This window comes from Trachurus trachurus (genome assembly GCF_905171665.1).
Source record: "Trachurus trachurus genome assembly, chromosome: 10".
Classification (NCBI taxonomy): Eukaryota; Metazoa; Chordata; class Actinopteri; order Carangiformes; family Carangidae; genus Trachurus; species Trachurus trachurus.
Genome location: NC_139894.1, coordinates 12,395,111 through 12,517,338, shown reverse-complemented (window position 1 = coordinate 12,517,338; position 122,228 = coordinate 12,395,111). Strand labels below are relative to the sequence as shown.

General features: G+C 41.2%; 1 protein-coding gene across 5 annotated transcripts; it reads right to left on the bottom strand.

The window, feature by feature from the left end:
• Positions 1-1,980: 1,980 nt before the first annotated feature.
• On the bottom strand, positions 1,981-116,104 carry atp8a1 (ATPase phospholipid transporting 8A1). 5 transcript variants are annotated; one of them, XM_083980857.1, is made up of 38 exons: positions 115,713-116,104; positions 112,866-112,946; positions 96,705-96,822; positions 88,525-88,624; positions 85,950-86,048; positions 81,893-81,938; positions 81,609-81,649; positions 78,999-79,072; positions 77,460-77,529; positions 77,225-77,352; positions 76,783-76,894; positions 75,618-75,789; positions 72,451-72,578; positions 70,802-70,879; positions 70,590-70,678; positions 66,022-66,066; positions 62,296-62,368; positions 57,394-57,499; positions 55,764-55,846; positions 53,918-53,967; positions 53,441-53,510; positions 52,494-52,578; positions 51,238-51,377; positions 49,324-49,462; positions 45,983-46,047; positions 41,409-41,581; positions 38,171-38,354; positions 35,919-36,029; positions 29,068-29,142; positions 27,476-27,598; positions 21,826-21,904; positions 20,513-20,574; positions 20,172-20,228; positions 19,677-19,784; positions 10,608-10,696; positions 10,214-10,306; positions 8,953-9,044; positions 1,981-4,704 (listed from the first exon to the last, which is right to left on the bottom strand). In XM_083980857.1, exons 1-38 carry the CDS (start codon positions 115,759-115,761, stop codon positions 4,607-4,609), a joined length of 3,585 nt encoding a protein of 1,194 aa, XP_083836983.1. In that variant the 5' UTR covers positions 115,762-116,104; the 3' UTR covers positions 1,981-4,606. The 5 variants fall into 5 exon arrangements, with proteins under 5 accessions (XP_083836983.1, XP_083836984.1, XP_083836985.1 ...); XM_083980858.1 differs by having other exon boundaries at positions 75,624-75,789; XM_083980859.1 differs by lacking the exon at positions 66,022-66,066.
• Positions 116,105-122,228: the final 6,124 nt, after the last annotated feature.

Below are 122,228 nucleotides of genomic sequence, written 5' to 3'. Positions count from 1 at the left end.
CACTGCTAATGAAAACCAAATAGTTCACAGTGATGCTGCTTCACAGACAGGAGGGTGGCCTCTATTGTGAGTGAAGCAATCACAGGAAACACTGTGTAATTATCAACACTGACCATGATATCCATCAAAAATACATCTAGAGATATGAAACAAGAAAGAGTGAACAGATGCACCAGCTGCTCTTTGCTTTAAATCATTTTTAACTGACTTCTTTATTAAACCGATGAGTTTGTTTGGCTTCGCTAGAGACAGACGCAGCAGCTGCTCTTTAGTTCGCTGCGGTATTAAACTGCACTCTCTGAACCCGCAGGTGTCACCAGGTCAACCGGGACTGAAATCCTTTAGTTTGTGATTTATCTGATGATTCTTGTTGTTTGGTCAAAAAAATATCTGAATAGTCACAGCAAAGATACTCTACTTCTGCAAGTTGGCTCCTTACAAGCAACACCAATGAAGGAAATGGTATAGTCTACACTTCCTGTCTCCTGAGTGGGCGTGGTCACCTGTACCCCCACCTCGTGTTGTGGACGTGTGTGTGGAGATTTATAAAAGTTGTCGGTAGAGGAAAATGAGCAATTTATATTTTCTTTTTATATTACCCATTAAATATTTACACAGCTGACAGTCGTATTTAGCATTACGAAAATTAGTCAGCACGGGTGTTGGTGCAAATGTTAGTTGACGTTACATAGGACATCTGTGCCAAATCTCGCAAGAGTACGTTGTTGAGACAGAGACAGGTCTTGAACAAAGTTCAAAGTTCATTTTCTGCTGATTTTTCTGTCTGAAACTTGACATTTTCATGTAAAAATCTTCAGAAGAGATGTAGCTTGTGAAAAATTAGTCCAATATTTACTTAAGTGACAATTGTCTGTGCAAATTCTCATTTGTCCAGGTCAAAGGCATCTCTAAGACGTTTCGCCCCTGGCTTCATCAGCTCGTGTAGATGAGCCAGTCTAGTCTACACAAACTGCACAAACTGATGAAGCCACTTGAATAAGGGGCGAAACGTCTTCAAGACAAAACCTAAGTCCAGTTGACTTGATTCTTGCCAAGAGATTCAGTGACTATGGGGCTAAAGAATCGACCAAGTTGTTTTCAAGGCAAATGCAGAGACTGCTTGCCGAAAAACTGCCTCCGACAGGAACACGCGTCAGCGTTTTTGCATGAATTTCCCTCTAAAACAACTCTGTCTCGTAATGTTCCGTTATTATCTCATAGCGTGGTGAATGTGCAGGTTACAAATTGTCCACGAGAGTGTTTTGGAGTTGTTGGATTGTGTATTTGATGAGGGAAACCAAGAAATCTATTAGCCTCCGTAGTGTAGCTCTGTAGCTCATGGCTCTGCTCCGCCGTTCCAAAAATAGCTTGCACCGATAATTAAAGGTAACGAACCTACTCCTAAAACTATAGGGATTATGGCAATGGACCAATTTTCCAAAATGTTGAACTATTCCTTTAACCTTCTTTGGTCACAGTTTCCTTAAACCTCGAGATGTTGTCTTTGAAGTCAACCAACAATCCAAAACCTAAAGATATTCTCTTTATGATGAACAAAGAAGCAGAAAGGCCTGACTTTCTTTATGAATGATCTCAACAGTTGCCAGCAGATTTTCTCAATTCAATTCATAAAAACTGATTGCAAATGCTTAACACAACAACAACGCCCTGCAGTCAAAGTGGACCTGGGTCGCTTTTAATGTATCTGGACAGTGGACACCCATCAGTACCAGGAACAGATTACTGTGTGTTTGGGATCGGAGACACAAATAGGTCGACTAAACACCGTCACAATAACAAATAAGGACTCTTATTCTATAATTTGTTTGTCCTGCATGCAGCCTGGTGCTTCTCCCTGCCTTTTCCTGTTTAGGTTCCCTGTCCTGTCTGTCGCCACACACAGGCAGAAGAAGACACAGTGATTACAAATCCTAAAGCAGACAAGAATCAGAAAGGATGGTCACATTGTTTCTCCATCATTGTAAAGTTTATTTCAGTAGTCCTTCATGGCAGTAAAAGACAACACTTATAAGTTTGCAGTCCCAACATGCAGAACAATCATTGAACAAAATGACAAAAAAAAGAAATGAATACTGAAAACAAAAGTTAAAAGGTGCATTTTTTCTCTTTTGTAAAGTGATCAACACTCGAGGGAGAATCAAAGTAGTACAGTTAACACTTCAGAGAACAGTTTGTGTTATCCATTCATGCAGCCCACGACTTTCACAGACAACAACGTGTTTTATGTTTTCTGGAAAAAAGAAAGCAACAGTCCAAGCCTTCCACAACGACGACATCCACATTCAGCAGTTTGGAAATTTTTAGACAAGATGACAACCCATTAAAGTTTTAACACTAAAAGACCAGCAGAGAGAAAACAAAGAAAAGAAAAGAATCATTAACCTGCACTGAACTGAGAAACACAAAAAAGAGCTTTTTTCCCCCTGTAAAGCAGAGATACAACTGCATGAAAGAAGAAAAAACAAGTTACAACCATGTACACTCAAGAGAAATCATTTTACCGAAACCAGATTATACCAGATATCCACTAACTGGAAAGGTACATCGAGTGCATTGTGCAACATCTCCTGTCGAAGCGAGCTGAGCATCAAGAACTCCCACAGTCGAGGCTGAGAGTTTGACCACACATACACACTCACACAGTCATACCACACACATCGACACTCACACACGCTTCCCCATACGGGCCATGCATCAGCACACAGTAGTAACATCATAGCTATACCTGGAGTCGTGCAGACGGACAACTGGAGCAAGCGTCTCACACTCACACGCACGTTGAAGAACACACACCAGGAGAAGCTCCCAGTCTCTCACAGAGGACACACACATGCAATGCATACATAGAAGTTATCCTCTGTAGACGCGACATACACACACATACATACTACACACACACACACACACACAGCCTCACACACACGTACAGAACATGCACATGCAGGCAATAAACCGACACACACGCACGCACACACACACACCATCAGAAATCTGATCTCCCATAGGGAGAAGAAAGCAATCACACAGACATTAAGTAGTCAATCATAAATAAATCAAGCTATAACAATATTAATATCAATAATAACAAGACATTTAAGAAAGCTTCGGTTTCCTCATTCGATCTATTCTATCCTGCCAGTTTATCAGAGGAAGAGAAACAAAAAAAAAGTTACGGACGAGTCATTACAAAGCCAGTCAATGCAAAATTCATACATCTCCAATATAAAAATACAAATCCACAAAATAACTATAGAGACAAAGTAGTTTTGATAATGTTGTGGAGTTTTCCTGGCTAATATTTCTCTCTCTCCCTTAAGCTAATGGCACTTATGTTAGAAGGATAAAATCTCCATTTGAAGGGAAACACTATATCACCACCTGAAGCTTCAACAAGACCATCAGACGGCCTCCCGTTCACCTCTGCACCAACAAACCTTCACTTCTCAGCAGTTTTCACGCTGTACGACTGCAGCACTGTGGCGGCGGCGGGGGCAGGGAGGGGGAGACAGTGGTTTTGTCTTCAGTAGGTGTGTGTGTGAAGCACTGGTCTAAGCTAGCTGGTTAAACTATTCTTGGCTATCGTTTTCTTCTAAGAGGGAAAAGATCTACGTAGGCACCGTCGTGATTGTTGAGACAGGAGTGATGTGTGGAATGCAATTATCAGTCGAGAGCAATGCTTCTGCTGTAAAAACGGTGGAAACAGGACTACTGTGTGTTGCAGGAGGCAACTTCTTAAAAACAAATAAACAATAAAAAGGTGAAAATAAAGAAAACCAGGCACAATATCTACATACGTTAAAAACAAAACTAAAAAAAAGAAAGAAAGAAAAACAATGTAATCTAAAAGAAACAAGGATGAAGGCATGAGCAAATGTAAGGCCTTACACAAGAGACGCATCCTTAAGTGCAAAAAAGAAGATTTAAATATTACAAATCTGCTCTGAAGTGGTCCATTCAGTGCTGGAATACACTCAGGAGTGTGATTAACATTTGGTTTTTAATTTTTCCGAATTCACTAGTATTTTGTAGATTGTATATACGACTGCTCTTTGGCAATCACTCACAGGTTCAAATCCTCTACGACTAATCCTCATCCAGTGTTTTAACTTTAATAATAATGATAATAATAATAACAATAATAACAGTGTTTAGGAGTTTGATTTCAATTCAATATAATGATTTTTGGCTCAGTGCTAAAACTGTCCTTCCTTAGATCGTTTAGTTAGGAGACGTCCACTCCGACAAACTGAGCGAGAACAGTGAAGAACTTCAGACCACAGACTGCTAATAAAAGCACAGTGCTCATCATGTCTGCTGGACACACAACTACGGCTGAAATGAACACGGTTTGTTTTGTTCCTTGTTTTTTTTTTTTGTTTTTTTCCCTTTTCAAAGATTAAACAATGTCACTCTCCTCTGTTCCTTTTATATTCTGTCCAAAAAAAAACCTCCTTCAATCATCGCTGGAGGCACATGCTCACACCTCTCGGCCTCTCTCTCCTCCCCGTTAGGCTTCAAATGTTGCCATTAGAAACGGCCGTCGTGGCTCCGGATTGGCCGGCCTGGAACAAGTAGGCCGGCGGGCTCACCACTCGTTGGTCCTCTGTTTGGTGGTGTCGTACGCTCTGATGACCTCAGACTGGGACACCACTCCGTTCTCGTCTTGAGAGAAGGCGTAACCATCTGGAAGAAGGTCAGAGCGAGTTAAACCTGAGCTGCTGCAGATCAGTGATGACTTGAATGTGTAAAAACAACTGAAAAAACAGAATAAACAAAAAATATTACATAAAGTAATAATAGTTTAACAGTTTGGAAAATGCCCTTTGCTTTCTACAACCAATAATGGTTGTTTTCACAGTTGGGTTTGGTATCAGTGAAATAAAATATCGTGTGATGATTGAGACTGAGATTTGCTGGTGACATGACGGAGACAGGTTTGTCGTTTACCTTTGTTTCTATTCTTTATGCTGAGATAAACTAACTGGATTCTGTGGCCTGCTCCAGCTAAAGTAGACATTATGTCCAGGTCACAGAGCTGAGCAAACGTTTCTGTTCAAGATAAATACTCAGCAATAAATAAAAACCTCAGATGTTTAACAGCAAAATCCTCAAAAAAAAAAGGGTTTTATAATGAAGCACAGTGTGCTTTGTGTGACATTATTGTTCAAGTGCAATAAATGCAAGAAAGCAAATAAGCAAATTTCCCAAAATGTCAATCTGCTCCTTTAAAATAAACTAAATTAAATAATAATACAAAACAATATGTGAAACAAAACACAATCACAGCTTGGTCAAAAGTTTTATCTGTAGCAGAAAAGCTGCAGCCCTATGAGCTACCACCTAAACTTGCCTACAGGGTTTCTCTCTGGCCTTTGACCCCTGACTCACCTTCAGGTGTCAAATGACCTGGTCAGTACCTGGAGGCCAGCGGGCAAGTTCAAAGGACACCGCTGAGACGGGTGCATTGTGGGGGAATAACAGCGCAACATTTCATCATTTCATCGTAATCTCACTCTACTTGAACTCAACTCAGGACACACGAGTGGAAGGACGGGAAGTCGACAGCAAAAAGAGACGGGGAAGAGAGTGAGAGTGAGAGAGGCGTCTATGGGGTGGCTACAGGGGGGCGGGCGGGGGATTCAAACAGGGTGGAGGTTTGAATAATGAAATTAAAAAAAGTATCACACAACAACGGTCTCATCCCCACCTATGAGACAAACAAAAAACAAACTGATCAGACAAAAGACAGAACAGAGAAAAAAGAAACAGAAAAACAAACCCATGCTGTGATTATTATTATCATCGCTGACTTCCAATGTGACACCTGAGCTTTAAGGCGTTTTCACACCGGGAACGTACGTTAGTTCACTGGCACGGTCCGGACCAAATGCATTGTTTTATCTTTTGTTTTGTTTTGTTTGGTGCGATTCGTTTTCACAGTGCGATTTTTGCAGGTGGAGGAGAATTAGTAAACAAAGCCACATGTCTGCTGGGGTCGACGGAAACGCAGGGAGCGTGAAGTAGAAGTAAACGATCACTGAGAGCTCGTACATCTCACTCGTTGTGATATTGATCTGGCTCAAACACCTTCAGACATTCACAGAAACCTTTGAGCATTAAGAGCATTTTAAACGTCTGTTTTACATCTGTTTTGCTGTTCGAACGAAGATGACGTGCTGCAAGACGGCTGTGAGGGAGAGTGCGCCTCCTCATGTGTATCTACCATGGCATAATTACATTATACAGGTGCATCTCAATAAGTTAATCATAGAAAAGTTTATTTATGTCAGTAATTCAATTCAAAAAGTGAAGTAAATACATGATATAGATCAATTACAAACAGAATGAAACATTTCATGTCTTTATTTACTACATTTCGTTTAATTGTTATGATTATGGCTTACATTCATGAAGACCTAAAATTCAGTATCTCAAACTATTTGAATATTACAAAAGACCAATTTTTTTTAATATGGAAATGTTGGTCTTCTGAAAAGTATGTCCATCAATATGCACTCAATATCTGGTTGGGGCTATTTGACTTGAACTACTGGAAATTGTCTTTTACATGGTATTCTAATTCATTGAGATGCACCTGTATAATAATATACAGGGGTGGAAAGAGTACCAAAAAAATCTACTCAAGTAAAAGTACAGTTACCTTGATGAAATTTTACTCAAGTAAAAGTAAAAGTACTGGTGTAAAAATCTACTCAAGTAAAAGTAAAAAGTAGTTCATTTAAAATTTACTCAGAGTACAAGTTACTTAGTTACTTTTTTTTTTTTTTTTTTTTGGGGGGGGGGGGGGGTATAATGGCCAGAGATTGGCCTAACATTCTCTGTGCATGTCTCTGTTCCAAATCCGTCCCTTCTCCATCGATACACTGGTCTCCATCATCTTTTAGCTCCTGTGGCACCAACTTGATTCTGACCTTCTGACACTGCAGTTGTCCAGAGCCAATCAGATGAACAGTTACAGTTACTGGCACTAAGGTTGTCACGATCATGATCATGATACTAACATTTTCAACTCAATATCGATATTAAGGAAAATATTCGATACTCAATACCATTTTCAATACGGATAAAAAAAGAAAAGAAAAATCTCTCTCTCCCTCTTTCACTCACACACACCTGTTTTTTTTTTACTGTCTTTCCTGTCTGCTCTCAAGGAGGAGGAGGAGGGGGGGGGTTACTGTAGGTTCTCTCTCTCTTGCCTCTTTACTGTAACTGCTCTGAAGCAGTGGGCTGCTTGTCTGTTCCTTTGAGCATGGCCATGGATCTGACTGGGCTCCTACATTTAACTCAACGGACCGCAGGTCCGGCCTTCAGCCCCGGTGTGTCTGGCACGGTCACCATAAACGTAGCCGAATAGATGGACATGCCTGATAACGTTGTCTTTAATCATTAACATCAGCTTTTAACCGCTAGCTGTGGCTAATGGCTAATATTAAGACGACAACATATGGCGACGAGCCCTGTTATGCACAAACTCACGTAGCGGTGAGGGGGAAAGAGGTGTGTAGCTACCTGCTGCTGCTGTGTGCGTCTGTGCAGGGAGAGAGAGAGAGAGAGGCGGCAGCAGCGTAGCTACTTTTGACAACCCACACAGAGTTATATATTTTTTACTTTGTAACTTAAGCTATTTAAAATGTAACTAAGTAAATTTCTTCCAACAATATGTACTCAAGTAAAAGTAAAAGTACTGATTTTAAAAATTACTCAAAAAAGTACAAGTACACAAAAAAGCTACTTAATTACAGTAACTTGAGTAAATGTAACTCGTTACTTTCCACCCCTGATAATATAGCAATAATTATGATTATTTCCCACAATACTCGAGTACAAGAACCTGTTACCTGTAACTACAAAAAAGCGTGTGGCTTTTTGCAACTGGTTCGGATCGAGGTCTGGCCGCTTTCAGACCTCAAACAAACCGTACCAGATGTTTGTTTGGTCACCTCTTCAGCTGGGCGTCGGTCCGCAGCTGAGTCCGATTGCTGTATTTATTCACATCTGCACAAAAGGTCGGCACCCAACGAATTTGAGTTCCTTTAAAGCGAACTACTGTATACCAGGCAGGTGTGAAAACGCCTTTAGTCACCGAGGTTGTCCTTCTCCAGTTTTAAGTCTGGAGAGACACTTTGCTTTTTAAAAGTGAGTTTATGTGAGCTGCTTTACTTGTGTTTGACCATCACAGCACACAGCATGACAACAGAGGATGAAGAAAAGGATTTTAATGATCCGAAAGGTCGCTTATTAACGTCAGGAACTTTGGACAAAGTCGCTGAGCTGGTTTTCTGTGTACGTATGTATACCCACATGAATTAAACACTGTTGTGGATATCTGTCTCTTTCCTTCTGTAGAAGCAGCTTCCAGAAAGAGACACTGAAGTTATCTGCAGCTAAATACCTACAGGTAATTAATACTAACAAACCTATACTGTATTATACATATCCCTACTTTTATACTGTTTATATTAAAGCCTTAAAATGTACATACATGTTTATACAGTATATCAGATGATTTAAAAACAGTCTAGTTGAAGCTGTGTATCCTCTCCAAATCTCCATGAACATACTTCATCTGACCGTGCACACAGGCAGTTTGTCAGGTAGATATTCTGTATGTTAGGACACATGGCGCTGTGTAGATCACTATGTGAATGTCCCGCATCTGGCCAACGCAAAGTATTTATGAAGAGAAAACGGAGGAGTTGAGTGTTAGTGTCTCCTCAGGACGAAGGGCTGAGCTACTCTGGAGACACAGTGTGTGTCAGAGGTGGTATAATGACGCATGATCTGCCTCCCCTGACGAAGGAACCAAATGTAACGTGGATAAAAAAAACTAACAGCCTCCTCCTTCAGGCGAGTTCAGAGAGGAAGGAAGCGAAGAGAACAAAAGAAGAAAAGACATTTTGTGCAACTTACGGAGCAGGTTCTGCTGCATGGACTCAGACCGGTACAAACTGACTGTGCTCTTCTTGAACACGTTCTTCAGGAGCTGGGCCCTCTCCGTCAAACTACACACACACACACACACACACACAGAGAGAAACAGGCAGTGTGTTAGCAGCATGCTGAGCTCCACAGGCAGATTTAATGACCCATACATCAAGATTCAGTCCAAGCGCCTCCTGAGCCGGAGGAGCTGCCAACTGCTTTACCTGCTGGTACAAACACCACGAAGAGAGACAAAACTCTGGAGAGGCACGGAGGGGAGAAAACAAAGTGTGTGTGTGTTGGGAGGAAATATCTGAAACAGCAAAGTTGGCCAGGAGGCCGTCACGTATAGTAAAGCTAACATGTGTACAAGAGTCCTCTGTGCACACCTACATGCAAAAACCATCTACTACAGCTGTGTATTTCTACATGTTAGCGTCTGAATCTGTGTGTGTGTGTGTGTGTGCGTGTGTGTGCGTGTGTGTAGCTGTGTGTGTGCCTGCCAGCCTGCTGGGTCCGGGACAGTGGCCAGGCAGCAGGATCACTTTCAGGCAGCAGGAGATCTCACACTGATCTGCTCCGTGTTGATGCCTGCTGCAGGCCTCAGACCCCAGAGAGCAGAGCCGAGCTGCTATACAGCTAATACAGTTTTATAATGTATGGCTTTAATATAGGAGGTCTGGTGCTCCAAAATGAGACGTTCAGTATTTAGGAGGGAAAAACTTTATTTAAAAAAAGGTGGACATCTACTCTTATGACATGATTACTGACATTATAGTGAAACTCCTGCAATTTAGCAACAATCTAAAGATTTCTCTCTTCCACATAGGAATATTGTTGGCAGAAAAATTGAGTATTTCTGAAATTTTACAGTCTTGGGGGAGGCTATTGATGATTCAACTTGATCTTGTGTGAGATCAGGGGGAAAAATCCTTTATAATTGGTGCAAGTCAGAATATTAGCCAAGGCATCAAGTATGTAACCCAGATACAGCGAGGAAATTTGATATACACAATGAGATAATACCAATTTGTCATTTTGTCATATTGTTTAGCGCAGTGACAGCTCTCCCTTTAATATCTCTGGGCATCAGGCCATTGTGGGCTACGTTGTGAGTAGTATTTGATTTTCATAGGATTTTTTGCATCGATGTTGAACCATTCAGAGGGAAAACACCGGGTCAATAAACTTGTATGAATGTAAAGTCATGGCGTGAAGACGTGGGTGGTGAACTGGTGTGTAACTGTACCTCTTTCCATGCACTACTGCTCCAGGGTCTTTGGATAAAGCCTCAAGCTCCTGAACCTCATCCACCAAAGTCTTGAAACACACCTTCTTCACCCTGTAAATCAAACATTAACGATTAAAGAAAGCATGTCTGACATCAAAATACCCAATGAACTGATTCCAGCTACTTTGAATATATCAGGAAATCTAACTTGTAGTTTTAAAAAAAATTGCTCCTGACAGCCTGAGTGAAAGAAACACGTCCAAAGGGTAGAAATGCTAGACTTGTCGGGGAGCGAAAAAAAAAAGCTCAGGGCAGGAATTTCGTCAGGAGATAGGAGAGATCCTGGAGGAATTTCCTGTATCGGATGTGTATTGGAGCGATGATGAGCGAGGAGAGCAGAGAGAAGACTCACACTTTGTAGGCCACGTCAAAGACCAGCGAGGTGATTGGGATGAAGACCAGGCCCGTCCAGAAGACGCCCGAACTGAACATCATGCTCGCCTGTGGCAAACACACACACACACAGACACACACACACACTTAAACTCAGATCACTGTAACAATTCAGAGCTCAACAGCAGGCCAGATAAAGAGAAGAGCCCCTGAGAAGAAGAAAACACCTGATAAAGAGCCGCCATTATCATCCACGGCAGAAACAACATACATGACAAAGGCAGCCCAACACAAACAGTTATGTTGTGGAAATAAGAGGAGATGGATCCAAATAACTTCCTCACAGTGGGTTAATCCTCCGTGACTAAATGATACCATGTTTTTGTTTGGATCCCCCTCCGCCTCTCTGGCCCTCGAGGCGGAGGAAGTACCTGTGAAGTACTTAGACAGTGATATCTCTGTGACGGGAAAACAGCTCCACTGTGTGTGCTGCGTTGAGAGCTCCTGTCAATACATCACAGGAGACACGGGGCAGTGATCTGAGGTGTTTTTAATGATACGTTCAGTACAACAGACACTTGATATAAGAGGGTGTCATTGACGCACCAGGGCTGTAATTATCGGTTCGGATTTAATACTTGGAGGCAGCAAATGGTGCATGAGCTGTTTGCTTTAAAAGCCTTTAGATGGTTTAGAGGGAAGTAAAAAACAAACAATTCCTCTAATATACACCTGATCAATGTGTTAAAATGAAATTCTCTTGTGTTTGCAACATACTAACACACTGAATCAAAAGTTTCAGCGACTAGTTGTGAAGCTAAGGCTATTTCCCTTTCAATATTGTTGGCCAGAAAGCTAATTTTACAGTCTTGGAAATCTGAAAGGGCTCCTACATTTGATATGTGGTTGAGAGAACTTGGAAATGTATTACACTTGGAGAAAATCAGGTACATTATATCTGGTAAAGAGGATATCTTTTTTTAAAATCTGGCAACCTCTTCTCGATTTAATCTCTAAAAACTGAATTTGTGCTATTCTGTTGCTGTGCCATTTATTTTATACATACAGTATGTCCTGTTTGTCAAAAACTCTGTCAAAAAAAACCTGTACTGTTCTGTTTCGCACCACCAACTTTCGCTAATATGCATCTATTTTTCAGTTAAAAAAAACACACAATAAAAATAAATACACAAAAAGTTTCAGCGATAGTGGAACAAAGAGCTAAGACACAGTAACAAATGTTCACGCTGAGTTCACGCGTTAAATAAATCTAAAAATCAGACAGATGTGAACCTCAGTCAGACTCATTCATCATCACGCTGAAGGAAAAACACATTTGGACGCGAGCCAATGCAGATTTAAATCACATCAGGCATCTCCAAGAAAACACTTCTTCTCAGCTGGAAAAATACGATTCATTAAGAGCAGACGCTCGTCCGAGGCTTTAAATTAAAAATCACAAAGCGGCGGTTGTGTCAGGACGCTGCTCTGAGTAGCGGAGTAGCGGGGAGACGGTGGATCGCCCTGCTGGGGGTGAAACCTTTCAGCTTCTCAGTGTGAGCAGCGTTGTTTGCTTTGGCTTGGTGCACTGAAACTATCTGTCATTACATGTCAAAGTGCAAAACTCACGCTCCTTGCATTGTAATGTGCCCCTTGTTTAAACTGCTGGGGCCTCATGACAGTGTTCTTCCTGTAACGTGACACAGGCAGGACCCTTAGGATGCACACGCACATGCACACATACACACACAGATCAGTGTCAAAACTATCAAAGAGCTCAGGTTTTGCTCAAATTAGCTAATCTGTTCGCCATTACCTGCAAAATTGACTTTGATGTCTGACAAAACATTGGGAGAAGAGGAAATCCCAAATGACAGGAAATCAAAAATGGCTTTTTTTCCCCCCTACAGTTTGAGTTGGGACGCAGATGAATAGGGCTTTTCTGTGTCGTCTGGAGGAGGCTGAAAATGCACGAGATGAGGGAAAATTGCACACAAGCACAGGATATTTTCACGTCAATTTGGGAAATTATGCAGCCCTTGGTGGAAACATTTGCTGTTTTCTTTTGTCCGAGTCCGTTTAATTATTTTAGTTTTCATACATGTGTATCGTGCATTTAATGGGAGCATTTAAGCTGTCTTGAGAGTCTTATGAAAATAAACCAGGGATGTATACTCAGCGTATTAAATCAAAGTAAAAAAGCTCAAAAAATAAACCATCTTACTCTTTCACAAGTTCAGCCTATGAACAATATTTATATGTCACCATACATAATACTGAGCCACGACTTATATACATACAGCCCCAGGTTTATCATAAAATTCAGTAATGATGGTAATTACATTAAGTACAATGACTATAATAACCACTTTAGATACATCTGTGAAAGGTCTAAAGAGGCTGCAAGACACTAATCAAGAAAAACTAGACTTAAATAAACCTCATTAATTCACCGTCAGTTCTTCATTTTGACGTCAAAGTTTCGAAATCCAAACAAATCTGACCTGCTACAATCAACAAATGTTTGTCTTCAGGCATCTGGACAGGCTCCGGGACTACAAGCGGGGGCCAGCGAGCAAGCAGTGTTGGTGGATGCGAGCAGTCAGTGTCTCATACCAGGGGCCCCATGGGAGCCGGACAGGGTGAGAGAGGTCCAGGGAAGCTCGGCTGTATTTTCTAGGACAAACTAATAAACTTGTCTGGCTGGACAGACAGTAGTGTCCGCTGGCATGGAGGGGTGTGTTTGGACAGACACACACACAGACACGGGCGCAAGACGACATGTATACAACGCTATATGACCGTCAAAGCACACACATATATGTTTCTATACATTTCTTAATAGGGAACAGTAAGCATTTTGGAAATAGGAGGTGAGAGAGGTGTGATTCCACCGCTATCCATTGGTTAATGTGCCAACTGTACAGCATGACCGTACCTAGTTGGACTGTAGCAGTGGGCCTTTTGTTCATCTTTCTCTCCACCTTTTCTGTCTATTTCAATTCTGTCAAATTAATAATAACACTGCTAAATATGCCAATAAATAATCTTTAAAATTAGAAGAGAAAGGTGGGTGGAAAAAAAGCTGCTTTAACAAGAGACAATAGACAAAAGCAATAACATTATATGTAGCAGGGAAAAGATACAGCAGGCATTGATTCGGGGTAAAGATGAACTACAACTCAACTTTCACCCCTTAATTCAGCATCTCAGGACTCAGGATGTAGCTGAGGGAGCAGCAGGACAGTCTCAGACCTCTGTCCAAAATCAAGTTAATAGGGAAGTTGTTTCAGACTTTTTGGACCACACTTTATGATTACGCAAAATCCGTTATCAACTTGTCACTTCAAATTACATCAACAACAAGTGGGAGCTGACTGAGAGAGAGCGCGTTCTGCACATCTGAATGGGACGATATGTTGTGCAAATTTGCCAGATAACCCCGGAGCAGTCAGCTCTAGGACTTCAGCCAATCTGCTGTTTGGATAAAGGTCTAAAAATATTGAACATCAAAGATGCAGCTTTATTAAAACACATAAATCCTTTACTTTTGGAAGAGAATTTCAGTACCACTCGTACAAACTTTGGTGTTTTATGTTTCCTCTTCCAGGAAGACCTGATCAGGTGGAATCCGCCGGCACCTGGCTGATCGTGGCGAACAAAACTCAGTCTCAGCAATATGATTTATATTAATGACTGCAACCGCAACGGTAAATGTGAGTAATCGACTACTTCACAATTCACCCCACAGGCCGACAGTTTGCTCAACAGCAAACAAGACTAAAAAAAAAAAAAGAAAAAAAAAGCCGACTTCATACCACTGTAGCAGCTGTACAACATCCCAGAGATGCTAATATTCAGACACTAGCTTCCTGAATGCACAGAGCTCCTTTGTATAAAACCGTTTTATTACGTAGACTGAGAGGAGAAGTTAGACCAAGTCAAATCCTGTCTCCGACTTTACTTTGGTCTGCATCAATCCAAGTTAAGTCTCCAATTGCCTGAATTCACGTGGCTTAACCAGACAACACTGTACATGTTAGCTTCAAGGGGAAAGGGGGAAATTGAAGGTGAAACTATAGATTTGGCCAAATGGGGCCCGCAGCCCTCCACAGCATTTCTTATGGTTACAAAGTGGAAGCTTTCTAAGGATAAATAGGTGACAAACATAGTAAAGAATAGAAGAAACCAGATGACACAGGAAGCCATAAAGGAGCACACTCAGCCAAAGAGAGAACGTGAGAAACAAAAATTACCAAGAAGGCATCTAAAAAAGAACAAAAAGACAGGCGTCTTGGAAAAGGCAACTCCGCAAATTCCCATGAAAAACAAACCATGACTTTCTCAGCTGGGTCTTTCTTCAACTCTATGCTCTCTGTGTGTTGCCTAACAGAGACAGCAAGACATGGACTATGAAAACAGAGGAAAAAACCCTCTTTACATAAACACTTACAGTCTCACAGCCCCTGACTACTACATGCATGTGATTTACATTGTGTTTACAGCAGATTTAACCTGATCCCCTCACCCATACTATACTGTACACCGTGATCAATTATTACATGAACCACGTGGTGGTTGTCAGTCATCAGCACAGAGAGGGAAAAAGAGTCTGAATACAAAAGTAAAAAAACTGTCTCACAGACTCTTGAGTCTTGAAGAAGGATAAAAGAGATTCAAATATACCATTAAAGAACAAAGTCAACAACAAAAATGAACAAAGGATACATGATTCATGACCTAGATCTCTCACAAAGTGCAATAATCAGGGTCAAAACGCTTAGGAGGAATCAAACTTGTATTTCCTTATCTGCAAAATGATTGGAGAGGAATTGCTCTGCCCAGAAAAGGCCAAACATTTGATAATATATGATTCTTGGGTTATTATATTTTTTTACAGATTACACATTAAAGGAGAAGGCATCAATCAGCCAGAAACCTCTGGTGTGTTGTGGGACACTGGCAGCTAACTCTCAAATCTCCATCCACTGCTTTCACACCACTCTAACCTTTTCAGATATGCTGCAAACAACAATAATCAAATTAAAGCAAGGACGAAAGATTTTTCGTTCACTTTGATTAATTACTTGTCTGAAGCAAGTTTTATGTTTCACTTGAAGTTGGTTTCCTAATCCTAATGAAATGAGTGGAAACCACCAACTGCCTGGAGGGTAAAAAAAAAGAAAAGGAAAAAAAAAGAAAAACCCTTGTAAAACCACACAAAAAATAACAATGGTGTACTCTGGAAAATAGTCAACAGTGATGGAGTAAAACACACAAAGTCCCTGGTGTGATCCTTTATGAAGAGCCGTGTCGAGGCAGTAAAAGCATATGTAATATCAACTTTTTTTTTTTTAAATGTTTGCTGTAAAGATCACAGAGCTTCAGTCCACATATGGTTTGGAAACGTAGCCTATATGTTTGTGTTGTTTTTTTTGCAGCGCTCTGTTTGGATAAATGATCTGTGTTTCACTCAGATTTACTGACCTAACTGATATATATCATATAAATCTCTGTGCCGAGTAGCTCCTTTATTTTCCTCCATAATAGACTAAGACCTCTATGACCTGTAGGGTTAGACTTATGGTAGGTAATTCTTAAAAATACATGTCATTTTTTTTGTTTTTGTTTTTTACAGAAACAGTTCACTAATACAGAAAACTTGTGCCAAAAAAATGTGAAGCTCTATGCTAAAAAAATAGCTGCAAATAAAAATAAGACAATGGGTTAGCAGACCTCAAGTAAGTGAGTAATGAAGGACTGAAAAGAGGAGAAATATATTTTCAAACAAGACTCAATATGACGAACAGAGAGTTTCTTACAACAAGCTTTGGAGCAGCCAAACGTATGGATTATATAACTCGTAAATAACGCTTTGATGTGTTTTTTCTGCGAGATTGTTTTCATTCCTGTACTTAATGTCATTAATATCTCACAGGCGAGCAGAGATATCCCTGAGTAATATTCCTGGCGCACTACACATCAACAATCTTCTTGGTAAAATGATTCCTCTCTGAGAAAATGTTTCTTATCACCGAGCTGAAACTGTGGACGAATCTTACACACACACACACACACACACACACACACACACACACACTTGACGGGTGAAAAAATCCTTGTGCTGATGACATGCACTTGAGTCGAGGGAGAGAGCGAGAGCGAGAAGCCTGCAGCAGAAAAACGGGAAAACAGCAAAGGTGTTTGTGAAAAGCAAAGAGAGAGAGAGAGAGAGAGAGAGAGAGAGAGAGAGAGAGAGGAGGATATATAAAGTGTATTGGAGACAGCTGTGTTGGTAGCAGAGGTGAGTCAGCAGACGGCAGGTCAGTGTGACAGAGTCAGTCTACACGAGACACCTCCCGAGGTGAAGCTAAGCTGCTTACGGTGGCAGATTACAATGCCTGAACAGAATAATCTGACATTTTCTTTTGATATCTGTGTCAGACGTGTGTGAGGTGAAAACAGGATGAGTGGTGGTGGTGGTTTTGGGACGGTGGCCAGTTCGAGGGAGTATACCTGAGAGGAGAGGAGCGTACTGTACTGTACTGTGTATACTCGCCCGTTTTGCAGCGTGTTTTATAGATGGATCCTGCACCTGCACCTGTCTTGTCAATCGTCCAAAGAACATTTTGCCTGACAGTGATGAATGTGTTCACGTGAAGCCGAGCTCTGCTTGACGTCTCTTGTTAAAGGCTGCGTAATGAGTGAGAGCAGAAACAGGAGGAGAAGAGAGTTCTGGTGTCTGTTATGTTGTTGGCCCTCGGGCACTTTTTCTACTGGCAGAGTGAGGGGGCAAGAGGGGGGTGGGGGGAGAGTGTTGGTTGGGGGGCCGAGGGGGGGGGGGGGGGGGGGGGGTGAACAAAAAGAGAACAAAGAGGGAAAAAAAGCTGATGCAACAAGTAAAAAGAGAAGGAGTAAAAGAAAAAATAAATGGAGGGGTAGACACAGCACAAAAAAAGTATCTGAAGATTTAAGTAAACATGGAGACGGCTGCAGTGAAGCATGTGGGGCGGCAGCAGCAGCAGCAGCAGCAGCAGCAGCAGCAGCAGCAGCAGCAGCAGCAGCAGCAGCAGCAGCAGCAGCAGCAGCAGCAGCAGCAGCAGCAGCAGCAGCGGGGTTGACAATAACCCCGCTCTTCAGAGGCTACAAGGTCTTGGAAGTGGAGATTGTGTCTCTGATGCGCTCTCAGGTTTCACAGAGATCCCTGTCCCTGTTTGATGATGTACTGGCATCCCTGAGTCGGGGCAGGGGCATAGGGTTACCAGCTACCCACAGGACACCATTACTGTCTTCAGTCAAGTGCTGCAGGGCGTGGATGAAAGCAGCAGGCTTTACAGACAAAGGATAGAATGAAGCTAATATACCCATCGCCTGTGTGTGTGTGTGTGTGTGTGTGTGTGTGTGTGTTTGATCGAGTGAGCGAGGGGGAAAAACAGTCAGGATTTCTGCGCTTGCATAGTTAGTTGGTTATGTTACTTCTGTGCCGTGCCCATACGAGCTTCCAGGCCGCATGAAGAAGCCAAAAACGCTGTTGCGGTTGTGATATATTAGTCAGAAAAGAACATAACTTCCAAAACCTTAACTTTAAATCATCATATAATAAGCAATAAAACACGTAATGGATGATCAAACCCACCTAAATCACAACAAACAGCGTCTCTTCTCCTCGGGGTGGGCACATAACGCTATCTTTGATATTCTGTGAAATCCTGCGTTGCATGCAGCCCTACATTGTTCTGTAGTTGTTTATCATGAGACAATGTGTTCTTAATTTAGGTTGGTGCCAAACATCAACAAACCATCTTTCCTTTCACATAAGGAACGGTTGTTTTTTTGTGGGTTTCCCCCCTGTGAAAAGTCCCAGTTAAAAGATCTTTGTAGCGAGCCGCTCTGTTCAGGCGTAATCACTGGGTCGGCTCCAAAGTGGAATCATATCACAATTATGTCGTTTGGTGTTTCCCATCCAATATCATCAGCGATGGCCAAAGCTGGTGTAGACTTAAGAACCGCAAACAATCGAAAAGCTTGGTAATGAGCTGTGTTATAATTTACATGTTTACCAGGTCCCCAAATGCCAGAAGCGTAATTTGAAACAGGACGCAAACAAATGGTGTACAGTTGTGTTTCGGTATCTGAGATCCCAGATCCTCCATCAATCAAACATAACTTGGAACTTGTGAGACAACTTTGAGGTAATCTTTATGCGTCTCGCTCTTTTTTTCAGGGGGGACAAATGGTACACTGTCAAATGATGTGTTTGCAATACACACACACACACACACACACACACACACACACACACACACACACACACACACACACACACACACACACACACACACACACACACACACACAGTGACAGTACTAACTGTGTGTAGAAGCTCTTTTCTCTTCTCCTGCTGGCTGTATGGTCTCTTTAAGTAGCCTCCTGCTGTGTTCTTGTTTTCTAATGAAAAGCTGCCTCATTTTTATTCCCAGAATGCACTGGGAGGTATCACCTGTAAGAGGCTCCCATTGACCACCTGCGGTGATTCCTAGGAACAGCAGTCGCATTCATGTGTAAATAGCAACCCAAAAAGAGAAAGACAGTCCAATCTTGAGCCTTGCTTTTCATTTTCTTTCACATCGTATGAACTTTAAAGGGCGTGTTTACACAAATAAGTCCGTTTCTAATTCTGGTGCATCAGTGTGTACACAAGATTTATTCGCTTTGTTTAGCTTCCTGACTGCTTCACTGTTTCCATGTCACCTGTGGATACTCAGAGCCGAGGGAGGGCAATGTAACACAAACATTGGGCTAATTGGCCCAATTAAGTCATTATGCAACACAAGCCAGAGGTCTGACAGTTTACACTCCGCTGGCTCTCCTTACAGAGACTGGTGTCAGGTTGAACTCTGAATTTTCCCACAGCATCTCTGTAGAAAATAAATAAGAGACACTGCAGGTCTGTCCGTGACAAACAATTATATCTGCAGTTTTTTCAGCACTAGAAGAAGAAGGAGTTGTTGCTGTGAGAGATGCCGCCTGCTGTGTGTGTGTGTGTAAAAGCATGTGTATAAGAATATGCTATCGTGCATGTGTTTACCTCGCCTGACATGTCAGGAGCCAGAGGGATGAGGGGCCACAGGGAGGAGTAGATAATGAAAAACACCACCCAGAGGCCGATGCTTCCCCAGATGGCGATGTGACTGAACTGTTGGTTAGAAATCAGACGACAGTAAGGAAACGTAGAGTCTTTTCATTCTTAAAGTTGTTCGTTCACTGTATATTTAAGCTTGACTACAATCTACCTGCTGAAATTGTATTTACAGCAGCATTTTCTTACTTTTTTTGTTACGACTTTTATAATTTGGGCTTAAAACTTTACTTTAGGTGACTTCTTATTCCTTGAAGGAGTTGCCGTAAATTAAATTTCACTGGGTTTTCAGTTACAAGCCCAGTGGAACGAACCATAAAGAGACTTGGAGATAAGAAGAAGATGTAAAAAAATCTGTCATAAGTGTCAGTGGTCACATAAAATGGAGGAACTGGAAAAAGATAACAAAGGCCTTAGTGAGAATGGAGAGAGCCATCAACTTACCATCGTCCAGGATGAAGTCTCGAGGCCGGCTTTAAGACAAACTGTGATGACCACAAACTGTAAAGACACAAATCACACTGACGTTAAACCAGGACTGTCCCCCTTCGACACTAAAAACTGTTCATGGGAAGTGGATCACATAGAACTGAATTTTCCTTAAGGTCATATTTTTCTTTTACATACATTTTAAAATAGGGAAATATCAGCAGGCGAAATGAAAGGTAAAAGGAAAGGAAGTATAACTGATGTTTATACACAGAAATTCGATAACGCTTGGCTCAGACACCTGAACTGTTTAACACAGCAGAAATACTGTCTGTCAAGAAGATTGGTGCACTTACTGTGTAAACCATGTTGCCTAAGAGGAGATAGTCTGGAGTTCTTCCGTTGCCAAAAACAGTATCTGTGGAGGGAATCAACAACAGGAGCTTTTAAGGCGAAAGCTGTCTCTTCTCAGCTCTTGGGTTTCACACAGACTTCCATTAGGTGATCCAGAGAGTAAACAACTGGACAGCACATAGGAAATTACTTAAAGTATATCAGAGAGTGAACTTTGGTGTAAAACCCTGAGGCTTGGATATAAGAGTGGACATGGGACCATAGAGCGAAAGCCGCGGTCCAATGCTGCTTCCATTACCGGCCTTTGAGACTGGAATGTTAATTTTGTTTTTCACAAAACAACAAGAAAAGTGTGTTTCTATGAGAATTTATCCGTGAGAGAGAAAGTTTAATTGGTGTGCATTAATCATGGTCAGAAATGAAAAAGTTCTGGCTAATTCACTATTCTAACAGAGCACGATTGTTTCTCTGACAAAATGGTTATTTATTCTACCATTAAACCATAATCCAACCCCTGGAGAACACTTTACCTACAACAGAGGTTAGAGGAACTTCCTAAATTAATAAAATAGAAATTACGTGCAAATTACACACACATATTGCTCCATACGGCCCACGTGGGTTTGGGCAGGGTTTCAAACTAAAATATCCGCAGTGTGCGACCGCCAGTAAAGAAAGAAAGAAAGAGAGGCTCCTTTCCCCTTTACTTCCGGCTGGTCACATGTCTTGTGTGCACTGAGGCCTCACTGACAGCCTGTCAGTCAGAGTGAAGGGGCTTGGCGCCTTTGTTTGGAGAGCAGGCCCAAGCTTGTGTGGTCCTCAGCTCTGGCCGGCCAAGACTTACAGGCTCAAAGATCCCTATTCTCTCTTCTCACACACACTGAAACCCTGCATCTTAATGTGCACAACATGCAAAATTGACCTTATATGGAAAAATAAAGTTATTGTGTATTTGATTTTAAATACCTTGTGCACACTAAGATGCTGATATTTGTTCATTAGGATACAATCTTCACCATGTAAACTAGTTAATATCCTGGAAGGTTTTTGTTATCTGAGCGATGTGTTTATGAAAAATCAAGTTAAGTGCAAAGAAGAACTGCATTTAAAAGCTTCTCAGCGGTTCACTGTGGACTGGTGCAAACACGCTAGTTAGTGCGTATCGCTCTCGCTGGAGCGCCACACATGTTTGCAATTCATGACTGGACGGTTGAAGAGAGAACTAATTAAGACAAAGTATGTGTGTTTGACTGTCCTCCCTCTTCATCCACTGAGTCCACCGAGAGCCGCGGCGTGGTCTCTGGGAGCTACTTACCATGCTGGAAAGCTTTAAGAGGGAACCAGAAGAGGATGACGGAGTGGAAGAGGCCGTTCAGACAATGGGCCCAAAAGACCTGCAAAAAAAAAGGAGGGGAGAGGGATGGAGGGGGGGGAAAGGAGACATGAGGAGGAGGAGGAGGAGGAGGAGGTGGGAGGGAGGAAGATTCCAAGAGGAAAAAGAGAGAGGGAGAGATGGAGAGGAGAAAAAAAAAGAAAAAGCATGAGAAAAGGGTGTGGGGAGCTCCAGCCTTCCTACTGACCCCTGACCTGGGCCCTTTGTGCCAGCCCAGTGCTGGGCTAAGTGGCGGTTTTGTCGGGGCCTCCTCACTGAATGGCCACCCCGCTGACAGACACGTTGTATATCCTCTGTGTGTGTTATGGGGGGAGAGAGAAGCTGCTGAGTGTGTGTACGAGCAGTGAAAAGCAAGTGGACAATGTCAGCCTGCAGGTTTTAACTTTTTTTTCTTTTCTTTTTAAGATAACACCACATTTAACAGATAAAAAAAACATCGGCTGCAAGCTACACGTCCTCACTTTAAGAACATTATACAGTATTAAAATATGTGCTGCCAGTGTGAGGGTTTCCTCTCATTACATTTCATTAGGCTTCGGCCCTTTCATGTAAGAATTTTAACTGGTGTAGAAATAAATGACAGGAGGGTTTAAACAAGCAGAAATCAGTCTAGAAACACACACACAGAGACTGACAGGTCTGACAGAGATTAAACTGTTTTCATGGTAATTATTAAGGGCCTGGAAAATTGTAGTGTGGACCGCAGTCTGTGTGTGTGTCTGTGTATGCAAGCATGCAGACTTTGGATGAGTCCTTTAAATCAATACTCCCACTCCAAAACCACCTTGTTTCAAATTTACATTATGCAACGGCAGAGCCAAACAAAACACTAATGGGGGATGTAGCATGAAACAGCCGTGAAATCTATTCTGCCAAAAAGCTGCTCCACATTTGTGCCCCCTTTTCCTCTGTGCTGACCCAGACGTTGGTGTTAATTCTGCGAGCTGAAAATTTGTCAAACCCAGAGAAGTAAACGGGCTGACGGAGGGAAAAATAAAAACAGAAAAAAATATCACATTTTAATCTCTGGCCTCTTTTTAATCATTGAATCTTGGCAGACGACCAGTCAGAGGCTTGTTTTCTTAAAAACACTCCTTTCAACAACTTCAGCAAATCTGTCAGTAAAACATAAAACATGACTTATTCGAGACAAACTGGACGCTGAAGAGTGAAAACGCTTTGGGGTTTAGTCAAGTTTGAGCCGTATTAGAATAAATACTAGTGTGGCTTTATATTGTAACGTTGTATTCTGCCCGAAAGGGACGTGAAAAAAAAAGGAGGGAAAGGAGCGCAGAGCAGCGGAGGACAGAGTACAGTCAAAGACAAAGTCTCGTTCTAGACTACGACCCTTCACAATACACCTTGGCCTCAGTGGCGCGACCTCCTCACCTTTTCTATCAACCAAACAAAGTCCCATAGCAGCCTCCCCCCACCCAGGATTACCTCACCCTCCCCACTGTGTACACAAAACCCAATACACTGAGTGAGGGGTGGCCGAAAGCCCCTTCTCACTCAAATGTGTGCTAAATTATCACTGATGTTACAGTCGCATGTTTATCCCAATTAGCCTCCCACTGACAGGCTCAGTTCTGGGATCAGCCACCTCCTCAACTATTCCATCCCAAACAACACGGGGGTGCAAACTAGCCCCACTTCCCCTCCGCAATAATGAATGCTAATGAAATCAATAAATGTTCATAATCATTTGTCACAGTGGGATCCTCCCTTTCACCCCTCAAGCTACCCTACTCTTTCTTCCCCCTTGTATCCTGGCAAGTTGCTAGGGATCCCCTTCGAATGAATGCTTAGTCTGTCCTGTAAAGATTCAGCCCTTTGTGGAGCTCCTAATTGCCCCCCAAAAGGGGGGAAAAAGCATGCATGAAAGCCAGTAATTAATATTGAGCCAAATATTTCCAGGACTTCCCACCCGCTCCTGTTTTTTTGGAACGGGTGAGGTAAGAACAGAAAGAGGGAGAAAGAAATAAGAGTTTAAGAGGTGATTGCTGGTAAACAGCTGTAATTGCTGCTACCACATGAAGGGGAGGGTGGTTTATTGGAGTGACTTAAGTGTCAGGAATACGTAATTAAAAGCGAACCAGCGACACAGTCGAAGCCACGCCTCGAGTTTCTAACACCCCTCGGTCACTCCCTTCTCTCACCTCAACACAAACAGCTTTAATTCACAAAGACAGTATCTGTTGTGTACAAAAGAGCCAGGCGTGCAGAAAGACAGGCTTCGAGGGGCCAAATTCCTGCTGGATTTTCTCGCCTCGCCTCGGGCCAGCTGCAAGGAAAATATCTCGGGAAAAGAGTGGACAAGCCAGCAAAAACAACCTGCTGACCTGGCCGAGTCATCATTTATGGGTCTTGGAAAATGTGGTCAAACAAAAATCGAGGTTCATTTGCTTGTGACTATCAGAAACATACTTTCGTGAACCTTTTTTGGCATGAAAATGTTAATGAAAAAAAAAAACTAATGAAGGGAACAACTGAACTCTGGCAACAATTCTGGAACGATTAAATCAGCATTTGCGAATATAAATGTCTCTAATCGATTATTCAATTAAAGGGATAAAGACAATGTCTGATACTGTCAATGCTTATGAGAATTACATTTATCCAGAGACAAGAAAAAGCACTAATGTTGTGTTTAGGACGTCTGTTTTTCTTTATCTTCATTTCCTTCATTTTTTTTTTCATGGATTTACACACGGCCTCGAACTTATTAATCAACTGTGGTTTCAGTTTCCAGTTTTTTTATTCTTAGCTCTGCAAGGGATTTTCTCATATAAATTCTTTTTACAGTTAATAGAACAGGTGGGATATTAGTAAGGCCGTGATTATATTTTATTACTGATTAATCTGCCAAGTTGCTTTCTCTATAAAGTGATTTCTACTTCTATAAAGCGTCAAAAACGGTCAAAATGCCTGCCATTATTTCCCACAGCCCAGGTGATGTGTTCAAACTACTTGTTTGATTCCAAACAGTCAAAAAAAGCCATTGAAATTTATTTTACTATCACATATGATAAAGAAAAGCATCAAATCCTTATATTTGAGAAGCTGGAACCACAAAATGTTGAGGACTGGCAATGACAAAAGTTATCAATTGGTTATTCAAATAACTGACACATAATGGCCGCGTTTCCCAGATTCGATCTTTCTTAAGGACTTAAGAAGGCTCTTAAGAAGGGTTCGGCTAAGAAGGAGCGCTAAGATACGGGTGTTTCCCAGATGCGTTCTTAACTGCCTTCTTAAGATCACGCCAAAGAAGCTTCTTAAGAAGCTCTTAACGGGAGCTGTCCACCACCACAGTACTGAAACTGAATCAATCGATGCCAGGCAAATCGATTATTATATCACACGCCACCTAATACACACATAGATCACACACAGTGACCAGCGCAGCTGCACCGACGGGCGATGAATAAACCGAAGACGGGATTTCCAAACATGGGGTTAACACAGGTCCCGGTGTCCGCGGGCCTGATTAGAAACTTCTCCGCTGTTGTTGCTGCGTTGGTCACGGGCAGTGACGGACTGGCCATAGATGACACGGCACAGCCGCGTAAAGATGCGGCCGAGACGGCTGCGTGACCATGTGATTGATGTGTGTGAAAATAAAAAATAAAAACTTGCGCAGGGGCTGGCTGGTTTACAGCCAGACAACTCTGGAAAAGAAAGCATTGCCGTGGTCTGGGTTCGAATCCACCCACTAAAATATTATTTTGGTGATCAACACGTTTTTCTTTTCTCATCATCATTAAATGATCAATGCAAGGCTACATATGTATATAGGCTACATATATATTTAGGCAGTGGAGTGTTAATGCGTGACAGTCTTTTTGGTGCCAGTATAACATGGCACAGGAGGATCAGTGTCACGGCTGCCACACTCCGTGACACTGACCCTTGCTTGCGATGCCCCCACCACACCAAGAAGCTGCCCACTGTGTAAAAACACGATGAAACAGCGACACTAGGGGTTGATTTAAGAACGGTTGTTTTTGATGTTCATGCCGATAATGGGACGTGGATGTGTGCGTAAAAAGTTATGATGAATGATGATGATTAATTTTATTTGTGTGCCTGATGTGCAGAGCACATGTTATTCCTCATATTTAGTTTATTATTGTTCTTATTTTATTTTTTTATCTCTTTATTTTTTATTTCGGCACATAATTTAATGTTTTAAACATACGATGTGCACTGTTTAATATCTTGCTTAGTGTGATATTGATTTGCCTTGAAAACGTGAGCGTTGGTCGCTAAGAAGACTCGTAAGAGTGGGTCCGCTCGATCTTACATTTCCTTCTTAGTGAAAGATCTTCTTAGGCTAAGAGCGACTCTGGGAAACACGTTCTTCTTTCACAGCGCTCTTAAGAGCGCTCCAAAGAAGATCTTAGCGCTAAGAGCTTCTTAACAAATCTGGGAAACGCGGCCAATATCAGTCTGTCAAATAATCAGAACTTTATAAACACTCAACATTTTTACACTAATCTGAAAACTGACTTCTGTCACTTTTAAAAGAGGCGACTTTTCCCGGTTCAGTCACGCAAGAAACATTCTGGCAGTCTGGTGCCGTGTGGGTTCAACTGGATCTGACAGCCCTGCTCTTAGAACAAACAACTCTCCCACTTAAACAAATTGCATAATTTCCTGCAACAAACGCTGTCAAACAATGAGAGCACACGCTCTCTATTGCATCCTCTCCATCCAATTTTCTCTGCTGCATCCCCCCAACTCATCTGACCTTCTCTGCCCCTGACCGTCATGGCCAATCTGTCTTTAATCCACCTCCATGCCGTGCTAACCAGGTCACCACGCCTATGAGGAGGGTCCAGGAGTCTCTGGCTCAGCATAGAGAAACAAGGAGACATCTTTATTATTAGTGGGGGGAAAGCTAACGGACAGCCCCCCAACACCAGACGGAATAGGTCAAACCAGGCCAAGCCAGGCTGCAACTGGAGACCTGCTGACTTCCTGAGTACAGCTGTGAGGTCACTGTGACGCTAGAGGCATTGGCCGATCACAGCAACATGACAGGAACATCTGATGTCATCAATGTGATGTTAATTGGTTGTAATAGCTGTAAGATTTTACATTTTTATTTGTCTTCTGGAGGACAAAATCATTTCTCAATTCTATGATAGGAAATTACCAAATTTTGGTAATTAAGCTGTATGAAATTACCAAAATGGCTGGTAATGAAATTTCCCTTTTAGAAGTTGATCATGAAATCAACCTCTAGAGGTATAGTATATAAACATCTAATTAGGCCATGGCTACAGACCTGCTACAAAAATAGTTTTGGAAAACGGTCAAATATAAATATAGTACTCACTCAATTACTAGCTCCCTACAACACAAGAGACATTTGCCTGAGATATTACACTGCATATAAGAAACTTGAGAGCCCACTATCAAGAACGTATGTTATTGTTGCTGCAAAGACCTAAACACACACTGAAAAATGGTCAAAGAGTCAGCCGTTTCACAGTATTGGAATCTAATTGTGTGCAAATTAAACAGTAAACATTCACATACAACATGTAATAGAGACTGGTGTTACCTTAGTATTAAAACCCATGGCATTCTGGGAGGTTTTGTAGAGTTCTGGGTATTTCAGCATGTTTTCTTTCCTGCAGGAGCGCTCAAATATTCCCAGAGTGAGAGGAGGCAGAGCAGTGAAGATCTACATCAGAGAGAAACAGAGACACATCCGTGAAAAATATGGAGTGAATTAAGATGATTGGATTCAAATATTTTCATTTCCAATCAACTAAAACAATGCTAACAATACTTTCTTGTAAAGTTCCTATCTTACTAAGTAACAACATTCAAATGACTATCTTTTAGAAGCCAAAATACCAAAGTTTAATGGTCAAACATCACCACTCTATATGCAAAATAATAGTTGAATCTAATGTCTAATTATTTCAAGCTTCTGGTCCCTATTGTTACAATTTCCATCTATTCAAATTTATAGCAGAACCTATTTCATTCTGTTCTACACTTGCTTGTTTTTTTTTTTTACATCAATGAAGACCACTGACCTTAAAACCCTTCAGGGTTTCTTATTTTGATTTGTCATGCTTCATGTCCGTTCATATGCAAAACCCATCTCCAGTGAACATCTGCGATACTCTTGACTAACAAGCAGGTATTTAAGCCTGGCTAAAGTGTAATTTCTAAGTGGTGCTGTAATGTTGTTTGGTATAGCAGCTGCTGAGAGAGCGGCGTGGGTATTGTGTGGCTGGGGGGCTCAGTGGGTCAGTTGGTGTGAGTTCTTTGCAGGCCCATCTGGAGTGGGAGTCTGTAGGACCAGTGGGCCACAGGACATGCTCTACTGAGCTCCTTCCTCATTCACAGCCCGGCTAAGGAAGATCTCCACTAAGGGGTGGATTCAGCCCACTGCCTTCAACAGACTCCCACTGAGTCACAGGAATTCCCCCCGTTCTGAAAGACTGAAACCCTCTTTCCACCCCCAATACACCACTAACTCTCTAAGGTGGTGGTTTATTATGAGACGAATGCAGGAGGCAGGGCTGTGAAAATGTCCTTGTCACTTAACAGTTCGTCCCTCCCATAAATTATTTCCATTTGAGGCCGATCAGGAATGTGGAGAAATTTCACTTCGCACTTCTCTCATTCGTTTTTTGTTTATTGAATTGAGTTGATTTTAATAAACAGTTTAAAGTTACATATCAACTCTGTGCGGCCGTAAGAGCACAGTATTAAAGATCAGACTTGCAGATGCACATTTTTCTCTTCTATTAAATTCATGACAGACATGAAATATGGGTTCATTAGCGGTGGTCCCATTATAGAGCCCTGTGGGACTCCTTGTATCAGCAGCCAGCTCCGTTGCTGCTCCAGTCTTTCTATTCTTTTTATCATTCAAACGTAGCTGCCCTCGCTAACTACACTCTTTGGGGCAAGTGAAGCTGTTGTTCTTTCACATTCAGTACATAGTTCAGGGCACAGAGGGAATAGGGACTTGACAACAGGTCATAAATAAAGGAGAAATTTTTCAGGATGTTGATGACATAGTTGTGCAAAAAGGGGATCAGTTTTGGGGCACCGTGGCAAATCAGTGCTGTGTGAGGAGAGTGACAGAGGGGAAAGTGGGCTCTTTAGAGAGACCATTTTATTAACACTCACCACGTTGTACAAGCCGATGCACCAGCGTTCGAAAAGAATCTGACCCGAGAAGCCATTGACGAACGCGAACCAGATCTGAGGGAGACAAAAACAAATGAAAAACTTCAAAAAAGGAAAACTTAATAACATGTTCATCAGACTTTCTATAAATAAGTATTAATCAACCTAAATGGTAGATGAAGAAGGCCACTTTGAGTTTGAATTTCACACTTTAATCTTCACTCGAATTAGATGATGAAAACTCTTTCTCACTGCCCTTTATGTGTATGTGCGTATGCTTTGTGTTAGTGACAGAGAGGGTGAGTACTGGTAACTACTCTCTGATTTGAGACAGCCTCACTGTGTCTACAGGCTAACTATCCATTTCTCAGTCACACTACATCCTTCACCGTCAAACGGCGACAGACACCTCAGATAGAGACTGCAGGATCTAACAGTCTTATATTATGAGCAGTGAGAACAGTTCCTGCTGATATAGCTATCCTTAAAGTCACTGCAACAGAAACAAATCTTGGTGAAATGATTGTGAACATCAAAATCAAATAAAACTCATATGTTTGTTTGAGGTGCTGACCTGAGATCAGCATGCCATTAGAGTAACTTAGATAAATGTCAAACTCAGGAAAGACTGAGGGGCCTAAATACAAGAACTTGGGAGAAAAAAAAAAGAGTGACGGTGGGAAAGACCCCCAGATGCCACCTCTGCGATGCAAATTGTCTCCTGGATTCATTACAGGATTAACCAACAAACATATATCAAGCCCACTGTTTCCCTTCATGGTCTACCTGAAGACAAGTGGGTGACAGACGAGGTTAGTTATAGGGGCAGAGTCGGGCCTGTGGGACTTTGAATAATGGAAACTTTGATATATCATGTCAGGAAAGCGAGACAGAGGTAATGTAAACCATATGCTGGGTGGAGATGAGGCTTATCACCATATCTTGATTAGTCATACTTATCTGAACAAAACAATGCCTCTGTGACCAGGACAGAAGCCAGGACTGACAGAGTTATTTTTACATGCTAGTAGAGCAACATATATACATAAAAAAAATGACACATGATTGAATTATTGATTGTTGTAAAGTAGATTTATGTGACATATCGTGTAGAAAAAATTGCATGAAAATTGATGGTATACTAACAAGGCATCAGCATTTGCGTCTCACATTGTTTCCATTTGACACTTTGTGGTCCAGAACTGGCTCTTGCTCATGCCAAAATCTGTCAGGGGAACATCAGGGGTGCTGTGTTTTTGGCCATGGCCTACCAAGCATTTCTTCGCTTCATTTAACTTCATTATGAAGGCATGAACTGCTACAAATTCTCAGATAGGGGACAAAGCCTGTTCGAGGGCCCCACCCGCCACTGCCACTGTCTACACGTCCAACACCAATCTGCCACTGGCCTTTCCCATTTAATCGTGCAAGCATATGCATGAAAACAAATGTCTGTAACCCCCCCCACCCCCCACCCCTCCTCCCTTCATTCCCTCAGTCGCAGAGGAGAGGCTGGGTGCCTATAGATGAGTTCAGTGTTTATGAATGTGGCCCCCTCGTCTCCCCTCCCTGCCACACCCACCCATCACAGATCCCACCCTCCACTCCATCAGGTGCACTCTACCATGATGTTGAATCTTTTTTATGAAGGGGTAAGGGGTAGTGGGGGGGGTGGGGGCTGTTTTTTAAATTCACATGGCTAACCCTCTGACCATGAGAATCAGAAGGTGGACAGTACATCTGCTGGCAGTGCGATAATGGTTTCTAGGTGTTTTTTGGGGGTCTTGGCTTGCCGAGAAATACATTCAGATGCCGTTGCTATGGGTTATGCGTATAAGAAGAAGAGGAACCGAAGCCATGAGGCAGGTTCAACCATTAGTTTGGCTTAAGCAATGGTAACGAGAGGATAGCGGGTAGGTCAAACTGCTGAATTAATTACAGCTCTGCTCAATGAGAGGCTCTGGGCTGATATATTGTTGTGCTAAGTTAAAAAAGGCTCCTATTCATAGCATGTGGTAACTGCTTCTGTGTGAGTGTTTTGGCCTGGTCCTTCAGGGTCCCAATAGCTTCTCTCTCTTTCTCACTCTCCCATCTCTTGAGGGACAGATGCATTGATTTGCTCATTAGGGGAAGTACCAGGCAGGATTTTTCTTCCCCTTTTCTTCTCCTCATTGAGTGCCACTCAGCGAAGGGGTGTGGCTGGCCTCTCTCCCCGACTGCACATCATGAAAAACAGTAATGGTGGAGGGGAGGGAGAGAGCGGGAGCTGAGAAAAGGGGGATTGGGCAAGGGGGCTCTAGCCGATCAGAGGCCTTCTTGCATATTCATCAGTGAATCAAAAATCATTGATTCCAGGGCTCTGCAGGCCTCGTCTCGATGTGGTGGGGTGGAGGGAGTACGACATTTGTCCCCCCCAACAATGTGAGCCCTGATACTCTTAAGCTTAGCGCTGCAGAGTTGCTAAAGGAATTCATACACAAAGAAGGCAAAAGGATAAAGAGGAGGCGACGTAAAGAAGAAGGAGCTGATATGCTGCAAATATGTGGCGCTAAAAAAACACAAGCTGCCTCACAATGCCAGGCACGGCCCTCTTTGTTTTTAATTCAGAGCGATACCGGTCGGCAACCTTCTCTAACTACACCCAGCCGCACTGAATGAGCTTTCATGTAATTGCCTCATAAATGCCACTTGTCCATCAGCCCCCCCGCCCCCCTCCCCCTTCTTTACCACGCTGCAATGTGTCAATCAAACAAGAGTGGCCAGCTGGATCGTTCATTTGAATTGAGTTGCTATGGCTTCTTTTGGGTCTTTTAGTCTGAATGAAGCTGAACTCAATCCTTTTCACTCCTCTTCCTTTGTTAGCAACGCTGTTTGTAACTAAGTCAAAACTATGAATTCTGCTTCTGCTTCACCTTTGCTAAAAACAAACGCTATCTTTCTAAATCACACTGAATTTCATGTTCAATGTGAGATCATCACGATCTGTTCTGATTGGATTGTGAAAACGCCCCATCATTGTGATCAGTATCTGGGGGGGGGGGAAAGGGAAAAGCGAAGCAGCTCCAGCTCTCACATAGGAGCGACAACATTAGTGTCTGAATCAAAAATTAACTCTGAGTGACTCACAGGAAATCCTAAATTATCACACAACTGTTCCCTGCTGGATTGTGCTCACATTCACATCCTCCGAAATAGCTGCAGCAGAATCCTTCACCCTCCTACTCCGTGTCTCTTAAAATGAACCAAAGACCCAGTGGAAACAGAGGCAGATGAAAAGAGGCTTTAACACAGATTCCCAGTCCCTGGCATTCAAATTGTAACACAAACTGTTCAGGACAATGGTGCTGCGAACAAAAAAGTTAAAATTCCTGTCGACATCCTTGTTCCTCCCAATGCAAGGTAGCCTGGGAGTCGAGGAGAAAAACACGGGAGCACAAAAGTAAACCTATTAGTGTAACAAATGCAGCTTTTTTACCCATACCCCGGGGTTGCTGCTGTGTTAGATGTCAGGGTCTTGCAAAAAAAAGAGGGGCATTTGAAATATTGAAGCAGCCAAACAGTGAAGAAATGTCCTTTTGAATCCCTTGAATCCCCTGAAGGAGCGTAGCATGGGGGGTGGTGGTGGTGGGGGCTTTATGTTTTTAGAGAGCAACAAAAGGTGTGCTATAAAGACGCTCGCCCTGCAGACAGAACTATAGATGTTATGTTCCACTTGTAGGAAAAGATCTGCTTTGAAAAGGGCCCCGGTATGTTTCAAAGAGGAGCTGCAGCAGAAAGAAACGGAGCAACAATGCTGAGAGGAACTCTGAGCAGGTTTTGATGTGATTGTAGCAAACAGGTAAAAGGCGGGGAGAGAAAATGTGGATAAAAGACGAAAGAGATTTGCATAGTCGTGACTTTATGTCATATAAACAGTTCATTAGAAGTTGCGCCACCTCTTTTCCAGACTTCTAAGTGAAACACTGAAAAAAATGGTTAAAAGCAGGAATGAAAATGAAAGAATCCGTACATCTAGGCCAGAATGAAATGTTATATGCAATGTTTTTGCCGACAGTAAATTCAATTTACAGCAAATTGAATTTCATTTTGAATACGTGACTGGTATTTTTTTTTTTACCTTATCTGGAAAAGGGCAGCATGATCAAACAGCTGCGGTGCCTACAACTGCAGTTATAGCTTGGAAAGAGACTGACTGCCCTCTTTCACTTGGGGTCACAATAAGCCAGAAGCAGACGCGCAGGAATGTAAAAGGTAGTCTACTGATTCTCCATGGCATATAAAGCAGAATGGGGATGGAAAAGGGGATCAGAGGTTAAGTGTCGCAGAAAGAAGATGAACAAAAGAGAACTTTAAAGTGCTCATATTTCCATGACAGGTTATGTGGTGATGATATTTTAAAAACATGTGGCTGATCCTTTCCTGCCACTGCATAGCATGGCCAGGGAGCACCCGCCAAATTGTCCCCTCGCAGATAAAGGAAGAGTGTAAATCATTTGCTCTCTGTGGGTTTTGGAGTCCCCCCCCCCCAGGCAACACAAGTGTTAGGTTAGGTAGAGGGTGCTTGCTGTATTATTTGTTCTCTTCATGTCTGTCCTTTCTTGACTAGTTTTTTTTGTTTTTAATTAAAGCAGAAGTAAGCGATCCGGTCGTTTTGGCTAATGCTGCGTTCCAGGCAGGCTTTTGAAACCGTAAATTACAGCTTCAAGTCACGGCTTACGACTTTGTAGCGTTCCAGGCAACCCGCTCGTGTTTTTCCGACCTGTTTTACCTGTGAAAGTCACTATAACGGCCACTCGTAACTTCCGACCCGTGAACTCGTACCAGATTGAACTGGTACGACTTCACAGGTCGGAAAAACACGAGTTACGGGCTGCCTTGAACGCACCACAACGTCTTGTCAGCCGATGGAGTTAGCAGCCCCCGCCCTCGTCATGGATCTATTGGTCCTCGTCCCTACGTCACCACATTCAGGCGCATCCCTTGGCTGCACACACAGCCCTTCATGCCGTTCTCTCTCCTCATTGGATAAAACTTGTAGGATACGAGAAAAGTTTTATCCTCGGCTCAGAGCAGAGCAGAGTGACTGAGAGACCCGTGTTTCGGTCCAAACACTCTATGTAAGTGATTGCTGTCGGAAGATATAACTATTTAAGACTTATATTAACACAAAAATATCGCTTACTTCTGCTTTAAGTATAACAAATATTTTTTATAAAAGTGGACAATGAATGTTTGTAAATCAACATACAAAGAGCCGAAGTAAGATACTGGCATTTAACTTACAGAGTATGACTGTTTCTTATGTCCATTAGCTCCAAATCTTCAAAGTAAGACAGCACTGCATCTCCGTCAAAGCTTACTGATATGTTTCGAGGGACAAAGTGTCATTCAACACTCAGTGGCGACTTCTGATGTGGAGATTTTGAGGAGATGCAAAGCTAAAAGTTTCTTCTTCCGTCAGACGAGTGCCTGGCCTGTAAGATCAAAACATCTGAGCACTCTCAATGATAAAGCTGCTGCTGATAGGAAGCACTTAACCTGCCTGGTCATTCCTGGTTATACCTCTGAACCTGCAATCACCAACGGGTCTGGTATCTGTCACATGCCATCGAACCCACCCACACTAACAGGCCGCTGATATAACAGGGAGAGTGGGGCTTGATGCTAGATACAAACAGTATTCATTACCTGATATTAGGGCTGCAACTAACGATTATTTTCATTATCGATTAATCTGTTGATTATTTAAACGATAAATCGATTCGTTGTTTGGTCAATAAAATGTTAAAAAATGTTGAAAAATGTCAATCAGTGTTTCCCAAACCACAAGATGACGCCCTCAAATGTCTTGTTTTGTCCACAAACCAAAGAGATAATCAGTTTATTGTCATAAAGGAACAAAGAAACCAGAAATATTCACATTTAAGAAGCTGAAATCAGAGAATTTGGACTTTGTTTTCTTAAAAAACTACTCAAACCAATTATTTGACCGATTAATTTAATAAAGAACTATTGTTATTTTCCATACCAGACACATCAATACAAAAAATTGCTGTGCTGGTTCCCAGTTTCCACATAAGATTATGACAGATTTTAAGAGAAACTGAATATTGTTCATTTTTAACACTTTGTAATTGTATCTTTTACTTATTTTGATCCAACAAAACACAAGAAAACAACTAAATCAAATGGAAAAAATGTGAAATAACTTGATGATTTGTTTAGAAACTGAACTGTCAGTATGTCTGTAACTATATCGCTTACTGATACTCAGATCTAATGTCATTATATTAATAAATGTTGCCTCTTGTAAATAACACATGCTAAAAATTTAACTGCAAAATGCTCATGTGCAGCCCAAAAGACCAAATTCCATTTTCATTTAAAACTGTACTGTGTCTGTATCTGCTGTCTAAACAGTGGAGAAACAAAACAAAACATCTCGTAATCCTGGGGCACCAAAAGAAACAGGTAGTGTAGCCGGTGAGTTGGTCGTACATCACAATTAGTCATGGGCTGTGTGGGTTAATATTCCTTGGGCTTCAATAACTGGTGAGGATTTCCTACGGCAGATTTCAAGTTAAATAGGTATAGTTTTCCTTTCATTACTGTGTGTGTGTGTGTGTGTGTGTGTGTGTGTTTGTTTGTGCTTTTTCTTTCCAGACATGTCAAACTCAGACCATTCACCCAGGAGCTGCACAAACTGGCAGGTAATGTGAGGGGCCAGTCAAGAGAAACACAAACATGGAAACTTTTCATAATCATGTTACGCAGAGAAATCTCAAAGCTCTGCATTCAGATCTGCTTCATTACATGATGCTCAGCCTCGAGAACTAATGAGAGAGAGTTACCTCGATGATGTAGAGGACAATATTCTTGTAGAAGCAGTACAGGATACACTTGGCTACACGGTTGTAATTCCAGGCTCCATGGACGAGCAGCAGATTCTTCAAGTATTTGAACTGTGTGGGAGGGAAGTAATAAGACAAGATGAATGAATAGTCGCAGTCTGTGTACAGTCCACTGTCTAATGGTTCCTCATAATCAGAGATCAGTGCTGGAACACTAAAGCGGTTACAGGAACTTCCAAGATTAAAGCCAGCAGAGGGTTAACGGACTGATGAAGCATTGTGGCCAAAGCGCTCACTAACACATTCCACAGATTTCTAGTCGGAGATTGTAAGACCAAGCTCTGAGTTCCTGCAAATGGAGGAGTTCATATGGGGGTACTTGTCTCCTAAGGCTCAGAATAATAGTTTAATGCCTTCATAATTATACCACCATTTACTGTCTGTGGTGAACCTCGAAATTTTAGCGCAATTTCAGGATGATAAGTGTGATTACACTGAAGCAGCACTCCGAAGCATGTGCTTCATCTTAGTTGTCAGTAAATAACCAAAACAAAGCTCACAATCTATGCCACATTTTGCCATCTGATGAGGAAAAGGTTTTTTAAAAATATCTCTGAAACTGGAGCAGAAGATAAAAAGAGAAGACCTAAATTTGGAGAAATATCGTTTTTGTTTATTTGAATGTCTGCTTGTCTTTCAGTGGCAGTGCAGTATTCCTTGGTGAAATGAAAGCACTGTGGCGGCCCCCAGTTAGTCTGACCCCGCGAATGGTCGGCTTAAACATCAGTTAACACTGATCTGAGCTGATGACAGACGGGCAGCAGAGGTGCCTCGACCCGAAGCCTCTTCAATGTTCTTTTTGCTTTACCAGATTATTCTGAGCTTTCAAGTATTAAATCTTAGAAACTGTCTCCCTAATAATCTACAACAGCGAGGATCCCATCTGGTTCTTTACAGCATTAATATAAATCATACACAGGAACAGAAAAAAGTAAGTTACACAACTTCTCAGGATTGATTTCAGTTTGCCGTCTGCAAATTACAGTTAATGTACCGTTACGCCAATACAGGGAAAACACCACTGGAAGTCTGGAGGTGTAATTTAATTTGATGCTGGGACACAAACTAAATCGATTATAAGAGGCCACCTGTCTTTGAAAGACATACATATTCTACATGCCATGTGGATTGAAGGGGGCACTTAAGACAAACCAAAGTCTCTTGAATGGTAATTGCATACTGCAGCACAGAGAGTGCACTGTGCTGCAGTCACCTACTGGTTTCCCAGACTCTCAAACCCTGTGGCTGTAACAGAAACATGATGGACTGAGTGGCAAGCGGTGTAGAAACAGAGCCATGATACAGGAGACACAGATTTTTTGTTGCTCACCGGTATCATATGACGATACTGAGTTTCAGACAAACTGGTTACTAGGACATAGACGTCTATTTGAACAGCTTTTTGCCGGGATCTGTTTCTGTATAGTTATGTTGGGAGTTGGGTGTCAGCAGATGCCTCTTTTACAGGTGTCGCTCCTTCATTCTATAAGCGAATGTCCTGGTTTGACATGAGATCTTTTGTTGCTCAGTACAATGTGCCGAGCTATCACTAATGCATGTTACACTTGAGAAGACAATGACAGGACTGACAGTTTGTAAAATCAGATTTTTTTTAGAAGACAGAAACTTGAATGGGCATCAGAGAAACTCGCATCTACAGCTTCAAACAAAACATATTCTTGTCAAGTAAATCACATTTGAATATTTAAGCTTAGCGTCAGCATATGAATACTGTATTCTTATTCTTGCATGAATAGTTCACAAAGGGTTTTACATTTTTAGTTTAATAAGTCATGAGGGCAGTCTCAAGTTAATGTTGTCTGAATATTATTAAGCAGCTAATAAATCAAACTGTGACACTTTGCGTTGTCAAAACTTTTACAGTCTCTTTCAAATGGGATCAGTTACTTAACAAATGTTAAGTTGTGCATGTTAACTATAAAATAATAACTGGCTAAGTTCCCCACCTTTGAAGGAAGACATCATATTTAAACATGAATCAACACTTGTATTCATTTATTGACTGCTCATTTGCACAATTTGCTTCTGTATGCAACAGTTTCCCTTTTGCCACAGTAATTTCTTCCACTAGGAGACAAATAAAATTGACTTTTACTGAGAATGTGAACGCAACAGACTTTGATTATTACTTGTTGTTTCCTCTCTTGGTGTCAGCGTGTACTGTAGCTCACCTGGGCAATAGAGTAGTCAGAGGAGTTTGCTGCCTGCAGGCCCTCGTTTCCTGAAATTCCCACTCCGACATGGGCCGTCTGGATCATTCCCACATCGTTAGCACCGTCGCCGATGGCCAGCGTGATCACCTTCACCTGTTTCTTGACCATTTCCACCACCTCTGACTTCTGAAGAGGAGATACTCTGAAAGGAAGGCAGGGGCACAGGAAATATGGCAATTAATCTAAAGAAGATGAATCTCCACTGTTAGCCCCTGAAGCTTGTTCTTTTTGCTCTCTTTATGTCCTCAGTGTCCTCTTGTCTGCATGGTCGATGACAGGGTTCCCACTCTTTTCTTGAAATAGTTTTCAGCTGATACAGTCTGACAGACATGTAATTACGCCATCCCATTCATGCTTTGGAGAAGTCTTTTTGACAGTTGTAGCTTCTTTTGTACATTTAACCAGTTTGTTTCTATATTTATTCTTTTCTCTCACCCCCAAAAGTCTGATTTAAAGATGTGTGGTCTATGGCTCTAACTTATGTATGAAATAATATCTTACATGCTTAGAAATTAAGAAAGATTTATCATAGAACAACGCAAAAACATGTTGTTTTTGCTTTTAACCCACACCCCAAACAGCTCTCTGTCACTATCTATCTGTCACTCAGCAGAGGAGACAATAGGTCCAATACTGGAAACACTCATCAACTCAAAGTCACTAGTTTTTCTCGCTAGGCATTTCTTTGGAAAAGAAATCCTTGGTGGGGTCTGAAAAAGTCAAATAGAGCTCTGGTAGCTGATTTCACGATGTGATAAATAATTTTCCAGGACAACTCGAGCTTTTCCAGGACATTTGACTTTTTTTTTCTCAATTTCTATGTGTTTTCCATGACTGGAAAATTGGTCAAACATTTTCCAGGTTTTCCAGGACATGTGGGAACCCTGAATGACTTTTTGTGGACACCCAGTTTAAGGTAAATTGACAGTTGTACCAATTGTTTTTTCATGACTGATCTAAATGTACTACAAGGGATATCCAGTGACTTGCATCCATCACTGTTGAGGTATAATGTAGGATTTTAAATTGTTTTCTATCTATAAACCCATACATAATGAATTCCTCCCAAATCAGAAATTACAATCTGCAGATCTGTCATTTTGTTGTGTATGGGATTTTCTGTGCTGCAGCCTTTGGCCAGTGGGTGTGTAGCCATCAGCCAATAACAGCATGCAGGACTTTATAAAAACACAGTGACCAAGTCTTATCACCGTCTCTGTCTCCTCTGCTCTCACTCTCACTGTGTTGTGGATGATGATCCAACACGGCAGCTCCATCCTGCAGAGCTGTGTGGAAGTGTGTGTGTGTGCTTATTTGTACAGTAGTTAACAACCCAACGTCTGCGAAACAATCACAAAATAAAGTTTTATTTCTATGACTCACTAAAGTTGCTCCTTCTCTTCATTCACTCTGTAGCTGCCACTGGTCTCTCTCTCTCTCTCTCTGAGCTGGGGAGGAGGAGTCAAGTTCTGCATAATATACTTTTACCTCAACCATAACCATCTGCAGATTTACTTGGAGTGTCCCTTTGTCCTTGCCCACAATACTAATTCACCAAAAGTTTATGCACTTTTACTACAATCAAATGAAACGACGTGACTAGGCACATGCTGTTCCCATTTATGTGACTCCTAAACTCCAATATTTGTGATGATTTAGGAGTGTCCTGTTAAAGGGGATGAATGTTTATGTGCAAATGCATTTTGTGTAGAGCTGACGGTGACAAGGACTGAACTGAATGAACTGGGAGGAAAATACCACCGCGAAGATTACTGGTCATATCCTTGGTAGACGACCTTCTCATGTCTTACTGCTGTTTATCCGAAATGTTTGGACACCCTGTAAGACTTCTTGTAGTGGGTCCATAAATCAGAGCCAACCATTAGTTTGATGTCTGTGACACATCTTATAACCTTTCTTTTACAAGACTTCAAACTTGACTTTATACCCTGAGCAAAAGGCTGAAGCCTCCCACACACGGGAGCTTGCTCTTTGTCCACTAAAATGGGGGCAGTGTACAGTAAAACAGTCTCCAGAGATGATGTTGTAAACCGAACGTCTGTCTCTAGCTGTGAAACTGTTAATGTTTATCTTCTCTGTGGTTTAAGAGGTCTCATTCATCTCGCAGTGTCTCTCGGTGCCCACTGAGTGCACACGAGGCAAAGGCAGAGGTAAGAGGTGGGGGGAAAAAATAAATAAAAAAATTGATGTAATGCACTGAGTCATAGTGTGGCACCTGAAGGTTTGCTGCTCTTCTGAAAATATGGTGCTGACTTTTGGCCCCAGACCCCGTCACGGTTGCTTGAGTATTTAAGTACTTCCTATTACTTATGTAGCCTGGGCAAGTCAACAGTGTACCTACATAATGTTGAAAGTTTCCATTTGAATTCATAACACACTTCTTGAACTATTGCCATAAAAAACCTTGCTGACCTTTAAGGCTAAGACGTTGTACTTTATACTTCAACCGTAGAGCTTTTGATTTAATTGCAGCCATTTTTTAAGCAAAGATGCAGAATATTACTCACGACCAGCTCGTCAGTTGAGACGATTTGCTGCTATTCTGTTTTATATCACTGTGAAATGGGTTTCAGGCTTTTGGTCGACCAAAACAAGCAAACTCATGACATCTGCTTGGACTCTGAGGTTGTGTGATGGGCAATTATTTACTATTTGCTGACATTTTGGAAGCAAAACTATTTGATGAAGACTACCCTTGATATTTGACATTTGCCAATGGACAGAACAGATTTTTTTCTGAATTTGAAGGTCCATGTGTATACAGTTTAGAAAGAAAATGTTCACAAAGCAACCGAGTTCTCAGAAATAATCAGTGACGTCAGTAAAAAGTAGAAAATAGATACCTAATTTGCGGCTTTAACTTGTGTGTGTGGTCTATTTCTAAATGTAGTCATCTAGTTTAAATAGTTTACTAGTTTCAATCTACTCAAAATGTATCTCTAAACTTCCCACAGGATCAATATCCTATCTATCTATTGATTGTACTGTATGCAAGTATTTAAACCAAAATTTACTGAAGACTACTTAGTTTGTGTAGAGCATTTCAAACATACACAAGTATTAAAGAAGGAAAGTCTTTGCAACAAGAACAATGTTTTCATTCTCTCGTGTTTGTGAGTGGGATAATTGTTGTGTGACGTTTACAGTATTTTGTTGTTCCAGGGGTAAATCTCACCTGCAGCATATGACAGCTTTACAGGAGAGGGCGAGGTCCAGGAAGTACTGTCGCACCCCGAATGTAAGGGCGTATTTGAGAGTCTTCCCGTCAATAATGAGAGCAAAGTCGTTTTCCTTGTAGAGGGCATCTCCCAGCATGCCACAGTGGTGGCTGAGTAGTTCCCTTGTTCCCTGTGTGAGAAAAAAAAAACATTTCATGCATTTTTGGTTAATTAGTGTAATTAGTCATTATAATTTGAAGTCTATGGAATTGTATTTGCTAGAGGTGATATCCACTGATGTTTGCTATTTTGGACACAGTGGATTGGTTTTCAAGGATCATCTGTGATTATAATTAATTTACATTCAAGTCAGTTTGTAATTATCTTACTCTAAAATCATTTGTCAATTAAATTTTAATAGCAGCTAAAAGATATTCGACAGTTTCCCAGATAAAATTAATTCAGTGCTCATGGACATACACGAGTCAAAAGTTTGGACACACCTCCTCATTCAATGGTCTTTCTTTCTTTTCATTACTTTCTACATTGTAGATTCATACTGAAGACATCAAAATTATTGTTACGGCCGAAAGGGTCGAAAGGGCCTTTCGGCTGTAACAACTATATTAAAATTAATTAAAACAAAAGTGTTATCTGTCACCCGACCTAAACCCAACTGAGATGGTTTGGGATGGGTTGTTTATGTGCTCCTTCATAGTTTGGATGTCTTCAGTTTGAATCTACAATATAGAAAGTAATTTAAAAAAAGAAAAAGAAAAAACAGGGAGGTGTGTCCAAACTTTTGATTGGTAGTGTAAATAGGAGAGTAAATAGTTAATAAAAACATGTGAAAATAAAGTAAATTCAGTACGTCATTATTCATTTGTGCAACTTTAGTCTCAGCCCAAACAAATTTTGACATTAAGACTTTCAATTCTAACAATAAAACAATTATACATAGGTCAGATAAACTTGCTTCATTGGTTGTGTCACTACATTTTGTGCTAAGGACTCCACTAAAACCCATTAGTCCACTCAGACACTACATGTTGTAGCTTGTTTCCAAATAACATTCGCTTTACATAGTTGAGGCAAGTCTGTCCACTCTTGCTGCTAATCCCCAAATACTGCAGAGCAGCTGCTGTTGATATTTTAAATATTTATTATGCTTCTCATGCTTATTACCATCAGACCTTGGCCATAAGGTGATAACACGGAGGAGCTCTGCAAATGGATCCTGTTTGCTCATATAGTATACAGCTATGATGACGATGATGGATGATGGAAACCTACAAATATGAGGATATAGTGTCCTATTGTACAGTCATATGGACGGGATGGATGGAGTGGTGAGATCATCATTGTATTCATCATTCAGTCATCTTCCCCACAGATGGGGAAGTCATTAGGAGATTAAAGAAAATCTCTATGGAACTATATTCTGAGGGACCAGTAGATGTACCACATGTATATTTCTATTAAAAGGGTAAAAGTATTTTATTTAAATATTTTTAAATGTCACCTGGGCTAAAAAGGACATTAGTATTTGAGAAGCACTTCTTGCAATAGTATCTATGTGGTAGTATTCAGAAAATGTACTGATACACATGGGTACAGTTCATACTAATATACTGTACATGTGATAGTGTGGTAGAAAAGAATGGTTTACCCAACCTTGGAAATATCTAAATTAATATAATAGAGGGGAAAGTGGATGTTAAGTTACATGTGTTAAGAAGGAGAAAGACAGACTTAAATGAGCAGATATAATGCAGGGTATCAAACATAATGTGCCAAGCAGATGCTCAAACAGCTGTAATCATTAAAAAAAAAATGGTGGTCATTAACAGGACTGTGGGAGGGAGGGGTCTGGCCTGGTGTTGAGGTCAAATATGTCAGAGCAGTCAGACTGTACCAAGGGAACCATGCAACATTCGCTTGGCATAACAAAACTTTGAAACCCCAGCTTAAAGGAAATATTTGGAGAAAGGGGCTTTACGTTTCACAAAGCGAGAGAAGGAGAGTGAGAGACACGCAAAGACAGAGATGATGGATTAACAGAGGAGAGAAATCGAGCAAGAGGATACAAGCAGAAAGCAGCTGTGAGGACTTAGCCATCCCTGATGGGGTGCGTAAAACAGCACGAGATGGTGAGCAGTGGACAGGCGGTATGGATGTGTGTGTGTGTGTGTGTGTGTGTGTGTGTGTGTGTGTAGGCCAGAGTAGGTACAGTATAGGTTATCAGATTTGTATTCAACCACAAGATGAAAATTAAAGTCTCTCCATCTCGGTTAACGGCCTGATTTTAGATGACATCTCAGTGTGAGTGTGTGTCTCTGTGTGCGCTTTGTATAAGCTGGTGTAACATATGTATGAGGAGGAATTCACTCTGTTTGGGGCTAAACCTATTAATCACATACTGTGATAAGCTAAGTTTACCATTTCCTCAAGTAGAGCAGCCATTTCCCCCCTAATTTACACTGAGGAATTTTAGCACTAATGCTACATGTCTCCTCCTAAAGCCTCTTTGTTATGGCTATAATGACCAGTTTAGCCTATGTGACTAGCTAGTGTTTGGTTTTGGAGTGGGTATGTGGCCTCCATTCAGAAATCCACAAGAGCTGCCCATAAAGACTGAGCTCCATTGTTGATATAGGCCGAGTGATGCAGCCAACAGGACACGACACTCATGATGTGGAATCTGGACATTTGTATAGATGTAATGTCATCATCTGTCTTAGACTGAGAGGCACCCACCCAACAGGGGGATGCTCCACCTTAGTCACAACTGTGTGGACGTGTGTTTAAACTTTCTGCTACAAATTATTATTACTTTTTTTCTATCATTGATCTTTTTTTAAATCTTCTTTTGATCTTGGTTTTGTTATTAATAACCAAATAAAGACAAATAACCTTTTTTTGTTAAAACAATGAAAATAATTAGCTCAATTTATCTGTAACTGGACTTTATAGTGATTAATATACTAATGATGAATACGTTCTGTTAGTTCTCTAAATGATTAAACACACCGACTGGAAGACAAAGCTTTTCAAAATGACCTAATCCTACCTTGGAGACCGAAGTTCACTTTGGGAATTTCAGTTCGAGTAAGATTTAGTACAGGGGATGTCAAAAACTTTGTCCTCCCTTTGATAACCATTTCTAAACACAGCAAAGGGGGACGCCACGCTCCAATTACTCTCTTTCGCAGCACGAGAGCTCTCTGAATTACCAGCGCTGCTGCCTGGTCCCCTCTTCGCCGTGCCTCCTTCGTCTTGGTGGAGAGTTTTAACAAACTGCCTTATGTAAGCATCTGCTCAACCACAGGAGAATGGGAGCTGACATTTCAAAGTGCCGGTCCGTGTACTTTATGAATGCACCGACCCCGAATTTCTACCTCTACTCTATTTATCACGCTTAACGACTGGCTGACAGAGTGAAGGCCGTCCGTCATCACCCCCGAACACCCCCCTGCTGCTTTCCCCTCCTTTATCCACTTCTTCTCACTACACCCCCTTTTCTTCTCCGACACACTAAACCCAGGCGAGTTTCTCCTCCATCTGCGGCTGCTCTGCTTTGCTTTCTCCTGATGGAAGTGCAGGGACTTGCCCTTTTCAATCTCAGAAACAACAGACAAGGCTCTCCTGCCGGGGGGTCAACAGACTTCTCTGCTGGGTGTCTTAAAGATGTTGAAGGCAGATTTGGGATGTGTGCCGCCTGTATGTGTGTATGGAAAAGCTCCCTGTGGGGAAATCTTTTCAGTTTCAAGACAGGGGCCAGGGTGCTAAAATGAAGAGATTACTACACTCATGTCAAAGTTTTAACTTCAAGAAGCACTTACAAATATTTCTGAGGAAGTGTTTCAACTTGTGTACAGTTAAAGGTGGACAGAAACTTCAATGTACACAGGGATCTGTACAGTATATAATGGTGGCCAGAGTTGTTAAACAGTTCACAACATCAGCATAAATCAATCTAGTCTGTTATAACAGTCACTAAAAGAAATGTTACTAAATGTTGTGAGTCATTACTAATCTTCTTCAACCTAAACTAACAGCTGACAATGCAAATTCTTTGCTATTAAAGTAGTGAACGTGCCCCGAGTATATATGGATTAGAGGTAACACTTTATAATAAGTACACACTATTAAGCATTAAATACTGAATTCATCATTTATATCACATGAATACTCATTAATATGTAGTTTATAAACACAGTTAAAAATGTTTTACTCATCATTGATAAGCACTAACTGTATTCATGTGTTATAAATGAAGAATTCAGTATTTATTAATGCTTAACTAATGCTTAATAGTGTGTACTTATACATTGTTACAGTATTAGATTATCAATGCGTTACATATTTGTGTTGGCAGTTTAGTGTTTTGAAGAAACTTCAGGATGTACATCAGCCACATCACATTTAGTTACTTGTATAATTGTATAAATAATCAGATTCAGTCATGGAGGAAAGGAAACTATCGTCTTATTAAACGATTTTGTGAAACAATGGTCAGTTTCATGTCATTTATTTGTTTTTTGAGTAACAAAGTAAGCTTACTGAAAAAATAAAAATGCTTAATACTCACATCAAGAGTATCTTCATTGATCACGAGCATTCCCATGTTTTTGGTCAGCAGCTTGCAAGAGTGTCCTGCAATAACAAAAAACACACAAAAGATCGAACACCATGTAAAGAGCTAATTTATACAACATTTTAAATGCACTAAATCACTACTCAGTTACTTCAACAACTGTCATTTACACCAGGCTCAATAACACCCTTCAGCTCAAAAACCTAGCTGTGTGTTGCCCAAACATACATGTACACACACAGTAACCCAGATGAAAAAAAAAAAAAAAAAAGCATGATCAAACAAATAAGGGACACTACGGGATGCAGTAATACTTTTTAAAGGATACCAATTAAAATGTTACAGCTCAGAGCCAGTGTCTTGGGACATGACTAATGAGTTTGGTTTACAAGGGTTTGTCAGTTTCCTGTTTTAATAGGCAGTTACAACTCTGAGTTACCCAACATGGCTCTCTGGGGAGTATTCCCCCTCAGCTCTTGGCCGGGACAGATGCTCAGGGTCACCAGCAAGGTGGTAGAGCGCGCCTCCCATTGGGGAAAACAAAAATGTTTCTTGAATCAAGACTGAAGCCTTCAGTTTTGAGCTGTGGCTGTTTGAAAAGGCTGCCATCTGTGGCATAACCACATGAATATTTGTGGGCTTCAACACTTTGCTTCTGTCTGGAAGGGGATTTTCGTTTCTTTAAGGCGGTTACCACAAATCCCATGTTTTGTTAATACATGGGTGGCATTTTCTGTGAGTGAAACTGAGATAAGATTATGCATAAAACACACAAGAACACAGTCGCACTCAAACACAACTGTGCACACACGGTACACAAACATAGAGAGGGGGCCTTGCATGCGGAAATGAGTAGGTTTCACCCCCAGAGTCAAAACCAAACAGGGCCGGGGTCTGGGGGTCTGGCAGATTGTTTTCTTAAGTGCAAAGGTGCAAACGTCCAAAAATTTGCCAATGTGTGGAAAATGTCTCCCCATCTCAACACTGTCTCTACCCCCTCCCCCCTTGTCAATTCTTGCCACAGCCCTTCCGCTTAATGTGTTTACCTTAAGTTCATTTGACTGCAGCCAAACTGGCCTTTTTCTTTTGTGTGTGTATTTCACCACAGAAAGTTGAATTCCTGGCCTTTCTCCATCTCAGGCGGAACTAAACACTGTTCCCACGGGAATTGAAGAATGTGTAGCAGCGACACTCATGTCACAGTTATCTAGATTATCGGGAGCAACAATTATAGATAGGAATTTTAGCCAAAGAGGACACCTGAGAAACTGTGACTAGGATTTCGGGAGGCAAGAGGACTGGTAACTTGACATTATTTTCTGGTAGAAGTGTAGGCCTGTATGGGGGCTCATAATTGCATACGTAGGTTGATAGGAGCTTGTGTTTGCTCTTTTAATTGTCTTTGCTTGAGGGGATGATGCATCCTCTGACCCAAATTAACACAGCATTTTGTGTGTTTCACGTCTGTGATACCTCCGGTAAAGCCAGCAGTCTTTCCTTACAAGTAAAAACCAGCAGACACTGTCCTTTCATTGAATTCTGGCTCATACCTGTTCTAAGCACTACGTAGGTACAACTCCCCTCAACAAACAGCTCACAGCACTGGGAGCGTGTCCCAGAGCAAACATTGCTCTTTCCTCGGGCAGCCAGACATGCAGCGTCAGAGAAGGTACTGTACATTATGTCATGATGGTTCCTGGGTTTCAGGGAACACACTGAAACAATAACAGTCTTTACAGTTTCAGATCAAACAGACTTTCCATGCTTTGATGTCATGGATATGTGAAAATAAGTCACCTCACTTGTATTTATGCCCCACATTTTGTGCCAAATGAGGCATTTGGGTGGTTCAGGCCACCTTGAAATGTAGAAAAATCTAAATATGAAGGGCTAAATTCACCCGTCCAATGTGTCAAAAAGGTGCACCATTAACCTGTGCGATGGAGATCGTCTTTCAGTGAGGAAAATAGTAAAAAACAAAGTCAATATTGAACGCAGATTTTACAGAGCAACTCAGTCAAACACGCGGACCTGTAAAAATACTTCCAGTGCAGCCTGTGCTTCTGCAGAGCCTCCTCACATCTGGGCACAGTGGGCACAAAGGGCTGATTCAGTCAGGCCACAGTGGTAGGTACAGCCACAACTGGAGCTACTTCTCATATCTTATTTTTCTGAACTCTGTGTTACCGAGTTGGCTGCATTCAAGGTTGATCTGTTTGTGGAAAATTAGCCACATCTAAAAGCAATAACACCAGACTCATTTATGCAAGAGTAGTATAAAGCTGTGGTGGCAGACCAGAGTTGGCCATTCACCTTTCTGATAACATCTGCAAAGCTGAAAACCTCTGGGGGAACCAGATATGTGAGAGGTTCCTGCTTTGTGTACATATGCATGTTATTTACTTCATGTCAGCGCAGCGTGCTCATACATCATCTTGTGTTCTGCGACAGATGTTCTTGCTTGACATGTGTGACAGAAAAGCATTTAGTTTGTCAGTAGTTTGTCTTGCTGGGTGAAGAATGGCCACAGGTCTGACTTGAATACCTGTAAGAGGCTGGTGTACGATTTCTCACAGCACAGATGACTTTCATTTGGTTTGAGACCACGTGCACACACAGACTTTAAAGTATGTCACAATGCACAAAATTTAATGAAGAGAGTGAGTTCAATAGTTTAATTTACTGACTATTGTGAATCCAGAAGTAATATGGCAGCGTAACGCTCCATCAGTGGAGTATTGCGACAGTTTTACAAGTTAAAGGCTTGAAACTTTATGACACTGTGGCAGGACAGGTCTAAGAATGAGTCTTTCTTTCTTTCTTTCTTTTTTTTTACAAAGGGAAATGTAACATCCACCAGACAGAAAGTTAGAACACACCACTTCTTTAATTCTCTTGTGAGTTATATAACTTAATGGTAATGTCATATTAAATCACAGAATTCTTCTTTTAAATCCTGCAGATTTTATTGATTCAAGTTCACTGTGTGATTTTACGGAAGCCGCTCTGTCAGTCCCAGCACTACAGGTTAGTCTGCTTTCCTAGTATCAGCCTGCTATTTGAGAACTGGAAGCAGAACTGAGCTTATCATCAAGCTTTAACAACACTGTATTCATTTCTTAAACATAACGCAAAACACTGAGGAAAACATAAATTGGTGGAAACAGATTCAAGGCTCCAAGTGTGGTGACTTTTGACCTCTCCATGTATGTGGAGGGGAGCATATTAAAAGCAAATTTCCCTTTACTGGCTGGTCAAGATAGAATTGCACCATTGTTGTTGCTGTTGAGACACATCACAGCAGGGTCTATGGTCGTCTCACAGTTCCTGCTCACCGATATTGATGGCCGTCTCCTGTTTGTCCCCGGTCAGGATCCAGATCTTGATGTCAGCTTTCATCAGAGTCTCTATGGTCTCAGGCACCTTATCCTGCAGCTTGTCCTCGATGGCTGTGGCCCCCAAGAGCTGCAGGTTCTACATCAGAGAGGAAAAAAAGTCAGTAAGTGGTGATCATAACAGAGGAAGGCCTTTGAAACATCATGTGTCAGAGAAACATGTGAACCCGGGTTGTGTCACTCAGTCAGTCATGTTTTTTTTTTTCCTCATCAGCTGCTCTTGTTTATCACCCGACGGGGGTTTCTGGATCAGTTACTGTGCCCCTGCATGCATGTGTGTGTGTGTGTGAATCTGTGGATACAATCTGTCCCACATGGGCACACCCACAAAATACTGACGGTGTTTTCTCCCAGGAAACACGGCGGTTCAACCGGGGTTGGTTGCAGGCTCACATTGACCCATCACAGGGCCAAAGGTTTGACAACATCCAGGGGTAGAGGGGAGACAGAAGCCAGCAGCAGAGGAAAAAGCAGGGGAAGTTCTTTAAGCTGTGACCTGAGCCATGCTGCCCTGAACCTGACTACATCTGCAGAGTGTTCATTTACTGTTTTGGGTGTGAATTGTTCTATTGTTCCTGCTGTTGTTAAAGGCACTTTTTGTGGATTATGATACAAAAAACCACTTGGATCAGGATTTCAACCCTGAAGCAAGGGTGGAATGAAAACATCACTGACTCGCCTAATGAAGGTAGATGTCTGGTGTTGGCAGGTTAACTAGAATTTAAGAGGTTTGCACTTTGAGCTCAGGGTCCACGTAGCACTGAGAGGGAGACCGCTACGACTCTGAGGTCAACTCGACTCTGTTTCAAATGAGTAAGAAGAGATTATGCTATAATAATATTACGTTACAATATATTCCAAACTGTGGCTGCAGTGTAGGATTGTTGTTGGCTGAGCTTTAGTTCTGTTGTAATCCATTTAAGCTTATTCCAATCATTAGAGCTGATGAGAAACCTTTTAAAGACTAGAGCAGTTTACTTTACATGTTCACTTTCTAAATAAAAGTTTATAATAAGAGTCACTCCTTTGACAATCAAGACAATACTGTATGATGTTGTTGTTTTTACTTTAAATCAAAAGTAGTGGAAATCATCAGTAAATACTGAGAAGAAATAATCCGTTGAAAGCTTGAGTACATAGTAACAAAAGGTATGAAATTAGATCTATATGATTGACTGAAATGTATATTTAAACATGTTCTTATATAATAACTAATAATATAATAAACACCTGAACATTTTATGAGAGATATGATGTAAAGGAGTGACTTCGGTCTTCATCTTTTAAATTTCACTGCAACTCCATTGTGCCCTCATGTGGCGTTACTGTGCACTTAAAAAAAAAAAAGAGTTGCCCCAAAGAGCAATGAACCCCGAACCCTGGCAGCATCAGTGCCAAACTTTGCCCATTAAGCATTTTCCTCTCTGAGAGCTTTTATGTTGATTTCATGATTGATTGCCTCCATTTGTTCTGGGCAGCCAGGAGCAGCCATGAAGAACATGCCAAGTGGTTGATTTACGACCGTGGCTTCCTGTGTTTGACTAGCGCTTCCACATAGACCCACCTCACAGAAAAGCAAACCTACCTGCTGGTCAGACCTTGAATCTCTCATACAAATATGCACACATAATTGTGTACCCTTTCACAGGTTTCCAGGTGTGATTACAGTACCGATTTGTTGCAAAGCCTTCAGTTTAACCTTATTTTACTGCAGATGCACATAAAGGTTTACAATGTGCAGCATGTTGTGCAGACACATAAAATATTCCACTAAAGTTTGTCTGTCTACTGTGCGCACCTAGATAATTTTATAGACATGCAAAACATTTCACAGTGTAATTTGACTTGACAAACCTTCTCTATCAGTTCGTAGCTCTCTTCAAGTTTGAGGGCTCTGTTCTGCAGGGCGGTGCAGGCTCTGTGGTGGATCTCCAGCCAATGCTGATAGGACGACTCACTGACGTCTGCCACTGCAAAGCACAGTGTTCGCAGCCCTGGAGGAGGAAAACAGCATAATAATACTTGGGTCAAATTGTATGACTTTTTTTTTTTTACCATTCTCTATTTCCTGACCTTGAGTTTTGACTAGACTGAGCTCTGTGATGCTGAGCATGTGAGTCAGACAGATCTGTGTAGTCTGTGTATACATAGGCCATAAAAAACATAATGAATTATTTCTTAAGCTTTTTCAAAGGACTAGGTGGGTGGTTCCCATGTAGAACATAACACAGCATGGACGTCAGCTAACTACCACGTGTCTTATTATGTTATTTGTCAGGAACACATACAGAACCATATTTATGTCATTATGTCATTCATATATACTTATCTTAAAGGCACTGTCATTTTACCCTATTTTAAGGATATCTTTCATCATGACAGGACTGACATATGGTAATTAAACACATGTATCAAGTCATAATATGCTGATACTATGCTAATTCAGCTACTCCAAGTCAAGTAGGCATTTATTTTACACATGTTTAGGAGCCTATATAGAAATTCTGACACTGCTCATCTTGATACAACATGCTCATAATGATTGAATACATCTGTACCAAGTCCAAATATCTGAGTGGAACTAAGACTTTGAGATTTTCTGTCTAATACAAGTAACATTTAAGGTAAATAGCATTACTGTACATAACATTCAAAAATACAAGCTTGAAGTCATTCTTCTTGTCAAAAAACTAAAATAAATGATAACATATTACTGAGGCCTCTCCAAGTTGTTATGATAAGGATCTTCTCAATCTGTCCTGGATGCTATATTTAGCCTCCATCACATATTCCCAATTACATCATTTTGCTTGTGTCTCACAAGGGGGCAGTATGAACACAGAACAAAAAAGGAGTCTGATGCAGTTTCTTTCAGCTCCACTGCTTTACATTCCTTCAGTGTATTCATATTTTATATATTGACTGTTTATTAAATATCGACATATGAGGTTCAATTCATAGGAAACCAAAACTGCTTCTTCTGCTGCAACTGACGATCTAGTGGTGATACATTTGAGAAGTGGAGAGAGAATAAGGAAGCACAGGCACCAGAAAGCATCATGGAGGATGTTTTACTTTTGTCAGACAGGGGGCGATGTTAGTCCACTCACCCTCGGTGGCAAACTGTTCCAGGTGCTTCAACGTGATCTCTTTGTACCTCGAGCTGTCTGCCAGACGGTCATAGATCACCGTGTCCTGAAGGGAAACAAACACTCGTTGGCCACTGCCAGAGGAGAGGGGGGAAATGAACCTCCTGCAATCGGACTACTTGGCAAACAGAGGTCTCAGGTTGGATCCATCTCTTGTGAGTTGCACTGTCTGCACTAATGTATCTGCATCCTACTTGCATCCCAATTCTGTAACTAATAACTACAGTATTAAATTACTCTCCTTATCGATATGATAACAAATTAATATTGTGTTGAACTACAGTAAAACAAAAGCAGCTGAAACAAAACATAAGCCTTAAACCTTTTCAGTGAAAATGACAAAAACTAGGAAACTAGGAAAACCTTACCAGAGTAACTATACATATACATGTATTGTCTGTGTCTTTGTATTGTCTTCTCTTATCTATAATGGACCCAAGTCCGTAATAAAGAATATCTATACACAGACACATCCCTTCAAACTACCGAATTTCATTAGCTCCTCAAAAAACAGAATATAGAGCGATATGTTCATGATTAATACAATTGCACGTAAAATATTTATACATACGATGATGAAATGTGTGTAAATGTACTAATGTACTGTGTACACCCAGCACGGTTCTCAGTGCTCCTTTAACTGTGGATTGAGGGTAGTCAAGTACTTTGTAGCGGCGGAGTGCCTTCCTGTGAAACATTATGTTTGTGTATCCATTGTGTGGAGATACCCATGTGTGAAACGCTGTATGGTCTTCTTGCTTTATGCTGCTGCTTATTGAAAAGATTCCCTGACAAGAAAGCGAGGGGCAATAAGGGGAGGAGAGAGTCGACACTTGTGTGTGTGTGTGTATGCGGCGATGATGGTGATAGGCTGTCATGCGTTGCCATGGAGAGAGACAGACACTCACAGCTCCTTTGCAGTAGAGGCGGATCTTCCCAGATGGGGTGCGCATGATGACTGACATCCTCTTCCTCGCACTGAAAGAGAGAGAGAGAGAGAGAGAGAGAGAAAAAGGCAAAAAAAAAGAGTCAGATAAAGAGAAGAGGGTGAGATCAGGAGAGAAAGCAAGCGAGAGAAATCACATCACAAGGTGTTAGAGCAAATTGTCACGTACTGTTTGAGTTAAAATATGTCTGATGAAATTAGAAATCGCAGAGGTGGGTAACACGATATCACACCTCTGTCGCACAATTAATTAGTGCAAATCACAAGTACTAAAGGCAGATGATGAACTCTGACAGAACGTGACTCTTTTGAGGATTTCACAGTGAAGAAGAAATATTTACCTCCATCTATGGCCTGTATGAACAGTGTACTGTGTATACTGAAGATGTAAACAATGATCACTATCATTAATATTAAAAAGCTGTTATTGAAGTCATACCTTGTGAACTCCAGCACGTGGAGCAGCTCGTACTTCTCCTCCCTTCCAACCTAAATCCAAAGAGACAGACAAGTTAATAATATACTTGACGAAGAGAAATCTCAGCCTCACCCTCCTTCTGAGACAACTTATCTTAAGTAGCACGAGTCAGACCTGCCACCCTTCTCCAATCAGCCTTGATTGCACTTTTAATGTGTTTATCAGTTGCCTGCACTGAGCTGACGGAGGGAGAATAATAAGGTACAATTCAATTAACTTCTTTAATTGTAGAGACCGCCAGGTACAAGACAGGTTAAGAAATTGGACAAACGTCTTAGAGACAAGATGTTCTCAGCAGAGGGGGAAAATGTTTTAAATGGTTCTGGGCTTTTCTTGCCTGGGTCTCCTTGAGTGCAATTATCAGGTTAACCAATTAAGAGAATAACAGGATGAGTGGCCCTTGCTTTGGAAAGGACATACATCAGCTCAGGATACAATCAAAGTGAATGTGGTATTTTTCATCGCTGTTGCACATGTGAATACAAAAGACTGACTTTTTCTTGGTGTTATGCTTATTCGTTTAAGTTCAAGGTCTGTTATGGAACATTTGAGTACATAGTGAATTCATTACAAAAGTTCAATTCAATTCAATTCAACAACTTTATTTGTCCCCAATGGGGCAATTCATTTGCAAGTTAGGGGCTAAAGATACTCTGCAGATTGTATAGATGCTATAACTTGGAGGTTAAAGAACAACTTTGCATGCTTTTTTGTCGAAAGTCAGATGAAAAGTTTGTCACAACTCTTAAAGGGATAGTTCACCCTAGAATGATATTTCGCTCATTATCTACTCACCCTCATGTTGACTAAGGGCTGGAAGAATTTTCAGAGTCCACCGTCCCTTCTCTGAGTTACAGGGGGTCTTGGCGTAGCAGTGCATTTCAATGCAACGGTTGCAAAGGGACACCGGAGCTCTTCATAAAAAAACACACACAAAAAAACATCCAAATACCTCCATGCTGCTCGTATGTAATGTCCGTCTTGTGCTGAAGCCCCAAATTGCGTAATTGTCCCGAAAAAAATTAAATAAGTCTATATTTTAAGCTTGTTTGTAGCGGAAGCTTCTCGTCTTCTTCTTCTTCTTCTCCTCTTCCTGGTCCGTCCAAATATCGCGTGATTTGCGCCGGCGTCAGTGCGGTTACTGCGAATCACGCGATATTTGGACGGACCAGGAAGAGGAGAAGAAGAAGAAGACGAGAAGCTTCCGCTACAAACAAGCTTAAAATATAGACTTATTTAATTTTTTTCGGGACAATTACGCAATTTGGGGCTTCAGCACAAGACGGACATTACATACGAGCATCATGGAGGTATTTGGATGTTTTTTTGTGTGTGTTTTTTTACGAAGAGCTCCGGTGTCCCTTGGCAACCGTTGCATTGAAATTCACTGCTACGCCGAGACCCCCTGTAACTAAGAGAAGGGACGGTGGACTCTGATAATTCTTCCAGCCCTTAGTCAACATGAGGGTGAGTAGATAATGAGCGAAATATCATTCTAGGGTGAACTATCCCTTTAAGCATGTACAGTAAATAAGTATAAGGCACCACTAGTTGGTTTGCTTAGCTTAGCATAAAGACTGGAAGTGGGGGGAACAGCTAGCATGTCTCAGTCTAAAAGTTACAAAATCTGCTAATGAATCCAAAGTGTTGAATCAACACATGAATGTAAGTAAAAAAAACAATTCAATGGTTTTATTGGGGATTATGCACTGGACTGCTTTTTGTCCATTTCCATGTTGTAGTGTTTCCCCCTTTTTCTAGTCAATAACTTGCATGACTTTCACCAGACTTGTCTCATCAAACTCACAATTTCCACAATGACGCTGTCGGGGGTTCGACCAGAAAACACAAAGCCGAGGTTTCCTGCCGCCCTCACCAAAGCACCTTCATCTGGGAAGCAAACAGAAAAACTCATAATGTTACAGGTAAACACACAGACGTCAGTACAAGCAGAGACACTGTGCTGGCAGACACAGGGTTGTGGTGTTGTGATAACTTGAAATTTGATGCTGACAGTTCCGATAAAAACCACATTCCTTTTGGTACATGAAACTAGTTCATGTCGACACATTCTCACAATGAGGGCAGCAAACTGAAAGCTGTGGACCAGGTAACTTATGCTGCAGCTTGCATGAGGATGCTGCAGGGCGAGAAAAAGCTCTCTGCTCGTTTTTTACAGTTCACTTGACTAGCTTTCTCTTTGCGGCCACTGTTCACTCGGCTTCAAACCCCTAAGCTCCATGAGACCATGATTGTTCTGCGCAATCAGGCAAAAAAGTCATTTCTCTTAACAAAAGCAAAATGTAAGAGATGAAAAGCAGCGGCCTTTCTTTGGAGAATTGCACGACCTGTTTAGTCAGTCAATGTGTGTTCATTAAAAGCTTAAACACTATTTTTTTTAATCGGGAAAGAAAATCCCTGTTTACTAATTTCTGATGTTATCAAACACACAAAGAAACATTAACACCTCTGATTTAGTTTCCGTCTAACATTTGTCCATTAACTGATAATGTGACAATAACAAAAAGCAGGGTTTTAATTTTTTCCCCCATGAGAGCTACCTCTTTGTTTACAGTTGAATCGGGAGTCGTGCCTTTAAGCACGGTGACATTTTCAACCTTCATTAGGATGGTGCTTTATTTGTAGGAAATTTACATACTGCTACAAGGGGACACCACAGAGTCTGAATGGTAGAAACCAACGTGGACATGCCTCAAGCTCTAATCACACTTGGAAAAACAAAAAAAAGAAACATTCTTCAGGTCTCAGTAGTTAATTTCACCTCCTCAAATACGTTTTAGGGCATGTTTTCTTGACTGACAAGTGTTTCAGTCTATCACATTCAGCTGTGAACATGATAGACTGAAGGATCACAACGAGGCTCAGAGACTCAAACTGACATATACCATGCATTTTGCAAACAGGATATTCCTTTTTATTCATTCATTTTTTGCTCTCTTATGCACTGATGGTTATATAAAAGTCTTATATAAATGAAATACTGCTGCCTGGAGGCTGCGGTAGCATGTTCCATTCACTAAGTGACAGAGGTCACTAGATGGAAAATTAAATATCTCAACCAAGGGAAATACCAAAGGGCACACAGCGGCATCATGGAAGCAAAGCACCTGGACTCGGCTGCTGAGATCTACCACCGACATGTTAAGACCTGCAGTTTCAGAGCTGCAGCACTTTTCCAACTTGTGCCACCTAACAGTGAGAAAAGTCACAGCTCAGGCAGTTTGGACTGAAGTAAACCTTGCGTTGAGCTTCATCAATAGGCAAAGAAAGTTTAGCTGAAACCAGGGTGTGTTTATGATGTTTGAGTTTTAACATATTCCATGTGCACTCATCACAATACACTGGAAATGGGTAGCATACAACTAGAAGCTTCAATACACATATTCTTGCTGTACGTTCACAGAGGTGTGATTTACCTGGAGATGCAGCCTGGTAGGCGATCTTTCCATCCGTCCGCTCGGGGACTGCGGTGTGACAGATGGCCATCATGGTCATGAAATCCAGGATGACAGCAGCTGTAGGCTACAGCAAGTGGAGAGAGCATGGTGACTTTTCATGTTCTCTAATAAAATATGTCACAACAAAACACAAACACAACAACCAGGAAGGCCCTGGTGATACTGTAAGAGGAGAGAGAGCAGGAACAGAATCCGCACTGATGTCCTGCACAGACAGAAGACACACACACACACACAACCTGATACTAGACTCATGCTTCATAGTCATAATAAACATATTAACAGACGCACTCTTATGAATCTCTGCAGTTTCACTTCAGCCTGGAATTTGGTCAATCTTTCATAATTTATTAAAATAGTTTTCAAATAGTGCAAACAGTACTGCAAACTGAACCCCCAATTCAACCCACCCAGTTCAATAAGTTGACAGAATAATACATTGAGAATGATTTGTTTCAGTTTAATTCACTTTACTTCAGTCTCCATTTAGATATACAGAGAGAAGTAAACAACAATGTTTGCAATGAGTGCACTTAGCTGAAAGGAGCAAGAGCAGCAACACAGAGACAACTGAGTGTTTTACAGTTCCTTTTTACTAGACACGGCTGGTTTGAAAAAATAATTTAAATTAAGTCTAGGGCCACATATAAATTATGATCATTTAGTTTTTTGCCACTCCAGACACTTAACAAAACTCACACAAAACTCAAATGAGTGGCTTAAAAAAACTCACTCCATCTACAGTACTGTATGTAACTATGAAACGCACTGTTTCCTTGTGGAGCAATTTATACATTATATTCTCAAATACTTTTTATTTTTTCATTTAGGTTTAAAAATTAAATATTATCAACAAACTACACAACAAAATCACATGTGGCTTCAGTATCCACCAGTGATGTTCAGCCAGACTAATGACTGCTGGTAACTGGCCAGAAGGATCCCACACAACTTGCCAGCTGCTGACAGACATTTACTCAAGCATGTTCATGCAATATAAACCTGATCCTGTTAATGAAAAAAAAGGCCTAACCTATATACTGAGGGCATTTAACATTAATGAGGGGAAACGTATGACTAACTAGCCATGGGGTACTCTTGGACAGGCATCTGCTGAAGCTCCTGTCTGAGGCTGCAGGACCAGCAGCTCCTAGTCAGCAAACTGCAGCTGAGGCCGACAGATCAACAGCCTACAGGGCCACGACGGGGCTGAATCATACAGCAACAGTATGTATGGACGGTAATCCAGATGCTAATGGTTGTTAACAGTAAGGTCAATGGTAGAGGAGGCTCACATTCCTTGTTTACCAACATTAAACACAATAACAAATGCAACTGTCATAGGAAAAAGTATAGCAACAAACATGATGACAGTATAAATCAGATGTTACAACCATGGTAGAAAAACATGACTAATGCCATGCTATGAAATGGAAAAACAATTTACGCCGCTCCTTCAACAAAAGAGGTGCACGCACGCACACACAGACACACACAGCGTTATTAAATTTGCTCCTTCTGTTGGGCCATGGACACACTGATGAAAGATCTCTAACAGGGAACAAAGGAGCAAATGAATGAGGCAGGGAGGCAAATCAAAGAGCCTGTTGTAAATGAAAGTACACAGAGCTGATCTATTACAGTCCAGGTGGCTGAGAGAGCCCCCTCTGCTTCCTAGCAGCCTGCTTATCTGGCCTGGGTTGACAGGTATCCTCTGAAGGACATGTCTGTGTGTGTGTGTGTGTGTGTGTGTGTGTGTGTGTGTGTGTGTGTGTGTGTGTGTGTGTGTGTGTGTGTGTGTGTGTGTGTGTGTGTGTGTGTGTACCATAGGGTGTGTGTACTCCTTACTCAGTTGAGTTTTAAACCCTCAAGTCAGGAGGACAAATTTAGAAGGTGGTAACATTTTTTGCCGCTGCCTGTCTTCAAGGGTTTGCAGTTTGTTAAAATTAGTTTTAAGTGTATGATACCGACACCCAGTGGGCTGTAGCCGACGCCACTGTACGTAGTTGACGCACCTAATGCCTGCCTCATCCAAAAATAGGCCCATAGGTGGAGGTGTATGGAGCAGAGACACTAATTAACAAGATTAACAATTAATAGGAGCAAGCATGCATCCCTGTTAGCATCGTTAGCACAGCTCGGAGGCTAACCCGAGGTTTCATCTCTAATTAGCTGGTTAGCTAGTGAGACCGGTTTAGTAAGGACAGACACCAGAGACGTTCTATATTCACCTCAAGGAGTGAGAGCATGCACTTCCTCACCCTCTCATAATCGATGATTAGTTGTCTGACATTTAACTAAACTGGATTAATTAATCAAATAATTAACAAAATCATAGCCCATAGTCGCAAACGTCACACAACACAACCTAGAGTTATTGTTTAATGACTAGCATTAGTAGTATTTTTTAGTAGTAGTAGTATTAGTATTAATATTAAGTGATGTTAGCACACAACTACCCGGCTACACACCGACAGAAGTCAACTGTATCCACCCGCCACCTACAATGGCCACGCCCACAATTATGCATATTTCTAAACTTCCACTTTGTTTTGATTTTTAGCCTCAGGGCTCATCATGTTCACAATATAAGAAATCTGATGCGTCTCTCTCCTCACCATATATTTCCCACAACTCAACATGACATGTGCATTTGGTGGCGTACACAAAGACATCATGGCCCTGAAGTCACTGAGGGTTGAGATGAGTGAGAACTGTGTGAATCATATGCTAGGGCCCTCTCAGTCACCAAATCCTGAAGCAACTAAAACACCTACAGGAGATTTTGGACATGTTAGACAGTGCCCTACACCACCACTATCACCAAAACACAAAATGAGGGAATATACATACATAATATACATTTGTTTTGGACAAATGGTGTTAATCCCACCACCAGTAGAGTCCAGAGACCTGGAGCTATTCTGGTGGCACACAGTGGTCCAAATCCTCATTAAAAACACTTTATTATGTTGATTTTCCTTCAAGTTGTCACACAACTGTGGCCACTTTCCATGTGTTTCCTTCATGCTAAGGAGGACCAACATATGTGTGTGCTATCCAGGGTGGAGGTAACCTAGGCTGTGTTGCGAGCTCTACTCTGACGGCACAATTAAATGTGACAGCTAATACTGCGCTGCCAGCTATCACTCCCACTGACTCTTGGGTAATCAGTGTCACGACAACAGTGACGGACACTCATCACTTCAGACGTGGCCAGTGTGGAAAAAGTTGAAGGGTCAAGAAAAAAAGAAAGAAAAAAAGAAGCAAGAGACCCCGGGTGAGGGAGCAAGCGAGCAAAACAAACACCCACCAAGGCTGCTGAAACTCTGCAGGCGGAGAACATGTCCACTGACTCAAGAGAATATGAAAAGCACCAGAGGGGATGTTTATTTTTGTCAGCACTGTTAATTCCCCTCTCCTCTAGTCTGCCATCCTCCTCAACACTGTATCAACAGTACTCCTACAAAAAGCCTGCGGCCATGCAAAACTGTTGTTAATGATAAGGATTAGTAATGTTTAAGTAAGAAGCATCCTGGTGGCCTGAAAGACTAAGTGAAAGTGTTTGTACTGTGAGAACATAAGGTGTTAAAATGAAATGCATCGCTTCATTTAGCATCTATAGCGGTAGTAGATTTAAAGGACTCGTTCAACACTTTGGAAAATATGCTCATTAACTGTCGTATTCGGTAACCACCTGGTGGGTGGATTTGGGCACCTTTGGTAGAGAGAGAGAAACTATTTCCGGTCTTTATGTTACATATTTACCAAACAGAGATGAGAGTGCTGCTGGTCTTGTCTCATAACCCACTGGCAAGAAAGTAAATACGCAGATGTAACAGTTTCTTTCAACGGCTTTTACATTTCAAAATACATCACAACATCACGTAGGAAGGAATAAAAGATGAATATGACTCATGAGTGCTACAATATTAAGACTTCCACCATCAACAAAGCATTAGTACAACTACAACACAGCAAATTAATCATACGAGAAATCATTACCGGAGATGTAGAGAGGCTGTGGTTTTCTAAACAGCAGTTTGGCTGTGCACCATAATTAGCAGTGGGCGTGGGGCTATCAATATGAAAGTAAAGCAGATCCTAGACAAACTCAATGTGTGGAGAGATTCTGCTGTCATAACAAAGCAAACATCACAGTGGGATTACTACTTTCCCTGGGCGGTGCTATTGTACATAATCAGATGTGACATTCTTCCTCCCCCACACTGTTCTGCAGCTGAGTGACTCAACCAGCCAATCAATCATAGTTTTCACCAATTTCATTACTACAGGTGACCTGTTATGCTCCCAACAAAGTCTTTGGACAGACACAAAATGCATGTTCTCAGACAGAGGCACACATTTCTAATACACAAAATCTTAAATGTAATTTTTTGTGGTGGTATATTCATATTCATGAGTTAACACTAGTATAGTTCCCCACAGTTGATAAGCAAATATGCAAATTTTCATCTTGTCAGAATAAGTTAATTAGCTTGTTTGTTTGATGCCTATGTTGACAGTGCCTTGTGAGGAAACAGTAATCCAGCCTTCAGCCTGATTTTAATCAAAAATGATATTAAAGCTCACTTGTCTGTGAAAACATGCCATCTTGATCCAAACAAAATGACCATAAAACATGATGCACGCCATGAAATATCACAGCCTTTCCACTATTTTTTTTAAAAGACACCAACATACAAGTCGACACGAGTCCACCGCATTACTGAGATCTACTCCAAATGGCAGGAAGACATTACGCAACCACACACAATTAGATTCAAAATCCTTCTTAATTTTGTCCTTAACAGCAGCCGTCACTGCAGGCGAGCGGCGGGGAACCCTGACATTACTTACGTGATTACTTTGGAGGTTTTCCAGTAAGCTCGGGTCATTAAATCCGGCCTCCTCTGATGAGTGTGTGCTGTGCCTGGAAAGAGGAGACGGAGGAGTCAAAACAACAGAACACCATGGAATACTTGATAGTACCACTGAACGCACCGACAGCCGACTACAATGTGCTGTCGTTGACGGTACGCCACACAAGTACGGAATAAATCATTCGCATCATAATCAGGGCATATTTTGACAACAACAACAACATTCATGACAACAACAGGGGTTTACAACAAAGTCCAACTTTACAGCAGCTCCAGATATAATATTGAGCACGATTAAAGTGTCTCTTAGGCACCAGCAGCAAAAAAAAACCTGTTGGAGCCTACAATACATTTGATATGGGTTAAAAATAAAGTAGTGCAGAGCATTCTTCCGACAACCTGGAGATAGAGGCCATCATCATGTAATCAGATTACTTGTTTTACCCATCCAACACGTCACACCTCAAAGCTTACTTTCATACATGACAAAAAATGTACAAATTATTACATTCAATTAATTATCAAACTAGTTTAATGAATAAACCGACTACCGTAAAACACCAAATAAGGGCCCGGGCGTTTATTTGCTTAAATCGCTCAAATCAACCGGCGTTTATTAGGGACCTGCGTTTATTTGGGACCTGCGTTTATTAATAGTGTTCAACCTGGACCTCCTTCTGGGGAAAGAGGCTTCACTCCGTGGCGGCAGGCGGCGGTGGAATGATACGTGCGTTTCTCAAGGCATTACTGTAAATACGGCCGGGGCGGACTTGTTCTCTCTCTCGCTGACCTCCGCGGTCCTGGCCCGCACAGGTACCAGGAGACCGAGACCCCCCGTCATGTCGGTCCTCCGCCCTTCTTGATCCGCCGCAAGTTGCAAAAACCCTGCGGACGCCCAGTCTCTCCACTCCTCTCCCTCACTTCAGCACCTGTGTTGGCTCGCACCACCGTCCTTTTTTTTATTATTATTATTTAAAACGAGGAGCGAGCCGAGCCGACACTGTGCAGCCCAGGACAGGTGCTGAAGTGCGGCTGAGAGGAGTGGACAGACCGGGCAGGAGCAACCAGCTGACGTCTCGTCGGTCCTCGGCCGTCTTTAACGTCACGAGACACCCGCTATATTTGCATAGAATATTTTTTGACAACCAGAAAAACAATGTTTGACCCGGCGTTTATTTGGGATGGGCGTTTAATATAAAAAATATTTTGCTACACCCGGCGGTTAATTGGGACCGGCGGCAATTTGGGACTCGGCCCTTATTTGAAGTTTTACGGTAAGTGACTTAATTTCAGCTCAAGATAAATCTACTTTGAAGTGGGACTGGCACCACAACACAGGTCTAAGACAGAGAAACGCTGTGTGCCAACAGTATTGATATTTGTTGAGAAAAGTATCAACCGCAATGCAGACTGAATGCAAATGCAGGACCCCCCTCCCACCCCCCACCCCCTCAGCTGTAGTAATGTGATGTACAGTGTGACTGTTTGGGATTCTGTCCATGCTGGCAGAGGCTGATCATCCTTAGAGAGAACGATGTCCTGAAACAGGACATTATTATTTCATCCTGCACAAAAGAATCCACACTCATTCATTTATTCATTTCCTCCTTTTTACACCATATTCACTTCAAGCATTATTCTAAATAAGAGGTGTTTCCCCTTTGCTTTAGAAATTAGACAATGCAAGAACTGCTTACAGTGACACAGCGGGCAGGTGGAGTCTCTGACCGTTAAAACAGACCACATTACTCATACTGTACAGCAATCAAAGCCAAACCCTAATAAATTACTGGAAAAACAATTAGTCTCTCATACCCGCACCAGAAATGTTTTATTGTTACTGGCAAGATGCAAAATGATCTTAAAGTCCATTAGGAACATGGCAAAAGAAAAACATGATACAATCTTTCATCGACAACAGAGATTCATGCTGAACTGCAACAACAACGACAACAACAATAAAAAGTCATTTTGGATTGCAAACGAGGCCTTTAAACTGATATAAAGAAAGGATCTCTGTAGCAGTGGCTTAGGGCAGTGATTTTGTAAGTAGCCACCAGCCGCTCACTGGCTGTCCAGTGGCGATCGATTCATGATTCTGTGATAAATAGAGTCCTATAGATCAGGTAGACAGCAGCTTTGTCCCTGGCACTGGGGCTTGATAGAAATGTTACAGGGGCTGCCATTAGCAAGCATAAGTCTTTCTAATCCCGCAGGATACACTGCTCAGAGCCCCGAGAGCCAACCAGCCAGCGGGCTGGTAATACTTCCATCTACTGCACAGCAAATCAAGGTTTGGGAAGAATGAAATATAGGAAAAGGACAGCGGTGGGATTAAAAAAAGCAGGGCTTGAGTCGATATTGTGTTGCAATGACGCAGATGCACTGGAGGTTAGAGAAATTTATCACACTGGCGGGCTTTATTAAAATATGTCAGGGTGAAATTGGAAAACAAAGTCTGCGCGTTTCTGAATGCTCCATGAACGTAAACACAGAGGAGGGAAGATGGGAACGATATAGCTTCAAGTTTTCCATCATACACTGATGAATAATATATAACATGCTCTGATTGACTGTAAAAGTGCAACTTGTATAACCTCACACTGCTTCTACATACAGTGAATGTACAGGATCTAAGCTATTTTTCAGTCGCATTAATGAGCCAAATACAAAAATACCCTAATTCTTACAGTTTTTTGGAAGCAGATCTATGGAGTCATTATTAGTGTCTAACCCCTGCACAGCGAGGGAAGCCCTGAGCTGTTTCTCTCCTGCAGTAGCAGCGAAGATCAGCCTGTCGATTGTTTAGATGAGATTTCTGAGGCACGAGGCCGGCTGGGTGTGGAGCACGGTCAGTTATTGATTATCTGCCAACACACAGAGGTCCTGTCACTATGGGAACAAGGGTGCTGGCTGTTCACAGTCAATAGCCAGGGACCGGCTCCAGATCAAACATATAACACACCATGCCGTCCATTAAGGAGAAGAATATCATTTATTTTACGACTCACCTGCGTCTAGATAGGAGGACATTTTTACAGTGTTTGATCCGTAACTCTGATTGAAATTTACCCTCAATTAAAATAAAATCACAGGATTGAGACTGATTTTGCTTCATAAACTTTCATTGTTCCTGTATCTGAGGCTCAGACTTTCAGTGTGAGAAAACAGCAGTGGGAAGAGACATGCTTTTATAGAGGTTGGCGACTTCCTTTAAAGCAGCAATATTCAACATTTTGGCATCATAGGCATTAATAAACAAGGCCCCAATCCCCCATGCAGGATGGAGGAGACACGCCCATGTGAAAAGAAGAAAGAAGTGGGTGTGTCGCTACCGTCTCCAAAGTTAGTGTGTTCAATACAACACACAGCCAACGCTCAAAGGCTGTTAAATGTACGCGTGCCTGTTAGGAAGTCAAGATTCAATAATTCTAATGAAAACAAATGGAGGAACATTTGTTCAAGGCCCTTTGTGTTCACAACAGCGGGTATATACAGTGAATCACGAGCCACAGTCACATACAACACATCTCCATGTGCATTGAACGCACAAAGAAAAAAACAGCAACATATACTGATGGTGTATCGTGTTCAATGTCAAAGTCACGATTTCCACAAGGCAAAGCAGCTGCACTTATACATCACAGAAGCGGAGAGCAAACAACAACAAAAAGAAAACAAAACAGCCATTCAGTCATCTTACCAGTCATCCTCTGCAAAACTACCCTCCTCAGCCTCAGGGACGTGGCTGTTGGAGCGAAGGTGGAGAACAAAAATCATCTTGTTGACAGAGTCTACCATTAACATGTTGTGGGAGAGAGCGGGTGCCGGGATCGGAGTAAAGATGGGATTGTTTATGAGGAGAGTATGACGGGTTAGATGCCAGGAGCGGCTGTAGCTGAGGTGTCGGGGGTCAGGCTAACAGCGGTGATTACAACAGGCCCTCTGACTATTGATCCTTTAAAGGAATAGTTTGATACTTTGGGAAACACTAACAGTACAGTATTTGCCCATGAAGATACTTCCAGGAGCCAGTTAGTGTAACTAAGCATTAACGCTGGAAACATGGGGGAAAAAACTATCTAAAAAGAATCTACCTACCAGCACCTCTATAGCTTTTAATTAACACCTTATATCTAACAAAAGACCTTAGTAAAAGTTTCTAAGACATAGTCTGGTATATAACCTGGCCCCCTTTGAAACCACAACCTTTTGTTCCAACCCTCAGGTCTTTGCACAGATTAAACAGCCAAGATATTTTGTCTTAAATAATAAGCTTTACTAGTGTGGGAGGCTCTGTTTCTGTGTTGAGACACACATATTACACATGTTTTCTTAACTAGTCCCTATTGAACCAATATAAGCCATACATACTGGCATTAATTTCCAAGTATTTGACATTATTCCCTGTTTAATAAGTGAGAGTCCTTAGCTGCAGTTCTTAATACATTTTTTTTTAAAGAATCACACTCTTTGAACACAATTATGATCTCAATATATGTTGTAGGTGTATTTATATAGAGTGTGTTTTGTGTTAACTCCTTTCATTCATCAATATCAAAATTTAACAAAAGAAAACTAAAATGGCACATACAGGTGTGGAAAAAATGTTACTAATATGAATAAAATGAATGACTAAATTAATAACAAATATATTCTTATTAAAGTTACTGCTACTCAAAAAGAAAATTGTTTTGTTTTTTTGTAAACTTGACGGCTTGAGTCAGTCCAGAAGGCTCAGCAGATGCATCGTGAGGACCATTATGTACTTACAAAATAATAAAAGGTTATACAGCAGAGATATAGTATTACATTGAGGATGCTTTGCCCTGGGTTTCAGGGAGAAAATCTGATAAACTAGATGAGAGTGTGTGTGTGAGAGAAAAAAAAATCTAATCCAGCATAGCCAGATGCAAACTGCAGGGAAAATAATTTCATTATCGTTACATATCTTCCTCATCAGGCAACAGCGGGAAATTTGCAACAGGAGCTGCAATGAACATGTGAGTATTGACACCAATGAACATATATTATAGCAATGAAAAAATAACCAATGTTTTGAAAAGTCCAAACGTGATCAGAGAGCACACAGCTCCAAAATGAGGCACCAAATTATTTTGACATCTCTGCTCTGGCAGACTAACTGCAGTGCAGGGTTTCGTTAACTGTGAGGAGAAGAGCCCATCAGACGACGTGCTCCACTGAACATTACAGCTCTCCATTTGATTCAGAGTCACTTTGATTCATGCTGTGAGTTCAGTCTTCAGTAAAACACCATTGTGGTGGTTAGCTGCATTAACAACAAACTGATCTGTCTGTCCAGGACTTGTGCGTGCACAGAGTTACATTTTTACAGTAGTATTTTAGATCATTTTAAAAGAAACACAACATACTTTTCCAAGTCTTGTCACTTGAGAACATTTGAAAAATATGCTTCAACTCTTCTCTTAACAAATAACACCCAGGAGGATTCTGGGAGCCTTTCTGACCTAAACAGCATCTCTCCTTGAGATTTGGACTCCAATCCAGTGGAATTAATTAATGTCTACACCCTTGGGGATGGCTTTATTAATTACAGCAGCACTTAATTTGTGGTGAGGAACACATGCAGGGGACATTGTCAGGGGGGCTTTCTGTGTGTGCTGGCACCAAATTACAAGTCACTCCACACAGTAGGCGCTGTGCACACAGCCACACACACATGTATATATATATATGTTCATTCATTCGGATCAAAGTACTGGATGTTTCATCTTCGCTTTTAGTCGCACAATCAACTTCTCCTACTCGAGAATATCCTCAAGTTCAGCCAGGGATTTTAAAACCTGTCACTGTACAAGAGCCGATAAAAACATCCAGAAACGCAGATGTGCCACTGTCTGACAACTCAAAATGTAATTACACAATATCTGCCTCAAAACCATCCTCACAATTCAATATTAATATAAGATATAAAATAGGATAAAACCAGACATTTGTGATAAGAAGAGAAGAGGAGTCATCAAACCTAGACTGCACATACAGCTACTGGACGTGCAAAAAGGATTCATGCTGTGTCACTGTTTGGTAGATACAACAGTGAGGGATATATGTGTTTATATCAAATCCAATATATGTAATATATTTCTGTAAAAATATTAACTCAAAACTAAATGAGTAAGTTTAGCTGCAGACGGTGTGCTTCTGGGTTATTTTACAGTTTTATAGTTATTTTGTTATCGCAATCAATTTGTTCTGTTCTCTATCACTGTTCTTTTGAATAAAAAATAAAACAACGACCATGTTATCATGATGAAATAACGTGTCACACTGTGCAACAGGGCTAAAATTCCTTTTTGGTTTTGGTCTTCTCTTGAGATTTGTTCACACTGAGAAAACAACCCTTCGCAAGAGAACTTGCAAAGAAACAGTCACTCACTTTACAGTAAGTCACTCACTTTACAGTAAGACGCACAAATGTGAGTCAAACAGATTATTCATATGGAAAAACACTGTGTTATGATTTTGACCTAAAAATACTGGTTGGAGCTTTAAGTCTGATGTGTCACACATTCTATAAACACTCAGTTAACAGCAAACAAATATATAGAGTTGCACCCGGGATGAAAAACGCACTTTAAAACACAGTGATAAATGACAGCTACCTTAAGATAATATCAGCATATATTGTACACTATGAGGTTGAACAATCTGATCAAAACTAGATGAATTGTAACATTTAACATTGTTATTCTCTGGTTAAATTATGAACACAGCAACATTTCCAACTCCTACTTTGGGAAGCCAGAGAAAGACGAAGATCAGGCCAAATAACAGCATCACTAAAACATCCTCGCCTCATTAGAACCTGTCTTTTTTTCCCCTCCTGCTATGAAACACTCATCCATATTTATCAGTTGCATAAGAGGGAGTCCTCATTTCAGAGAATCAAAGGAAAGCATCTCTTCTTGGGATGAAGGAGAGAGAGAGAGAGAGACTGCTGCCTGACTTCAATCTTTGAGGGGAGGAGTGTGTGTCCCTGATGACCAGCAGGCTTGACCCAATTAAATAACTGTTCAAAAAAAAGCCAAAAGCCAAAAAAGGAGAAAAATACAGCACAAATACATAGAAGGCCTGACCCACCTTTAATCAAGAGAAATGGTTTAAAAAAAAAAAGAAGAAATATTCATGACGATCTCACATCATCAACATGTATGTATCACGACTTAAAGTACCCTTACAGTATATCCTTGACCATTCATCGCTGTCCTCGCTCACTGATATTCACTGAGAGGCAAATTCTCTTTTCCAACAACAACCTGGTCCCATTCACACAGTTACACACTCTCACGCCGGGAAACTCTACAGGACAACCACAGTTTGACCACTGGAACAGGTGGGGTCAAGGGTGTCGCTCAAGGGCAGCACTGGTGTTGATGAGGGTTGGATGTTGCGACCGACAGATAGCGTGTATAGATCACTGCTTTTAGTGCCTTTATGTTCTTGACCCCGGTAACAACAGTGAGAGTCATCAGTGTCGCTGTCGCCGGGCCGGCAATCACAGAATAATGAGAGCTTTGATACAGAGAACTCCAGATAAAATACTCTCTTTTGTCCTCCAGTCTGCACTTCATCAATCGTGCTTTTAATTGAATCCTAATGGGATTAATCATGTACTGTCACGCCTGCACTTGCTTTGGTTCTGTGAAGATACTCAGCTCTCCCACTTGTTTTGCATCCAGGGAGGTTAATTATCTGTGCACTTAAATGAAATGAGAGTATATTCGGGGGAAAGAAAATAAATAAAATAAGGGCTGATTTAATGAAATGCTAAAATGCAACAGAATTTTCTTTTTTGTCAGTGGAGCAGAGGGAAAGAATAAACTCATGAGCACTCCCAATGTCTCCCAAAAGAACAGTGTACAGTACCACTACTCCTCTGTTTTACTTGTGTCACAACACTGTCAGACTCTGGACCTTGTAGAAAAAAAAGACTGAGATATGATGGCAGTTTTCACCAACACCTTCGACATGACAAACGATGGACGAAAGCCTGCGAAGGAGAGAGAAAAAGTGCCTTTGCTTGCAAATGCCTGTCCGCCTTTTATTTATAGTTATATGTTGAGAGGAGCACTGATGCAGCTGCTAATGAGAAGGCGAGGGAGGAGAGAGAAACGCCAGATGTACTATGATGCACACTCGGCATTTAATGAAGGTGATGGGGGGGAGGCAACAGTAGAGGATGAGACCGGGGAGACGGGGGAATATCAGAAAGGAGGAAAAAAAACATACCCATAGGCCACACCCGCGATGGTGCACTTCTTGAACTGCATGACGTTGCAGGTCAGAGTCCCCGTCTTGTCTGAGAAAATGTATTTCACCTGTAAAATGTAGTGAAAGACAGAAAAAAACCTGACTTCATGGGTACACACTGATCCAAAACAGAGACAGTGCTTTCAAGAGTTGGCACAATATTAAAGTGTAATTTCAGGTGCATTATTTACCTGGCCCAATTCTTCATTTAGATTAGAGGTGCGAGCCATGGCAGGTGTGTTTGTGGGCTCATAGAGCATATCAGTGTCCTAAAAAAAACAGATCACAGAACACATTAATATGAGAAACCCCACAAAAGAAACAGCATTTGCATATGGTAACAATCAAAGTAAATTTCACACAAGTGGCGAAAGTGAAAATAAAAAAAATAAAAAACTAAGAATAACTGAAGTAAACAATTGCTTCACTTTATTCAGGCGCTTCTCAGTTACATTGTTCAATTTTCCCTCAAGAAAAAAACTAAACCAGCTGGGGTCGTGGGAAGAAAGGCCAACTGAGAAATGCCCTAAATGTTGCTAAAAATTCCTTGCAAGGATTTTCATTTAAAATTTAATGAATAAAAGGGGCTCAGAATGACTTCAGGCAACAAAAAAAACAACAACAACAACAACAAAAAACGTACAATTCCTCAGCTGAGATAGTCGGTGGGGTTGACCTACTTGCAAAGGATAAAAGAGCACATTCTGGCTGCTCACTGAAATGCTTCATGTCACTCAGGTTTCACATGTGTGCTGGCGATGCAGTAGTCTTAACAGGTTTCACCTCACGTGTTGTGTTTTCTGAAAAATATTCCGTGGTGATGCTAACTTGTGTTGCAACATACTGTATCATTTTGATATCCAGTTCCTCAACCTGCAATAATCAGTTTTGTCCACCTGGGGGCAGAGCAACAAGCTGTAAAAGTACAGTTATGTTGGCATATTATTGCCTGATAAGAGTGGTGTGGAGGATGTCAATGGCTTCCTCAGGTATCAAGCAGACACAGAGGCACATTGGTGTGTTGATTTGGAGTTAAGTTAAGCTCAATACTCACTCTCCTTTTAGCTCTGTTTTGGTCTCTACCAGTTCCTCAGGGAAATGTCTGCCTCCTAACTGTTCAATCCTTTCATTAGTTAGCGGCTACAGTAACTCCCATTTAACTCCGGACAGCCAGCTAACAGCAGGTGTTTATATATTGTTTTTCTTCCTGCTGGGTTTGGACACAAAGTTCACGAAAGCATTAACAAAAGTAATTCAGTCCACACTGGTATAATAACAGCTTTAACTGCAGAATAGTGCATTATGCTTTAATAGTCACCACCCACCTGGCTTTGTTTATATACTGCAAACATTTTATTCCCTGACATTTTGAGTTATAGCACACATTGAATGTGGACATTTTTAAAAGCAAACTGAAGACCTAGCTTTTTTTTTATTGAATTATTAGATCTAAACCTTAATTTTATGCAGTATCTCCATTTTGATTCTTTTGAATTATATTATACATATATCTATTTTATTTTATTAATTTTTTTTATTTTATTCTATTCTATTCCATTTACCTATTTTATCGATAGTTTTTATCCACTTCCCCGTTGAGTGTAATATAGCGTTTCCTCAGTGTTTTAATTTTTTGGTGTGAATGCGTGTGTACAATATGTCTGTGTGTAAATGTCCAATGTTTTATTATTTTTTCCTATATGAAAAGTGCTCTAAATAAAGAGTGATTGAATGATTGATTGATTGAATATATAACAGCAATAAGACAAGTTAAATACACTGTGCTGCAAGTATGTCTGCTTTTCTATTGCATGTAATCTCTGAGATAGCTTGAACTCACCCAGTTGATGAAAAAGGCTTGGATGAACTTGATAACCTCCAGTGTGACCAGGAGACTGATGGGGATCAGGTTGTTGAATAGGATGATGAAGGTGAGAAAGTTGAGGCCAAAGTTAGCCGCCCCGCCATCTATCAGGGGACGAGTTTTGGACAGAGGGGAACGATACACAGGAGACTCATCAGTGACGGTTCATAAATACCAGTTAGTTAAATGAAAATGCCCAAAGCTACTTCCAGCAAATGATCAACATTATCCCAATCCAGAGAATGTTTTGGGCTAACGTCGTGCATTAGCTGGAATTAACCATTTCTTCCACCCAACCTCATCCTCTTACGACTCAACCGATTAGCAGTCCAATTTAATGTCCCAGAGAATCAAAGTAGCGAACAGGGACTGAAGTATCTCAAATGTCATTAGTGTCACAGCAGCAGCCTTGGCATCCAGCATGATCCAGGCAATGAATTCCACAAAGCACTATGCAAAATGATGCTGGTCCCCCGAAAAGCCCCAAACAATTGGCAATGATCAACATGTACCCCCCACTGACACCAAACATGAAAACAGGAGGGATATGCTTTACCTTTCCTCAGCTTGCAGGAGGTGCAAATGTTACCTTCCTCAACCCAAGCCTTGATCTTAGCATTGCAGTTGAGAGGGAGAGCCCCCTTTCCCCCCATGACAGAACAATAGCAAAAAACAAAAAAACTGGATGGCACAAAGAAAGTGGCAGAATGGAAGCTACTGCTACAACAACACATATAGGAGGGAAAACTTGATTTTCAGAAGTGGGGAGGAAGACAAACGTATTGGATGCTCTCAAGACAAAGGAGGGAGATTCAGTCCATAGCACATTCTCAACCAACAAGGAGTGGAAAAGAGTGGGTGGATTATGCCAGCAGACAAGTTTGGGTGTTAATGATGATCACTACATCACCTCATTTCACTCATTCCTAATGGCCAGCTTGTTATGTGACATTACGTAAGAGTTCCGCTACCAAGATGAGAGGGCGATACTGAGTCGGATCATTAAAGAAATTTAACTCAAACCATAGCAAACCAAGACATGCACAAATCACACAAGTGCAAATGTACACCTGATGTATTTTCTTCACTATATATGTTACTGCACAATGTTCTAACACTGTTTTTTCATAAACATGTTTCTATTAGTTCACTTCACATCAGAGTCACACTGCAAACCGTTTCTTTTTTTATCATCCTACAGTAAGTGAACCGTACGTACACAGTAGGGTGAAATGACGGCACTTCCTTCACATTAAGCTACAAGCAGAAGTGGGACAAAAACCTTCCTCATGCTGTCTGTAAAAAACATCAGCAGTTTACTAACAGAGACAGTCAGCACAAATTCAATGATATGGAGATAACAAAAAAAAAAAGTAACTGCAGTAACTGAGTAGGTTGTAGTGTGTGACATGAATTTCTACTCTCATTTTTTTGCATAAATCTAAGTTGTCACAATGTATAGGCTTTATGCCAACAATCACCACGGTCAGCATTTTTGCAACGGGTCAAAGTCAAATTAATTATTCACCAGGCATGCATAATCGCAGGCTTCTGTGACATATGAGCCAGTGTGATGTGTGGTGGTGTGCTAGCATCGACTCTTCTTTTTCATGTCAGCATTCATCGTCCAAATGTTGGTAGTGAGTGAGTGAAGTTGGAATTATTTAGGTATCAGTAGATGGGATGTTTGAGATTTGACGACCTCCCCACCTCTCTCTTTTGTCACTGGTTGGATAATGTGCACTGGACAGAGTCTCAACGACTCCTTATGGAAGTACAGTCAGTCTCAAGATGGACGCCTGCTTTATGACTTACACCCCCCTCCTCGGAGTAATGTGTGGTGTTTTAGATGCAGGTCTGAATGCCACTGTGGGCAATATCAAAACCCTTACAAACCTAATAGAGGCCAATGTAATATCTAATACCAAAGGGACAGTGTAAGTCATAATGCAAACTTAAATTGACCAGGGCACAACCTCTCCTACGCAGGCCTACCAGGGTACAGAGTAATGGCCAGAGTGCCACGATAATCACTTTGCATACCAGGTTCAGAGCTTCATCACATGGAATAAATTGTTGCAGAAACTGAGCAGCCCGTGTTTTGTTTTGTTTTGTTTTTTTTGTTTTTTTTTTTGTATTGTGTTAATGTCAGTAATAGTAGCTTAAAATAGAGTCGTTTTCTATGATGGTTTGAGAATACATGTAAAAATTAAACAGGTTTTCACCTCTCCCCCTTCCTCCCTTCCTCTCCCCTCCCTCTCTGTCTGTCCTTTAAAAATCCACACAAGAAAAGGAAGGCAGCAGAGGCATTTAGAAAATGTCAGCTCCTGCCCCTTGGGTTGCACCGCATGTTGTGTTCGAGCAATAAACACGTATAAGCCTCCTGCTATGAAAAGCTTCCTGAGTACAACTTCATCTCCCTCGCAGTCAAACTAAATGCTGCTATTCATTTCTTATAAAGCATGAGTTGGGGGGGGATAAGATGAGGGTCTGAAGCTTGGGAACTGCAAAGCGTTTAACGTGGCACAAAAAAAATGGAGGAAAAGTGAGACACTGTTTGCATCAGGCACTGAAAATAACTAGACGAAGGTATAAGAGAGCTGGAGGGGAAAAACCTATTGTTGGATCCCTGGTATGTGCTTGTCCATGGCATGGGCCCTTACAAAGTAGGGCAACCATATAGGGGGCGAGGGTAGGGGGCTTCATTTGCTTAGCAAAGGCAGAGCTTCAGTAAGGGGTTAGTAAGGGAGGGTCATTCACGGATGGCCAAGGCTTTTAAATGGTTGTTACCTGGAGCTGTTAAAAAAACGACAACAAAGAAAACAACAAAATCAAACAGAACATTAGAAAGGAACAAAAAAGTACAGCAGCGCAGTGATATTCAACCATTTCTCTTTTTTTTCACTCATTCACAACACATCTATTCATGTCACAGCTGTCTGTTCTCAGTTAACAGGGAATTCACTTATTCCCACATTGCCACATATTTCACTTGTTATGCGAAACATAGTTTAACTGAGGCAACATAAAAATGACACGACACATACCAGCATTTACAAACTTAAAATGACAAAGAAATAAGCTGATATGGACAAGTGAGACAAAATATGCGGAATAAGAGGTGCAGCGTGGGCTGGTGGGACTCTTACAGTTGAGATCCATGTACCAGGCATCATTGCCGTACTGGTACTTCCAGATGGTTTGGCCAATGGAGCAGACCAGAGAGATGGCCAGCAGACAGCCAAACAGCACAAGGATCTGAAAGTTGGTGATACGCTCCACGTTGGAGAGCTTCAGAGGGGGCCGAGTGGAATTCTGGGTAAACATATGGCAAGACAATTGTTGTTAAAAAAAATGAAATACGGCCAATGATGTTGTGTTTCTGTGCTCTAAAAGCAGTGATACAACAGAATATGTTCAGGGTGACAGCCACAGCTTCCTCACTTATCTGAACCCGTATGACACTTTGAAGAGCTACACTTGCATGCAAAAGTTTGGGCATCCCTGGTCAAAATTTCTGTTAATGTGAACCATTAAAGATACCTGTATGTGGATGAATCTATGTTACCCACACTTGTTAATGTGTCCATTTTCGATAAATATATAGATTTGTCTTAAATATTTTTTATTAGTTTTTATATGTAAATCTTAGCATTTTAGCTCAATAGCTTCCAGGTCATGTGATCAATTGACTCAAAATCAGTGTGATCATAGTACACCACTGGCTGCATGAGATACACCTCTTGTTTTTACATTTTACATCTGTTCATAATTTTTTATTAATTTTTAGACAGGATGCTTATTTCTAACATGTGATATCAAGGAAATATGACCATAATAACTGATTATAGAAAACAATCTTTTTTCCTTTTTTTTTGCGATCTCATTTGGAGCTCATTGTATCTCCCAGCCATAGCTGCAGCTCATTGGTAGCTTAACTGGCAACCTGGAGGCTGAAATGCCACTGACGCTGTGATTGGGAGACACATGCCAAAACATAAATTCAAAACATGAACATGATTTGCGGCCCGCAAAATCTTTTTTTTCTAATGCAAATATTTTGGCTGTACTATTGTTGTCAGTGAGATCAGTATGTTATATCAACATTATTCCTGAGTCTCTGTGACATATTAGACGATGATTTTACTACCATTTGCTTTAGATTTCTTACATACTGTTCCTTTAACTGTTCACATTAACAGACGTTTTGACCAGGGGTGCCCAAAATTTTGCATGCCACTGTATATATAGGTTTTGCTGTTGATACAGAGGCAGTGTTGTGTTAACAGTCTTAGAAGAGTGCTTTACCTGCATGAGCTTTGTGTCATGTCCAGTGTAGACCACCACACCGTGGACCCACTGGGTGTTCCTCAGCTGGGCTCCTCTCAGTAAGATCTGGTCTGGGCCCAGTGGTACTGTGCTGTACAGAGAAACATCACTGCGATCAAACTATTGGAATAGAAGATGCCTATCCGTCTATAAAACAACCAAAACTCCAGCATAGTTCCTGATAACAATGTTTTTCCTTGGAGAGTTACATCATCCCCAACTCCTTGAGTTATGCTAAGAACAAAAATACAGCACATAATGCATTTTCACCGCAGCAGTTGTTTTCATTTCCTCAGCAGAGAAATTAAATAATCTTTAAAACCTCGTAAGGCACTGATACTGGCTCGACTCCTGGCTAATGGACTGCTGAGCTGCTAACAGGGACTGAGTGCCAGGGATGGAGCTCTGTAAGGGAGCCCACCTGTGTCCATCCAGGCGGATGTTTCCAACAAACTCATACAGATGGCGGTTTGGGCTCTCGCACTCCATCCGCCCAGAGAGACGCATCAGGCTGTCGATGTCTTTTATCTCTGCAGTCATTTGGAGCCCCTGTTGATGTAGTTACAGCAGCATTAGAGCTTTGTTTTCAGTTTTGATGTAAACTTGCATCGTAGTTCTCATTGTCTGTACAATAAAAAGTAATAAAAGAAAATCACCTGTCTGATTTTAAGGTTTGTTTCGCCATCCAAGTTAGACGTTTCAATGTAGCACATACCCTGCGGTTCACTGTTGTAGAGGGAGAGGATATAAACACTTGGAATAGTGACACAAATAAAATGCTTTTCAGCCATATATTGTAGTATGTCTAACCTCAGTTGTTTGTTATTTTATGTGTTTATGATTTTATGAAACAGTCTAGCACTAAAGCTTTGTTATTCATTAATTGACAATATTAACAATGTCAATCACTTTGAATGTAATTTCAAAACAGTTCAAATTATTAGGTTATTAAATTAACCTAAATCTGACAGGAAAAGGGTCTACAACAGAAGAGCATTCAACCAGAGCACTGCAAACAAAGACGCTGCATGCCAGCCTGAAGGCCACTCAGGAGCACAAAACTACAACCAAGTGTTACTGAGCGCAAGTTGCCCATTTAATGTACAGTACATATCCTTAAGGCAGACATACCCATCTTTGTTTGCTGCTACCCCAGAGTTTAACTTTAAAGAAAGGCTAAAATGTACTGCAAAAGGGACAAGAGAGTGGAAGAGACAGAAAACACCAAAGTGGGGTGATATGAGCAAGCAGGCATGCCGAGCACAACAAACAGAGCAGACAAATGGGCCTCTGACAGACTCTGGGCACAGGGACAGAGAGTTAGAGCATGCCGGTGCTTAAGGTGAGCTGGAGCGCTGATTAGCTACTCTCTTAATAGAGTGATTTATTCATACCAAAAGCTGGTCCAAACACACACGCAGGGTGGAGGGAAACTCAAAAAGAGATTTGGACTCGGATGCCCAACCACAATCAATGATAGATTTGGACTCTGCTCCAATTAACCACTGAATGGGAGTTACGTTAAATGGAAATGAGCAGAAGTCTGTGGCAATAGCCCGTGGGCTGAATTCAGAAAACAGAAGAACACCGCTTCAATACTTGATTGTGAATAAACTGAACTACATTTAAGGTTGCTCAAATGGCAGTGACCTGCTGTGGAAAGTAAGACAAACTATAATCCCCAAGATGCTTTGCACCTTCTCATCTTGGTACAGGTATGTGACTGCATGCAAACTGTCACATCAAATAAAACTGTAGTATAACAGGGTGCCATACAGCAAGCCATGCAAAGGTAGGGATATGCAAAATATATGCATATACATCCCAGCAACAACAAAAAAAAAAGTATTTCAAAGAAGGACTGTGCATATTATGTTGTAAAACAAAATACAACATGATAAGACGACTGCATAAACGGCCAATATTATAGCTGCCAAACAACAATGTAAAGGAGAAGAAGGAAAAAAAAAAAAAAGGACAGGAACAGGGTGTTTAACACTGCGCCACTGTGATATCTGATTGTTGTCAGAATAATCATGGGCCCCCTTTCCTTCCTCCGGTGTGGAAAATAAAATATTTCTCATGTGTGTCTGGAGTGTCAGTGGAGTTATGTCTGGTCCCAGTTGGTATACACACAGCCCCCCTGTCTCTCCCACCACTGTTTTTTTTGCTGGTAATGTTGTTGGTTTCCTGACCTGGACGACAGAATGACGAGGTCAGCCGGGAGGTGATCCCCATTTGCAGCTCTGACTACTTCCCCAACAGCCACCTGATATTACCAACCACGCACCAGCAGGGGGCGAGAGAGAAAGTGTGGCAGTTGTTCGCAGAGGGGGAGAGGGGGGGGGGGCAAAAGAGGAGAGGATGAGATGGGAAAACAAGGAGGGATGGAGAGGGTAAAAGAAAGAAAAAAAAATCAACCACAGACGGACAAATAAACAGCAAACACAGGGGAGAGAGACAACTGTTTCAGTTTAAGGGAGGTGAGAAGAGCACAATGATCAGTCCTGTATGAGCAGAGGGTATGGTTGGTCATTTGTTCTCCTTTTCATTAAACCATTAGGGGGAAAAAATACTGCTGTGAAATCGCTTTTAAACAAAAAATAATAATGGAACGCACGACATGACCACTAAGTCTTCCAAATCAGCATTTTTTTTTAGAGAAATGTGAACATAATTTGGATTAAATTTGAATAAAAAAATGGCTCAACAGCAGGTCCAAATGGTTTTTGAAAAGGTGAAGGAGGTAGGTAGGTTTATGTTGACATGATTGGTCAGTTCTAATCCAAAATCACATTACCACCGTCCCACCTAGAGAAATGATGGGTGTCACATGAAGATTCATAGCATCACACCCTGTTTCCAGACTCTTAATGTTTTTGTATTCGTGACACCAGATTTAAAATTTATATTTTTAAGAGCAGGGTTTTTCAGCCACTTTAACAATCTACCCATCATCTCTTTAGGCAGAGCCGAGAGAGCAAGAAGAAGAAAGGAGAAAGAGGAGAAGTTCCCCACAGCTCTGGCAGCAGGGTGGACTCCTGTATACCTGGATGATAAAATGACAGCATCCGCAGGAAGGAAATCACTGCCATTTACTCTAATAACATCGCCCACATCAACCTGTGAAAATAAAGTGTTTACTGCTGTGGTCTGCCTATGAAACGGCATCAGAAGGAAACATGAGTTCAATATCAGAAGTAAGGATGAACAGCTGGAGAGATAAAAGGTAAGTACAATAAAGTAGAACACACTGTACGATCCTGATGAGGAGACGCACAGAGGAAAACAGCTGGAGTTTCTCTCCCATTATCTGCTGAACTTTGCGTAACGAGTGCAGCCACTCGGCAGATACCATCATTCACCAGCTCCACTACCAAGAACGTGTCTTTATGAGCATCTTTAATTATAAAAACTTGTAATAAATTAGCAAATACATAAACTAACATGTTCTTTAACCACTGATGTTGTGAAGAAAAGAACGTCAGTGGCAGTGACAACAAAAGTTAAGTGGTTTAAAATGTTTTAGTTGGCAGAACCTTGTCTTAAATCTTTAACTCAAGTTTTTTTCAAGTCACATTTTACAATTACTTTGTGACTGAATAAAAATTCAGGGTAAAGTCAGCAACACTCACACATGTAGTTTGCAGCTGAAAAACAAGATTACATAAAAATGCATGACTCAGGAAAACAATCTTACTCCCAAAAACCATGAAGACCGGCCTTGGTATTAATAATAATGAGCACAATATTATTCAAGCCGCCCTCGAAGAGTTTTCTTCTTAAAGGAACTTGGAGACCAAATAGAAATCTGTGAGAGAAGCTGCTTTTACAATATGCATGATGAAGATGTAAGAAGCATTAATTATTCAAACCTTGGCTTTTTAGAGTAGATTTTCTATGTGTATAAAAGAGACGGACATTCACAGAGCAGCAAGTAATACAGTGATTTTCTTCCTGCAGGAACCAAGTCGATGCATGAATCAAATATTTTGTTATATCTTAGTTACAGGAATACTGTAATACAACACTGCTTCATACAAGGCATCGTAATAGTCTGTCAGTCTAATCGTATTCACACCCATAACCCCGCCCCTCAGCATCTGTAATATATTGTTGTCTTACTTTTAAAATGTCTTTTGTATTGTGTCTCAAATGTTATGTATGTGGCTGTAGTTTTCTCTTTAATAACTGGTGCATCCTCCCATCTATCAATAGGTTAGAATATTGACTCTATATCATATAATAATAAGTGTGCCTTCATCAGTGTAGTAGTTGAGATGACATGTTTACACAGACACATCTATATCTAGATATATATTCTGTTCTGCTCTATATTTCCTGATAGCAGGAAAATATCCAGGTTTTATTGCACTTCCACAAGCTGAATGTACTGTCTAATGGATGAGGCAGAATGACCAATTAATAAATCGTAAAAATCTACCTTGTTTCTGCTCTGCCTGGTGTTTTTGTCTCCACATTGTCTGCTTTTAGCTAAATCGTTCCAGCCACAGTAATAAAATTGTTTCATTAGGAGGAAAGAGAGGAAGCTGCTCTCTGTCCTCCAGCATGTCCATGTAATGACCGTCCACATGGAAACACTGGATTAATTAGTTTCTGGATTCTAGAGGGGTCAGAGGGTGTGTGTGTGTGTCTGTGTGTGTAAAGTATGTGTGAAATTTCTCTAATTGACAACAGCACAATAGACGGTGGAACTGGCAGAATGAATGATTTGTTTTCTGCTCCAGATGCAGGAAATGTGAGCTGGTTAAAATGGCCATTAGTGACACATTGTGTTTACATACCTTCTCCCAGTGCACAATTTCCCAGGCACCATTCCTCAATACTGTTGTCAGTGATGATGGGGAAGGTGGGGTGGGGTGGGGGGGTTGATGTAAGAAGGAAAGAGAAAGTAAAAGAGACAAAGAAAAGCAGAATAAAAGATGGAGACAGACAGAGAACAGCGGTTAGAAAACATGTGGCAAACTGGCATCATGAATTTTATCCATGGTGTAATGCAGACAATATAATACAATCTAACAACTGGTTTTCCTATTTGAAACCATGGTTAATAAATGGATTTCAATACCTTGACATTCCTTTTTGTTGACAACACTGTCAGCATTGTGGCGTTTCTGTCGAGGAGAAAAAAGAGGACAGTTTTCACATTACACACACATTATCCTCACATAATGGAGAGAAAAGAGAAATTCCCCTTAAAGCCCCGGGGCAGCTTGATCCCTTAGAGAGAAATAAACATGATGTGAAGTCATACAAACAAACAAAGGACAAAACAGACTAATCATACAAAGAAATACCAACCGAAGAAGTTGACTCTCACTGTGCAGTACAACTTACTACAGTGAGACCAGGACATGGACCTATTTGAGTCTGCAGTTACTGTACAAGCTGAAGAAAGGTAACACCTTTGCACTGGCTGCACTGTGGCTGTGAATATTCTCACTATGACCACACAATCCTTGCGCGGACACATGTCATGCATTATGGCATTTAAGCCGTGCCTACAGTAACATGACAGCAGAGACATTTTGAGTCAGGGGTTCACAATGAGAATCCAACACCCTTGTATTGTAAATATTTATCTTATCTCCTATATTTGTAACTCAGCTTTTTCAGCCAACATGTACAAGATCATTTACAATACCATGACAACAACTGCAGATTGCAGTTCAGCTTTTAATATGCTTAATTAGGTAGAAAAACATGTCGGCAAACGTTAAACAAACATTAAAAAAATTCATTAACTATCAAAAATGTTACACTTAGCACACATTTGAATATACAGTATATGGAGGCCCTTCATTGAATATGTTAAGGACTCAATCAAATCAATGACTCATCACTGTGGGTACAGCAGTTTCCAAGATTGTGATTATTCATATATTTTATTATAATCTTTTTTCTTTTCTATTTTTCTCTCAAATATCCGTAATTTTTCATTATATTATTTACCGTAATAAGACTCCACTATGTGGTGTTCATAATTTGTTCAAATAACAGAAGAACCATGTTGGTTGGTGTTCTCTGCCTATGTGATTGTTTAGTTTAATGTTATGTTTTCATCATAATAAGGCTGCTAACCTATGTTGTATGACATGTTGCAGGAATGTCAAAGACTGTATTTCCTCCTGCTGCTTAAAACTCAAATAAAGATATTGTGAGGAAAAGAAATAACGCTACACTTGTTGAATTAAATGTTCATATGCTGACATTTTTTGCTCTTAGCTACAATTTTCTGTTTTGTGACACCCTTAATACAGTTATGTCAAGCAGTAGATACAACACTCTCCGGTCACGTACAGTAGCGTGCACTTCCAGGCTGAGCAAACTATACGATGTGTTCTCTGTGGGACCACATCAAAACCCAGATCAGCAGTATTAAATCCCCTCATGTCCTTCCTGTCTGCTGAACAGTCATGCAATCAACTGTGACTTCAACAGCTGATTCCAAGGGACAGCCTGTCAACTAGCATCACGCTGAGTAATAATGTGTTGCTGAGTCCGTCACACATAAATAATCACTCTGTTTTTTTTTTTTTTTAAATCTGGCACTTAAAAGCAGCGTGTGCAGTGCTTGATTAGCGAGGAGAGGACACATCCACTCACATCGCCGCTAATAATCTATTTACTCTTGAAGATCTGCTGAAATTCGAATGCAACTTAAAACTATTTTGTGTAATTTGACAGACTCTACTATACATTTCAAGAGTAAAAAAAACAAAAAAAAAAACAAGTCACTGGGAAGCCGGAGCAGCTGAAGGTGAAGTAGATTGCATCAATACAAGCTGGGGACATGGGGGAGAGAGGTATTTGCTCTCCGTGGCCAGATTTCTCCATTGACCTGTAGCTCCTCCTTACAGTCACAAACACAGCGGCGGTCTAGTACTACAGCTGCTACAGGAGCATATTCAGTGTATCTGAACCACCAACCATTTAAAAGCATCAAATGGGATCTGCTCTGAAGGCTTTGTGTTTTTTCTTTCTGAGGAAGCCTTTTGGAGGAGAGGTGAAACGTCTTCAAGAACCTCAAGCGACTTCCAGTTGCCTTTGCATAGGTCTTAGAAATATCACGACCTAGATGACGGAGACTCTTCACAGACCTTTTGCACTTTTGTTCCGCATCTGCTCTTTCAGGTCCATTTCTCTCTGATTTTTTTTTTATATTCCAGTGTATCTGTTTCTGTTGCTTTCACTGTTGTATTTTCTCTGCAGTCCACTCCCCCCACCCTTCAGTTGAATCAAATTTGATTTAACATCCCTGCAGCGTGCCGTAGTGTCTAATGAATAGGTTGTCTGAGTCACGTGACCTCAGCCTTTCACTACCTGTGCAACATCCAGAAAAAAAAAGTTTGTCAGTAGAGACCTTTACAAAGCTCATCCATCATCCTCTGTGCAAGAGCTTTGAGCTAATTTCACTCAACCCTATCCATTCTCGCTGTGCACACCCTCCTCTGTTCCTGAATGTGTTGCAACAGCCCAACTGTATTTACTACAGCAGCATATCAACAACTTTTTCTTTCTTTTGCCCTTCACTCTCTCTGTCTTTGTCCACCTTGCTCCTTCAGTCCCAGTGGCCATGAAGGAAAAGAGATGTACTGTATTTAGATGATGTGTGTAATCACAGTGCAGAGGAGAGCGAGTAGCGCACAGAGGGTATGTGTAAAGACTGCAGTATCAGGTCTCTGTAGACTTCAGCCATAGCCGAGGAAAAAAATGAAAGCAGCGAGATAAAAGGCGAGAGCATCTGCAATGTTACCTTGATTAACCTGCTAATATTGCTTCAATGTTCTGTATAATAATGAGCAGTGAACAAGGACGTTTTTACCACACAATGGCAACCATTGTTCTTTGGTTTTGCAATCGCTGTTTTTCAGTCTCAGATTGAGTGTTAGGAAACTATTTTGAAATGCAGCGCAGTGTAATTCACAGTGTTGCATTTCAGATTGTGAGCCACCCAGAACAAAGGGCCAGAGTGTGTGTGCTGCAGCAGAGAGAGAGAGAGAGAGAGAGAGAGAGAGAGAGAGAGAGAGAGAGGCAGCAACAAGGTAAGACACACGCTGCACAGTGTGTGTTCATAGTGCATGATTCATGAAGTTTAGGGTCGATGTTGCCCTGGCAGGTCAACTGGTGAGCGACAGCGCAGTACAGGGAACAGACGTGTCTGCAGGTGACCTTCAGCAATAAAGACAGAGTCATCACCGCTCCGTTCCCATGTTTTCCACAACAGGCTGAGGGGGAAAAGTGCTGCGCTGGTGCCTTCAGCGCAAGATAGAAGCTAATAGTATAGAGTAACTGTCCACTGGGACCTGCATAGAGGATCGCATTGCAGGGTCACTGCAATACAGTAGAATTCAACATTCCCTCACTTAGTTCAGAAAGGCTTGAGTGGAGTGGCACTTTGAAGCCTTTAACTTGCAGCAAACAGGAATCCCCACGATAAAAGATTTAACTAAAGCAAAAAAATTATACAGAGACCCGATTGAATAATTTGCATTATCTTGTTTCAAGCATCTGTATAACTGCCCAGACTTTGCTTGAGGGCAAACAGTTGTTTTGTTTTGTTAGTACTAACCGCCTTTGTGCATGAGCGTTCAGCATCTAGGTTAATTGACTGAGTGAGTACTCTGGGTGCAGCAGGCACAGCTGTGACCTCTGAAATCACTGTGTGTGTGTGTGTGTGTGTGTGTGTGTGTGTGTGTGTGTGTGTGTGTGTGTGTGTGTGTGTGTGTGTGTGTGTGTGTGTGTGTGTGTGTGTGTGTGTGTGTGTGTGTGTGTGTGTGTGTGTGTGTGTGTGCACGTCTCTGTGGGGATGGTGTGTCTATATGTCGGAGAGTATCCTGCTGTGGTCATATAACCATCACTGCCTCCTCTCGGCTCCACGGGCAGCCGGCGAGCACTCCGAGGACATCCTGTACAGTATGACAAAACAAAAGACCACACTCTCTCTGGGGGGGAGGAGGGAGACGGACTCCTCAAGTTTAAGGTATGTCAGCTGCAGACAAGGTGGGTCACTTTTCATAGAATCACAAATAAACACATCAAAAGTAAAAAATCTCTTTACTAACAAAGAAAATCTAACACCAAGACTTCATCAGTGTATCAAATGTAAATTGTTCTCGTCTCACCAGGTCTTCAATGAACTCCTTGACAGCAGCCACCACCAGGATGAAGAGCAGCGGCACCAGTGTGGTCCAGCGACCCGTAGGAGACACATCTGGGATTTGCTGAAAGAGACACACCAAAAAATTATTTATTCATTTTTGTTTGGAAAATTATCACACATAACAGATACATTCCCTTATCCAAAACCTCATACTGTCTCATACATCTGCATGCATTAAAAAGGACAGTAACAAATGTTTGAGTCACCTGTTTCCAGAACTACTACTTCCATCATCTCAGCAAACAGCATTTGATGGACTTCAATAAAAAAGGAAAACAAACTCCAAATTTCAAAGGAGGCATATATAATACAGTGGAAACCACTTATAGTGATCACTGATAACTAAGGTAATCAACCACTTATATGGATCAAAAGGCTTGGGGCAGAATCATCTCTATACAAATGCTGTTTTAATAATTAGTTTATAGTAATCAAGAAATCCGCTTATAGTGTTCATTTTAGGTCATTTTATGAATGAAAACATGTGCAAAAACAATTTTAAAACTCTGTGTGTTTATTTATTTCTTACTCCCATGATTCCTTGCCGGACATCTGCTTCTGCTGCTAGCTAACGTAAATGAGTCAACACCGGGCGCAAAACACCGGCAGCAAGCGCACAAATCATGACTGGAAAAAGGAAGTCATTTTCTCTTAATGGAAAACGTAGTTTCCTAGACGCTATTTATAATTTTAACCTGTCTGCGCAGTAATTAAACTTGCCTCTGGAAAAGCATTTGAAACAACTCTACCATATTTTAAACATTAAATAAAATTGCTGAAGCTGTCTCATTGAAAAACTATGGAATTTAGATGATGTTCTGCATAAAAAATGAAAAATCGGTTAATAGTGCTCAAGGACCCATGTGATCACTATAAGCGGTTTCCACTGTACCAGCAACTTTCCTAATGCTGTGACAACGCTCTTCCATCTTTTCTTGATCCGTTTTAAATTAACAGTCAAATACCTGTGTAATCAAAGCCAAGCCCTGCCACAGGAGACAGTCAGTTACACTGCTCCAAGGAAACTTGCATGTAACAGATCTGCTCTCCTCCTCATCTGCATTAGATGTTTTATTCAAGGTCAGGAAATCGACAGGGCCGGTAAACGCTGCTTGCTGCTTTTCAAGGCCACTGGATAGAGGCCTTTTTTTTTTCAAGGTTTTGAGTTTCACTCTGCGCTCATTCATCATCTCATTCATACACTCAGTCCAGCTGTTTGTGCATACATGTTCTAATTCTGCTGTCATTTCAGACGCTGCCACTCCCTCCCGCCTGCCTGCCTTTCCCGCCAGCACAATCACCTGACCTCCTCCTCTTCCCTTCCCCGCCCGTTCCCCGTTCCCTCATTAGCTAGTATATATAACCGGTCCGTTTCCACTCGCTCTCTGCCAGACCGTCTTTGTGCCATGTGCCTTGGCTTTCCAGCGCTCTGATCTTTGCCTGCCTCTTTGATCCTGATCGTGTCTTTGACCTTGCTTGTGTGTTTCCTGGATTTTGCTCCAGCCCAACCCCTTGTACTTGATTTGCCTACTTCAATTTTTTGCGTCCTTGTTTTTCACTCGGCGAAGACTCTAAGTTGTTTTGCTTTTAGGTCCCTTTCCTCAGAACCGTGACTTTCCCATCCTTGAATCCTTTCTCATCTCATCGTTTTTATGCGGGGTAGTCTTTCAAAGTGAATATACCACCGTTATTTAACTTCATCTGCTCAGCTTTGAACACCTGAGACATGGATTCAGGCTCCGTTCAAATCGTGTAGTATGACTGGTGGTTGAGGCTTTCGTTGTTCTTAAAAAGGGATTAATGCTGACCTGTACTGTTGAAGCGCTGCACTGCTAGTGCTGAGATCTTTGGTTGTAGTTGGGCTTGGGCACTAATCAAAAGAGCAGATAACCAGTCGTACACTGATACTCTCTGCCCAGGAGGAGCTTATTTTCTTTATCAAGTTTAATGCTGAAGATTTTCACATCACCCAAGCTATTCTACTTGTGGCTCTAAATCACTTGGGCTATTTGTCTCTCTGTGTGTTGCTTGAGTTCGATGTAGTTTCTCCACAGCTCTGTAGTGGCACGGACACAGTAATGGACCAAATTATAGCCCTCCATGGCACCACATGCATTTCGAAGGCATGTAATATGTAGTATAAGGTGTTGGGCCTGCAGGCATATCTAGTTTGCTTTAAAAGGAGGCACACATGGTATTACATGTATTATTCATTATCAGGATATATAAAGTACTCTCTCTCTCTCTCTCTCTGTGTACGTGTATGTGTGTGTGTGTGTGTGTGTGTGTGCATGAACTTGACTGTGTGCATATGAAATTACAGATATGACCTTTGGAAATGTGTCTAGGTTATGACAAACAGTAAAAAAAAAAATAAAAAAAAACATTCGACTTGCACAGCAATGGGAACAAAGCAGAAACAGAGGTTGAGCAGAGCAGATATTTTATAATATTAATATTAATAAAAGGTAGATCTTTGTGTTTGAATCTATGTCACAGCGGCACTGAAACAGCAGCAGCATCACATCACGTCTTACCTGCAAGAGTGCAATGAAGAGAAAGAAGGCGTTGGCTGCCCTCCTGAACTGTGAGTAGAGGAACCGGGGAAGGAAGGTGAGGACATTATATTTGGCTGTGCTGAAGACCGGATCCAGAAGCAAACAGGCCGACGGGCAGAGGAAGAAGAGAGAGAAGGACAAGCACATAAAATGATTAGTTCAAAAAAATCTGGAGGGTACATTTTAAAGACATTAAAAAGAAAAGAATATAATACTGCATTGTCTAACCTTGAGATTCAAACATATGTGAAATAACTACCAACTTGCCCCCGAGCACATCTGTTCCACAGGCTCGTTTTCGTTGCAGCCATAGGTGTGTGTGTGTGTGTGTGTTTGTGTGTGAGACTGGGGAACAGCAGAGACCAGTGGAGGCAATGATCATAAAGAATAATTAAGAGGAGGAGGAAGGGCGTTGACAGAGGGAGGGAGTGTAAAGAGTGAGCTATGTCGCCAGGGCTGCAGCGGGAGGGGGAAGGTGGTGGTGACGGTGGTACTCTGAGGCTGGTAGAGCCATCAACAGACACCCCCCCTACCCCCCCCCACACACACACACACACACACACACACATCAGACCTCCAGCAGTCTGATTTACAGCTGCATTAAAGGGCCAGTCAGAGCAGCCACTTTGAGAGAAGATATATGCCATGATGTATGCCAAACCGCTGGCAGGGCTTTGCTTACTCACGCGCACACAAAAGCCGTCACACATACACAAGCAGGATATCAGAGAGTATAGCCTCAAACGCATCTAAAGGGCCAAAGCATATGGAGGTTAACATTAGTGTTGCCACTGTTTTACTCTTGTTCGACTGAATCTTATTTGACAGGCACATTTTTTAACACATTTTTTCCACTTATAGCACATCCACCAACACAATGCAAAGTGATGGAAAGGGAGGGTAACACCAAGTTAATTAAAAAAAAAAGAAAAAACTTTTGTATTCACTGTCATGATGGCTTCCTGGTACAGTGGAGCTGTCTGGGACAGAGTGAAAGCGAGCGAGTAAGAGCGAGCCATTGTTTCTGACAGCAGTACAATGTACGACCAGCCTCAGAGAGAGTCCAGTCACAACAAGGGTCAAGAATGGACCAGCTTTGTTTCACTCCACAAACTCTAGTCTTCAGTCCAGTCCAGTAGATATTTCAGTGACAAAAAAGGGGAAAAAAATACAGATATGAAATCTTAAAGTTCAACCAACTGAATTTATAGCATGGAAATATGCTTGAGTTTAAGGATCGAAGAATCAAGTGTCCAGGGTTTCCAGTCACTCATCTGAACTTTTCTTTCCTAGGTCTTATAGCAGGACATTTAGTGACAGGACAAGACGTCTGATTCTCTTCTGGTTCATCTAAATAGAAAAGTCTAAACTTGGAGCCACTCACTTTTCAAGATGCACAACTTTAAATGTCACAGAGAAAATTTAAAATTAGCATGAAGTACAGTAGAACTTCTTAAATTCTATACATCTCAGGTCTTTGGTTGACTCTTAAATTATATTCCTTATGACCCCTCTTTGCCTTAATGAGATACAATAATACAGTATTTAATTATACATACACAATAAGGGAACAATAACAGTTGTAAAACTGATGGAAGTTGTGCAGGTTGATGCCTGGAGCTGTATACATTTTTGTTATGCATCTATCCATTTCAAAAACAAACACGGGACACTGGAGGAGTGTTTGAGCTGAAAGATAAACATCAGAGAGAAAAGCCAGTTCCTTGTAACTAAACAAAAAGCAAAACGTCAAAAGTCAAAGTGTAGGACAAGGCAACCTGAGAACCAGTCTAGAGTCTACACACAGCAGGGACATTAAAATGGAACAGTGGCAGAGTACTACAGTATAATTAGGTCTTATAGTATACATTTGATACATTATACATTATGCACATTTGATATGCATTGCTACTGTGGCCTAATAGTGCAACATCACTGCATGAGGAGGAAGCTCAAAGACTGCCACTATGAACTGGAAAACCAACATGTTGAGTGAGGTCGTAGTAATAAGGAAGTGGAACAAGACTTTAGTACATGTGATTATGTGTGAGAGGACCCAGTGTGAAGGAAGACATTAATGAATGTGTATCCTTTTAGGCTATTATTTTCACTCACAATATTTCTGTAATTTCCAAAGAACATTTTCAGGAAAAAAAAAACAGGAGTGACCTGTTTTTCTTTTTTCCTCTTCATTCAAGATCATTTTATGTTTGTTGTATAGTCACCTTTATGTGCAGCAGCCTACTCTCCATGGTGACACACTTTGCCATCTATCATCCAAAGCCCATAATAATACCATGAGCACATTTGTAAAGGGTGACCCCACTGGGTATTAAACCCTGTTAGTGCTAAAGCGTAGTTACTGCTCGAGTCTATCCCCTGAGATACAAAGAAACAGCGGCTGTGAGGCTCCGTCGCAGGTTAAGCTGAAACACTTGGCTTCATCATTCCTCTCATTCAGTACATTTTTCATGCTGTGATTGAGATCATCCTCCGGTTTCTGCTCATCACTTTCTTTTCTTCACTCCTCTGTCTAAACTCATAGGGGTAAAACTGAAATGAGTGCAGACAGTGTCCTGCTCTCTTTTACACTACATCACTTCTTCCACAGAGGGAAGGCAAGATAAAGAGCTTGTTTAACTCTCCAATGGGTGATTATGGATCTTACATTTTCCTAACAGTGTTCTGCGAATCTACAATATGAGACGAGCACTTCCTCCACTTGTTCTTCTCCAAATTATTATCCATGCATCGCTGATCAGAAAAATATTTAACTCTGGCTTTTAACATTCTCACCACAGTAGGAAAGTCAAATATTTATTTTGGTTTGTCTTTCAGTTGAAATTAGATTTGTGCAAATTAAACAGCACTGTTAATCAAACATCGTGTTGCATGTTTTATTGAGTAGCTCCCTGCCATCTGTCAGCCACACCTACTGTATTGACACCTTGTATCTTCTCTAAACGTTGGAACACCCAAAAACGACGTGAACCGTCTCCCTCCATTGACATTAAAAAAAAAAAATTAGATATCACTATATAATGCATTATATCACTAGATTTATATTGCAAAGTAAGTAACATGATTAAAATCACATAAACTATTTTTGTTCCATCACTTTTTAAGCACAAAATGAGGATTGCACACCTTGAGGAAAGCCATCATAAAATAGTCTGCCATTCGGAGAGTCCTGATTACATCCACAAATCTGTGTAGCACTTTTAAAAAAAATAACTCCAGAGTAAAAAGAAAAATCTGCATCATGTAAAAGTTGTTTCACTGCTGCAGTTTCATAATTTTATCATTTTATTTATCTTTAGATTGTTATTGACCTTGAACAGCAACATCTGTTGTAAAGCGTTGAAGAAGATACTAATGAAACTAAACAACTTATAAATTACAGATATCAGATCCTCAAACGCTCTTTCACATTTCACATAAAAAAATAGAGGAAACAACTTCATTCACCTGACTCAGACAGGTGGTTACACAATGTCTCCTTCATGCTTAAATGTGTATGTAAACACAACCGCATAAAGCTGGTTAGACCAGTAACCTGGCATGACTTCCTGTTTACTAACCTTTAAAGATGCTTACCTGCTGTCAAACTGAGCTTGCTAAACCTTAGCATGCAGTGTGTGTCATGTGCACTGGATATATTTAATTGTGCCATGGCTTTGCAGTTAGGCTCAGATTTGATTTTAAAACCCACTTAGTATTTTGAGGCCGATGTAAATACCACTTAGAGAAAAAATGTGTATTAAATGCAGTTAGGTGAATAAGACAAATTGTTTTATGTAGTGAATGTGCATGTGCGTCATGTCTGTGTCCATGTCTATCTGTGTCTGTGCACGTCTTCAATCGCCCCCTTGTTTTCTGCACAAGACATGCAGTCTCAGCGTTTCATGGTAACGCTCCAGTGAAATGGTTTGTGCAGCCGCTCCTCTTTGCCACAGGATTAATCACCTTTGCATTACGACCAGATCTGCCAGCTGAATAAACAATCCACACAGCAACCTGGGCATTTAATAGAACAACAGGTGTGCCATTATGACACATGTGTGTGCATCTAGAGCATCTAGACATGTTCCTGCAGGTAGTGATGCTGCAGACGGAGAATGAGAGCGAGAGAAAGCCAGAAACCTGTGAGGGATTTTTGTCTGCTTATAAGATTAGATTCACCATCCACACAGACCTTGCTCCTGTTAGTGTCTCCACAGGTCACTTTGAGACAGCAACCAATCCTCTTGAACAAATTAGATCTTTAGAGCAGCCTGAAGCCGGTGCCTTTGAGACCTGAGGCGAATGTTTGGACACATTCAGGTAAACTACAAGGACAAAGAAAACTCTCATCTACAAGCTGTGCATTTCACCTCAGATACTGCAGTAAGACTTCAAACTTCTGAAATCATTTAAGACACAACGTGGAAGCATCTTAGTCAGATTCAGTAGTAGTCTGAAACAAATGCTGCTTGAAAAGCCATTAACATGCAAGCTGCTATCAGCTCAGGGTGAGCTGCCACGTTTATCTGTAAAAACTATGCTGCAAGCATTCCAGCATTGATTTCCTTAAGCCTTCATCACTGCACATTCATACATTATCAAAACTGTATCAGCTTGCATGTTAGTCAAAACAAAGACCATTCAATCTGGATTTGATTTCTATAAGGTATTTTTGCTAACACACGCCAACACAGCAAGTATTCACTAACTATTGCCATGCCCAAGTGATAATATTCAGATTAAGCCACAGAAACGTTACCAGCCTTATTTTCTGTGTCCACATTAACAACATGAGCTTCGGCTGCATGGGACTGTTGTGATATTTTGCTTTATTTTTCAGCGGGAGCAGATCACCCACTGAATTAATGACTGCCTCTGGTAAGGTCACAAGGTCACAGTTTTTTCTTCTTCTCATAAATAGGTGGAGGTGCTCTTTCACATGCAGTCAAGGCCATAGTACTTCAACTCCTCTGACGCAATACCATTCAACTATCAACCATCTGGTACTGTTAATAATGCCATGTTGGTCTGTTAATAATTAATAACTCATATAACGATATAGATCACCTTTGAGCCAGCTAACTATACATGGTTAAATATATAATGAAAAACAAGCACACACTCTTTCATGTAATTTCAGGAAACAAACTGCAGTAAGGAAGATCTTCTGTAATTTCATTAGCTGCCTGAATCTGTCGTCATGTCAGTGTAAGGAGCTGATTTAACAAATGGCATAGCCATAAGCACACTAGTATTCACAGGCTTCCCCTCATCCACTCTTCCTGCTCAGTTTATAGCTGTATCTGCATGAGCACATACACATCTCAAGCTGCTCATGCAGTAGGAATGCTAACAGTAATACTCCTTGACAGGGGATGGCCTGACCCAAAAATCCTGACCTTTAATGCTAAAAGCACTGAACTCCTCCGAGAGGAACAACAGGATAAAGAGGCCAGGCTGGAGGATCTGGACTAACGCACCGCTGGTGATACAAATCTTGCAGGTACTTATCAAATATCATATGGCTAAGGGTGCTGTCATGGTTATACCTGTGGAGCAGCCTTATACTGCAGAACAGCAGCGGCTGCTCTGCTCACATCAAAACCACTGCACTGCACACAGTTTCACTACAGGGCATGTCCTCAAAAGCAGCAGTATAGACAACATGTTTAGCTTTAAACCACCATTACAAAGTAAAGGTTGATTGAAAATGTAATGGCTATAGAACAATGACATCATCAGTGTTTGGACTGGTTGCCCATAAGCTTTGTTTGCACGGTGTAATTCTGTCTACCACTGCATAGAAACTCTCCTGAGAAAATGAAGGCTCAATTTATGACACAAAGAGAGGGCAACCAAAGAAGAAAGAGGATAGTGCTCTTGTTTGTCTGGAAGCTATTGGTGGGTTTAACTGCAGGCAGCAGAGCAACTGTCCATCAGTCACATATTTACTTAGTGTTTTGTAGTCAGACCAGAGAAGGGCAGAGTTCAAAAGTACCTTACATCTTTTCTCTTCAAGACCTTAATCGTTGTCTCTGCAACATATGTCAAAAAAAGCACTTAAAATAGATTCACTTACTTTGAGAAAATCCTCCCCGGGCTGACATTTACTGTAAGTTGCAGCTTCGCAGTCAAAGCACGCTTTAATTCAACTGTTTTGCTTTTGACTCTGAAGGTTAATGTGGGGTTAAAGGCAAAAGTGGCGAGCTACGCTGCAGGTCACCATGAAAAGCACTGATACCCTCTGGGTTGCCATTACCAAGTCAAAAAATAGCAGCAGTTCACACCAGCAGCAAAATGCTTGAGAGAATACAACTTTGAGTGTGAATTTTTAAAGGAGTTGCGATAAAATTTTAATCTAAAGTGGCATGGGAAAAGCATCTTGTGCCCTACATAGTTACACTGGAAATGTTGGTCGGTAAGCGATAGAGGTCAGGCCTGTGTGACTGGAAGGAAGCGGAGCGTGTGTGGATCAGCTGCACATTAAAACTCTGTGGTATATGTTGTCCTTGTATTTTACATATTCAGTCAGCTGCTTCCATTACTTTCATCTCCACCACATATTCATACATAATCTTATTGACCCTGATGCGGTGCATTTCAACTTGATCATCAGGGGATGTGACACGCACAAGCCCACCACTAGACTGACCACCACAGACCTACAACCTTTACTTCTTAAGGGTCTTGCATTACCAGTGCTGTGAGGTTTACTACAGCTTTACTACAGAGGCTACAAATCAAATACAGACCATGTCGACTTGTGAGAATAAGTTGAGATATATAAGAATTAGGCCTGCACGATATCAGCAAAATCCGATGTGCGATGACACTGTTCAATATCGCGATGACAATATGATAAATAAGCAAACATTCAGGTGTGCATATTGACCGCACAGTTCCTGTGTCTCTCAATACGCTGGAGAACATACACCAGGCCTGTAGTGGCGCTGTAACACTGCCACACAAATACAACAAAAACAGAGAAGAGTGGAAAGCTTCCCCGCTGTAAACAAACCCCAAACATTATAAATCGATTAAACACGAGTCGTTTCGGTACAAATATGGCAACTGATGCCACGTAGATGGGTTTCAGGTGCCGTATACGAGGGAGGGACCAGACGGAAATCCACCATTGTTGCTAGTGGTGTAGCTTAGGTTACAGGTATGAGGTGCACCTGTAAATAAAACTTACTCATTGCATTTCAGGCAACCTTTGCAATGTGTTTATTGTGCATGTTGACATTGCAATCTAGATTTTATATACAGTATATTTCTTTCTATATCCAAAAAATGTTCCACTGCAGAAACAGAAAAGCCTCTTCCAACTCATCACCTGTGGCCCATCTCCTTACATTTCTCTGTTGTACTGCACAAAGTTCACATGGGTCTGAATGCCTTCAGTAGAAATACCACCCAGGCAGTGGTAATGTCAGTCCCACAAAGGGATAGTACTTCCCTTTTGCAGGCTTCCTGCCAACACAAGAGCTCGCACCACTACTGCCAAGCACACTGTGCCATCCAGTGCATCATGATCTGTATTCAAGTATCTGATAATAACTTAATGCAAGTAGCTTTCAATAAACAACACCTTGATTATGATCGCACTATGCAGCTCTTACTCTCACAATTTTTTATTCAATTCAATTTTTAATTCATAGAGAACACATTTCATTCAATCATTCATTCGTTTCATTAAAGAGGAACTATGCAGGATTTGTAGCTGCTACATTTTTACCTTAAACAGCTTTGGAGTAATTGTGATTGTTTAGTAAATGGTTTAACTTGTTACGAGGGAGAATTGAGGCTCTCTGCCTTTCGTGTCTGTGTCACTCACTGCATCTCTTGGCTGAAAACCAACTTTGCAAGATCAGCGCCACTGCCCCGGTGTCCAAGCTCTCATCTCTGCACACCGCGACACAAACGCACCCCGTAACCTGTAATCTCTTGTTTATGACAGATAAGACTGCACAAATATACACGTTGTAATATCGTCTATGATATATAACGTTATCCACCGCTCTACTGATTGATTTCTCGCTGGCTTCAACAGCAAATGCACATGGCCGGGAGGAGGGTTAGCAAAACAGGAGAAAAGCGACCGGACTTAACATAGTTCCTCTTTAATTCCCATAAACACAATAACATCTCCTTACCTGACTCGATTGTTGCAAAACTTGGTGAACTGCGGCTGGTTGAGGTATATCATTCGGGCATCTTCTTGGTCAGCTAAGGATGTCTTCTCTGACGTTGTGTCTTCGGTTTTTTCATATCCTGCAGAGAGAGGGAGAAAATGTGTTTTATAAAGAGCAGAATCTGCCTTCAGCACGAACAAAAGTTGAAAACAACTGCTTTATTTTACTGCACGTTTGAAGGAACTGCACAACAATGCATAAGTAAAAGTGTTAACAGCAGGTTGCACAGCACACCAAGGAGACACTTGTAATTGTATAAACTTGCCACAGCTCAGGAGCCACAATCTGATGACAGTATAATGCTCAAAGTGTTTTCTTAATGGAGTGAGAAAATGATATGCTACTGACAATACATCTACTACTGCCTCCACGCTAAAACCCCGGTTTGGAGAAAAACCCTGTTATATAATAATGCAGGGAATCACCTGCTTTATGCAAACAGAGTGACTCATACAAAATGTCACACAGATTTATCTGTGGAGGAAAACAACACGGTGACATTCCTCAAGTTGTCTCTAGATATGCACCACTGTGAATGGAAAAAGATTACTCTAACCAACACTTGACATTCACATTTCACCAAACTGCCCCCAAGAACTTTCCCTAACCCTTTACTGCTGGAAATGCGTCACGTTGAAAGCTGGGAATTTCCTGTCAGGAGCGACATCCTGCTGGAAACAGTAGATACTAGGATCAACTGCAGTTGTGTGGGGTCAATAAAATTAAGAGGTACTGTACATTGAGATCTAGATCGAGCTCGAAATGAGAGACCACCTCACTAGGTTGCCATTATTAAACATCTAAAAACTAACTCTAAAATTAATTAAATGCATAAAAGAATACACAACTCATTCATTCTTTAATTTATCATTCTGCTTTTCTCTGATGACTAAATGAAAAAATGTTTAATTGGCAGAGGCCATCACTCAGTGCTTCAGTGCCTCGCCTTCAGTGCCTCTGGAAAAGCGAGGCACAGCTCTGCTCCCACCAAGTTCAGTAAAAGTGGGATGGAGCTGTGTTGGCTCAATCAACAAATCGGATCAGATTTGTACGTGGGTTGCATCATGCATGTAACACATTTTTCCCCATCTTCTTAAACGACCACGCACAAACGTCTTTCTTTACTGACTGGCAAGAGGCATCTCTCTGCCTCTCACTTTGCCTCTTCATGCAAAAAGCCCACAACATCAGAGGAACGCTTCTGCACCTCCCTTCTTACTCCAGTTAACACGCATGCTGTCGGGGCTGGAGACAGGTGCTGCATCATGTGAAATGTCTCGGGATGTCTCACTGTAGCTTGAAGCTGCTTACTGCAGTGCAGGATCGCACCGGAGAACCTCTCTTTTAAAGAGCGACTCACAAAGATGTACCAGCCGCTGTCAGGCAGTTTACAGTTCACAGTAAAATCACAGTATCCTTCCACAGTAACCATAAGTGGTCCTCATTTAATGATCACTGAAAAAATACACCGATCTACTGTAGTAAAGCAGGGGTGGGAATCACCAGAGCCCCTGCAATACGATATTGTCACAATACTTGTCTGTCGATACGTTATTATTGCGATATTAAAAATATTGCAATATGCTGCGATATATTGAGATGTATTAACTTTTTTTCAACTGCATATAATGTCTCCAAATGAAAACTTTGTCATCTGTTTTTTCTAATAAGATTGACTGACAAATTGATACTTGGCGTCTATATATCGATACAAAATTGGCATGAAAAATATCACAATGCCATGCTGTATAATTTTTTTCCCGAAACCTGATATAGGATAGCACAAAATACTGTTCTAATGTTCACAAACACAAAATATTTCACCAATATACAGCAACATACAACTGGCTCCTTCAGTATTATCTGTGTAACATTCATATTACTCAAATATCACTGTTTTAATAACCATAATGTTATTTTTACCAATTTGATGTTACTGACATGTAAAGAAGAACTGAAATAATTACTCAAACTAACAGAAAATGAGAAGACAAGTGAATAACTGTTGAATATTTTTCAAGTGTAAATTGTAAAAAGTTGCAAAATTCCGGGAATTTTCAAAGTTGGAAACTTTCCATGGGAATTAACGGGAATATATGGGAATAAATCATAAATTTACAAAATTGAAGGTTGGCCCTTAACAGGGAACTTAAATATAGTTGGAGAAAATATATTGTAGCATAATCTTGGCTAAAACAACCAGATTTAATGCAAGTGCACTTGAATATCTATGACTATGCTATTCCTCCATCACATGCACACAGCACACTGCTTACTGCAGGGCTATTGAGGCCACGCCCCCTACATGCACTGTGCATTCCTCCATCACATGCACAGATGATTTCTTGAACCCAGAAGGCCACACTGTTGAGCCCAAAGCACAAGAGGGGGGCTCCTTTCATTTTAAGGGGCAACGAGGAGTTTTTGAAAGTGAAGGGTTTTCACACACTACATTTCCCATGAGCCTCCGTGCGCACAGTAAATAGTTGGACCAGCGTAAGATGAAAACAGCGAAAACATTTGCCAAAAATGTTTTCATTGATCAAGAATGAAAGTTGGAGGTTGGAAGACGATCAGATACCGTCGTAGTTCCGACCATAAACCGCCATGACCCACAGGGCAGCATCCGCAAAACCGAAACTAGGAAATGCTGGGTGAGCCGACCACTAAATAATAATAATAACAGTAATGTAGTTCATCCACATTAGTATGAGACTTTTTTATAACCAAATAAAAACTCCTCGTTGTCCCTTTAACATTTTGAATGGGATTTTTTTTTTTTTTTTTTTGGGGGGGGGGGGTATTTTACTCAACATTCATGTTTTTGTTGTTCAGTAAAAGAACTGATTGTTCAAACAAGAATTAAAACTTGATAAAGTCCTTTTAATTGTATTATTTTGCATGGATGTCTGCTTATGACAAAACAAAATACTTACATTACATACAGTACGGTATGTTTGGATATGATACAGCTTGTTTAAATTACCCCCAATTTCTAGTTAATTCCCATAAATTCCCAATAATTCCCATAAATTCCCATAAATTCCCATGGAAAGTTTCCAATTTGGAATATTTCCAAAATTCCCCAGCTTAACTTCCCATGGAAAGTTTCCGGAAAGTTTCCGGAAATTTACTGGAAATGTTCCGCCCCTTTGCAACCCTACTGCAGCACATTATCGGTTCGGTTAGAAGCTTGCTTCTGAAATTATATCATCTGCTACTTCTATTTTTCAATATATAACATCGCAAACACCAAAACAACATTTGAAGGCATTACCTGGTGTTCTGCAAATAAACAAATAGACTAGTCGACCAAACTTCAGTACTATTTTAAGATGAAGTATCTGACACTATCATAAAGAGGCAGATTTAACTGTTTCATCATCTAGTAGTTTGTGAGATGAGAAAAGATAAAAATCAAAGTTCCTGAGTTTCACATTTCCCTGTCCTCGTGTTTTAATTGATATGTCTAGATTAGTGCCTGCTGCACTGCCAAGGGAGCACTACTGTAAAACTCTTAAGTCAACAGTATTTCCTAGACTCTCGGATTGCATGCATGTGATCCCGTGGATGCTGGACGGCACTCTCTAGCACGCAGTAGTAGTGGTGGTGTTAGGGGTTATGAGGTAAGGGCAGGCGTAGCATAGCTTCCACGACTACAGATAGTCCCTGGAGTTTAAAAATGGAAAGAAGGGCCTTTCTAAGTGGGAGGAGGAGGAGGAGGAGGGGGTGGCTGGCTGGCTGGCTGACTGCTTGAAACATCAACAACAACAACAAATCCAAGTGTCATGGGGTACTGTAACCAGAGCTCTTTCCGGATATGCCCCAGTTGCAACCTGTGCCCCATCCCCCTGACTACAGTAGCTTCTTGTCATGTCAAGTCAAACGGAAACAAAAAAGTAAAAGGCTGGCTCAGTCTTTAAAGTCACACTTTCTCTCTCGCTCTTTGTTGTTCAGCTTCTGATGCTCAGCTTACTCTTAGCACTTTCTAACTCATGTTACACAAAGCTTGAATCTTAAGTTACAGCTCTTGTTGTTTTAATGATCCACCACGTGCCGTACATACATACATACAGAATTACTGAGAGCAGCTGCCAGACATTCTTTCCTCCTTCATCCATCGTCTCCTGATAGTTTCTCTCTTTAGCATGTGCTCCGGGGCTAAAATTAAACTGCCCCCCTGTAGTCATTTGGTCACAGGGGAAAACATGGGGTGGCTATCCCAGGCCTGTTATACAAGACGTCGCATCAGCATAGGTGGTTTATTGGATTAGCGTAGAAGCGTGTGTGGATCCAGGCAGCTACAGGAGATTAAAGAGTGATGACTTGTGCTTAAGTAGGGAAACCTACCATGACGCCTTATTATCACATGTAGCCTACCGTTTAGGTAAAAGACCAATATAGTGTCCACAATATGATAGTCCTCCACTGATTCCTTAAGGTAAATAAGGGTTATATGAAAGGCTAGTTAAGGTTAAGGTTAGTTGTTTTGAATACAATGAGATACAACAGGTGAGATCTAAGGAACACAATTTCAGATTTTCAGTCTTCTACACATAATAGGACAAAGAGCGACACAGGATTTTTAAAGAGTGGGCCGATCATGGGATCTAAATTTGTCCTTGGAAAAGTATGACAGGTGCTTCCAGGTCAGGTGATGATTTACTCAAATAAAATCTAAGATGTGAAAAAGGTCAGTTCCACCACAGCATTATATAATGTTTCTGGAGAGCTGGCCCACTGATTCTATAGTACCTTCATGGTAGGAGGTCCTTCCTTAACAACTTAACTTCCTTCCTCTCCATACACAGAAAGCCCAACCTCCTCCTTACTCACAGTCCAAGAGCTCAGGTCCAGAATCAACACATTGCTAAACACTGTGTCATTGTTCAGGCTCTATTTCTCTGTTTCTGGTGTTTAGATAGAGGTATCTTGATCCTTCCCAAATAGCGAACCCAGCGTGTTATATAAAAATGATGCAGTATAAAGCACGACTTAGAAAGAACTGCCCAAACACAGTTCTAGTCGAGGATTAGCTTAGTGAGAGAGAAAACATTCAATTTAATTCATTCATTCATTCATTAGGTAAGAGCTTGTGACAATGACTGAGCCTTCACCTATGTGTTCTTTTTATTCAGCTTTTTTCTCAAGCTCACAAATATTTCCACCATACTCACCAGGTAACACTGGAAAAAAATGAGAAACAGCACCGAGTACAGGTGAAGGAAAGGACACTGTCTTTTAGCCATGCTGCTGCACTGAATATGGACTGTATAAAAAAAGAGGTAACATCAATGTGGATAAAGCTGTAATTACACTTTTTTTGTCATGTATTTGTCTTTATAAGGAACTAAAACATTCTGTTTCACCTCTGGCGTTTTATTATTGTGGAAATTTAGCTACAGCAGCAAACATTCAGAGGGAAATATTGTGCCACAGTTACACACAGGTTATAGAAATACCTGTAATTTTTGCCACAAAGCATTGGTGTCATAAACTACAGGACCGTTTACCCCCTCCATCATCCATGGAGGTCCAGTCCATCACCAGACTTCTCCAAGAATCATAAGAGAAAATCACAAATCTCAATTCGGACTGAGATCTTTTTTGGCTACACTAATACCGTGCCACTAATGCTCAGTTAAATGCCAGCAATAATCAATGATATGCAAAACAGCAATCTCAGCTTCCACACCAAGGGACAAAACAAGCAAGCAGAGTTTAGTCAGAAAACCTAAATCTTTTTTGAAGCTCGGGTAATCAAGGAGTTAGTGTCTGCGATGACAAATGAAAACGGCGGCTTGGCATAGCTGGTGACTGCAGCATAAGGTCTGTGTAAAATATCAGGCCAGAGGAGCAGGCTGAGCAGCTGTGATTGATGTTGTGTCTCTGTGTTGTGAATGAGCCCTCGCAGCGAGAGCCTGTGTGCTGAGCGTAGGCCAGGTGCTGCAATGCACCAGTTGCAGCTGGTACTGCTACTGCTTAACTTAGTCCTTCGGCTCTCCCTCCTTTTGAATGTATGCAAAGTTAAAGTAAATGCTGGGGACAACATGGGATTATGTTGAGCATACAAACACTCTGTATTTCAACGTACAATGTGCTGATATGATTCTGAACAAAGGTGCTGATATGACAGAAATACTAACAATACTTTATCTTTTTCTACATTGCAGAATGGAGCAGTTTGATACTGAGAGGTGCACAAGACGGGAACAGACCAAGAGTGGAACTGTTCATGTATTCATCCCAAACTGTCGGGCACTGAACTGGTTTTAGCCACTTGTACAAAATCATTACAGTCTTCAGCTCTGACACTGTAACATCTAACTGAACACTTGAAATTAAGCATTCAATAGTAGTTTCACTCGGACTGTAGCAGTGTATTCATCTCAGTGCCCAAGTGTGTACAGCAGTGCCTTGGAAGACTGTGTGTACATCTTTTTGTGCAGATAACACAGTTATGTGAGTGCAACCCCCAGAGACAGCAGAAAATGTTGATGATTCATAATATCAATTTCAGACACACCCAAAGAAAAGCTACTACATGCTAGTCAGGTTAAACCAGTTTAGATAAGTGGCATCCAGTGAGATAGGAAACACTAGACCCACCCATGCAATCTCTTCATTTTGGGGTTTCTCTGTGAAAGGTAGCCTATCAACACTGTACAATCCAACCTACATTTAAGAAACAGCCTCTTGCATATTGCACAAGAAAAAAAAAAAAAAAGCAAGACCTGTACTTCAATTTGTCTTAAATCTTAAAAGGTGTTCAGAAATGGCCGTTTGTCCTCCTTCCACGAGTTTCCGCACAAGTTTCCACGAGTAAGGAAAACGAATTTGATTCAGGCGTTATCGCGCAGGCGGGATATTCAATGTTTGGGGCGGGACCAAGCGGGACACAGTGTTTCGAAGGAATTTGATTGGTTGTTGTCCAATTCGGTGTGTGTTTGTGTGTGCAGGTGTGTTTAGCTAACATAGCTAACTGTTAGTTAGTAGGCTAGCTACATTATAGCTTGCTAACTTAAGCTAGCTAGGCTAAGTGATGGACCGCAGGGATCTGGAGGAGGAGAGTGGAGCAGGGACGGAGGATCGTTTGTGTCGGTGGTGGTGGACGAGTCCTCTCCATTGTACCCCTCGTTTTTCTCAGATGTTTGATTGATGGATGACGGATCCTGATATTGGCTGATGAATCGTGAGCAACGTGACACATAATTTGTGCGCCTGTTTGGGCTACATCGTCACTGATAGATGAGTGATTACACTAAAGACCCATAGTGTGATCAAATTCAATTTTCTTTTCTGAACACCTTTAAATCTATTTTCTTTTAAATATAATGTGCAATATACTTTGTGTCTTTTATCTTTCTTTCGTTATTGTGTGTGTGCATCTGTTTGTTTAGGATTGTTTGAGATTTATGTAACAAGCCCCTTGCAGGAGCATGCATAATTTGTCGAAAATAAAGTAAAGTTAATATTTAATAAATTATAATGTATATTTAAATTACAATAAATGTGCATTTACATGTTTGCTTTAGGTTATGTCCTAACTATATAAAAGTAAAATGTAATGCCCTAATTTGTACTCTTATCTATAGCCCAGCAGGTAGTTGGTTCACTAGTTAGTAGCAGGAGTACTTTGCTGTCTACGACTGGTTAGCTAATGTTTGTGCTTTTCAAGTCCTTAAGAGTTAACTGGTTTCTACAGCTGCTATTCTCACACACCTGATCCAATTAAAGGCTGTGAATTGAACACTTTAATTCGATTAGAAAAGCAAGAGTAGAGATCGAGCCAGAGAGCGGTCAGCTGAGCTGGAGGAGCTGCTACAGACAATCTGACAACCTGACAATCCCCCAGTTTCACTTGCCTATGACAGAAAAAAGGGGGAAAAAAACTGGATCATTTCATTGTAAAAATGCAGATCAGCACAACTGAGGTTCAAAACAGAAATGACAATGGAAACAAGGGCTGTGTGTAGTAGCTACATTTAAACATAGCACACACACACACACACACACACACACACACACACAAGGCCGACCCTGACAGGCCGAGGTGGAGGAAGTGCCATCATCAAAAATAGCTTTTTCCAGCCTCCACTACAGAGGCATTTCAGGGATCCCCCATCCATTCACCCCCCCCCACACCAACCACCCCTCCCTATCCCATATCCAGTTCACTTCCTCAGTTTGTGAATGATGTACTCAGCCACTTGCCACAGATGTCTCAGTGGGAACTGCTCTTAATATTCCCCCGGTGGACGCTGTGCATTTTCTCTGCACTAATTTCATTAACTGAAGGCGTGTCACGGCTCAACTACCTCGACATCAATAAAGAGAACAAGAATAGGAAACTGGGTGGATACTCACTGTGAACATAATTCTTAATCTGTGCTACATTAGGCCTCATAATAACAACACCTTTCATCCATTAATGGGCCCACCGTATTACCCACACTAACTGACTGTGTGAGAAAAACAATACAAGAAGAGGCATGGAATGAGAAGAGAGGAAAGAGTATAACAAGGAGCGAAATAAAGCTCATAGGAGTAGAGAGCAGAAGCACACAGCTCTGGAGGGGAAGCCTCTAGGGGTAGGATCAATGCCACAAAGTGTCGTAATGAGTTTGGATGTGGGCCAGATGTCAGGATTATTGCTTGTGTCAGCCAACAGAGGGACGAGTGGAACAATAGTCACAAGGGGGCACGTATTTTGGAGAGGGTGCCCAATGGGAAAAAACTGGGCCCAGCATGGCTTGGCATTGACCATGGCATGCCGGTCTTCCCCCAGCCTGCTTTTTTTTTTTTTTTTTTTATCCCTGGCTCAATATTAAGGGTTTCAGAGTAAAAGCCCTTCTCAATCAGATCAAACAAGATTTTTGCGTGTCTTGGACAGAAGAATTGCTGAAAATCATGTAAAATCAATAAAGTTCACCTGACTTTCAACTCTAACACCCTTCACTTTGAGAGAAATTATAATTACTCTGGTATCTGAAGGGTAAAAAAATATATGTATGTATGTATGTATGTATGTATGTATGTATGTATGTATGTATGTATGTATGTATGTATGTATGTATGTATGTATGTATAGCTCCTCAATTCTCTACATGATATGAAGACAAACACACCCTCTGCAGATTTATGATATCCTGGGTAGTAATGTATTAGCCCAGGTCAGGCAGGAATAGTGGGGGTGGAAAATTATTGCTGCCATGACTGTCAACACGAGCAAGATTAAGCACATCTAATGGCAGCAATGACAGGAACAATGATGATCTGATATTGAAGCACATTACAGTGCTCTTGGCACCCAGGCTTAAATACCAAACGCAAACAACAACGTCCCATATACAGCCAAGCAACACTCTCACAATCTCAAACCTTAAAATGACTTTATTACTCGTCAGTTATAATTATATGTTCGTTTAAATTGATGTTCCTCTTTTAATATTTTTTATGTTATTGTTTTGTATGCTGTCTTTAATTATTTTAAAGTTTAATATAATGATAAAATACATCAAAACATCAAAATATAGTTGAAATGCTGGCTCCCCACCGTCACAGAAACAGCACTAATCCTTGGTTTAAAATGAGAGGATCAACTGGAAATAGTTATTGTGGTGGAGATATTTTTAGCAACATCATCTTATTCTGGCTACTAATGTGACCTCAAATAAAGGCTTTAAAACATAAAATATATCATGTCAGATGCAGGCTGCATTTTACAACTTCTATTGGTCAGCACTTACTGTGTCTATGACTACACAGTGATGATTCAATTGGCTTCATGACTAAGCCTTAGGATCCTTCAGAAAGGCCCATCAGTCTGCCCCTGGGGGTATAAAATCCATCTAGAGGCAAATCAAACTGTAGAAAGGCTTTTTCTTCCAGAAATAGGTCCGGGCAGAGTCATCTCTAACTGTTGAGATACCGAACAAGCACTAATGAGCCTGTGAGAGTTGTAGGCTAGGCAATAAAGTGTAGATGAGGAGGCACATGACCTGGCAAGAGCTAGACTGCTCCACGATTCATTCAATAATACCAGGGGTGGGTGGAGGCAGGCAGCTTGGGGCTACTGACATTGATCAAACAGGAACAAATGAGTGGCAGCCAAACCATAGTCAAAAAGCCTTGTGGAGAAAAAAAACTGCTTCTAAAGGCAACTTGACAGTACCATACAGAAAGGTGAGGTGCAACATTGCAGTCCGGCATCGTCAGTCACATTGTTCACCTTAACGCAAGGCGGTCTACCATAGTTATTAGGGTCAAATTAGTTCCAAATCCCTGGGCCTTGGGATCTCTGTGTCTCACAACACACTGAGCCTAATGTGCCATTTATATCTGCTCATCACCACCAAAGAAAGATCTGTACATGATTCATTTATGCCAGATAAATATTTAAGTAGACAGAGCAGCCACAGCCTATTCATGGGAATCAAAGTCCCAGAGATGAAAGCTCCCCCCCTATCTCCTACCATTTGTGAATGGTGGGGGAAGAGCTGGAGGGGGATATAGATACCGCCTCAATCTAAGCAACAGTAACATCCATAAGTCGCTTATCAGATCACAGTGCTGTAACCAGCACTCACAACAACAACAGGGCCGCTGCAGAATTAATCCCCCCTCCCTTCCTCGGCTTCGTCTGGCTCCCCATAGGCTCAGGCGGGCAACAGTGGGACGGACAGTCCAGGGACAACACAAGCAGCTGGGGCTTTGCTGTGACATCACAGGGCTGGCCTGACTTAGCTCAGCGAGGAGGGCTCTTCAGGGACAGAGACGTTTCCACTGCGCACAATTTTATGAATGGTAAAAAGGAAAGACATATGTTGCGCAACAGGTAACGGATCTTGTGAAGACATTCATAAAAGTGTTTGGCTGTGTTGTGCCTGACTGCACGCTGGTTTCACTTCTGAAATAATACACCAGGGTCTACTATTGGAGCTGAAATCATAAAGAGATCTCCCAAAGCCTCAGTCGTGCTGAAAAAAAAGTTAGTTGATCAATTAGTCAGCTAATTTTTGTTTTTTTACAAACATGAATTTTACCAAATGTCATAGACATCAATCCAGTAGATGCTGAAATATTTCACCAATAGCTGAAAATGTCAACCTGCTGGCGGGGCTTCATGAAAAGCTTAATTGTCGCCAAAGTCTGAGGGATTCATCTGCTGACATCTGTACAAAAGACTTGCTTTCTTTTGGATTACCAACTCAACATCTCTGACTGTTACCAGCTGCTCCCTGTTAGACAGGCTCTTGTCCAGGCTTACAGCAAACAAGTTGGTGTCACTGCTGTTTGGTTTGGAACAACTGGGATGTCGTTTCCTGTCTGACAGGTTTACTCCCCTGAAAGGATGTATAGACTGGGGTACATCAAGCTTTTAACTGGCCGATTGTAGATCAGGACTTCACCACTTCTCTTAGCTCTGATTTTGTTTAACCAGCATGGCTATATTCATCTTAACCATGGAGTTTCAGGTCTGTTTAAAGGGACAACGAGGAGTTTGTATTTGGTTATAAAAAAAGTCTCATATTAATGTGGATGAATCTACGTTACCCACACTTGTTAATGGTTCCATTTTCGATAAATATATCATTTTGTCTTTATCGTTATTTTGTTATTATTTAGTGGTCGGCTTGCCCAGCATTTCCTACGCTGCCGGATCGCCATTTAGTCGGAATTACGACGATCGGAATCTGATCGTCTTCGAACCTCCGACTTTCATTCTTGATTTGAAAACATTTTGGCAAATGTATTCGCTTTCGTCCGTCTTGCGTCGGTCCAAGTATTTCACCATGCGCGCGGAGGCTCATGGGAAATGTAGTGTGAAAACACTTCACATTCCAAAACTCCTCGTTGTCCCTTTAAGATGTGGATGAAGAGAGGCAGGCGATATCCCGTCCAAGCCACTTTAGATTTATTCTGCTGGCTGTCAAACATATCAAATTTTAATGCAGCTCTACTAAATGTTAAGAAAATCAATATAATACTTATAAATAACGACAGATATTTATATCTAAATTAAGGATGCAAAATAACCACACTAATTTCTGTCCTCCAAAACAAATAGCTGTAATATCCAGATGGCTGAGCAATGACAATTAATCCATCGGTGATGCTCACTGACCTGATCTGACGTGGTTGATGTGTTAGTATCATAGACTGTAAGGTTAGTATTAACAGACCAAACCAGCACCTCCATCATCCAGAACTACCAAGTAACACCTGAGCAGCACAGTATCTGCGTATACTTTTACAGTAGCCCTGTAGAGGAAATGATGTGGATGCCGTCCTTGTCTGTTATTGATTCAGGCTTCAGTCTTGAACAACATTAATGTGCTCAGACCATCTATTAATAGCAAGATCAATTACACTACTGCTTATATTGCAGGAGCTCAGGCACCATTGGAAATGATGAGAGCATTGTTGTTTTGTTAGCGCTACCATCCAAAGATTATGACCCTTGTATGTCAAACACTACAGGACAGATAGATACGTTTCACAGGGAATAAAAAAAAAGCACAGAAATGTTGTATTGTTCCTGCCTTGACTGTTCCTTCATGACGTCAGATCTGCATCATCAAAATCAGACCACAAACTAAATCAAATGTTTGAAGGACTCTTCTTGGCGTAACACAGTACAGTAAACACTGGTGGAAGTTTTACATCCTTGTTTTAGACCCAGCCATCTAACTGTGGAGGCAGCACTGCGACCTAGTTGGACATAAAAGTTGAAACAAGAACAGGGTCATCATCATAAAATGCTTGAGATCTTGGGAGGGGGAGGTCAAGTGCAGCAAGAGTTTCATCCTCTCAACCGCTGTTGGTGTTGGTTTCCTGAGGAGTGTCTGCCGACACCTCTCCATCTGACCTTGTCATCCCGCTGCAGGGTTTCCGCTACATGTAATTGATCGTGGCGCACCGCCACGGCAAAATAAAAGCCGCCACACCTTCAGAATGATAATTTTTATTTTTTTTATTTTTTTTTATGTTAAAACAATGTAAAGCAGGTTTTCCACTAGGGGTTGCACAGACTAGTCCCCTGCTCCACAATGACGTTTTGAGCTTGACGTCGACTAGTCGCTGATCATGTAACAGTAGGCTACAGGAGTAGCGGCTTGAAACAACAGCTGAGTGCGCTGAATGAAAAAAATACGAGCGCCGTCAAGCTGGATAGAACGAGCGCGTACCAGACAGGAAGTCGGGCACAGAAAAGGCGAGAGAATCCGGTCAATTTTCAAAATAAAATAAATGATGATTAAGTTTGCTTGTCCGTCTATAAATATTTGTCAGTTGCGTCTGCACACAAGACACACATCCATACATAGCTACAGCGCTAGAGACAGACTGTGTGTGTGTGTGGAAAACCGAGCAGCCTACAGACAGGTCGATGTTTGACCGGCGTGGAGAGAGAGAGAGCAGGAGAAACTGCCGCTTCCGCGGCCAGTGTGTCCGGCTGCCGGCAATTAAAAAAAAAAAAACTCCGCTCATATCGACAGCTTTACGTCGCGCACAACAACAACAGCAACAACCAACCAGGAAAAACAAAAACTGTGAGTGAAACTGTGACTGTGATGGTGACGAGGCCTGTGTGTCGTTTTCCTCCCTAATTGTTTAATGAACAGTAGCTACAGTATTTTCTTTTGCACCTGTATAAGTTACAAAAAACCAAACAGATTTACAGCTTGTTGTTTATAAAGCTGCTCTGTGGACTAATTTCTGTGCGTGAGCTGTCAGTCAGTGAATACAGATTGTTGCAGAGCATTTCCCTCCTCCTGGGATTTTAGTTATGACGGGAAAAATATGAATGATGGAATGATGTCATCAGCGACTAGTCGACGATCCGGTCTCGCGCGCCCCCCCCCCCCCCCCCCCGTCGACCAGACCACCCTCGCCGCCACTCTTTAAAAAAATCCTGGCGGAAACACTGCGCTGTGACACAATGACATTGACTATCTCCTCGCACGTGCAGGCTTGCTGCATTTTCCTGCTGTTCACGCACGTGTGCGTCACATAGAGAACCGCAAACAGGCCAGAAACACGATTTCTGCTCGGCAGCAAAAAAATATATGATTACAGACACAGTTTACAGGCTTCGTTCTCACTGCATAATGCTGCATTTGTGAATTATTTGATGTTTGGCAACAACAGCTGAGAGGGGAGTTACTGTATATTATGGAAGCTGATGGTAAAGTTGAGGAATATACAGGATTTATCAACGTGGAGGCCTATCTGTATTTGCAATTCAGCTTGAGAAAAGTTCTTAAAGGTCCACTCGGTCAAAGTAATTTGTTTCCTTAAAAATGAATCATCAGTTCTTGTCGACAGGAAATCTTCATGAAACTCTCTGCAGCGTTGTCATTCAACAGCTCATGGGTGTTCCTTGTCTTGGGTCAATAAGACGACGTGCATGGGCAAACATTAGATTAGTTTCTGCCTCGGCATCAGAGCTGCTGTAGATCAGTCAATGTGCGGACACATGCACTTGAGCATTTTCACATCTCCTCCCTTCCTCCTCCTCCTCCTCCTCCTCTTCGTCCTCCCGGCTGCCTGCCACATCCACTGTGCTTTGTGGACAGGGGAGAATCATTTAGGTGAGGGGAAATTGAGTGCCTGAAGAAACACATATTAGACTGGCTCCAGGTTAGTGATGGAGGCAGGACATGAAGTGGAAAACAGAGCAGAGGAGATGTCCCATGCCAGCAGTAGAGAGGCCCAAGGGGACTTGATATGACACACCAGCGGCCCCAGACAGGGGATTTAGTGGTGTGTTGGGCTTTTGTGCCACATTATTATCAGCCAGTGATCCGCCAGGCACATGGGCAGCCCTCGATCCCTTCAGAAGGGAGCAGTCTATCCCCCTCCAGTCTCCCTCCCCACGCTGCTACCACTATTCAGATAGACTGAGGCTTAGCTGGTGTTATTGAAATGCTACGGGGGGAACATCCTGCTTCACTTAACACGTGAAAAAAATCATCTTCAGGATGAAAGAGAAAGGTAGAGATATAACACTTCAAGAAGAGGCCGACCACTTTGTGTCTTCAGAACTAGCACGGGTGCATCTCAATAAATTAGAATATAGCCTACATCATATGGATCCATTACACCCAGAATGAAACATTTCAAGTTCAATTTATTTATTTAATTTCTTTATGGCTTACATTTCATGAAGACCTAAAATTCAGTATCTCATCTTTGAATATTACAAAAGACCAATTTAAACAAGCGTTTATAATATAGAAATGTTGGTCTTCTGAAAAAGTATGTCCATCGATATGCACTCAATACTTGGTTGAGGTTATTTGACTTGAACTACTGGGATGGACGTTTCCATGATATTCTAATTTATTGAGATGCACCTGTATGTGAGCAATCAGAGCACCTTCCATCATGTGAATCAGCGGACATGCAAAGACAAGCGTTTGGTCCTCAGATAGATGCATCCTCCCAGGACAGGCTTACCTGTCTATCTTTAACTTTAGTGTCAATTGTGAGAGGGGATTTGGTCTGTCTGCAGATAAGCATGCGAGCTAAGACTGCAAACAGGCTGCTTGTTGCCATCTGTCTGGCCTTAACTTGCGTGGCTCCTGTCGATTAGCTTCCGCATCTAGACAGTGTGGGAGCAGGTATTAAGCGAACCTCCTGCCTATCATGGAAATTTGTATCGGGAGAGATCAGCGTGTAAAGGTGGCTGTCTGTCACTGGAGGAGGATCACACATTAAACATGCTGATAGCTACTGACGTCACCTGTACCCCAAGTGTCCTAGATAAGGTTATTTTGGCAACACATGCAGTCACAGGCTGGCAGTGATGTTGGATGTTTCCACAGCACAAGAGGAGCAGAGTGACAAGGAGCGAAGCAGCACGTGGTGGGCAAAGACCGGGGAGTGTGCAGCATGGAGAGCTGACGGGCAGGCCGCTGATGGATTAGGTGGTAAGCCTGGCAGAGGGCTGCCCTTTCTAGATGGAAGCCAGCCTGATGCAAAGTGGTGATTAAAAACTAAAACTGAAGGTTGGGGAGGGTGTTCAGGCTTTCATCAAAAACAACCAAAAGAAATAATGCAGAACAGATGCGTGATTGAGCAAAATAGAAGCGTAATAATAAACCAGATAATATCAACCTGGACGTGTTGGTGCAGGAGCAGCAGCAGCACCATTGGTCTTCAACCTGGCAGAGTGCACGATGGGATCCAAGCACACTGCTGCTGAAACAGTGGGATGATACTGTGCACTTAGTGCTATCGAGCCAAGTGGAAAACAGCGAAATCATTTGCTCTTTGTAACCTAAAAAGGTAGCGTGTGGTAGTGGGGGGTTTGGGGTGTCAGCATTAGCTGCTGCATAATTCATGTGTTCGCTCTTGTGACTGCAGCAGCTGCGTTGATCAACAGTTTTCTATGGCATCTATATTAACTGTTTAATTATTTAGACTTCTACCGGTAACATAGAGGCTGAATAACAGTGTAATTTCTGTTTTGCTGCATAGGATGAAAAACTGACGGGGTCTTAATGGCAGTTTTAAAACAATCTCTATCAACTATCAGTACAACTACAAGAAGATGATGTGAAATATCCATTGTAAGATTGTAAGAATTAATTTCAGGGTGGCTTTAGTGTCTATTTTCATTATTTAAATCTAGGTAAAACCCCTGAATTCCTGCAGGCAGTTTTTCTTTTCCAAATTCTACATTATCAATTTATAATTACAGACCACACATAAACTATCAGGCCTTGAGCTATAAATCAGAAAGATAATCTGCCCACCGTGTAACTTGTTCTCTCCCATAAAATGCACTTTAGTATTGTAAATTAAAGGAATAATACAAGCAGATAAGCCCAATATAACTTGGGGTTTTTATGACTTCATATGACTGAACAGACACAGATTCCCACTGACTCACTGTATAGTAAATCAATATCAGGATAGTAGATAAGGTTTACTTTACACTTGCTCCCTTCAAGTAGAGAATTACGGCTTAAACGCATTAAAATTTCAATGGTTCATTACATCAGGTGCCAAAATGATATTGGTTTTAAAAATGGTAAAGGATGTCTACTCACCACAGGCTGAGAGTATTACAGGTTGATCTTAGTTTTTTTAAAGTAATTTGCAGCAGCTTGCAGGCTGTTCTGCATGTTCAAAAATACTGAATTTTTAAATCAAGTCGCATGTCTCTTTAAAAATGTATTTCTCTGTGCAGTCCCAGCCAGTAGGATCCAACTGGAACACTTCCTGTATGAGCACACACTAAACAATTAAACTGTCATAGAGTGAAGTTACTGCATTACTTGAGGTCAAATCAGAAGGCACACAGTGTATTTCTGTTTTATTAATAGACCTGATGGATGTAAAATATAATAAATGCAGTTTGAATGCACCTTTACCCTTACATTTTGAGATATGGAAGAGTGTCTAAAATAAAAATGAGAGTTAGTTCATTCTAATTCACTTTATGAGGTGAGGTTGTGTGGTTCAGAAGCCAAAAATATAGGCTACTCAACAGCAATAAGTCAGATTGAGATATTAGCCTGAGCCTACAGTAATTAATCAAATCTGTGCCATCCGAGATCAAACCACGAAAGCCCTGTTGCATTTACTGAGAGGAGAAGCAGAAACTGCAGTGAGTGTCATAAATATTGTGATATGTATCGATCCCTGAAGATGAATTTTTACTCCTATCTAGAGAGGCCAGAGGCCAGGGACAGCAACAAAACAAGAATTTAAAGACTTCACAAAGAAACCCCAGGGTCCATCTAATGTCAGTCGTCATGTGTCTTAGATGCTGTGTGTGTCCAGCCATAGGTGGTCTCCTAGATAAACAAACACACCTTTACACCCAAAGCTACTAATCAGCCTTTGGAACCCTAAAAGTAAACAGATATGTGCATATGACTGCATCTGTATCTTCTTTCCCCAGCAAACACAACTGTGATGCAGTGGAAAGTTACTGGTGCAGTGAAGGAGTGAGGGTCCCTGTCGAATTACAATGGCTGTATTATTAGACCCACACTACTGTGGATGCCATTTGGTGGACACTTGTTATTGTCAGTGTTGGAAATTCATTAGTGCAACTAAGTACTACTGTAGTGCACCTCCCATGTACTTGAATATTTCCTCTTTTAGCACCCAATACTTCTGCTCACCTACAGTTCAGGATAATAGTTTGTACCCCTCTATATTTAGTTGGTTACAGTTAAGTGTGATATAGGAATGCAACAATAATTATTGTAAAATGTATTATCCTGACCTAAGTTATGACAAACTTTACTTAGGTTAATTTTTATAGCATGACTTTTACTTCTAACAGAGCCGTAGAATTACTACTTTTGCTTGAGTGAAATATCCAAATACTACTGATTTCTGTGCTGTCAGACTTGTGGCCACTGTCATTATAGGGATCAAGTTTCAATACACCTGGGCACGTATCCTTCTCCATGGCTTCATTATACCATAGTTGGGGTGGGGGGTGTCCCAGTCTGTCTGGATGGGCACCAGGGTTGCTGCTGGGTCAGGTGCGCCCTGCCCTGCCCCTAACCCTGCACTAGTTTCATTTTCAAGAAGCTCCGTGCAGACTACAGTCAGACATCCATCTGATAAAGCCTTTGTCTAGGAAACCCCTGTTTTTTATCTGCAGATACAGCGATAACACCAGCATTATAACTCTGTACTTTCTGTTTGGGTTAACTTTTATGGAAAGAAGTTGCAGTAAACAAAACTACAGTTATTTTTCTGGATACTCAACTCCCAAGTCCTCCACCCACGGGGTTTCCTTGAACCCGGCTTCAACACCGTTAATCACAGCTTTAGCTGGCGGAGTTACTGTAGACTTCCAGAGAGCTGCGAGTCGGCCGGCCCTCTCTCTCACACAGTGTCAAGAAAATACCCGTAAAAATGGTGAACAAACGTGATTTTCAAACATTTCTCTCACACATAAACAGAAATATCCCTCAAAAAAATTCTTCCACATACCGTCAGCCCGGGTACGAAGATCAGACATCGTTCTCTGGACGGGCGGCATCTCACCACGCAGAGCCGGGCGACGGCACCTGTCAAACGGCCGTTGTTAGTAGTTGTGGTCCCTGTGGCTGCTGCTGCCGCTGCCGCTGCCGCTGCTTCTCAACCGTCAGAGAATGTTTTTTTCAAAATAACGGCTAGAATCAGCGGAGGAGCGTCTCTCCCCGCTGCGTGGTTACTGTTGATAATGAGAGCTGCTGTCTGTGAGATATGAGCCAACATTCATTTCCTGGTGGTGGTGGAGGTGGTGGTGGTGAGAGAACCATGCCCAGGAGCCCTCGGCTTGCTTCACGGTTCCCCCAGCATCCCGGTTCACACGTCGGATTAAGGAGTCAACAGACGCCGTCGGTTTGGGGGGAGTGGACACGGACTTACCATAAACTGAAGTGAGGGGGACGGTGCCGCTTCACATTATGGACCGTACCACGTTTAACCGCAGCGGGAGGGGGGCGAGGAACACAATGACTATCTTTCCACCGCTGCTGGCGAAAATAAGTTTGTGTTAAATGATGAAAAAAAAAAACGAACAAAGCACTGCTTTTAATCGTAATGTTTATTAATGGATAAGACGAGGATACATTTAGAAAAAAATGAACAACAGTTTATTGTTTGGTGTGGACCCTCCCCCCTCTGCAGTAGATGTTGTTCACAGGTTGAATGCACAACTATAGTAGCCTACACTGGGTGGGAGTTGCCTTATCACGATTGAGTCTTGTTTTTGCATAAAATATTATTATTAATGTAGGGTATTACTAGACTACTTACTGCACTGTAAGGAAATGATAACACCACTAATGTTCATGCATTGAACACATTTTTTGCATGAGGGAGAGGTCTCCACACACACTCTGTTTTGCAGTAGAGGACCCTGACATTTCTTTCTGTAGGCTATCAATTCAATATTTACCTCCACAAAATGTTTGAGATATGCTATTTATATCTGTTGTTATTTCAGCTTCATCTGTTTGTTTTTTTATTCATGCTGTTGTTGTTGTTATTATTATTATTGCAGATTCAGACATTTACATATAGCCTACTAAAAACATGTAAACTGCGATGAATAAAAAGACTGCTCTGCAATGTACTAAACACACTTAGCACCATATTTCATAGCCACAGTATGTGCAGCAATATTATTATATACATTATTCTGAATAGTTAGTATTTCTACTTTTGGTACATTAAATTTATCTTGACTGTGTATATGAAATATAAACGAATGCCGTTTTTGCCCAAGTAAGATTTTGAATTAGACTGTAACTGATTAGATATGTTCCATATCAATGCCCCCACTAAACTTTTACAATTAAGGTTTATACATATCCCCCAGAGAAGTTATTATGGAGTCTAGCTCGTGATGCTTTACAAAAACATAACATGCAGACTAAACAAAAAGAGTGCTATCACATGTTGGAGCTGGTGCACCACAAAGTTCCTCAAAGAAAAACATTTAATACACTGTTCCCGTTTATTATTTGACAAAAGAGTGATTTCTCTGCTTTCAGCTGCCAGACAATTGTTGTTCATAGAGTTACGAGAGGCAAACTGCAGAAACCTCACAAAGAGCAGATTTCAATATGCTGCACTGAAATTGTTGATCAAAAAACAAAACCCTTCACATATATGGTTCAGCCCTCAACAGAGCAAAAATATGATGTGCAAGCACAAATCGGCTCAGTTTCATCTACATGGACATTTTGACAGGCCGTATGTCTGTAGACTCACACGTCATCTGTTGCAGAAAGAGAGCTCTATAACATTACACAGCACTTTCTGTCATTTCCTGCTCTGCTTCACATTGTCTGACAACATTCAGGACGTTTATGAGCATCTAATGTAGCAGGAGTAATGTCATTTATCTTGTCAGGATGGCCACCAACATGTTGATCAGTAAATAGATGATGGGTCCGGTCCATAAAACAAGTAGTTAGAGTCTGGAGAGAACAAAACATATGGAAAATAAAATGCTTTTATAGTGACAGACCTGGGCAGCTATTGCCAACAACAGTGGAATCAAGCAGTTGTAAGTAGACGCGAGTATCAGTCACTGTGTCATTATACGATTATTGTCGAGGGACAAGCTCAGCAGAAGATCTAATCCAGGGTGACTTACTCCAGCTTGCTTTTATATCCCTCATCAGGGTGTCACTCTGCTGTCATGAATCTTCTCAATAACCTCGGTTGCCAAAAATAGCTCAGACATAAAAATAAAAAAAAGCAAAAGCAATATGCATGCAAATATAAGGAGGAAGGAAAGCAACAATGCCCTCTCTGCTGCGACTGCTCAGCCGCTGCACACACGGTAAATCAAAGTGTGTTCTCATTCCCACTGCAGCTGAAATGCAAATGACACTGGAGACGGCATTTGTACAGCAGCAGCACCACTGCAGTTGCCTGAGAGAACTGCAGTGTTACAGACTCACTACAGCTGTCTGATATGTATATTACAATGGCACTATTTTTTCACAACACTGAGTCTCCGTCTAAATTTGTATTTAACGGCCAGTCTTCTTGCACATTTCTGAGACGACACAATGCTTCATTATAGCTAATTTTTGAAAAATCTTTCAACATTTTGACCCATATTTCTTATAGATATTAAAATGCATCTACAGTTGTGGAGGATTAGGTGGGAGATGAGATTATGCCGTAGCTGCACTGAAAACAGTCTCGGCTTTGTGTGTGAGCTATAGGTGGTAGCCTACATACTGGCACATTTAACCACAGAGGGCATATAATTGTTTACAGCTCTTTGAACAAAAATACTTAGCTAAATCCATATATATATATATACATATATAAAAAAGAAACATTTCCCGTTTCTTAAATCTGAAATGCAGCTGTAGGTAGGCTAAACCCTATTCCCAACAGCCGAAAAGGGCAAAAACAAAAAGCACAGAAATATTGTGTTACATAGGAGCTCACGATTCAGCACATCCAAAAATAAGAAATGAACACCTGAACATCTCCACCTCCTCCTGTGTCTGCTAGAGACACGTCTCTCCCAAAAAATTTCCTTTCTTTCCCCCCACTCCACCTAATTCAACATCAGCTCGCCACCATGGGGATTTGGCTCTGTAGCTCCTGCGGTTGCTAAGCAACAGTGACAAGAAGCCTGCCTCTCTTCGATTGTGTGTGTGTGTGTGTGTGTGTGTGTGTGTGTGTGTGTGTGTGTGTGTGTGTGTGTGTGTGTGTGTGTGTGTGTGTGTGTGTGTGTGTGTGTGTGTGTGTGTGTGTGTGTATGCGCTGGTGTTGTGCTCTATAGCATATCCAGTCCAAACAGTGACTCATTCAACCAGTCGTACACATTTAAATCTGTGTCACTTACACACAGCACAGTTAGCCTAAGTGTTTTTTTTATCAGTTTGTTTTTTCTCTATCTGCTTGACCCAAAAAGGTGTCACTGATAGGCCGACTTCTTTGTTCTTTGATATGCTATTTCAGTGTAGGTAAATAGGCCTATGTGTTTTGGCTGGTGGTGACTGCAGAATAAAGACCTAATAGGACGATACACAAACACAGCCGAGCTGATAGCTGCTGTAGATTCAGGTGCTGTTATGTTATATTTGTCCACAACTATTCAATTACTGTAATAGCTAATAACTACATCGCCATATCGATTGCATTTATGATTCCAATGACCAATTTGCACGTTTGCACATTGTGATGATCTAATGCAGGAAAAAAAATACAATAAATAATTGAACACAATAAAATTAAAATGAAATTAAACTTTAGGTCAAAGATTAGTGGTTGTTTAGTCTGGACATCAATATAATTTCAAATTTGATTTAAGATTTTGCAACACTCTCACTTCCTGTCAGTTAACTGCATATTCACTGATACAATGATTTGATCCAGAAGAGTTACAGTAATGTCTCATGTCATGATTAATTGCAGTTACTTAAAATTTCAGTTTTCAGTTAAGTTCAATACACTTTGTTTTACAGTCAATTTTCACAACATCACTGCCCAATCAAAACCAAACATCTTCATATTTGGTGATTGTTTTTTCTTTTCTTTTCTTTTGACAAGCTGAAGGACCAAGTCCCTAATAGATTCAGAAAGTTGCATTTTAATAATCCATTTACGTAATTACCATATCATAATAAGCAAAGATGCAGAAACGGGAAGTCAGGTATCGCCACAAGTCTTACAGTCTCCGATACATAAGGTTTATAACTTTTGACCAATCATGTTGGGAGTGCCCGAGGAGCTATCAAAATACAAAGGACACTACAAACTATAGTGCAAACAGCATCATTTTTTGCAGAATTAGCAATTTTCATGTCAGCTCCATATCAAACTACAATAACTTTGCAAAGATAGTTTAAAAAAAAAAAAAGAAGAAGAAGAAAAGGAAAGAAACAGGTTGAACAACCAAATACTTTGAGCCACTTCCCTGCTGTTGAGAGAAGCACTAAGAAAGAAAACAGCTCAAACCCTGCAACAGCCTTTCTGGATCAAATCCCAGGAAACTATATAAGGATGGATTACTGGCTGCTCCCCTCACTGGTCTCTTTCCCATGGCACTGTAAAACTGCTATTGTGAAACACCTCGGTCCTTTAAAGCTTAACTGTTCAGCATCATTCTGCTTAATTGTCATAGTAACAGCTTGCTCAATACTCTTTCATTGTAATTTACAGACACTTTCCTTTGGCCACCGCAGCCCTGGACTGAGCATTTAAGTTATAAAAAGTAGGACAATTTCCAATTTTTAAATGCTTTGACACTCTGAGCGACAATAAATGTGCTGACCACATTTTGTGTCTGCAGCCCCTCTGATACTCACTTTGTAGGTCTTCAGATTGAAAATTGAATTTCTGTCATTTCTGAACACATCAGTCCTGCTCCTGCTCACTTGACTTAAATCATTTTGTCATTGATTTTATCATTAATGACCACCTAAACTTCTCAGGCTGATCAAACCGAAACAGCAGATGCAGCCATCAGCCCAGCAGCTCCATCCTTCATCCTCTGCCTACAGCTCTTCAGGGAGTGATTGGACAGCGTGACATTTAAGCTGTAATTGAATTGCATTCTGCCCCCTTGTGGATGTTGATCTGTAGTCAGGGAAGCGTGAGGTGGTCTGACGGCCAACTAATCACATACGGTGAGTCACTGTGGAGTCATTTTCCTGAAACCTGTTAGCAATTATTGATTTATGTGTGAGGGTCATCTTGTCAAAGTTGCACAAAAGACACATTTCAGACACACTGAGATTTGAATTAAACAGCATCCTACCTACGTCTACAGTAGATGAGGAGAGATCAGTGTCTTACTACAACAAATGCACTGCAAATCAATCATATGAGATTATGTTCTGATCTATGGATACATCTCCTTATTCAAGCTGCACAAAATTAAAGCCATAAATCAGCCCGCTGCGTTTGACTTTTTCCACTCCGTCACAGCCCTGCCAACAAACAGCAGTGAAATTAAAGAGCGTTCAAGTATTAATCTTTTCAAATGGCTTTTTTAATAGCAGCTAAGGTGGCTGGCGAGGCTACATTGCCACTACCGATGAGGGGGGCTAAGCGATAAGCTCTTCAGGTTGATTAGACTATGTTTAACAGACTTGAATAGACACCATCTCTCTGGTCTCTTGTTGAACTGTGCTGAAATGAGATAAAATGGCTTCTCGACTCAACAGGACGTGGGTGTGTTTCACTGAACTCCAGATAAGCGTGTCCACCTCCCATCGTTGCAGCTGTCTACACAACATGAGTGAGCTAGTTTCATGTGTCATTTTATCTTGACACATCTACTGTGGTGTCACTGGAAATGCGTAAATAGTGAGGCAACTGAGGAGATTTTCTCATCATCCTGACTGAAAGCTGGGGGATGGTTGAGTAAATGCCCCTTTATGATATATATATATATTAAAAAAAACGTATTAAAATGAAAATGATATGTAAAGACCGTGACTGATTTATTCAAATTATAAGGAACAGTTTGTTCAACTAGCAGGAAGAACAATATAAGCAGCTTAATTCAGACACAGACTGTCAGAATGAAGAGTCTCTAATCAAGCCAGCATGGACAAGGACTGTATATAATATAATATAATATAATATAATATAATATAATATAATATAATATAATATGAGGATAAAAACAAAACAGTAAAGATGTCTGAACAATTAGCTATAATAAATTGCAGTATTTTTTCTAATGAATGCTATGAAATCGCTATGGCCATGGTACTAATTATATGGACACAGTTGGCAGAATAGCTGTAACGATTTCCTTTTGAATGTTTGTTTTTGTTTATTTCATTGTAAATTCAGTAAATTCATGAACTGATCATAAAGTCAGTCTAGAAGTAAATAAGGTGTAGCTCAGAAGATTAGAAACTTACGTTATCACAATAACAAATGGCACTACAGCCCTGTATCTACACAAAACCACAAGTGGCAGTAGGCAGACTCCAACTTGTAGTATTGTATTGTTTCTTGTTAACTATAGGT

Excerpts from the sequence above, each read along its gene's own strand:
- atp8a1 (XM_083980857.1), bottom strand. The coding sequence starts at position 115,761 with ATGCCGCCCGTCCAGAGAACGATGTCTGATCTTCGTACCCGGGCTGAC. Across the intron at positions 77,530-78,998 it reads CTCGTCATTCTGTCGTCCAG|TGAACCGCAGGGTATGTGCT; the intron begins GTCAGGAAACCA and ends CCTCTACAACAG. Across the intron at positions 77,353-77,459 it reads CAAACCTTAAAATCAGACAG|GGGCTCCAAATGACTGCAGA; the intron begins GTGATTTTCTTT and ends CTACATCAACAG.